We start from the raw sequence: 142,857 nt of genomic DNA, 5'->3' as shown, positions 1-142,857 counted from the left end.
CCCCTCAACCCCCCTACTTCCCCATCCCCCGCCACACAGGCTGATGTGATGACCTGGTGTGTTGCCTATCTTGTTTGCCCAGATGCTTCCTGTATAGGATCTGGGGGTGGGAACAAGGCTAGGCACACTTCCAGATCCCCGGTGCCTCGGTTGCTCTGGAGACATGATGCATCCTAAAGCCGAACAATGGGATGAAGGCTCCTGATAGCTTGCACGTGGGCCTTGAGCGAGCAACTGAGGGGACCCTCAGTCCCTTCTAACCATCCCGTGAGGTGTCCTCACTCACAATGAGGCTGTAGGAGACTGCCTCTGCCCAGAAGGAAGGGCAAAGCCTGCTTCCTGCGCTGTTCTTGGTGTGCCCCGGCCATGGAAGCGGGTCAGGCCTCAGGGCAGCCCTCATACCAAGCTCCACTAAGTGGCATGCCTGACTACTCCTCCTTAGCCAGGTGGCATTGGCCTCCTCCCCTCTCCTCCGAACACAGGAGCTTGCAGGGGTGGATCGGGGTGCAACTGTGGCAAGTCTGAGAAGTGCATGGAAAGGACTGATTCTATGCCCAGGGGCATTGCCAGGCTCTCAGCGGCTCCTCTTCCCTTGTGTCCCCTGGAACTTGTTTGCTCAACCCCAGCCCTGGGCTGGGAGCCTGGCTTCTCAAGGACCTCTGAGGCCAAAGCCACTTCTATTGTGTGTGTAGCTGGGTAGGAAAAAATATAAATAAAAGGAAAAGAATGCCAAACTAGTTACAAACCTTGCACATTCACAAAAGCTGGCAGTTCGTAATGGAATCTTTTCTGGCCCAGAGCTGTGCAAAACCCCTGTGCAGACATCACCAGGAGCTCAGTGAGGCCTTTCCTGAGGGCGGTCCCAAGCATGGCCCCACCCCCTGGTCATCCAGGCCCTGCTGCCAGCTCTGAACCTTACTGGGATTCTTGTTAGACTAGACAAGGTCCCCCCTCTGCTCCCCAGCTATTCTCGGCCATGGCGCTCAGGGTAGAGCACAGCACAGAGGGTGGGCAGAGGGACAGAAGCACAGGGCTGGCTGCTGGGGAGCTTGCAGAGGCATCCTATCCCTGCTGGGGAGCTCATCGCTGTGATGTCACACTCTGGCTCTCTAGGCTTTGGTAATACTGGTTCTGGTGATAACCACTTCCTGCTCCCAGCAAGGGTGACTCAGGACTTCCTTCTGCTCCTGGGTCATCACTGAGTCTGGCTCACCTTTAGCCTCACCTGGGTGGGGCTGGGAGAGGAAGAAGTCCATGAGTACCTGCCAGCAGTAGGTGACCATGGCCAGGGCCGGCTGTCGAGAGTGGCCGGGGCCTCTGCTGCTGGCTCACAGGGAGGCCTTCTTCCTGCCGAGTGGGACCCTCCACGGTGTGCACATCCTGGCTCCTCATTCTCTCTTCTGCAATGTCCAGGGCAGCAGGGCAGTCAGGCGACAGTAGCCCCCTCTCTGTTCCTGATTTTAAGTTGAACTTCCCACTCCTGCTCCTCACCTATCTCAGACCCTTGTGTACTAATGGATGTGGGTCACCTAGGTTCATGGCTATATGGCCCTACACTGCCTTGCAGACTGCTCTGCAGTTGAGGACAGTTTTAGGATAGAAGCACAGTTCTCCCTGAACTGCACCCAGTATAGTGTGCTCTCACTTACCTTTCCCCCACACAGGCGTTAGGCCACGCTGGGAGGCCCTGACTGGAAGGTGGAGGCAACCCCAGGACTTTTAGCCTGACTCAGGAGCCGGGACCACCTGCTGTGAGGCTGCTCTCTGGGATCCAGAGCCTTTTCTCCTGGCTGGTTCTCAGGCAGGCTCTGGCCTAGGCATTGGCGTTCTACTGCCCTCTTGGGGACATCTCTGCTCTCGGGCTCCACCTGCCTACTGCTTGTATCCCCCACCTTCCAGGCAGCCTCTTAAACCTATGCCCTAGCATGGGGCCATTGCAGGCCGTGAACTGACTCCACGCACCCCCTCCCCAGCCACCTTGGCCACCTCTCTCAGCTATGACCATGCTGTTATCCATTTCCATGTTCTCCTCAGCTTCCTCCCGCACCACCCCAGTCCAGTGGTCACTGGGCAGCAAGTGAGGTTTCCTGGGAGGGTGGCCCTGGAATTTGTTTTGTCTGGCGCTCTCCTGGGCACGACATGCCATAGACTGGTCCACAGTCACACATACTCTTAGTCACAGTGGGATCTTTAGGATGAAGGTCTAGGGAGGCCACCAGAGCCCATGCAGAGTGAGGAGCCTGGCTTGTGGGGTCTGGCCTGGAGTATTTGCTGGGAGGGGTAGATGGTGGATGTGGATGCACTTGGCTGGCCTAGAGGCCTGAGAGATTGGGCCTGAGGGGAGGGTTGGGGAAAGCACCCTGGAAAGCCTGGCTCTCCACTGAGGGAGGTCTCCCTGCAGGCCTCACACAGGCGCTGCAACTAGCACGGCATGCAGGTCGCATAGGGCTGAGGCCGTGAGTATGGGCAGGTATCCAGAAAGACACTTGGAGTTACCAGTCTTCTGTTACCTCTTTGCTACTGGGAATCAATTTGCTCGACCCCTTTTGGTTTTGTTGTGGATTTTCCCATCTTGTTAACTTTGACCTGATACATCCTCTCATTTGAAGGAAACTTCCATAGTGTTTTCCATAGGAAAACATGAGAGCTGGTTTGGGGCTTTCCCAATGTAGAAGAAATACTTGCTGGTGCTAGTCCCTGGTATTTGGATCTTCCAGAAACTCCTATGGGGCTAGAGTCCCTCCCAACCCAGTTGGGGAGGAATCGTCCTTGACTGAGGCCAGCCTGAGGTCAGCATACTGGCGGTGGCCGCACGTGTTTCTTAAATAGATGAATAGCCTTGACTGGAGGTTTAGAGACGAGAGGGGCTGGGGTAGCAATGAGGTGGCCATTATCAGACTCCACGGGTATCATTCTCTTGACAGGTATATGTTGTTTTACATTTTATTTAGTTAAAATCACAAGGAAGCGGGACATGATGGTTGCATACCCATAATGTCAGCACTGGCAGGGTTGAGGCAGGAGGACTGCCATGAATTTAAGGCTAGCCTAGGGTACATAGCAAATACCCAGGCTACTCATAGTAAGACCCTATCTGAAAATAGTAACAACAAAAAGTAAATGAAATGAAGAAACAAAGTCACACAGTAATTCATTGAAGCATTGCCCACAAATTTAAGGTTCATTTGGGTATTGCATCAAGGTGTACTCACTATTCTGTTTCGGGGTTCATTTTGTATCACTTACATACCCACATGGGTTTTTGTTGGTGTTGTTTGTTTTGAGACAGGTTCTCACTGTGTAGTCCTGGCTGGCCTGGAACTTACTATGGAGACAAGGTTGGATTTGAACTCATAGAGATTCCTCGTATCTACCTCCCTAGGGCTGGGATGCGAGTGCACCACGATGCCTGGTAATATTCTCAGGTTTTAAGTGAAATGGTGTTGCTGTGTATATGGTCCCCCTCTGCAGACCCCTCTTGGAGCTCTTGTATTAACATATGGAACCCATGTAGAACCTGCCCCGCTGCAAAGGGCCTCATCTGCAGCCTTGTCCTCCACAGCAATGACAACCCTGTCTCATTGACGAGAAGGTTGGGGCTCTGGGAGGTTGAGTGACTTGCTCAGGGTCTGGGAGAGGACGAGGAGGAGCAGGCTTGACTGACCAGCAAGGAGTGGCAGTCAGGGCCCCAGACATAGGACGGCTAGCGATGTTGGGAAATGCTGTGATTCCACTGTTGTTGGGTTTGGGGTCTGGGGGTTGATGACTACACACTCTGGGACCTGAAGGGGTTATTGAGGTATGACATCCAGCCACATGTTCTCCCTCCCAGGCACCAGGTGCCTCTGCTAGCCTGGGCTAGATTTGCAAAGCTGGGCGATTACCCAGCTGGCCTTGCCCTGAAGAATCCACTCTGACCCATTTCTATACCAGCTGCACCCAGGAGCTTCCACCCCTACTCCTACTGGGGAATGCCAATCCTCCCACCTTGCCAGCTTAGAGTGGCCTCTCTACTGGGTGTCTGCTCCCCAGGACATAGGTCAGAGGCACATGCTGTTACAGAAAGGGCAAGCTTGCTAGGTGAGGGTGTGACATGCAGGGCTTCCTTCCATGGTCAAAGGGACCAAGGTGCTAATTAGGGCAGGCATCCATTCCAAGAGCAGGCGAACAAGGGCTGGTGGTGCTCACCTGCTTCAAGGTCACCCTAATTCAAGGCCGGCTAGTCTATGCTAGTCTGAAGAGACCAAAAGCCCTGAACTCAGGGGCATCTGCCCGATCATGGGTCTCACTCCAGTTTCCTGAAATGTGCCTCCCTCAGCTGACCTGTCTCCATTCCTGGTGTTTGGCTGGCCCAGGCTAAAGCCATTCCCAGAACTGGACAATGCCCTTGGCTGGTTCCCCAGAACGGTCCCCATGTGGCTACCTTGTTTCAGTGTTACTGGAGACTACAGAACCACAGGTGCTCAATGGGTAAGGGTACCAATGCCAGCAGGCCCAACCCCCTCTCTCCTTCAGACATTCATACACTGGTGGATCTCCAAGAAGGGGTGGCCCCTCCCTCAGAGCTCTGAGGTTGGTCTAGGGTTCCTTTTAACCCTGGTCTGCCGCTCAGCTGACCAGGCTAGCTGTAATTCACAAATTTCTTTTCTTCACTATTTAAGAAATTTTTGTTAAAGCAAGAATTTTATAATCCAAATTACATTTCCTCTCTCAGCTGTCAATTCCATTACTTAAAAGAGAACTGACAGCCTAAGTCATTTCATGGCAAAGAATTTTATGACTAAAGAGAAGGATGCTTTCATTTTGTATTTTGCTAAAAATTCTTCCTCCCAGGGTCTGCAAAACATTAATTTGCTACTATATTTCACTATTTGTATGCATGATTTTATTTTCATGCCAATGTCCTGGAGTGGAGCTCAGAGCACAACTTTTGGGGGCTGGCTCTCTCCTTCCACCTTGTGAACCCCAAGGCTCAATCTCAGATTGTCAGATTTGGTAGCGGGCGCCCTTACCTGCTGAGCCATCTCCCCAATCGTTTGTTGTTTTAAATCCAGTAATTTGGGTCAGCATTGTTCACTAGATCTGGCATTTGCTCAGTACATAAATAGGACTCGAGGTTTATTTTCCTTTTTTATTTTGTATTTTTTACAATATTAACCCTTTTAAATGTTTAGACATTTTCCTTTGGTGAAGATGCATGATCATTTTAAAGAGTCGGAGCTCAGCCGGGCTGTGGTGGCGCACGCCTTTAATCCCAGCACTCGGGAGGCAGAGGCAGGCGGGTCTCTGTGAGTTCGAGGCCAGCCTGGTCTACAAGAGCTAGTTCTGGGACAGGCACCAAAAAGCTATGGAGAAACCCTGTCTCGAAAATTAAAAAAAAAAAAAAAAAAAAGTCGGAGCTCTGTGCTGTTAGTTGCGATCCTGGCAGCTGCTCAGCTGGGTGGGCTTGCAGCACAGCTACAGTTCCATCAGCCTAGAGCAAAGAGCCTGGAGAGTGAACCACATGAAGGGGGTCTGAGATACCAGCCTCCAACATGGCTGTGGTTTTGCCAGCAACATCAGGGTATGCGGCTTGAAAAAGAGGCAACACCTGTCCTCCCAATGTTTGCTTTTGCTTTGGAGGAAGATGCCGACATGGAAGCCAGAGGTTTCTCTGACTTCATATGTGAACAATGGGCCATTTCATGGTACCTCGTGGCTATGCATTAAGATGTTGCTGGGTATGTTAGACTCTTCAGTGCATTGATAGTGGGGAATTGCAGGAGTAGCTGCAGCAGCGGCAACTGAGGATGTGGACCTGTGCTGTGTTAACATGTTTGCTTGTTGAGGTGACCCAGAGAGCCTGGTCTCACAGAGCGCTCTCTCTTCTCTCTCTCTTTCTCTCTCTCTCTCTCTCTCTCTCTCTCTCTCTCTCTCTCTCTCTCTCTCTCTCTCTCTCTCTCTCTCAAAACAGGGTTTCTCCGTGTACCCCTGGCTGTCCTGGAACTCACTATGTAGACCAGGCTGGCCTTGAACTCCTAGAGTCCATCTGCCTCTGCCTCCCGAGTGCTGGAATTAAAGGCGTGTAACACAGCTACCTGATTAGCTAGTCACTCTTCTTTCCTTTTTCTATCATTTTGGTGTTTACTCATGTATATATGTGTATGCCATGTTCTTTAAAAGGCCTGAAGTTGTCGAATCCCCTGGAGCTGGAATTACAGGTAGCTCACAGCTGTCTGATGTGGTGCAGGGAATCAAACTGAGGTGTAGACCAGCAGTACTGGGGGCTGGAGAGATGGCTCAGTGGTTAAGAGCATTGCCTGCTTTTCCAAAGGTCCTGAGTTCAATTCCCAGCAACCACATGGTGGCTCATAACCATCTGTAATGAGGTCTGGTGTCCTCTTCTGGTCTGCAAACACACACAGACAGAATATTGTATACATAATAAATAAATAAATATTAAAAAAAGAGAGAAAATAGAACAGCAGTACTCATTCTTAGTCACTAAGTGATCTATCCCGCACTGCCCCTCCTACTTCATATCTTATTCTATCTTTCTATCTATCTATCTATCTATCTATCTATCTATCTATCTATCTATCTATCTATCATTTATCTACATCTATCTATTTACATCTATCTATCTATCTATCTATCTATCTATCTATCTATCTATCTATCTATCTATCTATCTATCTTTGCATCGAGGCAGGGTCTCACAATGTAACTTCAGTTGGCCTGGAATTTGCTGCATAGATGAGGATGGTCTCAAGTCACAGAGACCTGCCTGTCTTCTGCCTCTCGGGTGCACTGCCATGCAATGAAAGACCTGCACCACCATGTCTGGTTCCCACCTTATTTTTTAATTAATTTACAAAGAGGTTTTATTATTTTTTTAAATTTTGTTTGTTGTTTTATTGTTTTGTTTTGTTTTTTTGAGACAGGGTTTCTTTTTTTTTTTAGATTTATTTATTTATTATGTATATAGTATTCTCAATATTCTGTCTGCATGTATCCCTGCAGGCCAGAAGAGGACACCAGATCTCATTACAGATGGTTATGAGCCACCATGTGGTTGCTGGGAATTGAACTCAGGACTTTTGGAAGAGCAGGCAATACTCTTAACCATTGAGGCATCTCTCCAGCCCGGTTTTATTATTTTTAATAATCCTTAGTTTTGGTTGACTCCCCTTCCACCACCATCCTCTCCCCAATCTTCACTCAAACCTTTCCCCAGAATTTCCATTCTTTTATTATTTTCCTATCACATGTATTCTATCATCCGCCTGCCCCCCTAGGACTACCTCCCCATTCTCATAGCCCCTTCCAGCTTCCTGGAAACACTTGTCCATAAAAATTAGAAGTTAGGCTGGGCAGTGGTGGAGCACACCTTTAATCCTAGCAATTGGGAGGCAGAGGCAGGTGGATCTCTGTGAGTTCAAGGCCAGCCTGGGCTACAGAGCAAGTTTCAGGACAGCCAAGGGGGCTACACAAAGAAACTCTGTCTCGAAAAAAAAAAAAACCAGGGGCTGGAGGGATGGCTCAGAGGTTAAGAGCATTGCCTGCTCTTCCAAAGGTTCTGAGTTCAATTCCCAGCAACCACATGGTGGCTCACAACCATCTGTAATGGGGTCTGGTGCCCTCTTCTGGCCTTCAGGCATATACACAGACAGAATAGTGTAAAATAAATAAATAAATAAATATTAAAAAAAAACAAAAATAAATTAGGTTCTACATATGAACAAGAACATGTGGTATTTGCCCTTTTGAGCTTGGGTTATCTCAATATAATGTTTTTTTCCAGTCCATTCATTTTTCCTGCAAATTTTATAAGTTCCCTTTTCTTTGGCTGAATAAAATAGCACTGTACATATGACCATATTTTTCGTTATCCACGTATCTGTTAGATATCTAGGCTGATTCTACTTCCCAGCTACAGTGACTAGAACAGAAATGAACAAGGATAAATAACCATCTCCCAAAGCTTCATTTTAAAAAATTAAAGAATATTTATTTTATCCACAGGAGTGTTTTGCTCCCTTGTATGTGATGCCTGCAGAGATCAGAAGTCTGATCCTTCTGGAATGGAGTTGTGGATGGTTGTGAGCTGCCATGTGGTTTCTGAGAACTGGGTCCTCTGCAAGAACAAGTGCTCTTAATCACTGAGATTTTTCCAGTGACCCCAGAGGCTTCACAGTGTGACCAACACCCTGAGTTCTGCTGCATGAGCTGCTGCCTGGTTCAGTCCTCAGTCCCAGAGGAAGGAACACTGGTGTGTCTTTCTTACAGTCTGGGCCTGCATCCCTGTCTGCACAGTCAAGGAGCAACTGTGGGTCTGTCTTGCTGCCTGGGCCTTCATCCCTGTCTGCATAGTCAAGGAGCAATTGTGAGTTTGTCTTGCTGCCTGGGCCTGCATCTCTATCTGCATAGCCTCAGCTCCAATCAGATCTTACAAGCAGTCTTCTCAGCCTTTGCAGTGCCTTTGAGGGAGTGTTTGAAACCCTGTGCTTTGGGAAGAAGTCAAGCACTGCTGAGCCCAAAGAAGGAAGAGAACATGTAAAGAGTCTTCGCATGGCCACCAGTTATCAGCTGGTAGCCCATCTTGTCTTCTGTATCCTCTATGTAGCCCATCTTGTCTTCTGTATTCTCCATGACCCCCCCCCCCGGGGGGTTCGTCCCCACCTCCACTGTGTTACCCCCCACCATAGGGATGTGGCAGGGAAAAAGAAACACCTCTCTTTCTCCTTGATGAAGTGATCAACCCCCACTCCAGTGAGAGAAAAGGCCTGTGGGATGAGCCAGTCTGCAATGGTTAACTGCAAGGCCGTGGGGCTAAGCATTCCTTAGAGCTCAGCCGGCTGGATCCTGTCAAGCAAGAGTCTGGTGCTGGTGCAGCCGGGGGACAAAGGATGCTTTGTTCATCCACAGAATAAACACTTCCCCTGGGTATTTACTTGCAAGCTCAAATGTAATAAGGGTGTAAGTTACTCTTTAACCAGCAATTGGATACTGGCTGTTGAGTTCTGAACTAATTTCTTGGTGGGAAGGGATGGCTACGGCCACTCAGTTGATGACCAGCCACCCTGTCAGTGACTCAGGAGCAGCTTGGACCCTGAGAACCAGACACAGCGGCCACTGCAGTCGGTCTTCCCCAAGAGGCAGGGGAGAAGGTGAGGGAAATGGAGGCCCAGCAAAGGGCACGTTTATTCTGCCCAGGCAAGAAACCTATCTGTCCATTCACCCTGCACCCATATCAGCTACTTTGGGAGAAAGCAGTAAGCATGGGTTTTGGGTGGGGATAGGCTGTCGGATGCCATGGACGCCCATGCCCCAAGCCGCACCCCCATCAGTAGCTATTACCACCCAAACATGAACTTCTAGATCGGGGTCAGTGGCTGGCACACCATTATCTGTCCATCTTTAGAGATTAAATAAAACCACATGTGGGCCGGGCGGTGGTGGCGTACGCCTTTAATCCCAGCACTCAGGAGGCAGAGGCAGGTGGATCTCTGTGAGTTCGAGGCCAGCCTGGTTTACAAAGGGAGTTCCAGGACAGGCTCCAAAGCTACAGAGAAACCCTGTCTCGAAAAACCAAAAAAAAAAAAAAAAAAAAAAAAAAAAACCAAAAAAAAAAAAAAAAACATGCATGGGGGCGAGGGGTGGCAATTACTGGCAGAGTCCTTGCCTCGCACGTGCAGGCTATGGGTTCCATCTCAGACACTACAAAAATAAATGATCAGGTATTGCAGAAAGATTTACATGCCAACCTCTAAAAATCTAGATGAGGATGTTGGACTGAGATGGTGAAGGGAGCCATGGGGAGGAAAGGAAGGCATCTCTCCCTGCCTCCGCCTCTGATAAGACCATGGGACACCACTACCCCAGAGCACTTTGTTCATGGCTTGCTAGATACCCAGAGCTTGGTACAAAAAGATGAGTGAGGCTATTGACTTGACCCTGTGCAGGTTATTGGGACCAGAGAGAGGGGAGGGAATCACTTTGCAGGAGGCCAGTGTGGGAAGATGTCATGTGGGTGTCATGGAGGCCTCTGCTCGATGCCAGCTCTATGGGCATGCACAGGAGGGCAGCAGAGGACAGACACTAGAAAGAGGTGTCCAAGGGAGCCCACCAGAAGGCCTCAGAGCAACAGAGAGTTATTCTCTCCTTGCCTACGTAAAGAGACACCACGACCAAGATAACCTTTAGAAGAAAGTATTTAATTGGGCTTGCTTACAGTTTCAGAGGATGAGCTCATGACCGTGATGCTGAGGGGTATGGTAGCAGGCAGACACGGTGTTGGAGCAGTTCCTAAGAGCTCATATCTTAGCCAAAAGATGGAGGAAGACAGACAGGGTGGTTTGAATGAGAATCTCCCCCGCCCCCTGGCTCATCTATTTGAATGTTTGCTTCTCAGAAGAACTGGGTTAGGAGGGGTGGTCTTGTTGGAGAAGGTATGCTACAGGGGGTGGGCTTTGAGGTCTCAAAAGCCCATGCCAGGTTCAGTCTCCATCCCTCTTCCTCCATCTTTTGGAGGTGCTTGGCCCTCTCAGGCTGATGCAGTAGGTCTGCCCTTCTGCCCCAGGACAAACTTGGAGAGCCAGGGAGCTGCTACTGGGATCTGCAGGCCAACACCGATTGGATTGGATCTGCAATCAGTCTAAAGGCAATGTGAAGGAAACAACCCTCTCTTCTCTGCAGGATCCTGTGGCTGGAGGGGCAGGCCCTCTGTGTGGAATGGGGAGAACCCTCACGTACCCGTGAGCTGACTTGAGCTGTGCAGTGGTCCTAGGAGCCCTTCTAGGTGATGGATGCAGGCAAACCACACAGATTGTGAGGCAGCAGTGCCTCTGCAGATGGGGTGAACTTCAGAGCCACCCTGGCTGCCTGGGTAGATTCGTGGGGGATTTCTGGGGCCGGTTTCAGTAGAATAGCCATTTGGCTACAAGGCCGGGGCGGGAACGAAAAAACAAGCTCTCACTCTGTCCCTTTTCAAAAGAGAAAAAACCCTGCATTTCTATAGCAGAGAGAAGTCATTGTGGCTCTAAGAACCTGAGCCTGTCAGGACAGGTGGTGTCTCTGTGTGGCTCCTTACTGTCCCCACAGCAGTCCCTTTGTGGGCAGGAGAGATGGTGGCCTCCTGCCAGTCTCCTGGATACTTGAGGACACCAGTAGTCCGTCATGATGTTCCCAAGCCTTGGTTTGGGGCTATCAGGTCACCTGACGACAGGTGGGTGGGAAGGGACTAGTGAAACCTATGTGTAGACGAGTGTCCTCCAGTCCTCTGATTCCGTCTTCTTTATTCCGAAGGCATCCAGGGCTCTAGGGTGAGCCATCAGACGGAGATTCCCACATGGCAAGTCATAGAGATTCATCTGCCTCTGCCTTCCGAGTGCTGGGATTAAAGGCCTGTGCTACCACCACCTGGCTGTATCTTTTCTTTTTCCAGTGCCCTCTTCATCCCAGTGCTAGGGACTGGATCTAGGACCTCATATAGACAGGTGAATAGTCTGCCAACTCATTTTCTATTGTGCTTTTCTTTTTTCCTTTTTTGAAACAGGGTCTCATTGTGTAGCCCTGACTGCCCTAGAACTTAATACTTAGATGAGGCTGTTCTCAGACTCACAGATTTGCTTGCCTCTGCCTCTCCAGTGCTGAGATGAAAGGTGTGCACCGCTATACCTAGCTCTATAGCATTTTTATTTGCTTATGTAGTTTTTTTTTTTTTTTTTTTTTGGTTTTTCAAGACAGGGTTTCTCTGTGGTTTTGGAGCCTGTCCTGGAACTAGCTCTTGTAGACCAGGCTGGCCTCGAACTCACAGAGATCCACCTGCCTCTGCCTCCCAAGTGCTGGGATTAAAGGCGTGCGCCACCACCGCCTGGCACTTATGTAGTTTTTATACAAGGCTCGCAGTTTCTGTTTCAATCTCTAGCCCTCCTAGCAGTTATTTTATTTTCTTACATTCTGTGGAGTTTGGGTTAATCAGCAGTGCTGGGGGTTCACTCTGAGACTTGTTGACTCTAGACTGCTTAAACCTGAAGTACAAATTAAATAGTTTCTGCCCTGTCAGCAGAAAAGCCCATGTCCCTGGACTTCTACTGCTATGCTAGGCCAGTTCTTGTGCATGGCCTGGCCTGTGAAGTGTGAAGGCCCAGTCTCGCTCCCTTGTCACCACAGGGGAATTTTTATATGCTCACTAATATTCCTTGTTCTGTCTTAACAGGAGCTAGAAAATGTACTAATTAAACAAATAAATAAAGATAGGTCCAGTTGGATTGCTCAGGTTGGCCTCAGACCGGCAAGGATCTCCTTGCAAAATCTCTCAAGCAACTGGTTGGGGCTACGGATGCACATCACATTGACGATGGTTCTGCTTGGCTGCCATTCCTGTACAGTTAACTCAGCAGAAAACCAGAATGCGGGGCGAGGAGACGGCTCAGACGAGTGCTTACTGCCTCCTTAGAGGTTCCAGGACTCACACTGAGTAGCTCACAACTGCCATCCATGCTTCCAAGTCCAGTCCGTGCCCTCTTCTGCCCTGAGGGCACCTGAACACACATGGCATATACTCAAATACATACACACCAAAAATTAAGTATTTTAAAAATGCAAATGCACCCCTATTATCCTAGATCTTGAGAAGCTGGGGCAGAATAATGAGTTTGAGGCCAGCATGAGCTACACAGTGAGACCCTGTCTCACCCAAATCAATAAAATAAAATCCCTCAGAATTCTACTGTAAATGCCTGGTTTGATGTTAGAGCAGACATAAGAACAGTAATTAAGTGTCATGGCTCACATCTGTAACCCCAGCACTCAGGAGGCTAAGGCAGGACTGTCATTAAATTTGAAGCCAGCCTAGGATACATAGTGCCAGACCATCCTGGTTTACAGTGAGACCGCCTCAAAAACAGCAAACCAAACGAACCTGCTTACTGTTCCCCAGAGCCCAGTAGAGTGCCCACAGCACGGTTGTCACCTCTGCTCTCAGCCCACAAGGCCACTAGGGTGACCGCTGTTTGCCCAGATTTTGGCTCCACCTACAGGTCACTTTCAGTACAAGACTTGCTGTTTCCAAAATCCTGGTGGGTTCAGAAAGTATTCTCTCCACTTACAGATAGCAAGTGGGGTCTGGACAGGTATTGGGGGCTGTGGACCCCCCAGACCTTGAATTTCCTGTAAACAACTTGTTATGCTTGCAGCTGCTCTGAGCAAAACAACTTGTTTTCCTGTGTTTGCAGTTGCTCTGAGCACGAGACCCTCAAGAGTTCCTGATGGCAGGGGAGTGGTTTCTGGTGGGTTTGGCTGGGGCGTGGCTATCAGTTCCGGATCCCTCTATAAGCTGTCCTGGAACACAATAAAGAGGGCATTCTTGGGGAATTCAAGGATGATCCGTGTCTCTGTGTTTAAATCTCCAGGCCCTTGCCCGAGACTGGCGGACCATCCATAGTGCAGGCAGTACACTACAGGTAGCACACGCAGTAGCACGGACACTTACAGACAGGTTTTCTTTTTTATTGCTGTTATTCATTTTTAAAACCATGCTCTTGCTGGGTGGTGGTGGTGCACGCCTTTAATCCCAGCACTCGGAAGGCAGAGTCAAGTGGATCTCTGTGAGTCTGAGACTAGCCTGTCTGTAAGAGCTAGTTCCAGAAAAGGCTACAAAGCTATAGAGAAACCCTGTCTTGAAAAACCAAAAATAATAAATAAAACCATGATCTTGCTAGTTTCCAACATGTAATCTTCCTGCCTCTGCCGCATGAGTGCTGAGATCAGAGGCACAGGTCACAGCAGCCCACGTGGAGAACCAACACCAGTTCTGATCTCCACAACTGCAGGAACACTACTTAGTAACTGGGAAGAGCAACTGCCCAGCCTGTCCTTAGTGGACTGGCCATTTCTAAGACCTGGTCTTGGGCATCAAGCATATCTAGGGAACCTAGAAATAGTACCTTGTCGAGTTCTTCCCGAGACTAGCGGAAGGAGACACATGAAGGCCTAAGTCCATGCCTACAGCCTTTAGTGGATTTTAATGCACGACTGAGAGGAGCTGGTGCAGACTACTATACCATATATATATATATTTTCCTGTTTCAAGTCAGTCTCACCGAGAGACTGAACTCGAGATCTGTCTCCACAGCTGTGGTGGCTAGTTTTCTCAACTTGCCAGAAGCTACAGTCATCTGAGTGAACCTCAGTTGAAAAAAAATGCGTCCTTCTGTAGGCAGACTGTAGGGCATCTTCTTAGCGACCCATGGCTGGTGGTCCCAAGCCACCCCTTGGCTGGTGGTCCCAAAGTGCTTTAAGGTAAGTTGAGCAAGCCAGTAAGCAGCATCCCTCCATGGCCTCTGCATCAGCTCCTGTCTCCAGATTCCTGTTCTCATTAGGTTTTAGTCCCTGCCTTGACTCCCCTCAATGGACTGTGATTCAGAATGTAAGTCAAACCCTTTCCTCCCCAAGTTGCTTTCGGTCATGGTGTTTCATCACAGCAACTAGCCCTGGCAAGAGCTACGGAATTAAGAGGTATGCACCACCATCTCTGTCATCTATCCTGTAGCCCAATTTAGCCTCACTCAGAACTTTTCATTCTCTTGCCTCAACTTCTCAAGAGCCGAGATCACAGGTATAAGGCACCACACCTGGCTGTTGTGGGATATTATTTTAACTAGGCAAAGATGTGTAACATTTGTTTATGCTGCAGACTATTGCTGTAACTGTGTACAGGTGTGTCACTTTTGTTTATGCTCATCTGTTTAACTATGTAAAGGTGTGTTGTATGTTCCACTCTGCCTGCTGAAGGCACCCGATTGGTCTAATAGAGCTTAACAGCCACGAGTTAGGCAGAAGAGGGACAGGCAAGGCTGGCATGCAGGGAGAGAAATCTAGGCTGGAGAGAGGAGGCGCCAGAATGGGAGGAGAGACTGAGGGAGACACTCAGGGCAAGAAGCCAGGCAGCCCCACAGGCCAGACACAAGGGGCCGTGAAAGTAAGATATACTACAGAAGGAATTCATAGTAAATCTCCATGTCATGATCCGGGAGCTGGTTGATGGCTCAAAAAGAAAGCCTGGTACACCTGGCTTGTCTGAGCACCAAGGCCATTTTAGAACTGTGGTCCTGTCTCACCTTCCCAAACACTGGGTTATAAGTCCGTATCCATACACAGGTCCCCATTGGCTTTTTTTATTGCTTACTTTACTCTGATTGATTACTTGGACGTAATTTTGCCCCAGAGCTCATGCCGACCATGTGCTCCGAGGATGAAGTCACACAAAAATCTGTGCAAACAGGTGTTCATGCACAGGTGGAGGTCAGTGAGCTTCTAAGAGGTGGCTTTCTCCTTTCACTACAAAGGCCCTGTGGCTCAAGCTCAAGTTATCAGGGGACAAGCACCTCTACATGCCGAGCCATTGTACCAGTCTTCTTTCCATTAACATGTTTTATTAATGAGCATGTATGCATGTTATATGTATACGGATACCCAAACAGGGTGTTGGATCCTCTGGCGCCAGAATCACCAAGTATTTAAGCTGCTTGATGTGGATCATCCCAGCTTCCAGCTCCTTCCACTTGTCTTTTAAATAGCTTTTTTGAGACAGGGTTTCAGTAGCTCAGGCTAGCTTCGAACTCCAGAACTTATGACCCTCGCTGCTCTATCTGAAGTTAGTGGTGTGTGGCACCATGCTTGTTTTATGCTATCTTATTTTACCACTTCACAAGATAATGTTTTGTTTTCCCTTTATCTTCTTATTGACTCTTATAAAAAATTTAACTTAGCTCTTAAAATAATTAACATTTTCTTTCCCAAAATATGAAACTAAGATCAGAGAAGTCAGATGGGCAGAGGCAAAACCATTTAACGAATAATTATAGAATACTGGAGTCAGAGTTTGGATCTAGAGACTAGTGACCAATCTCTATGGTAGCACACATTGCTTCTCATTCTTCAGGTTTCCTAAGGAAGATGGCTCAGAGGTTCTGATGGAGGAATTATTCAGGGGAGGCAGAAAGTAGTATCCACAGGGAGGGGCTGATCAGACACATTTATTAATGCCACATTGTAAATGGTACTTAGGGAAGTGTACAGCGATGTTCCATGTTCCCATTTAACACAGCTTGCTTAAGTTTAGCCAACAGGATTCATCTTGAGTGGACTCGGAGCAGTTAGTGATGACCATGGGCAGGTGCAGGACTGGAGCCTTCCAAGGAGAGGAACAAAGTGATTCAGTTTAGAAGCAAGAGCAGAATATAATTTACTGTTTAAAGTACCATGTTAGACAATTCATCATCAATGCTACAAAACAGAATGGGGGCAGGGTATGATGTACACACCGTTAATCACAACACTTGGGGGCAGAGGCCAGAGGATCTCGCCTGGTTTACATAGTAAGTTCCAGCTCTGCTAAGCTGACACAGTGAGACTTTGCCTTAAAAAACAAAAGTCCCTGCCCTAATCCAACCAACAAAACAAACAAAAATCCTACCTAGGGGGCTGTAGAGCGGCTGGGCAGTTAAGAGCGCTCACTGGCTGCTTTTCTAAAGGTCCTGATTTCAATTCCCAGCAACCACATGGGGGCTCAGAACCACTTACAATAGGATCTAATGCCCTCTTCTGACACGCGCACACAGCTCCACATCTGTGCAAGCGATGCTGATGCCGCAGTCCACCCTCGGGAGCAGAGAAAGGTCTCCCCTGCGGAAGCTCAGGGAACCATTCCTGGGTTCGTGTAAGTCTCAGACGACCACAGTGTCAGTGCCGGGGCACAGACTTATCACATACTTTCCTCCAAATAAAACCGGAGCTTCAGTAGCATGGTCACTCAGCTAGCCTGTGCCTTCCACTGGTGACATTAGCTACCCGCTCTGTTACTGCCAGAAGTGTTACTTGGCCCAAAGGGTGCTCGCTGTAACATTTAACTGCTAACGTCTTGATCTTTTGTATTTCCACAGTATCTTATAGAATCACTGAATCAGACATCCGTTTCAATTCAGGACTCATATAACTTGTTTTGAAAAGCTATTCAATCCCCAACCATCCAAGAAGAACTCTTACCTTTCAAAGCTTTACTTCTTTTATCTAAAACAGAAGAGAAAATCAGTTACACCAATGCCCTACAAAAGTGCCCCATCAATAACTGTCAAAAATCAACACGACTGCAGGCTTCACACGTTGGGTAAGGCATACAGCATGCTTTCAGAAACAGTTATGGCTGCGTGTCATAGTCATTTCTTTTTCCAAAGTTGGGAAAATGGCATACAAAGTAGGAGGTTTCAAGACAGCATGTACACACACCCATTCGTGTCCTGTTCCCCCTCTGCCCTCACTTGCTCTCCTCTGCCGTCGGCTGTCTCCTGCACGCAACAGCCCCTTTTTACTTTCATGGCAGATGTTCATGTGTAAGCAGACTGAGGGAAGATGTGTAATGTTTGTCTTTCTGAGTCTGATATGTCATTAGCAGGACAATCTTCACTTCTATTCATTTTCCTGCAAATAACACTTTTTTCTTTCATAGCTGAGTAAAATTCCACTGTGCATATCTATTATAGTTTTTTTTTTTAGTCTAAGCTCTCCTAACAAGGGCTATTTCAGCTACTTTATTCCATATTTTATTCATTCATTTGTTGACAGGTATCCAAGATCATAGTTCTGGACCAGCCAGATGGCTCAGCAGGGAAAGGCGCTTGCTGCACAAGCCTGGGGTGACCTGAGTTCAATCCCTGGGACCCACATACAGGTGAAGGGGAGAACCAACTGCATCCCTCTGCACACATGCTATGACACTTGTATCCCACACACATCACGTGTATCTACATGCACAGGATAATAAATTTTTTGTTTGTTTTTGTTTTTTTGAGACAGGATTTCTCAGTAGCTTTGGAGCCTGTCCTGGAACTAGCTCTTGTAGACCAAGGCTGGCCTCGAACTCGGAGATCCACCTGCCTCTGCCTCCCGAGTGCTGGGATTAAAGGTGTGCGCTACCACCATCCAGCAGGATAGAAATATTTTTTAAAAGTCATAGTTCCCTAATTGTGATTTTTTTATTGTAGGAAATTATTTTAAGGTGTGTTATTTTTGTTTATGCTGCATTTGTTTAACTCCGTGAAGCTGTGATTCTTTGCCTGTCTAAAACACCTGATGGTCTAATAAAGAGCTGAACTGCCAATAGTGAGGCAGGAGAAAGGATAGGTGGGGCTGGCAGGTAGAGTGTGATTAGAAGAAATGTGGGCAGAGGAAGGAGCAATAGAACAAGGAGAGGAAGACACTAGGGCCAGCCACCCAGCTAGCGTCTGAGTAAGATTGAATGTAAGATATACAAAAATGAAGAAAGGAAAAAGCCCAGAGGCAAAAGATAGATGAGATAAAGCTACCTAGAAACAAGTCAAGCTAAGGCTGGGCTTATAAGAAAGAATTGGGTGGCAGGTCCCCCTAAAGACCAAATAGTAAAGAGCTTAAGAGTAAACAACCAACACCAGATTATTTTTTTTTTATCTGAAACACCACCCCTGCCAACTTTGAAGAATTACATAAAAACATAAACCTACCAGCACTTCTGATTTTATAAAGGATGAAGGTCATCAACCCCATTCCTACCCAAATTTCCTGGTAAACCTGGGTATAGTAGGGTTTCATGGGGACCCAGACATTCTTAATAAGGCTTTGAAGCATCTGAAAAAGAAGGAACATTAAGATTACTGCTAGTGCATACCCAGTTGGCAGGACACTTTCATTATTTCACCTGACAGTGCTCTAGCCCCACAGGCCCTGTGGAGCTCTCTGAACCGACAGGCCTCCAGCAGGCTCCCCGAAGCCTATCTGCTACTAATGCTAGCCCCAAGTCACAGGCCACTTTCTTGACCTCTGGGTGGAAACACTCCTTTCAGCATTATTAGCATTTCAAATCGGGAGGGGGGGAACCAAACCAAAACCAAACAAAAAAACAACCAGGATTAGGCATGGTCATTTCTGTGGGACACCAATACCCAGGCCTGGTACACTTTCACCTCCAGTTGCTCAGTGCTGAGATTGATGGATGAATACAGAACAATTCAGGATGAGCCAAATATGATTGCTCTCAAAGTAATGTTTCCTGTTTCTTTAAAATTTACCACAGATTCCAAACCAGATACTCTCATTCTCAACCCGCGGTTGTGAGACATCCGATGACTCCAGCAGCGCCAGGAACATCCAGCTCTGAGCCCTTCTCATTTGACTTGGAAACCCCTTACCCTGAAGGCCTGCTCTGCACCACTACTGCAGAGTTCTACCTCTCAGTGTTCTCTGGCTTTCCACAACCATTTGTCAACCTATAGTACAGATCTGTCAGAAGTTCAGTCTAGGTAAAGGCCAGTGGCTGCCCTTGAATTCCTGAGACCTGGACCATACTGACTCAGCAGAAGGGAAGGGGACATGTGCTGGGGGAGGAAACGAGGAAGAGCCAGGCCATCTGGAGAAGTGATGAACTTGAAGATCAGAGAGGAATGTGGCTGCCAGACACAAACCCACTAATTTAGATGTCTCACTTGTATGACAGGGATAGTAAAACAGTTCTATCTGAAGGGGTTGCTGTAATCTTTAAGTGAGTTGGTATATGTAGAATGCATACGGCACCTGGCACCATTTCGAAAGTACCTGTTATACAGAATGTTATTGTTGAACCAGGGAACATGTACACACCAATTAGGTCCTTGAGTTTAGATTCTAATCTAAGGATGTCCCCCAGGGGGTGAAGATGGCTCAGCCGGTTCTGGTCCCTGAATCTACATGGTGGTTCACAACCATCTGCAATGTAACTCCAGTTTCAGGGGGTCTGACACTGCCTTTTGACCCTCCAAGGGCACATACAGAGTGCACATACATACATACATACATACATACAGGCAAAACACCTACATAAATCTAAAACAAAACAAAACCCCCAAACAGCACCATTTACTGCTTGACAATCTCCTATACTACTGCCTCCCAAAGCTACCCATGACCCAAACTAGATTAGAGCACACCAAATCTGGTCTATACTCCTGGTTACTGTAGCAATCTATCCCTATGGTCTTGCTTCCTGCTCTCTCTTATGGGAATGAACTTAAACTGAAGAATGGTCTGAAGGTTAGCTAGCCCAGAGAGTTAACTCGTAGAGTGTGACTATTATCTTCTCCTGGACTGTGTTGGTCCCTAAATTCCTAATATTTGTATTCAGATGCTCTAACACCATAGTTCTACCTTGTATATCCTTCAGAGGTGGCCTTTGGAAAGCTGAAGAATCCCAAGCTACTGAGTGACAGACAAGGACTCAAAGTATTGCAAAGGACCAGTGGGTTAGAAATTCCAGCTGTTCTCAACTTTAGGAACTCCCTAAATCTCCTGTGTCAGGTCTTTCGGCCAATCAAGGACCTTCTACTTGCTCCACAGAGCTCTTGAAATATAAAGGGTCCAGCTTAGGACCTACTGCAGAGTAAGCATGCAGTAAATGATCAAACCTGTAACACGGAATTGCTACAAAAACTCAACAGAAAGCAGCAATTGCTAGGCCACTGGGATTCTAAGGGGGGACCCGAAAGGGATTCCTCTTTTCCTCTAGCAGGCCTGATATCAAGGACAGGCAGTGGTGGTGCATGCGCGCCTTTGATCCCAGTACTTGGGAGGTTGCAGCAGGTGGATCTCTGTGAGTTCAAGTCCAGCTACATAGAAAAATTCTTTTTTTTTTCTTCCGAGACAGGGTTTCTCTGTAGCTTTGGAGCCTATCCTGGAACTCGCTCTGTAGACCAGACTGGCCTTGAACTCACAGAGATCCGCCTGCCTCTGCCTCCCAAGTGCTGGGATTAAAGGCGTGCGCCACCATGCCTGGCAGAGAAACCCTGTCTTAGAAAACAAAATAAAAAAGGAGTGGGACTGATACAGCCCAGGGTAAGGGCGTGTGCACCTGGGAGGCAGATGAACCTTTCTAAGCTCTAAGCCAGCTTGATCTACAAAGCGAGTTGCAGGATAGACAGGGCTGTTGCAGAGAAACCCTGTCTCAACGCCCCCTCCCCCAAAGGGAAGTGCTATTTATCACACGAGGGCCTAGACGGAGAAAGTAAACTAGAAGGATAGAAAGGGGCTTCGATTACCTCGGGATTTTGCTCAGGATCTGGGGACCCTGGCACTGTTTTATTCTACGGAGACTGCCTATGCCTGCAAAGTTTTTGAAAATTAAAGTAACAGCAAGCGTGCAGTACACTGGAAAGTGAGGACACGCGACAGGCTAAGGTTAATAATGTGGTTTGATACAATTTCGAACATCTCCCTTGCCAACGCCTAACTTGGAAGAAGCCTGTGGCATAAAGGAAAGAAGGCAGTAACTTTGGAGAGATGTTTCTTGGTTTGGACTCTAGCTGCATCGGTAACTAGTTTGAATAACGTAGGTAGGTAACAGGACGCTCACAGTAGATGGTGGCATGCTCCTTTGCCAAAGCCTATGTACACAGGCCCATCCATAATGCTGCCTGAGGTGGGCCTTCACCAGAATCTAGCCCCTGGACAACACCTTCTCTGTGATGATCCTAGGTGCCTCCCGTTGAAGTCTTGAGGAATAACCCCTCTATCAGTATAGAGAAATGATCTCAGAGCACACCCTCCCAGACCTTTGTTAACGCCAAGGACTGGCAACAACCCCTAGCCCGGACAATCGGGGAGCCTGACTCCAGGAACACCCTTGCAGGCCTGGAGAACTGACCGCCGAGCACATTCCCGCAGTCGGCGTGACTGACCCCCGGGCACTCCCCGGCCGCAGTCGTGGGAACCCCGTGGACCCTCTTCACAGTCCGCGGCCGGCGCAGGGGCTGACCCAAGGTCAGCGAGGACCGCAGAGTTCCTGGCCTGCGCTCCCGACCTACTTCAGCCCCACCGCACCCCGTTCCGGTCTCTCTCCAGTCCCCGCTATTGGGAACACAGGAAAAAGCCCCGGCCCGGCTCTCACCTCAGCGGGACCAAGGCCACAGGCCACACCAGATTTCCACAAGCCTGGGAAAGGTCACTGAGCACGCAGGCGCTGCGCGGGGCCAGTCGGGAAAGCGGAAGAAACGGAGGCTCCAGGAGCCGACTGCCGGGCCTTCTGCGCCTGCGCACCACAGCGCCCCCGGTGGTCACCCGGGTGCTGCAAGCTTGGGTGGGAGTTGCCCCTGGTTGCTGGGAGATGGAGTCTACTGTGTCTCTATGGTGTCTTAACACTGACGTGGGTTTCCGGAAACACTGGGCTTTCAATTCCGAACCCAACACAGTAAACAGTCCAGATAAATTGACCTTAGGACAAACAAAAAGCCCTTTTTGCAGGGCTTAAGCCTTTAACCCCAGCACTCAAGAAGCTGAGGCAGCAGGCCTGGGCTACAGCATGAGACTGCCTAATAAACCAAAAATCGGGTGTGGTGGCGCGTATCTTTAATCCCAGCACCAAGGAGGCAGAGACAGGCTGATCTCTGAGAGTGCAAGGCCAACCTGGTCGACGTAGCGAGTTCCAGGACACCCAGAGCTACACAGAGTGGCCGAGTCTCCAAAAACAAAAAAACAAAAAACCAAAACAAAGCAAAGGCAGGTCTTAGTGGCACAGGTCTTTAATCGAAGCACTTGGGAGGCAGAGGCACCAGGGTGGGGGTGGAGTAAGGGGTGAGGTGAGGGGGTGGGAGGGTGATGAGTAAGGGGATGTTTCTCCTGAGTGCGACACCAGGGTGTTCTATATAGCAATTCTGGTCGGGACTATTACATTCCCACCTTCCCAAACAAACAAAACACCAAAGCAATATAGAAAAAAGAAACCCTCTTTACTTGATTTTTTTTTTTTCAGAGATAGGTTTTTTTTCTATGTTGCCTGGAACTCGCTACGTAAACCAGGCTGGCCTCAAATTCAGAAATTTGCCTGCCTCTGCCTCCTGAATACTGGGATTAAAGGCCTGCACCATCACGCCAAGCTTTTTTTGTTTCTTGCCATTTCCCCCAGTATTGCTAATTTTTGTGTTACATATTTGAATAAGCAACCATTCTGAGCATAGCAATTATCTTTAAAAGATGTTGGAAAGTGATTTAAAGACTTCTGCAGGAACTCCAGGGACTGGACCTAATAGTTTTTTTTTTTTTTAAATAAATATGCTAGCTGTGTGTGGTGTGCATAAAATCCTTGCACTTGGAAAGCAGAGGATGATCAGGATTTTACGACCATCCTGGGCTACATGAGACCGTTTCTAAACAAAAACTAGCCGGGTGGTGGTGGCGGCACGCGCCTTTAATCCCAGCACTCGGGAAGCAGAGGCAGGCGGATCTCTGTGACTTTGAGGTCATTCTGGTCTACAGAGGGAGTTCCACATTATGCTCCAAAGATACGAAGAAACCCTGTCTTGAAAAACCAACCAACCAATCAACCAACCAACCAACCAACCAACCAAACAAACAAACAAACAAACATTGTTCTTGCTTTATTTTAGCCTTTAAAAAAAGGCTTAATTTTATTGTGTTTTGTTCACATCTATGTCTGTGTACCAAGTTTGTGCCTAGTGTCCTCAGAGGTCAGAAAAGGGCACTGAATACCCTGCAACTGTAATTATGGATGGCTGTGATCTACCATTCGGTGCTGGGAATTGAACCTTGGTCCTTTGGAAGAGCACCAAGTGCTCTGAATCACCTAGGCATATCTCCAGGCCCATACCTTTGTTTAAGGAACCACTAAAACATTAGCAGAAAGTGGAAAAACAAATCTATCTATTGAATTAAAACAAATTAGGGCTTGGGGATTTAGCTCAGTGGTAGAGCTTGCTCAAGCATAAGGCCCTGGGTTTAGTCCTCAGCTGGGGATGGGTGGGTGAGTGGGTGACTCAAAATAACAAGAAAAGAAAAAAAAAAGGTTCCAGCAGTGGTGGTGGAACCCTTAATCCCAGCACTTGAGAGGCAGAGGCGGGCAGATCTGTGAGTTGGAGGCTCCTGGTCTATAAAGAGAGTCCCAGGACAGCCAGGGCTGTTACACAGAGAAACTCTGTTTTGAAAAACCAAACAGAATCAATCAACCAAACAAACAAAAGACAAAACTAAAAAAAAAACAAATTTGGTATGTTTAGCAATTACCAAAACAGAAGCCAGGAGAAATAATAAGAAACACAGACAAACAAGAGAAGACAAAGATACCTCATAGAAAGAAAGCCTGCAGCAGCCAGTCCAGTGCAGCTGGGGTTGTCTCCCCCTCCTTTCCTCTTTTATTTTTTTCCCTTAAAATTTTTTACTATGTGGATGTGAGTGTGTGTGTGGAAATCAAAGTGCCATGATATCCACGTAGAGTGATAAGAAACCCACGTGGAAGTCCCAGGCATCACACTCAAGTGGTCAGACACCTTTACCCATTGACCCATCTAGCTAGTCTTCCTTTGTTGTTGTTGTTTTGTTTTGTTTTTCTTGAGACAGGGTTTCTCTGTGTAACAGTCCTAGCTGTCCTGGAACTAGTTCTTGTAGACCAGGTTGGCCTTGAATTCATGGAGATCCACCTGCCCCTGACTCCCAAGTGCTGGGATAAAAGGTGTGCGCCAGCCACCACCCGGCTTGTTATTGTTTTTTAAATTTAAAAATCACTATTATTTTTTGGATATGGGTGTTTTGCCTGCATATATGTGTAGTCTCAAACTCACGGCAATTCTCTTGCCTCAGTCTTTCAAATGCTGGAACTACAGGGGTGAGCACTATGTCCAGCCTTTTTCTCTCATGAAGCTGGGGATGAGCCTGGGGCATTGAACAACATATGAGCTCTATAACTGAGCTTAACTTTCAACCATACAGCTAACTAGATCTTAAAGATCAATGGGGCGTAGGATAGAAATATTTGAAGAGCTAATAGCTGATTGAGAATTTCCCAAAAGGGATTTTAAAAAAATCAAGGGCTCAAAAAGTCTTACTGAAACCAAGTAGACAGAGAAATGGAAAGTCTAGAAGCCACACAATAAAACTAAGGACTAGGGCTAGGGTTGTACCTCAGAGGAAGGGTGTTTGTTTAGCATGTGCGAGGACCCTTACGTCCATTCCCAGCACCACCAAACAAAAGATGCTAATATCTAAGAGTGATGTTAAATAGATGCCCATCTAGAATGCTATTTATCTAAAAATTAACATTTAGTAAAGGCGAAATTAAAAATGAAGGGATAATTACTAACAGGTCTACAGCAAAGTCATTCAGACAAGAGAGAAACAAGCTCAGACGGGAGGGTGGGGATGCAGGGAGGATGCAGAGAAATGGCCATCATCCTGCTTTAAGGGAAAAGGGGCTTTGGCTCAAATGAAGTTGCATGGAATCTTGGAAAGCTTGCTATTCTAGGGTAGTGATGCTCCAGGTTCAGAGGTTTCTAGGGCCTCTGAGGACCAAAACTCTTTCCATCACAATAAGGTTTGTCTTTTCTTGCTAGAATTTTCTTATGTGCACAACGGAATGTTCCAGAGGCCCTGAGACTTGTGGTATCATATAGCATCACAGAGACAGACAAGTTGCTGTTTTCATTCAGTTCGACACTAAGGGACTGGTGAAAATTTCTAAGTGTCACTCTGGGGCTGGAGAGATGACTCAGCCATTAAGGGCAGGGGCTGTTCTGGAAGAGTACCAGAATATGATTCTCAGAACATGAGCAGCTTACAAGTTGCTTGTATCTCCAGCTAATCTAATGCTCTCTTCTGGCCACTCACACATAGCATATATGCACCCATATATGTAAATAAAAATAAAATAAAATTTAAAAATGTGTCACTCTTACATATGAGCTTTTGGGAAAATAGTGATTTTCATAAATAATATGATTTGATATTAAATGAGTTTTTAATTGCTATTTTAAATTAATCAATAATGTTTTACTTTGATTTCTGTTCCTGCAATAAAACATTCTAACTCAAGCAATTTGGGGAGGAAAAGGTTTATTTCAGATTACACTTAAGTCACAGTCTATCCTTGAGGGAAGACAAAGGCGGGGACTTTAGGCAAAGCAGAGGCAGGAACCATGGAGAAAGGCAGCTTACTGGCTTACTGTTCAGTTCCACCTGCCTAGGAATGGTGTTATCTACAGCGGCCTGGGCCCTCACACATCACTCATTAATCAAGACAATCCCATCTGAGTAGTCCCTCAACTAAGACTCCTCAGTAGGCTGTGCCGAACTGAAGATCATTTGGACAAGGGCATATAACCTTCCTTGGTTGTAATCCTCCATAAACAAAAGCTCTTTAGGGTCTCAAGTCACTATTAGGAGTGCAAAGAGGGTCTTGGGACCTGAATCAGGTTTAAGATGTAGTTCAAAAAGAATATATTATTTTATTATTAGTATTTTTATTTTTTGAGATAAACTCTTACGCTGTTGCTCAGGCTGGCAAACGCCCAGCAATTCTGTCTCGGTCTCTGAAGTGCTAGGATTAAGGATTACCGTTATGAGCTAACAGGAAGAGCATCATAGCTCTTTGAAGACAAAGCTTCAAACCAGACAACAGGCCTTTAATGTAATTTCAAGTCCAAAACACTGTATCACATCTTTAAACGTTTGAACATATTTACGGGCGATTCCAGCAGAGTCATTCAAAACGCCTAATGCTGCGTGCGTTCCGAAGCTAAAAGGCGAACGAACTTAAACAGTTTACTTCTGTTTTATGGAGAGTGCTGTTAATAGAGCCTTCGTGGCTAAATGCTATCACCTGTCTGCATCCCTGTTCTGCAGACCCTCTAGCTGTTCTGTGAATAAACCAAATCTGCCCAAAGGCCAAGGCCGTGAGCTACTCAGTCTTCACATGAGATGTGATGATCTAGAGCCTACAAGCTCTTTAAGAATCGCCTGATAACAAGTGGTCCTCGTTAGCTTTGATTTTTTTTTTTTTTTTTTTTTTTTTTTTGGTTTTTTCGAGACAGGGTTTCTCTGTGGCTTTGGAGCCTGTCCTGGAACTAGCTCTTGTAGACCAGGCTGGTCTCGAACTCACAGAGATCCGCCTGCCTCTGCCTCCCGAGTGCTGGGATTAAAGGCGTGCGCCACCACCGCCCGGCTGTTAGCTTTGATTTTTGAGTCACGTGAGAAGGGAATACCAAAAACTATCCCACCTAATTAGGGCCAATGAGACCCTTGTTCACCTATCGGTCTGGTGCCCCTGGAGCAGAAAACTATAATTTCTTATAATCTCTGAGGTTTGTGGCCTGGCTCAGGCTGAGGTCAGTCCTTCCTTGGAGGGCTCTAGGCCGAGTTAGTGGCAGGACTGCTGTAAATATTATCAGCCTCCGCTGGAACTGTGCAGATGCCATCGTCAGAACCACTTAAAGGCGGTCTCAGTTAATCACGTGCCTGCCCAGGTCACCTGACTCCAACTATCCCAGCAGGCCTTGTGGGGAGGCAGTGGCTGCTCACAGATCCCACGTGTGGTAGTGGCGTGGGCCTGCACGTGCAGGGCTTGCCCCACCCTCTTGCGTGGCACAGTCTGATTGGATGGCCTCAGCGGGGGGGGGGGGGGGTGTGGTGGGGGGGAGGACCTTCTAGAACGGTCGGTCGTTGTGGCGCTGGGCAGGGAGCTTCACTTGAGGCTTTTGCCATCTTTGGAGCTGGGCAGTTGAGGCAGCTCCTGGGTGCCGAGGATGTTGCGCAAGCTCACAGTCGACCAAATCAACGACTGGTTCACCATAGGCAAGACTGTGACCAATGTGGAACTGCTGGGCTTGCCGCCCGCCTTCCCTGCCGAGGCTGCCCGCGAGGAGGTCCAGCGCCCAGCTGCAGCCCCCAGCGAGGCCCCTGCCATCCAGGCCCAGGATCCAGGTCCAGCTGTGGCCACAGCCCCGGCCCGGCCATCTTCCACCTTTGGGAGGTAGGGAGCCCGCGAGGGGTTAGGTTGGGCCCTCAAACCGGTTACTGTAGCCCCAGCCCTCAGCACACAGGTGCCTTCCCAGGTTTTCCTACAAGAAGCTGAACCTCCCAAGAATTTGGTGGCTTGTTTGTTTTAATTTCCTGCCTATTGTTTTGAAATAGGGTCTTGTGTAGACTATCCTGGCTTCAACTTATTATGCCTCCATGGATAACCTTGAATTTCTCAATTCTCTGCCCTCCACCTCCCCAAGTCTTGAGATTACAGGTATATTCCTCCAGCCCCAAGTTCATAGACTGCTTTAAAATTCTCATTGCAAGGATTCATTGTGGGTGGGATTGTGTGTGTGTATACTTGTGCCAGGATACCTTGTTAGAGTAGGTCCACCTGTGTTGGCTCCTGGGGATTGAACTCTGGTCACTGGGATTGCTGGCAGGTGCCCTTTCCCAGCTGAGGCATCTCACTGCCCCAGATGCTATCTACCTTCCTTCCTGAAGGGTTATTTTTATATTTGTTTGTTTGGCTTGGTTTTTCGAGACAGGGTTTCTCTGTAGCTTTGGAGCCTGTCCTGGAACTCGCTCTGTAGACCAGGCTGGTCTCGAACTCACAGAGATCCGCCTGCCTCTGCCTCCTGGGATTAAAGGCGTGAGGCCGTTGTGAGCCCCCTGACCTGCCTGGGTGTTGGGAATGAAACTCAGGTCTTCTGCAAAACCATTCTATACTTTTAATTCCCGGTTCCTCTCTCTAGAGTCCCCAGACACTGGTTTGGAAGTTGGTTGCCCGTTTCCAGAAACCTTGTGCAGAGTTACCAAAATGTCCGCTTCCCTTCTGCGCTTCCTACTGTTGTTTGTTAATGCACACACACGGGTATGGTGAAGGATAATTTTCCAGACTTGTTAAGTGACGCTTGAGGTTTTTTGTGGTGTTGCGATCACGGCGTGGCTTTGGATTAGTGATGTTGCACATCTGTTGGCATCCCGGTATTGTTAGCAGTAAAAATCAATGTGGTCCACCTGGTTTTACTGCTCCTTAACTTTTGACAACTAAGGATCATTTTTTTTGTTTGTTTCCTTGTTTTTCTTCTGCAGAGTACTGTGTGGTGGAAATCACACAATTTCAGCCCTCTGAGACTGGCTGCTTTCACTTAGTAATTGCATTTGAGGTTGAACATATTTATCTACGGACACACATCTTGGTTGTTTCCCAGTTCTGGAAGTTACAAATGAAGCTGTTTGTGCATTTGTGCAGGTTTCTATAGAGACAAAAGTTTTCAGTACATTTGTACATTTCAGTAGGTAACTAGCAAAGAGTTTGATGCTAACTCCTTGTTCAATTTCACTTTATTATTTTAAATTTAGTGTCATTGTGGGTGTATGGAGTATGAGTGCAGGTGCCCGTAGAGGCCAGAAGAGGGTGTCAGATCCCTGGACTCGGGAGTGGCAGGCAGTTCTAAGCTACTTAATGTGGGTGCTGGGAACTGAACTCTGGTTCTTTGGAAGAGCAGCAAGTGCTCTTAACCACCGGGCCATCTCTCCAGGCCTTGTTCAGTTTCTTTAACCTTTCACCTCTCATCACTCTCCTTAGGTTAAGTGTCTGCCTCGAATGACGGGTGGATGTGGTGGGAGCCAGGCAGAGGACACTCTCTGCTTAGGAGAGGCTGGAGGTGGCGAGTAGAAGCCAGCATGGTAGTACCCTAGCTTGGTACCTCTGTCACTCCCACCTGAAGCCTAGCGCTCTTGGCAGTTGTTGAGAGCCGTTTGTTAATGAAAAAAGATTTCAAGACAGTGTTTTACTATTTTGCCCAATTTAATCTTGAAACTGAGCATAAATGGTCCTCCTGCGTTAATCTCCAAGGCACTGGGATTACAGGTATGCACCACCAACTCTAATGTCTCTTTAATTTTCAAAAATTAATTTATTATTCTGTGTTTCTGGGCTATATTGATGTGTGTGCTTGCTTCGGCAGCATGTATGCTAAAACTGGAATAATACAGGGAAGATACAGGGTGTGTGTAAGCGTATAAACAAGTTAGGGTCTGCGTGTGAGGGCAGAGGGAGCTTTCAGGAGTGCTTCTTGCCTGTTCCCTTGTAGGGCTGGGGTTTTTCTTGACAGTTTCCTCCTGTCTGCCACCCACCTCACCACAGGAGTGCTGGGTTCTAAGGACGGAACTCAAGTCATCTGGCTTGTGTGACAGCGTCCTTACTTGCTGAGCCGTCATGCTGGCAGTGCTTTAGTTTTAAAAAGTGATTTTTGTTAGCACTGCTTCCGTCCTTTGTAGAGTCAAATACAGCCTTTAGATCTTGGGTAAGTTTGTGTTTTGGAGGAACTCCGGGGACATAGAGTGGCTAATTTGTTTGATTTTTCAGACTTTATTTCCTTGAGTTACTGTGGTGATGATTTTGTGTCAGAGCTCCACTTAAGGCTCTGCAACTGCCTTAGGCTTCCCTGCAGGAATATAATGTTTTCATTCATTTATTTTCATACTGGAACTAGAATTTATTGACCTTGTCAGAAACTAAAAGTATAGATTCATTTGTCATTTTAATTTCTAAGGAGCAATTTTTAAACTCTTCAAGTCTTTATGGACTGAGACTTGTTAATCAAAGGTGAGTCTGCAGAGCAGTGAACTGACAGAAGGTGAGTGTGTCATTAAAAAACTAGATTGACATACATTCCGATACTTTGTCAGCGTTCCAGACCACTGTAATTGCCTGCCTGATGAGTTACTGGTGACGCTTTTCTGAATAGTGCTAGTGGAGATGGCATTTTTCTGCGGTGCCTTCCTGGACTCTGAACACATGTACATCCAGTGTAACATCCTAGTGTGTAGTAAGCACTCAAACTGACTGCAGCTACGTTAGTTAATCCTTACACCAACACTTTGACATTATTGGATTGAGTAAGGAGAGATTGTTTTTTTTTTTTTTTTGCAGGAGGAGGGGAAGGATCAAGGGAAGGCATGGAGTGAGAGATTGGGGTGGGGGTCAGAGGGGGTGGAAGGATCAAGGGAGGCCATGGAGTGGGGCCATCTGAGCAGAAGGGGCTCACTCAGCACCCTGCTTATGCATCTCTTTGCATATTTTTGGAGTTGTGTTGCTTCCCACAGAACACCTCACTGATTGTGGAAATTATCACAGAATTCCTGCTAGTTACTGCAGCTGCTGATATACAGTAGACACTCGGGTATTTAAATGCAATGTCTAGATCCCAGTTGTCAAGTGGGTACTCTATGCCTGCTCTTTATTCTGGACATGGCCACTCCAAGGTATGTTTGAGGAGGAAGGTTTATATTGTAGAGATGAGGAAAGTATAGCCAGAGGCATCTGGAAGAGCCCTGGAAGAGGCAGGAAGAGAAAGTAGTAGACTGCACATGGCCAGCAGATTGGACCAGACCACGAGAGAAGAGAGAGGGGGAGAGAGAGCCAAGAGAAGCATGTGGCTGAAACGGCAGGGTTACCTAGAGAGGAGAAGCTGGGGCAGGGGAAGCCCAGGATCTGGAGAGGTTTAGGGTAGGGGTTGAGTGAGAAGAGCTGAGAAGAGCCACAGGCACTGAGTGAGCCTGGAGGCTAGCCTGCACTGAGTGAGCCTGGAGGCTAGCCTGCACTGAGTGAGCCTGGAGGCTAGCCTGCACTTTGATGTACTAACAGGCACCGTAGAGATCTATTTGTATCTCTGACGGTGATGAGTTATGACCCCCTTGGTAGGGGGGAATGGGTGCCAGAATGGGGAGTAGAGTTTCTTTTGTACCTCACAGCTTTCTGACTCGCTTCTGCTTGGACTGACTTATAACATGTACCTTATCCTCCTGGCATATGGCTGATTTCCCTGAAGGATGGTTTTGAGGGTATTTATTTACGGCAACTGCACCATATGTATTTCCAGAGTAAGAGAGTGGCTCACTGTTCACACATGACCAGCCTGGAAGAAAGCATGTTTCTTGCTGTGTTACTGTAAGCATCTCCCATCTTTGAGCTGGCTTTTCATGGTTTTCTGCTACAGCACCAAGAAGAGTGTCTGGCATGAGGCCAGTGCTCAATTACTATTTACAGAAGGAACAGCTTGCACCAACACTTGCACCTAAGGCTGAGTACACCAGTGACTTTCTGTGGGAATATTGCTATTGGAGAAATTTGAATTCTTTTGTTTTTTGTTTTGTTTTTGAGACAGGGTTTCTTTGCTTTGGAGCCTGTCCTGGAACTCACTCTGTAGTAGACAAGCTGGCCGCAAACTCACAGAGATCCACCTGCCTCTGCCTCAATTTGAATTCTTAATTGTGGCCTTCAGAGCATCACTCCATCCTTTAGGAAACAAACCTGCTGAGACTTGGGTTTTGAGCGTGCGGACTTGATGCTTCCTTTAAGCATCCAAGAGGAGGTGTCCACAGGCGGCTGTTATTTGTGTCTGGACTGCAGAAAGTAGCTTGGGGCTGGGGTGGGACAGGCAGAGTGTGATTCTAGCTCTGCTAGTTACCTTGAACTTGGCACAACTTGTCTGAGCTATTCCTTTGTAGAGTGAGAATAACATCTCAGATGTACAAGGTTTGGATTAAATGAGAAATTGTGCACAGTACCCAGAATGTAGTATTTAAGCATTGCTAAACAGATTGATCTGGCTAATAATGACAACTTACTAGTCTGTTGTGTGAATACTGTACAGCTGAGTTTTCTGCAGATGAACTCATTTTATCTATTCCCTAGCTAAAAATTTTAGCTATTGTGCCCATATAATTTTCAATAAAATGTACCTGAAGCACCCCAGGCATCCTAAATACTTAATACACATATGCATACACACACGTGTGCACAGATTCAACCTTAGTTCCATCACCAGATTTAAGTAAATAGTTTGAAGTATAAACACCTGGCTCTGTTAACGATGATTAGAAATCAGATAGTTAGCAGTTCCCATGAACTGCTATGAGGCTCTGCTGGGTCTGAGTCAGAACTCAGAAAGGGAGTGATATTTTCTTTCTCCTTCCTTTTGGATGCTAGCCAGAATCTAAGTATACCTCTCTTGGTTCTCTGGGCCTCTTTGTCCCCCTTTGCCATGCAGCGTCTTGCCTGCATCATGGCTGACCTCCATGCCTAGCTCAAATGGCGTGATTTTGCTGTCTCCTACCCATGATTATAGTGAACTCTTCTCAGAAACAGGGAAAGCTGTACTTTTAAATTGAATATTGCTTCCACATTCATGGCCCCTTCCTCTTGTTCCCATGGAGGGTGACATCATGTAATCGATCTGACTTCATTTCAGGATTGCAGTGTAAGAAGTTCATATTAATCATTTATTCTACACATGGGCTCTCAGAATAAAAGTCAAGGTTAAGTTTCACAAAAAATATGTCAAACTTCATATTAAATTTGCTTAGTTCTGTGACATTTGAGGTGTAAGAAAATACTTCAAACATTTAGGCAACATTTTAGTTAAAAGCATACTAATCAATGAAAATATTGAATATTTAGAGTGGTTAAAAACAATGCTAAAACAGGTTGGTGACAGGAATTTTAACTTCTGACCTTGTAACAGAGAAACATGAGGTCACGTCACTGTTTGTCCTGGCTGGTGCTCTGAGCTGCGATGTTAAGGTGCCCATGGCTCTCTTTAACTCGATGGGTAGTAGTGTGGCCGGTTCCACACTCTGTGTGAACATGACAGAAGCCTGCTGTTGGCGTGTCTGTCTACATAACTTGAAATCGTGGGTATTTCATCTTTGTGGGGCCTCTGGGAGCTTTCGCCCGAGAGCACAGGGGCCGGGGAACAGCTGGCGGCAGAGTCCCGCAGGCCAACGTGCTGATCCCCTCTGTCAGGACTGCTGAGGAAGTCTCTCAGAACTTGCTTGAAGATGTAGACGATTTCCCAGGGAAGTACATCGTTTTCTGCCAGAAGTTCTCGAAATCTAAGGGGGATGCAGGGAAATTTAGGATTTCTCTTGTACTTCGTTCACCTCCCAAATGCAGCTTACATAATGTAGTTGTGTACTAGGTACTTACCTTTTGATAATCAGAAAAACTTTGTAATTAAAGCTTCCAGTGAAGAAATTTTGATTGTAATTAAAATAAATTTATACCAGTAAGCTATCCAGAGGTCTATAGGGTTTTACAGACAAGTATCTAGTGTGTGTGATTAAAGCACTGACGGAATGGGGCAGTTTCTAGTCTGAAGGTGGAATAGCTCACACACACTCACACACACACACACACACACACACACACGAATGGAGCACATTACCTGCTGAGAATAGTTCCGGTTTGACAAGGGTGCACTTGGGAACAAAGAACTTCAAGCTGTCTTTGTTCGGTAGCTGGGATGATTGCCTGAGGATTCTGGTAGTTTCTCAGCCAGTTGTAATCCACACCTGTTTTTTTCACTTTCTGTTCATTTTCGATCTCTTGTATTAATCTCTCACGCTCTTTTAGATGCCATTTTAATTCCCGAAGCAGGGTCTTTGTCACCGTATCTGAGCCAGTGCAGTGTGTTTGCTTGTAGGAATTATTTCTCGGCCACTTCATCCAGCTGAAAAGTGGCATTTTTAGGCTGTGGAGATATTAAATGTTTACTTGCATAACATTTTTATGATTTTTTAAAAATTTAATATTGCCAGAAAAATTCATGAATCTTTCCCTGGTTAGACATGCAGGTCAAAATAAGATAAGAGCATGGATTAAAGTCTTTCAATTTCTAACTAGGTCAGTGCTAAACCCAAGCTTTGAAAATACTTAGATATAACTAAGCAGAAATTAAATAAAACCAAAGATAATAATACAAGCTACAATTTTTGAAAATAACTCTTGCTATTAGAAGTTCTTAGGAGGCTTTAAAATATCAAAGTCTTGCAAATGTAGACTTTGACTTGCTCTCCGTACAGAAAGCATAAAGCTTACCTGCCGAGTGATCTGTTGTGGGAATGCTGCCAGAGACTTTGCTGGAGCTGGGGATGAAGCTGTGTCTCACTCAGGAGGAGTCCTCTGGTGAAGAACGTGTCTCCTCATTTACCCACTGGAGCTGTGTCTGAAACAAGCAACTTTTCTGTGTTAGGAATGAAGTTCTGCTGTTTTCATTTCGAGAGGATGCTCACTAATGCACTTGTCTCTAAGCTAAAAGAAATATATATATACACCTTTCATCTTCACAAATTATATAACTGTCTACCTTTGGAGCGTAGTTTATTTTGTTTGCAAAAGATGCCTGCAGCTATGGAAGCTGGTCCCAGATGCCTGCTGCATGTCTCTGGAAACGGAGTGAAGAGCAGGCGTGTGAGGCACTACAGATGCTCTCCCAGCTGAGGTGAAGATTGTCGCATGATGTGCTGCTTTGCTGTGCATAGCTGTGGGTCACAGCTCCATGCTGTATTTTTATGCCTGTAGAGCTCTAAAAATAACCTCACTGCTTTTATTCTTCAGCTTAACTTTCAGGCCATTTGGAAGCCAGGTCACTGTCCCTTCTAATGACAGCATGAAAAATAGATCAGACTTGACTATATATGCACGACCATGCTCTGTGAAAGCTTATGGTGACTGGATAAAGTGGGCAAAGCGTGCGGACATAGTGTGTGGGGCACTAGCAAATGCTACATCATGTATTGCTTGTAAAATAGCAATTCTGTGTATTGAAGTTGAAATGCTAGAGGACACCAAATCACATGGGTAGATAAATGTAGGATATATTTGATAATCCCTGTGTTCACGGTGGTGAGGCATGAACATCTACAAACTTCAGTAGAATTATACATGGTGTGGTGTGGCTTATTGGGGAGAGTGCTTCCCTGGATGTGTGACCCCTGAGGTCTGTCTCTAGCACCATATATAGTCAGGTGGTAGTATTACATGCCAGGAATCTTGCGCTTGGGATATGGAGGAAGGAGTATCAGAAGTTGAAGGTCACACATGGCTGTACATAGAGGTCAAGTTTCAGAGCTTTGATAACCACTGCTTATGCGAACACTGGTGTGCTTTGGGCTTTGTTGTGCATTTTTTTCGGTATAGGTGCTTGCCCTGTGAAACAGTGGCTAGAATATAAAAGGTCTTTGCTTCTTCGCTTTCTGTTAAGTGATGACATTGTAGCTTTTCTTCTTATAATTTTTATTTCTTCTGTTGCTTTTCTTCCCAGTGAACCAAGAATAATAGGCATTGTTCAAATCAGACCTGTGTGACATGTGATCAAGAGTGACATGTGTGGTCATGCTACAGTTCCTATTATGTCTGGAAAAGGCCAGATGTCAGGGTTCATTGTCCTCAATGAGAAACTTTCACGTCACACTGCCTGTGACAGGAGAGGGAAAGGAGGGAGGTGTGTGCTGATAGAATGTCCTTCCAAATTAAAAGCCAGAGCTGTACCAAATCATGCAACTTTGAAACTTCATTATTCTTTAAAGATTTCCTTCCTCTGAAAGGGAGGGGAGTGAAGAAAAATGTATAGCCCAGTAAAATCAAAATTAAAAAATTTCCTTCCTCTGAAGTGCTAACAAAAATATATATTGGCGAAGGGAAACAAGCCTGATTTCTCCTCCATCCCTGCCCCTGCCCAGCTTCCCCGCTGACCACTCCAGTGCTGACCACACCTGTCCATCACTGCAGTCTCCTTTCCTGCCCATCATTTTTATGTGTGTTTGTTGGTTTTGAGACAGTCTCACAATGTAGTCCTGGCTGCCCTGGAACTCACTATGTAGATTAGGCTGATGTCAAATTCGTAGAGATCTACCTGCCTCTGCCTCCTGAGTGCTGGGATTAAAGACATGAAGCACCACACTGCCCTCCAGATTTAGATACATCGACTTCTCAAAGCTTTCTCTGTTATTTGTAGCTGCTATCCAATTCTGTTTTAGTTCAACTCACTTTTTTTTATTCAACATTTTTCCTTGGTTTTACTCTTCTTTGAACTTATTCTAATTTTCCCCTTTATTCCCAGTTTTAAAATGCTTTCTTAGGAAATTCTGTTCCCTGTATTTGCTGGGGTTCAGTTGTGTAACAGGTATTGATGTCTCTTACGGTCTGGAGGGTTAGGACCTAGTTCACTACGTGGGTCTAGTTCCTGCTTTCGTCAGGCGGCCCTTCTAAGGGAGAGACACATGTGTGGGTAAGGTAGTATGGGTTGTCTGTGTTGTTTAACGTTTTTGTAGTGATCCCCTCAGTTAAATGAGGGGGCCGAGGAAGGACTTTATGCTTGGGATAGTTTTAAAAATTATTTATTTTTTAAGATTTATTTGCATTGGTGTCTATCCTGCCTATGTGAGGGTGTCAGATACCTTGGAACTAGAATTCCAGACACTTGTGAGCTGCCATGTGGGTGCTGAAATTGAACCTGGGTCCTCTGGAAGAGCAGCCAGTGCTCTTAACCAGTGAGCCATCTCTCCATCCTGGGGGATAATTGTTTTGAACAGGGATTTATTTATTGATTCCTGAACCAGGGTCTCTTTGAAGCTGACCTCAGATTCACTGTACCGCTGCCTCAGCCTCTTAAACAGATTACTGGCATAAGCTGCAACACTTGCTCTTTGAACAGAGTCTAAAATAACCTTGGAGGACTTTGAGAGCCATCTTTCTTCTCTGCCTGGCTTACTGGGCATCTATCCAGACGTTACTCATCTCTGATCTTCACAGAGCTCTAATTACCTCCTCAGGTCACACCAAGTACTCATTCCTTTGAGCTGACTTGTTCAGAACATATTTTCTAGTGTTTAGTTTGTGCCACTTTATTGTACTGTTTAATTTTCCTCCTTTCTGATGAAATTGTTAAGACTGAAGCAGAGACCAAATACCATTCTCTATAATATCTGTCCTACTCCATGCAGTTAGAGAACATATTTGTAGGCAAGATAAGGCAATTCCCTTTTAAAAATTATTTTTTCTGTTTATCAGGGTAAAAATAGATTAGCATGAGTTTATCAACTATGTTGTAAGTTCATAAATGGTTCACTTATGCATGAGAACATTATTAAGCTATTTTATATGGAAGACATGCAACAGTTGAGTCATTTTCTGTTTGATGATTGTCTTGTTTGCTTGTTTTTTTTTTTTATTTTATGTGGATGGACATTTGCCTGCTTTTATGTCTGTGCAGATATGTGCAGTGCCTGCAAAGGCCAGAAGAGGGCATCAGATCTTCTGGAACCAGAGTTACAAATGATTGTTAGCTACCATGTGGGTACCAGGAATCAAACCCTCATCCTCTGGAAGAACAGCCAGTGCTGTTAACTGCTGAGCCACCTCTCCAGTCCCAGTTTTCTTGGTTTTTCTAGGCTATATCTGATTAAATAGTTCAGAGTCTTCAATGACTCGAAATGGTGCTGTGTTGTTCCCAGTATGCACGTCTGTACAACTCTTAAGTTGCATGACAAAGTGAAGAGAAGTCTAGAAAGAATCAGGGGACCTCAAAAGGCTGGCTAAGGGACAGGGTGCCTTTGTCACATTACTCTTGAGGCCGCTGGGTGTGGGTAACAGCATTAGGTTGTAATTACAAATTTTTTCCTTGTGGGAAAGTTAATATTTTGCTTTAATTCTTTTGCTGTGAAGTTAAAAATCAGGGTTAATGGTTCATTTTATTAAAGTTAAAAATCGTAGTTCTATGAACTTGTTTAAATATTAAAAATACTTGACGGGGCTGGAGAGATGACCCAGAGGTTAAGAGCACTAGCTACTCTTCCAGAGGACCCAGGTTCAATTCCCAGCAACCACATGGTGACTCACAACCATCTGTAATGAGATCTGGTGCCTCTTCTGGTGTATTTATGTTAACAGAACACTGTATGCATAATAAATAAATAAATCTTTAAAAAAAATACTTGACAAATTATGAGCAGGGGTAAACTGTTGCTCTGATAAATGCCTCTATAAAAGTCCTCTACTGACCTGAGCAAAGTAAGGACCCCATTTTCCCACTTGTATTCTATGGTATTAAAAGTCCTACCCAGAGCAATTAGGGAAGTAAAAAACCAGAAAAGTTGTCAGTACCAAGATGGAGTCACTGTTAAACTCAACAGAACAGTGTTAGGCTGTTGTGCAGGGAGGATGAAGCGCCTCAACAGGGCACCTGTTGAGAAGCATTCCAAGCACTGTTAGAGGGCATCACATGCACAAACCTGCAACAGCTCTCGCTAGGTCTTTCCAGACCTCAGTTGTTCAGATTCTGCAAATCCAAGTGAGCGAGACACCTGCCTGGACGGTCTCCGTTGGCTCACTCAGTAGTTACGGTCAGGCTTGATGGGCAGTCCGTGCCGAGCTCCTCGGGGGAGTCCACCACCCCACAGATGCCAAGCTCTCCCAGTCATAGTGTTGCTTGTGCATCAGGGTGTGAATGATGAAAAGGGAAAGTGGTTGATTGGCGGCTCCCTGGCTGCTCTTAAGGCAGAGCTGGGTTCCCATGCTTAGCCCTAGCACTGGGATGAGATGTGGTTGGAGATGGTAGAAGAAATAAAAGGAAAATCTTGGCTTGGTGTGCCTTATGTCTTGGCGTTCTCACCTGCCTCCTTGCTGCTGTGTGTCTCAAGAGTCCTCAGAGCCTTACCTGTGTGCTCTGGCTGCACCCCAGGGTGCTTCCCTCATCTGCCCACAGTGCGTGTCCACAGTGCTCACTGCTGCTTACTGTGCTGCTCATGCCCGTGGCTCAGTTGCTCTGGCCTTTGCCGCTCATGCCCGTGGCTCAGTTGCTCTGGCCTTGGGGATGCTGATCTGGTACGTGGTCTCCAGGCTCCTGCTGGGCTTACTACTCCCTTTCCTTTGTCACTGTTCAAATGGTGTCTGGTGTTAAACATTTTTCTTTTTCTGACCAAAACCCATCATTCTCAGGTCGGCAGTTTCTTCCTGTCTCACCTCAACCCCAACTCCTCCTGCCCAAAGCTCCAGGTACATTCTGGGACCTCAGAACCATTTTTGGACTGCCTTCCCCCAAAATGTCTAACATGGATATTCTACCTTCTTCAGACCTTCCCCCAAAAGTCACCAGTGACCTTGGCTAACAATGTAACTGTCATTGCCCCATATTTGACATTGTTTTCCCCATGCTCTTATCTAATGCACCTTATTCCACTCATTAAAAAAAAGGTTAAAAAATTTTACATGTGTGCATTTGAGTGTCTGCATGGTATGTAGACTATGCTTGGTGCTCTGGGGCTAGATCTGAAACTGGAGTTAGTCAGTTATAAACCATCATATGGGGGCTGGGAACCGAATCCCGGTCCTCTCAAGTAAGTAGCAAGTGCTCTTAATCATCCTCTCAACCATTTCACTCATTTAATTCTCTTTCCCGCCTGTGGGGACAGTCTGTAGTGGGGACTGCTCCCTCCTGGATGTCCAGAAGATGCCGCATGTGGAACTGGACCTCTGTTATTTGTGAGTGAGCATCAGGAACGGAAGAACGTGGATAGCTTCGTATCAAGCAGAAGTAGGCCAGCACAGCTCACAGCTCACTAGAGTGTGCTAGTGTCTTCCAGAGAAGCGAGCAGGGGGAGGATGACTAGGAAGCTGTCTTCCCCGTGGGCCAGGGAGTCCCACGACATGCCGCGTCACATTATTGAACCAGGTGTAATGTAATTCACAGTGCGAAGGCTTAGAGCCTAGGGTGGTGGAGCTGATGGGGTGAATACCAAATATAGAGCCAAGTGCCTCAGATACCTGAGGTCAGGGAAAACGATGTTCCAGGTCAGCAAAGGAGAGAGACCCTTTGTCTCCCTAGTCACTCTTGTTGGGTAGGCTTTCAGTGGGATGGTGCCTTTCTGCCCACACTTGGAAGTGTGGGACGTCTTTACGCTGTTTGTTCGCTCCAGTACTGTCTTCTGAAAACAGCTGGAGATACGTTTTCCCTTTTCGTCTTCTTACATTATGATGGCTTGGAAAATTTTTATTGTGGCATAAGTATATACAACTCAAAATTTGCCATTTTAGCCATACAGTTAATTGGCACAAGTTACATTTACAATATTTTGTCACCACGGACTCCGTCACTCAAGCCTTTTAAAAAAGTCATCTTAAGCAATGACTCATTGAAGATGTTTTTTCCAGAATGGTCGTGGTCACAGAGCCACCTGGAGCCCCACCTGTGCACAAACTCCCAGTCTCTTCCTGGACTCCTCAGAAAATGCACGCCAGTTCCTCTGCCAAAATCTCCATTCCTCGCCATTACTCCATACCCCTACTCTGATTTTTCTTTTTTGAGACAGGCTTCCACTATGTAGCCCTGGTTGGCCTGTGTAGACTAGGCCGACCTTGAATTTACCCAGCTAGAGATATTTTATGGGTATTAAGTATGAATTTTATGAAAAGTTACCCTTTTATCCTGAAATTCTTATTTTACTTTTGGATTTAAAAAGTACTTTTATTGTGTTTTTAATTATACACGTGTGTGGGTGTGTGCACGAGTGCCCGTGCCTGAGGACGGAGGCTTCAGATGCACCGGAGTTGGAGTCACAGGCGGTTGTGAGCTGCCCAGTGTGGATGCTGGCAGCTGAACCTGGTCTGTCACCTGTGAGAACTGTATGTTAACAGCTGAGCCATCTCTTCAGCCCTGGGATTGTGTTCATTGGAATGGAGCTCACTGTGGCCCAAGCTGGCTTGAACTTGTAGCAGCCTCTGCCTTAGCCTTCTGAATGTTGAGATTATAGAATTCCCTGGAATTCTTTGCTCTGTGTCCCTCAGCATGGCATATGCTTTGTTTACTGGAGTGCTGTTTTCACAAGGGCAAGGACAGTGTAGCAGTGCTCCATAAATGTTTAGCCATGCATGCTTGCACATGTGACTGTTTACATGTGCAGAGTTGCACGGTTCTGGGGAAGATGGCGAGACTATAGGACAAACGTGCTTTCAGTCTTGGTATGTCTGCAGATTGTCTGTCATCACGGACAGTCGGATCACATATCTCCTCTTCAGTATTCTGAGCTGATTTGTATTTTTGTCAGCTTAGTTGATGAAAAAAATCTATTCATATTACTTTTTAATTTTAATTTGTATGTATATGGGTGTTTTGCTTGTATGTATATCTGTGCACCACTTGTCATGCCTTTTGTCTGTGGAGGCCATAAGAGGCCGTCAGATCCCATGGAACTGGAGTTACAGATCCTTGAGAGCCACCGTGTGGGGTTGGGAACTGAACCCAGCTCCTCTGGGAGAAGAGTCAGGTCTCTTAACTGCACCACATTTATGATTTTCATGCCTTCATTTGATAACTGAATTTGAGCATTTAAAATTGTTTTTTGACTATTTGCACTTTCCCGTGACTTACATAAAACAACTATTCAGGAACTCCCTCTGGCATAGAAGATCGGTGACTTTTTAACTGTCTTTTTCAGGTCTCCCAGTCAGAGGAGCTCAGAAATGGAATATATTAATAAATACAGACAACTTGAAGCACAAGAACTTGATATGTATGGCAAGGATCAACCACCCAGTGGGCCAGGTAAGCAAGTGCCCTTAAATATCTTATGTATGATGTGTGGATAATTCATGCATTAAAACATCGTCTTCCCAGAAGTTTAAGGAATACAGTATTCTGGTCAAAGTAATAAAAAACTTAATATGACTTCTTTACATTTTGGCAGGATGAGTGTATTGTATATTATAAAGTATTATTATTTTTTGATTAAATATAGAATCTAAATAACCCATTCTTTGGAAGGTTAAACAATGGTCTTTTACCTATTTAATTAAGAATAAAATTAAGGGGTCTGGAGAGATGGCTCAGAGGTTAAGAGCATTTCCTGCTCTTCCAAAGGTCCTGAGTTCAATTCCCAGCAACCACATGGTGGCTCACAACCATCTGTAATGGAGTCTGGTGCCCTCTTCTGGCCTGCAGGCATACACACAGACAGAATATTGTATACATAATATACAATCCCATGTGGTTGCTGGGAATATATGAAATAAAAAGCAAAAGATCTTTTTTTTCCCCGTTTTTTTGAGATGGGATCAGCTATGTTGCCCTGGCTGGCCTGAAACTCTCTGTGCAGGTTGGACTGGCCTTGGAGTCACAGGTCCACTCACTCCGGAGTGAGTATGGACTGAAGATGTGCTGGCGCACCTGCTAGAGATGTTCTTCCCATGGCAGGTGCGCTGCTGAGAGTATGGGCTCAGTTGCTCCAGCTGTTTTAATTATTAGCGCTGTGCCCTGTTTGTGACAGGCTCCTCTGAGAGCTTTGCCTTGGACCCACCTAGCCGAGAAGCTGTTTCCTGCTCCTGACCTGGTGGCCTGTGCTCTCACGAAAGGTGTGACTGAGTTATGGAGACACTTCACGCTTCAGTTTAACCTCTGACATAGTTAGCACGTACAGTTCACACCCAATCTTAGCATTTATATGAACTTCTTGATAATACAGATGGGTATGTTCTATTGCTTTTTCTTTCACTTAGTTTTGTGTTTTAACTGTTTTGGTCACTGTGACATATGTGCATACATACATATGTGTGTGTGTGTATTCTTATTTACCTCAAGGCAGAAACAGCCTTTGGTGCTTTGCTTTTTTCTCTGAGTTCTTGCTTCAGTGGCGTCGTCTGCCTGTGTTCTGCTCTCGAGAGCCTGTGAGATGCTAGTGTTGCAGTTGCCATTGGGTTGGGTGCTGTTCTAGTTGCATTTCTGTTGCCGTGACAAAACCTTTACAAAAAAACTACAGGATTGGGAAGGGTTTCGGTCCTTTATTGAGAGTGTAATGGCGGATTGACTTTTCCAGGAAGAACTTGCTCCATGCACTCAGACTGAAAAGGAGATAACCTGCCGAGCACCCAACTGTAACCTCTAGCTCTTGCTCAGGGAGTTGATGGTACAACTAAGAATCCTGTGCAGCTTCCGTAAATTTCTATCTGCCACATTGCGGTTTTGCATGGCTTTCATTTCCAGGTGTCCTGGAGGTCCCCACAGCATGGTGCATTGAGCAGCTAAGCAAGCAAGACAGAAACAAACTGCAGGCGTGGTTCTCTCAGGCAATTAGGGGACTTCACAAGCGCAGGGAACTTTGACACAGACCAGAGCTGCCCCTCTGAGTAGCTCACAGTTAAGGTGATAAGGGGAAGGGGCTTAAAAACAGACATTCCGATGAACAAATTCCAGAAAATACATCTTCAGCAAACCTGCATTCTAATTAGGTTAGAGTCCAACTCCACTTTATAGAACTCGTACAGTTCTAGAAGTCTGGTTAGTGTGCTACCTGTTTTAAAGCTCCGTTTGAGACAGTGCCTTTCAGCTAAATTCTCTCTGTGTAACTTAGTTTTCTAAGCAAGCTTATTGGTAATCTTATCTATATACTTATCTACAATAATACTTACAATACTAGTGTTAAAGTTGATTATTTTTCTTTTATTCAAGGGGAAACGAGGCCGGCACTCAGGAACTAGTTATGTCAGTCACATCCACTGTTGAGAGCAGTGAACAGGAGCACACCAGCTGCCTGCCCAGCTGGCTGTCGCCACAGTCCTGGGCTGTCCACATCAATGTGTGGGTCTTCCCACCTCAGTCAACAATCCAGACAACCCCCCACAGACGTGCCCATAGGCAACCTGATCTAGAGTCCCTTGGTTGAGACCCCCTCCTCAGGTGATTCTAGGTTGTGGTAGGTTGACATTTAGAACTTTCTGTCACAAATATGATTATTTCTGTGTTCACCAGAGGACTTGTGATGTCCTGGAAACCTCACAAGTCAGGTCTGTTAGCATGCTCTCTTGCTCGAGAGGAGAAGATGGTGAGGCTTACCGCCTTCATGGAGTTCTCACAGAGCTGTAGGTTGGCTGTGCCCTTCCTGCCTTGGGGGAGCAGATGCTTCTTAGTGGGAAGTCACCTGGTACTTTGCTCCTGAACAAGGTATAAAGAAGGAGAAACTGAGTGGGGTGAAGAATCCATGATGCATGTGGGGACTCCTAAAGTGACTGTTCGCCTCCTGTGATTTGATGTGGGCCTTCTTGCTGTGTGGTGGTTGCATCTGAGGTTGAGCTGCAAAGTCAGGGTGGAATGCCTGCAGGGTGTGGCTGGTGGCTGTCTTCTGAGTAGTATGGGGTGGCATGCTCCTAGCACAGTGACCACTGTGTGGCCCTTGCTGTGGAGGATAAGGCATGCAACTGAGGCTGAGGAACCCTATTTAGAGGAACTTGCTTTCTTAAGGGAGAAATTACAATGGGAACTAGACATTCAGGAATTATCTTTCATGATGGCCTCTGATTTGGCAGGTAAATCGGATAAAATAGGAAGGAGTCAACCCCAGGGATTCATCTAATGGAATGGCCATACTTATGGCTTCTGGGATGAAGGTGAAGGGAGATGGGAGTCTGCATTAGTGTTTAAAAATAGTTCGGGGTAGTATTTCAAGAATAAAGGCAAGGGAGCAGCATGGATCTGAGAACATTTAGGTAGAGCTCCCCTGGCCCAGGTAGACCCTGTGGATGCCTAAGTACGGATGCCTATGTGATAACACAGCTATTCCAGTTCAGTGTCTGCTTACAGTGAAATCATGAAGTCTCACTGGCACTTCTGTTTCTAGTTCAGGACCACAGATTTTAATACAAATACTGTGTTATATCCAGTTATAACTTAATACTTTCATAAAATACCATTGAGTTTGGTGTGGTATTAATCTTTTCACTTGTAAGTATTCAAAAACTTGTTCCTATGTAGAAATTCAAGGATACAGATAGAGTTCCATATATTACATTAGAATAATTCTTCATGTTTAAAAGTAAATTCCTAGTCAGGCGGTGGTGGTGCACGCCTTTAATCCCAGCACTCAGGAGGCAGAGGCAGGCGGATCTCTGTGAGTTCGAGGCCAGCCTGGTCTACAAAGGGAGTTCCAGGACAGGCTCCAAAGCTACAGAGAAACCCTGTCTCAAAAAACCAAAAAAAAAAAAAAAAAAAAAAAGTAAATTCCTAAAGATGGAAACTGAATAGGTAGGTGGGGTCTTTTCTGACAGGGTGGGCCTGGCTTCAGGTTGTGGACTTTCATGGTCTTTGGTTTCACACGGCCATATTCAGTTGTCCTAGGTGGCATCTTTGGGTAGTCGACAAAAGCCACAGTGATCTCTTGTTATTAATGTGGAAGTATTTAAAACATATTTAATTTTATTTTACAGTGTGAGCCACCCCGTGTGGATACTGGGGACTGAATTGGGGTCCTCTGCAGGAACAGTGGACACTTTCAACCACTGAGCTGCCTTTCTAGCTTGTAGTGTGAGGATATTTTTCATGGTTGTTTCATACACTATAAGCTTTTCTTCTGACCCTGTAAGAGAGTTACTTTTGTGGAGTGCTGAGGAAGAGATGTCTGAGAAGGAAACGGGCCTCCTTTTCCTATCTGAGCTTAGTTTGAATATAAAACATTACTCCATCCTGGAGAAAGCAATGTATTATTAATTATTTTGAAGATTTAATTTTCTAGTTAAGGTATAAGTTCAATAATTAACCTTTTTTTTTGTATGGATAGTATCTAGTTTTTTTTTTTTTTTTTTTTGGTGGGGAGTTATTTTAAAGTCATTTTATTTTTTGAGACAGGGTTTCTCTGTAGCTTTTTGTTCCTGTCCTGGAACTAGCTCTTGTAGACCAGGCTGGCCTCGAACTCACAGAGATCTGCCTGCCTCTGCCTCCCGAGTGCTGGGATTAAAGGTGTGCACCACCGCCGCCAGGTGGGGGTTATTTTAAGAGAACATCTTGCCATGTAACTGGCTAGCCTGAACTCACTGTATAGATCAGGCTGCCTCAAACTCCCAGAGACCCACCTGTCTGTGCCTCGCGGTGCACCACCGCACCTGGCTGGATAGTGTCTGGACTCTCCCTGTCAGCCGGTTCTCACTGTTGTTTGTTGTGGAAGTCTGTTCGTTAGACCTTGTGAACCTCTGGATCTCTGTTAGATTTTAGGTTTGTTTGATGATATGACTAGGCAGATAAATGAAAAGAACAGCAGTTTTAATGGTTTTTGTATTTCCCACTTTATATAAAAATATTTAAAATAATTTAGTAACTTAGAATAAAGAAAACGGAAAAATGAGAACAGCCTACTTTGAGGTTGTAGTATTTCCCGTCTACTTCCAGACTTCAGTTTGTCACATGTAATTTGTTGGTTTTCCTTAAATTATCATTGATGTCTTTCTTTTTTACTTTGTTTATACAAAGCCAACAGCCACACGGCTGTGAACATTTCTGCTCCCTGGTTTCCTGTCCACCCTGGGGGATGTCAGTGAAGGAAGGCTTGATCTGTGTTGGGTCTGCTTCAGCCATGACCTAAAAATGTCAGGTGATATCTTGTGCTACATGGAGAAGGGTTGTAGTTAGTGTGGCAAGGGCTTTTGTTTGTTTGTTTGCTTATAAATGTCCTGTCTTTAAGTAGCAACCTTCAAACAGATGCAGTCAAGTGAGCCATGTTGATATCACCAGGGCAGCAGGGCTCCTTTAGTAGCACCATGAACAGGCTCAAGGGCTTTTAGCAAAAATATAAAATACAAACTTGTGGCCTTTTTATCGTCCTAAGAACCATCCTTGCTCTCTGTCCTTGACTAGTTGTCCTCAGCCTCATTCTCACCATTCCTGGTGCTTGCCTGTTCCTCTGTCCCTGCTGTGTCTGTCCTCACAGCTGTGGTGGCGTCTCCCTCTCCTGACCACAGGAAAGCAAGAACAACTCCATCTTAAGCTTCAGACTCTTGGGTGTCCCCCAGAGCAGGGTCAGGGCACATGGGTGTCCCCCAGAGTGGGGTCAGGGCACATGGGTGTCCCCGAGAGTGGGGTCAGGGCACGTGGGTGTCCCTGAGAGTGGGGTCAGGGCACGTGGGTGTCCCTGAGAGTGGGGTCAGGGCACATGGGTGTCCCCCAGAGTGGGGTCAGGGCACGTTGTTGTCCCCCAGAGTGGGGTCAGGGCATGTGGGTGTCCCCCAGAGCGAGGTCAGGGCATGTGGGTGTCCCCCAGAGTGGGGTCAGGGCACGTGGGTGTCCCTGAGAGTGGGGTCAGGACATATGGGTGTCCCTGAGAGTGGGGTCAGGATATGTGGGTGTCCCCCAGAGCGGAGTCAGGGCATGTGGGTGTCCCCCAGAGTGGGGTCAGGACACGTGGGTGTCCCCCAGAGTGGGGTGGTGCTTTCTAGCTCAGGTTCCACCAGAGCTGGAGGCTGCCTGGGCTGTGAGGATGGCAGGATTCAGTTATCCTTATTTTTCAAATAAAATGGTTTAACATATAAAAAAGGTTCAGAGAAAAGCTATGTGTGGTAGTTCATGCCTGTAATTCCAGTATTCAGAGGATAGAGGCAGGAGAGTGGGGTTCAAGGTCATCCCTGGCTCTATGTAGAGAGTTCAAGGCCAGTTTAGGCTACATGAGATCTAATCTCAAAAAAAAAAAAAAAATCAAACATACCATCACACAGGCAGACAGACAGACAGACACACACACCAACCAAACCAGAAAAGTTGGGAGCCACATTGAGAGAAAGCAAGACACAATAATGGAGAGCTTCCATTTCAGTGAGCTTGTCAGTGTGGAAGGCTGTCAGAGCCTGCAAAGACCAGGACTAGGGATGGCTTAGAGAGAGATTCTTTCCCAGGAAGGATTAGATTTTCCTTGAGAGATTGTAACAGATCTCAATTTGCTGGCTATGAAGTGAAAAACTACCACACACTTGGATCCAGAGCCAGTAAAAGATCAGGCCAGAGAAAAGTGTGGGAAGACCTGGGTTTGATCGTTAATGTCACCCCCAAAATTTTAAATATGTGTCTATCTATAAAATAGGGGTTGGGCCGGGCAGTGGTGGCGCACGCCTTTAATCCCAGCACTCGGGAGGCAGAGGCAGGTGGATCTCTGGGAGTTCGAGGCCAGCCTGGTCTACAAGAGCTAGTTCTGGGACGGGCACCAAAGCTACAGAGAAACCCTGTCTCGAAAAACCAAAAAAAAAAAAAAAAAAAAAAAAAAAAAAAAAAAAAAAAAATAGGGGTTGGAATACAAGGCCTAGGGTTTGACCCCAGCACCACAAAATAAAAAACAAGTTAATCACACATTATTAGACTGATTGTGAAAGAAAAGATGTTTTTAAGGTGAGGACAGAAAAGAGCTTGTATATACAGGAAGGGATGAGAGGGGGGAGAGAAGGGGAATCGTAGAGGGAGAAGGGTTCTCAGGGTGATCTGGGAGAGGGGCAGAAAGGCTCATGAGCTTGTTTTGAAAGTAAAACATGGTTATCTGTGGAAGGTCTATGCATGAACTCCAATGTTTTGTTCTTGGCAGTGGTGACCAGAGGCAGTTTAAGATTGTAGGACAGCCAGCACAGGTGCACACATTTACCAGACAGACACCAAAGCAAACACACCCATTTAACGATACCAGTAGCTTGTAAATTGTGTTTATCATTTTGTAGCATGGATCGTACACTTCACCACTTGTGCACACCACCAGAATCCCATGTTAGTGAGGCACTATTGAATCAGGTGCAGAATGCCGTGTGTGTCATTGTTAACTTAGGGGCAGTGTAGGCCAAAGTGTTGGTGACTGGGATGGAAGTCTGCATCATTACCGGTGGACTCACCAGGGGCAGGACTGTGGATGTGTGTGTCCACAAGCCATAAACACAGATTAGATAGCTCTTTGGCTTGTGTAATTTCTCTTTTCAGCTAAGAAATGACTGTTTTGTCTGAATACAGGTCTCCAGTCATCACTGACTAAGTTAAGCAATGTGACATGCATCTTGGAGGCAACTTATAAATATCCTGATTTGCCTATAAATCGGTGCAAAGAAGAGGTAAATTTACTTTTTTATGTGATTTTTGCTGCTTGAATAAATGCCTGAAGCATTACACTGCTGGAACTATGGGGGGCGGACGGCGGGGGGCTGAGTGTGCACGGCCAGAAGAAAAGTCAGCAGCGTCCATCACACACCCAGACCAAGCTGTCTGTGCCTGCTCACCTGTGATCTGCCACACTGAGAGCCACCAGCACTATCCCCTCACTTCCCTTGTGGAGCTCTTTGATGAAGCCGCACACACCGAATCTTGCTATGGAGAAGGCACATACCCTAGCATCTGCATGGGGGTTTCCTGTGGTCTGCTCTTCCTTTTCTGTGTACTGGTTGATTTAATCAGACAGGCACACATCCTTCTGTTAGCAGTGCAAGCCACCTCTAGCAGTAGAATGCTTAGGTTTTTGAGTAGTTATATGTTATTAAGCATGGTTAAAATTAAGTATATTTGAACCATTATTAGTTATTTTAGTGAAAAAAGAAATTTTAGATAAAATAGGAAATGTTCCAAATTTAATTTTTATTTTGATGAAGATTGAATAATGCTTTATTGAGTAGTTATACTTTATTAATCTTAGATTCTAAAATTCAAATTAATTTGTACTTGCTGACCATCATCACTGAATGTTAGAAAGGATGATTAAGATCTTATGATAATTCTCATACTCTTAAAGGGAAAGTGTAGTTAATTGTTTAAAATTCATCTGAAGAAGCTAGGCTGTGGTGGTGCACGCCTTTAATTCCAGCACCTGGGAGGCAGAGGCAGGCGGATCTTTGAGTTTGAGGCCAGCCTGGGCTACAGAGTGAGTTCCAGGACAGCCAGGCCAGGGTTGCACAGAGAAATCCTGTCTCCAAAAACAAACTCCCAGCACCTCTTCGCAAAAAAAAACCAAAAAAACCAAAAATGAAACAAAACAAAAAAAAGAAAAACAAGAAAGAAAGAAAGAAAGAAAGAAAGAAAGAAAGAAAGAAAGAAAAAGATGGAAGAGGAAGAAGACTATACATTGAGAACTACAACCCTGGTTACTTTGACCTGGGCTCCACAGCTCTCTACAGTTCTGCACTGGGTGTGGTGCTCCCACTTGTAGGTCTAGTCTTTGGGAGGCAGAGGACCACTGGGCTGCATAGTGTGGCCTTGTGTCATAGCCAGCCAGCCAGTTACTGGTTGTAGAACTGATTTGGAAGGTAACCATTTTTAGTACTCTTGTTCTTTTGTGGTGTTGAGGTTGACTGTGCCTTCTTAAGACGGACAGTATTTCATGTTGCTGTCTAACCTGTGCTGATTATGGAAGGTCGCTTTTTTCAAATTCCAGGTTATTTCTTTGATAGAAAGCAATTCCGTGGTGATCATTCACGGAGCCACAGGGAGTGGTAAGAGCACTCAGCTCCCCCAGTATATCCTGGACCACTACACCCAGCGCTCTGCCTTCTGCAACATAGTGGTCACGCAGCCTCGGAAGATAGGGGCCAGCAGCATTGCCAGGTGGATCAGCAAGGAGCGCTCCTGGACTCTGGGTGGATTGGTGGGCTACCAGGTGAGACACAGAGCAAGGGACTTTCTCTTCTTGTTGTTCTTTTTACTCTATGTAAGTTGATGTCAGCGTGTAACTGTTTTCTACTGGAAATTAAAGAGCAGAATTGTATAATTAAGAACAGTGGAAGTAAAATTCTTAAATTTGAATCTCTTTCCCAGTTGAGTATGAGAGAATGGAGAATTCTCAAAATTATGCTTTTTAATTTTTAATATTTTAATTAGACCTCTATAGTCTATAAGATATTGTCACATGAAAGCGTAGGCAGCATCACTGGATAAGCTAATCCCTGCCTAAAATGGAAGAAAAAAATCAGTTTGAGAACATGACTTTCATTTGGACCCAAATAGCTTCCGAAATACAGTAATTTTTATTCCCTTCCTTAGGTACAACAGATATAGCTTGTTTGAGTAGGTAAATGGGAGCCATTGGAATCTGTGTTTTTCTTTCCCTCTCTTTTCCTTCCTCACCTTTAGGTAGGGCTGGAGAAAATAGCAACAGAAGACACTAGGTTAATTTATATGACCACGGGAGTCCTGCTCCAGAAAATCGTGAGTGCCAAGAGTCTGATGGAGTTCACGCATGTCTTCATTGACGAGGTGAGTGCTCCCCCCGTTCGGGCCGTCCCTCTTCCCAGAACAGCGCAGGCTGCCATTTCTCTTCGTCTTTGAGAATGTAGGTGGATGTGGAGGACCAGGACAAAGATGGCCTTTTAGAGCCTACTGCATAGGCAGTGTAGCCGCAGGTGGGATCTCGCACCTGCTTCTCGTGAATGAGGTTTACTGGAGCATTTTCCTGCCTTTTTTCTTGTGGGGTCTGAGTTGCCTCGGCCTGCATCTCAAGAGAGTGCAGCAGCTGCACTGCTGGCCGCGCTGGAGAGAGTGCTGGCTTCAGCCCACACGTGGAGGTGGACTTTCTGCCTAATCAAGGAGGACAGTAGTTTTAAAAAGTTGGGCTGACAGTGTAGTTCAGTGGTAGAGTGCTTACCTAGCATAGGAGAGGCCCTGATTTAAACCCAGCACTGCAGGAAACCCTTCAATAAAGGCAACGCATATTAATCTACTCTGAAAAAATGCTTAGTTTTTTTATAGTTATAATAAAGTATTGTGAACTCTATTTTTGTGCCTGCTTTAATGTTCTTTTTTTAACTTTAAAATTTGTATTTGTTTGTGTTCTGCTGTGCCATGTACACAATTTTTAAAGCTGTTCTCCTTCTATGGGTTCTGAGGATGGGTCTCGGGTTACCAGGTTGTCACCTTTACCCACACATCCTCCTCCTCCTCCTCCTCCTCCTCCTCCTCCTCCTCCTCCTCCTCCTCCTCCTCCTCCTCTTCTTCTGTTTTTGAGACAAGGACTTTTAAAAATTGTTTTTATTGAGCTATATATTTTTCTCTGCTCCTCTCCCTTTCTCTCTCCCCTCCCCTTCTGCCCCACTTCCATGGTCCCCATGCTCCCAAGTTACTCAGGAGATCTTGTCTTTTTCTAATTCCCATGTAGATTAGATCCATGTATGTCTCTCTCATGGTTCTCATTGTTGTCTAGGTTCTCTGGGATTGTAAATTGTAGGCTGGTTTTCCTTGCTTTATGTCTTAAAGCCACTTAAGGGGGAGTACGTATTGTATTTGTCTTTCTGGGTCTGGGTTACCTCACTCAATATGATGTTTTCTAGATCCATCCATTTTCCTGCAAAATTCAAGATGTCATTATTTTTTTCTGCTGTGTAGTACTCCATTGTGTAAATGTACCACATTTTCCTTATCCATTCTTCGTTCGAGGGACATTTAGGTTGTCTCCAGGTTCTGGCTATGACAAACAATGCTGCTATGAACATTGTTGAACACATGTCCTTGTGGTATGATAGAGCATCCTTTGGATATATACCCAAAAGTGGTATTGCTGGGTCTTGAGGAAGGTTGTTTCCTAATTTTCTGAGAAATCCCCACATTAATATCCAAAGGGGTTGTACCAGCTTGCATTCCCACCAGTAATGGAGGAGTGTTCCCTTTATCCCACAACCTCTCCAGCATAAGTTGTCATCAATGTTTTTGATCTTGGCCATTCTTTCAGGTGTAAGATGGAATCTCAGAGTTGTTCTGATTTGCATTTCTCTGATGACTAAGGATGTTGAACATTTCCTTAAGTGTCTTTCAGCCATTTTAGATTCCTCTGTTGAGAGTTCTCTATTTAGGTCTGTACTTCATTTTTTTTATTGGATTATTTGTTCTTTTGATGACCAATTTCTTGAGTTCTTTGTATATTTTGGAGATTAGACCTCTGTCTGATGTGGGGTTAGTGAAGATCTTTTCCTAATCTGTAGGCTGCCATTTTGTCTTGTTGACCTTGTCCTTTGCTTTACAGAAGCTTCTCAGTTTCAGGAGGTCCCATTTATTAACTGTTTCTCTCGGTGTTTGTGCTATTGTGGTTATATTTAGGAAGTGGTCTCCTGTGCCAATGCATTCAAATATACTTTCCACTTTCTCTTCTGTAAGGTTCAGTGTGGTTGGTTTTATGTTGAGGTCTTTGATCCATATAGACTTGAGTTTTATGCATGGCGATAGATATGGATCTATTTTCATTCTTCTACATGTTGATATCCAGTTATGCCAGCACCGTTTGTTGAATATACTTTTTTTCCGTTTTATATATTTTTTACTACTTTGTCAAAACTCAGGTGTTAATAGGTGTGTGGATTGATAACTGGGTCTTGGATTTGCTTCCATTGGTCCTCCTGTCTGTTTTTATACCAATACCAGACTGTTTTCAGTACTGTAGGTCTGTAGTACAGGGACTGTGATGCCTCTAGAAGTTCCTTTATTGTACAGGGTTGTTTTGACTGTCCTGGGTTTTTTGCTTTTCCATATGAAGTTGAGTATTATTAGTCTCTGTAGATTGCTTTTGGTAAGATTGCCATTTTTACTATATTAATTCTACCTATCCAAGTGCATGGGAGATCTTTCCATTTTCTGGTGTCTTCTTCAATTTCTTTCTTCAAAGATTTGAAGTTCTTGTCATACAGGTCTTTCACTTGTTTGGTTAAAGTTACTCCGAGATATTTTATGTTATTTGTGGCTGTTGTGAAGAGTAATGTTTCTCTGATTTCTTTCTCAGCCCATTTATCATCTGTGTACAGGAGGGCTACTGATTTTTTTTCCAAGTTAATCTTGTATCCTGCTACATTACTGAAGGTGTTTATGAGTTGTAGAAGTTCCTTGGTAGAATTTTTGGGATCACTTATGTAAACTATCATATCATCAGCAAATAGAGTTTGACTCCTTTTTTTTTTTTTTTACTTGTATCCCCTTGATCTCCGTTTGTTGTCTTATTGCTCTAGCTAGAACCTCAAGTACTATATTGAATAGATATGGAGAGAGTGGATAACCTTGTCTTGTTCCTGATTTCAGTAGCATCGCTTTGAATTTCTCTCCATTTAGTTTGATGTTGACTGTTGGCTTGCTGTATATAGCCTTTATTATGTTTAGGTATATTTCTTGTTTCCCTGCTCTCTATAAGACCTTTATCATGAAAAATACAAATGATGTATTTTTTGAAAGGTTTTTCAGCATCTAATGAGATGATCATGTGGGTTTTTTTCTTTCAGTTTGTTTATATGGTGGATTACACTGACAATGTTTGAATGTTGAACCATCCATGCATCTCTGGGAGGAAGCCTACTTGATCATGGTGGATGATTTTTCTGATGTGTTATTGGATTTGGTTTGCCTGTATGTTATTGAATATTTTTGCATCAATGTTCATGAGTGAAATTAGTCTTTAATTCTCTTTCTTAGTAATGTCTTTGTGTGGTTTGGGTATCAGGGTAATTGTAGCCTCATAAAAAGAGTTTGACAATGTTCCTTCTGTTTCTGTTGTGTGGAACAGTTTGAGAAGTATTGGTATTAGTCCTTCTTTGAAAATCTTGTAGAATTCTATGCTGAAACCATCTGGTCCTGGGCTTTTTTTTGGTTGGGAGACTTTTGATGACTGTTTCTATTTCTTCAGCAGTTATAGGTCTGTTTAATTTGCTTATCTGGTCTTGATTTAACTTTGGTAAGTGGTATTTATCCAGAAAATTGTTCATTTCCTTTCAGTCTTTCAATTTTGTGGAGTAAAGGTTTTCAAAATATGACCTGATGATCCTCTGTATTTCCTCCGTGTCTGTTATGTCCCCCTTTTCATTTCTGATTTTGTTAATTTGGATATTCTCTCTCTGCCTTTTAGTTAGTTTGGATAAAGGTTTGTCTATTTCGTTGATTTTCTCAAAGAACCAACTCTTTGCCTCATTGAGTCTTTGTATTGTTTTCTTTGTTTCTATTTTGAAGAGCTGAAATCAAGTTCTCAATTTGATTATTTCCTGCCATCTAGTCATCCTGAGTGATTTTGCTACGTTTTCTTCTAAAGTTTTCAAATATTCTGTTAACTCACTAGTGTGTGATTTTTACAGCTTCTTTATATAGGCATTTAGTGCTATGAGCTTGCCTCTTAACACTGCTTTCATTGTGTCCCATAAATTTGGGTATATTGTGTGGTCATTTTCATTGAATTTTAGGGAGTCTTTAATTTCTTCCTTTATTTCTTCCTGGACCCATTGGTGATTCAGGTGAACATTATTTAATTTTGATATGTTTGTGGGCTTTCTGAAATTAGTGTTGCTGTTGAATTCTAATTTTCAGCCAAGGTGATCCGATAAGATACATGGGGTTATTTCAATTTTTTGTACCTGTTGAGGTTTGCTTTGTTTCATAGTCTGTGATCAATTTTTGAGATAGTTCTATGAAGTGCTGAGAAGAAGGTATATTCTTTTCTGTTTGGATGGAATTTTCTATATATGTCTGTTAAGTCCATTTGAGTCATAACATCTGTTAGTTCTCTTATTTCTTTGTCATTCTTTTCTGTCTGACAGACCTGTCCAGTGATGAGAATGTGATGTTGAAATTTCCCACTATTAGCGTGTGTGGTTTAATGTGTGATTTCAGCTTTAGAAGTGTTTCTTTTACATATGAGGGTGCCCTTGTATTTGGGGCATAGTCGTTCAGTGTTGAGATTTCCTCTTCATGGATTTTTCCTGTGTCTAATGTGAAATGTCCTTCTTTGGCTCTTTTGATTGATTTTAGTTTGAAGTCTATTTTGTTAGATATATTAGAATAGCTACACCAGCTTGTTTCTCAGGTCCATTTGATTAGAAATTTTTTTCGTAATCCTTTATTTACTCTGAGGCTCTGTCTGTATTTGAGGTTGAGGTGTGTTTCTTATACTCAACAGAAGTATGGATTCTGTTTTTATATCCAGTGTGTTAGCCTGTGTCTTTTTATGGTGAGTTGAGTTTATATTAAGGGATATTAATGACCAGTGATTGCTAGTTCCTGTTATTTTAGTTTTCATTGTTGGTGATATTATTGTGTCTGTTTTTCCCTTTGGGATTTGCTGCTGTGAGATCATTTATTGTCTGTGTTTTTGTGGATGTAGCTAACTTCCTTGGGTTTGGAGTATTCCTTCTAGTACTTTGTGTATGGCTGGGTTTGTGGTTAGGTATTGGTTAAATCTGGTTCTGTCATGGAATATGTTGTTTTGTCTGTCTATGGTGATTGAAAGTTTTGCTGGACATTGTAGTTTGGCCTGGCAACCGTGGTCTCTTAATATCTGCATAATGCTTGACCATGACTTTCTGACTTTCATTTTTTTTTTTTTTGAGACATTGACACACTGTGTATCCCTGGCTGGCCTGGAACTTGTTAGGTAACCAGGCTGGCCCTCAGATCTTGGAGATTAAGGGCGTGAACCACTATGATGAGTGCACATTTCATATTGTTCATATTTTCAGTGAGTGTTCCTAGATATAGAATGTTCTGTGTTACAGGTTCCTCAGAAGGTTTGGAAATGGCCCATACTGTACTCCAACCCCAATTTCTGCAAAATCATGCTGTCCTAAGAAATCTAACTCATTATAGAGGAGTTGGAAAGATGTGAATGGGGGTGGGGTGCTTAGCAGATTCTGAAACCTGTTTTTGAGGGAGAAGTCTTGGCTGGCTCCTGTACTGTGTGTCCCGGTGAAGCTTTGTGGGTTCAGTGTGGCCTCAAACATTTCCCTGACTGTGCGGCACTGCAGGGGTTTGAGGGGAGTATAGGAAATGTTCTTTCAGCATCATGGACAACGAAGCTCCAGAATTTTCTTTATCACTCGACAGTTTAGCAAGTCTTTACGTAGAACTAAAAGTCAGACCTAGTAGGCTGTGTAGCAGAAGACGCTAGCGTTCACAGTGACTGTCACCTGTCGAGCCTGAGCCTGTCACTGTGGTCGGACCACTTTACATGAAGGAAACTGAAGCTTCATGCAACTCTGTGGTCAGGCCACCTACTGTGAGTGGGATTGCTGCATGTGCCAGCAACTGCTCCCTGAGCCTGTAATGCTAATCCCCACTAATCTAATCTGTCTAGTGATTTGTCTGCTTTGCACGTATGTAAATGACAGGCAAACCTACCCATATCATATTGTTAACAACACTCACTCCTAGAAGTAACAGAAGTGGGTTACTGTGCAAGAACAATCACCAGTCCCTGCCCTCACCACTGTACTGTCTGCTCTCCAACCTGGGAATGAGTGATGGATATACTTGAAGCTTTAGTCTACATACAGTACTGAGTATATTCACTGTGATAATTTGAATTTCAAGAGAAACATAAATTTGGAATATTTGAAGGACCCAGACAGTTTGAAATGGGATGATATTATTTCTGGCTTCTTGGCTCTTGAAGAAGGATAAGCCAGCTCTGAGCACATCCTCCAGTGAGCAGTTTTTATACTGTTGTAGAAGACAAGTCCTGGTTTCTCTTCTCAGCCCCTCACAGGTCCCAGGAGGCTGGTATCTGCTGAGCTGTGTATTTGTGTTAAGGAAAGGCCAGAGGTGTGGCCAAAGGTGATGCATAAGTGTTCTGGGGCAGTGGACCGAGTCCTACATGCAGAAGGCTGGAAAGAGCTGCCCTGGAGGACCAGAGAAGACGGGTCCAAGTACAGAGGCAAAGCCGCAGTGTTATCACTGTTGTTTGAGACAGTGTCTCATATGGCCCCCACTGTCCTTAATTCCTGATCCTCTCAAGTGTGCGCCACCATGTTGGCTAAGTTGTTAACTTTTTTTTTGGATTTTTCGAGACAGGGTTTCTCTGTAGCTTTTGGTTCCTGTCTTGGAACTAGCTCTTGTAGACCAGGCTGGTCTCGAACTCACAGAGATCCGCCTGCCTCTGCCTCCTGAGTGCTGGGATTAAGGCGTGCGACACCACCGCCTGGCAAGTTGTTAACTCTTAAGTTTAGGGTTGGGACCTGTTATCTGAGTGTTCAGCTTGGGGGCCCTTCATCGGCAATAGCTTTGATTTTTCTAACTAAAGGAGGTGGGGCTTGTGTTGGAGGTGTTCTGGAGTTGGTGATAGGGTGAAATATCTTATTCAAGAAAATTTATGGTGTTCTGTGAAGATTGCCAGCCATTGTCCACGATCAGTAAATAGCTTCTAGCTTTTGCCTTCTGGATTTCTGCTCAGTAGGAAATGAGGCACAAGACAACAGGGCCAAGAGGAAGACTGGCTGTAGAATGAAGTCTTGTTCATCCTTCGAATTTAGTGGCTGTTTCTCTCTATTTGCAGGGAATTATCTGGAAATAATCTTACTGTCCTTATGTACTGGTCTTTGTAGTTGGTTATTTTTTATTCTTTGGCTCTTTTGGGGGCCCACAACTCAGCTCCTGAATAATACACACAGAGGCTTATTCTTTCTTATAAATGCCTGCCCTTAGCCTGGCTGGTTTCTAGCCAGCCTTTCTAACTTAAATTGTCCTGTCTACCTTTTGCCTGTGGGCTTTCATCTTTCTCTGTTCTGTATACCTTTCTTTCACACGCACTGCATAGCTGGCTGTGTACCTAGGTGGCTGGCACCTTGCCTCTTCCTCGCCTTCTCTTTCCTATTCTGTCTGCCAGCCCTGCCTATCCTTCCTTCTGCCTCGCTATTGGCTGTTCAGCTCTTTATTAGAGCATCAGGTGTTTTAGACAGGCAAAGTAACGCAACTTCTGAGTTAAACAAATGTAACATAAAAGAATGCAACACATCTTTGCATCATTAAACAAATGCTCCACAGCATAAGCAAATAAGATTCTACAACAGCTCCCACATAGCCTGACCTAATTGGGCTTCTTTTGGAAAAAGGTCCCTTGTCCCTGCAGCTTTAGGTGGGGTAGGGTAGTATGGATGGAGCAGTTGTGGTCTCTGAGTAGGACTGGAGTAGTGCTCCTTTGTGGTCATGATGAAGTTCTGCCTCCTTGCCCTACACTTTGACCTTGTGTGATGACTGGCCTCTCTTTTCCAGGGCCAACCTCCAGTCTATCCTGTGAGCTTCGGTTCTTTTTATCATTGAACACGTCTTGCTGTTCCCTGCTCAGCATTAGACTGGAGCATATTCAGCCCCACACTTGTTAGAATAACCAACCATGGCAGGAGGGGTCAGCAGGGACTCGTCAGGCAGTGTTGCTGGGAAGTGGGCAGGGCCGAGGGGGGCTCAACATTGCTCTGCCCTAATCCCGGAGGGGAGGGTGACAGTGACCCACGTGCTAGCCTGTGTTTGTGGGCAGGTGTTCGTGAGTAACCTGGAAAGCTGTACTGACCTGAGCAACCTGGTTTAGCTGAACATCTGCCGGGGCAGGGAAGCCCTCTTTACCTTCTCATCAAGTGACATGAGCATTCTTTGTAAAATTCATTTTCATGTGTGTGATGTACATGTTTGCATGTACATGTATGTGTGGGTACATGTGCTTGCTCACTCATTTATAGTCATTCTTGCCCACTCTCCACCTTGCTCGTTGAGACAGGGTCTTTTCAGTGAGACCCAGAGCCTGCCTGTATGACTAGCCAGCTTCCTCTGAGGATCCCACCATCTGATGCTGGGATTATAGGCTTCATGTTTATCTAGTGTTTACCTGGATTCTGGGAATCAGAACTCTGGTTCTCATGCTTGTGCAACAAATTATTTAGCCACTGAGCAGTCTCCCCAGCCCTGATGTGTGCATTCCTGATGCCAGGGGAGGGTACCCTCTTTATTTTGTAGGTGCACGAACGAACCGAGGAGATGGATTTCCTGCTGTTGGTCGTCCGTAAGCTCTTGAGGACAAATTCACGTTTTGTGAAGGTAAATTTTTAGATTTCATTCTGTTTCTCCCATTTTAACAATTTGGTATTGTGCTAATTGGTTTCATCAATATTATATAAACCTAGATATATCTGGCAAAGTGATTCTTAACTGAGAAAATGCCTTTATAATATTGGCCTGTAGGAAAATCTGTAGGACATTTTTTAAATGATTTATGTGGACGTATTCTGCCCACTGTGGGAAGTGGCATCCCTCATTGTAATATTTTTAAAAGTTATTTATTTTTGTGTATTATGTGTGACATGTGTGGGGCACACGTGTGGAGGTCAGAGGTCAGCTTCTAGGAGTTCTCTCCTTCCACTGTGGATTTCAGGGACTTGAACAGTTACTCATTTGAAAAAAATAGCTTTAGAGTAACAGTAAAGTCTTGAGTACTCTTTATACTGTTTTAATTTATATAATACACAAGAAAAAAAATCAAGATATTGTGTTTAAAATTTAGTAGTTTGTAACTGGTGAGAGGATCAGAAGGCGGGTCTGGCTCTGAGGGCTCACGTTACTCATGGACAGGGCTCTCTTCACTCCAGGTGATCCTCATGTCTGCCACCATCAACTGCAAGGAATTTGCAGACTACTTTGCTGTTCCTGTTCAGAACAAGATGAATCCTGCATATGTTTTTGAGGTGGAAGGAAAGCCCCACACTATTGAGGAGTATTACCTTAATGATTTGGGGCACATCTATCATAGTGGGGTATGTCCAGTGCATTTCTTCTTTTATAGTGAGTGGATTTTGGTTTCTGACTAAACTGTGAATTCCCCTGCTAATTCTAAAAGGGTCATGTGTCCTTTTAGAACCTGTCAGCTGACACATGGGAGGAAAGGTGGAGACAAAGAGAGGAAGCTACTGGGCTTTTCTATGGGATGGAGCATAGTAAATATTCGTATCACATATCCTCATGAAAGTTACTGAGATTTCATGCCTCACTGATGTTGAAAAAACCATAAGAGTTTAGTGATTATAAAACTGTAAATTTGTTTGATGGGTAAATTTACTTGAGATAGAATTCTGGTTAAAAATTTCTGGTATAAGGTGACTTGAGTTGAACCTGGAATTGTACAGTGACAGCGGAGACTTGGGCACACATTTTCATAAGAGGCTGTTGTAGAGTTGCTTTCCCACGCGGTACATTTGAGGTCTCAAGTTTAAAGTAGAAGCAGGCATGACACACTTCTCTCTCATCCTTCTGAGTGTGCTCAGTGAGAAAGTGCTTGTGCAGCTGTGAGACTGGTGGCTCCGTTCCCAGCTCATGGACAAAAAGTCCAAAGGAGTTAAAGGCTGCCTACTCCTCCTGTCTGTTTACTGTCAGGCCTGCTCCTGCAGGGCCCTAGGATCCTCCTCACACACTTGGGCCTGCTCCTGCAGGGCCCTCGGATCCTCCTCACACACTTGGGCCTGCTCCTGCAGGGCCCTCGGATCCTCCTCACACACTTGGGCCTGCTCCTGCAGAGCCCTCGGATCCTCCTCACACACTTGGGTCTGCTAAGCAAATGCGGCACCATTTCTTCTTTTTCAGAGATGGTATACTTTCTGCATACAATTTTTGCCTAGATCTCCTTTTTATATCAGCAAATATTTTTTCCTGTTTTTCTTTTAGAGTTGCATGCCATTCTTCCATGTAGTCTCTAGTGCCTCGGCTCTTACTGCAGTAGTGCTACAGTGACTAACGCTGCCGCGTGTTGTCGTGCACACAGGATAGATAGCATGTCTTGTAGTGTGTGGTTTCTCAGCCTCAGGATTACTGGTATTTTGGGCCAGAGAGTTCTGCGTGGCAGGGGACCCTCAGCACTGCAGGATGTTTCTTCTTGCCCTTGATCCAGCAGATGTAAGTAGCACACCTCTCTATTATCACAACCAAAAATGTCCCCAAATCATGCCTTCCTGGAGCCCATGAGCCCAGAAGAGATTGCTGTGACAAAGAATATATGTGCTTGCAGTTTGGCTGCATCAGGAGTTGAACTTTTCTGTTAAAGATGTCTGCAGTGTTGAACAGTGGGTTCTGCTAGAATGAGCTGCCGGTTAGGTTTCGTCGGACATCAACGTAAGACAATTCTTTGTGGAAACATTGAAAAGGGGGTAAAGTCAACTGTGGGCATCTATTCTGTGGGGCCCTGTGGTTGGACCAGGCCAACTTCTAGAAGCTACGGCCCTTTGGCTGACTCTGGGTTGTGTTCAGAAGGGCACCTAGCTTTACCATTGTTCACCACAGCCTATCCTTGGTGCCTAGAAGGCACATTGTAAACATTTCAGTCCATGGTCAAACAGACTTCACTGTGTACTGATTTGTGTTTGGGCGTTTGGGGGAGGGTGTCAAGGTTGGAATTCAGGCCCTGTTTAGCTAAGCTCTCACCCCCAGATCCTGTCCATACCTGTAAGCTATGAAGGTGGTGTTTTGTGTTTATTCTGTTCTATAACTTTCAACACTAGAGGATGTGTTTTCAAGTTCGATTTCATCATTATCCTCGTGTTCTCTTAGTGTCGTCTCATGCTGTCCAATGGGGCCTTCTGTGGAGCTCGGCCCTCTGCCTGTGCTGTCTGTCTCTCTTCTTGAAGGTCTTGACCCCCTATCTGCTGTCTTCACTCACTCCCGGGTCTCCCTCTGCTCATCTTTTCTTACCATGTTTAGACATAACTAAGTATTTCTTCTCTTCAGAAGCACCTCTCTTAGTCCCAGGTTTCTCTGCAAACCTTCCCAGCTTCTGTCAGGGTTGGGGTATGATCTGTGCTTCTCTAGTTTCAAGTTCTCTTGTCTCTTTCCATTGTGACTCTACTGACCCCACCTACCCAAACTGTATTTGCCAGGCTCCTTTTGGTCCAGTCACCATGTAGCAAGGTCAGCCTTAAGCTTACTGGGCTTTTTGAGAATAATGACCCTGTTGACCACTCTGATCTTTTTTTTTTTTTTAAAAAACCTGGTTTTTCTGATGCCAACTTTAGGTGTTGCCTTTCAAGGCCCTTAGAAAAATCTTCTTTATCTCTTACTTTCAACTTGTTTTCTTCTGCAAGAATATCTTAGGAAAGGTCTATACAGTGTAAATGTACACTCTGATGGAATTGTGTGGCTCCCCGCTGTCCGTCTGTGCGGTACCCCGCCCTCCATGTGGTACCTTGCCCCAGAACAGACTATGCTGTTATGTTTTTTTGAGGCAGACCTCATGTAGCCAGGTTGGTCTCACTCTTGCTGTGTGGGCAGGGATGACCCTTAATGTCTGCTCCGTCTGCCTCTACTTTCTCAAGTGCCAGGATAGTGTGTGCCACTATGCACGGCTAACAGCCCAATCTTTATACATTCTCTTTAGAGTTTTCTTCTCATTTTTAAAAGCCAGGCATGGTAGTTTATTTTTGTAATTCTCAACACTGGGGAGGTGGAGAGAAGTGGGTCCCTAGGGATTCTTGGCCAGACAGTCTAGCCTTCTTAGTGAGCTCCAGGCCACTGGGAGAAAAACATCTCAAAAAAGATGGATGGTGTGGGTTGGAGAGAAGATAGCTCAGCGGTTAAGAACACTGACTGCTCTTCCAGAGGTCTGGAGTTCAATGTCCAGCAACCAAATGGTGGCTCACAACCATCTGTCATGAGATCTGGTGCCTGCTTCTGGCATGCAGGCATGCATTCATACATAATAAATAAATCCTAAAAGGTGGATGGTGACTGAGGAATGATATTTGCAGTTGTCCTCTGGCCTTCACATGACAGAGCACACATGAACATGTTTATGCATGTATGCTCTCAAGCTAGCTATGTTTGATATCTTATTAGAGAGTACCTGGCACTTGAGCTGACCTTTGGTTGGGTTGCTGGGTTGCCTCTCCTAGCCTTGATGCAGGGGGAGGAACTTGATTCTGCCTCAACCTGATGTGCCATGCTTTGTTGACACCTGTGGGAGGCCTGCCCCTTTCTGTATGGGGAGGAGGAGTAGGTGGGCACTGTAGAGGGAAAGTGGGGCAGGGGTCCGGGGGAGGGAGTGAGAGGAAAGGAGGGAGGAGAAACTGCAGTTGAGATGCAAAATAAATGAAAAAAATTAATAGTAAAATACCCAAAAGGTGAGGTATTGGCACACACCTGTAATTCCATTCCTTTGGAGGTAGTGGTAAGAAGTATCAAGAGTTCAAAGGTGGCCCAGAATACATAGCAAGTTGAAGGTGAGACCCTGCATTACAACACCAGTAACAAGAATAGCAATTTCAAGGGCTTGGGTTCTAGAACTCAATGGAGTTACTTGTGATTCAGTCTCATGCCTTTTCTACATGGTTTGACAATAGCAGGCTTCTAGGTGAGTTTGGTGTCACTCTTGGCTTTGTGGAACATGCACGTTTTCCTATTTCTGTTTTGAAAAGTCACATTATGGACTATTGGTCACTGTTAGGATAGGGTAAGAAATTAAGGCATGTCAGTGATGAATGTATTAGTTGAGCTTTGTTATTAAATGAAAGTAAACTTGCCATAATCAAATTACTAGAGTTGTAGTAATATTGGGAAATGGTTTAGACATTATCTGTAACACTTCTATATGACTAACTTTTGACCACCTGAAGACTCCTTTTGGTGTGTCCATCACAATATGATTTGTGAGGTATTGTAGATAATAGTTGATCCAATTATTAAACAAAATGTCTCCTTACTCTTGGTGGAAAACAGACAGGATATAAAGCAGACTGTGAGAACCGCGCTGTAGCAGTTGTGTGGGAAGCTGGAGAACACTGTGGCCTTGCCGCCTGCAGAGCTCTGTGCACAGACCCACAGACCGTCATTCCAGCCTGGAGCCCAGTGTTCTGTGGAGGACCCCAGGCCGATTCTAAGTCATTAGGCTCCATTTGAGTTTGTTTTAATGTTCAGTTAAAAGTAGTCTGTCAATCTCTAAGTCTTAGCAGACAGCAACCATATCACGTGGTATTCTTAGGGCACACTGGGAGATAGATGTGGTTCTACCCTTTGCAGATAGTTACTGTGTGTAGATGTTGGGGTTCTTAGGAGGTGGGGATTTGATACCCTGGAAGAGCACTGATTTGGAGGTAGGGAAACCTCCCAAGTTCCCTAGGCCTTTGATGCAATTTATCCTTGTGCCTTAAAGGTAGTCTCTTCTTGGACTCTCTGATTCCATCTGTGTTGGCACTGACTTTAACACCATGTATCTCCAGTATCCCGGCAGCACTTACCACCCCAGATCTTCAAGAGTGGCTGAAATGGCGTCACTGTTGTTATTAATTATACTTAGGGTGTTGTAGACTGGTGGCTGAAGGGGTGAGCGCATATTAAACCAGCATTTTTTCCTTTAGCTCCATTTAGAGATTCTATTTTTTATTTTTTTCAGCTCCCTCCCTACCGTTTGGAGGAGCCAGTGATAACAAAGGATGTTTATGAAGTTGCTGTCTCTCTCATTCAGATGTTTGATGACCTGGACATGAACGAGAGTGGGTAAGAGCCCCTCACATGCTTGTGTTTTTGCATAGTAAGATAATAGCTGTAGACATTGGGCTGGTTTTGAGACAGAGTCTAGCTATCTGATGACAAGGTTGTGGCCTTCTTACTCTTGTGTGTTGGGATTTTGGGTGTGTTCTTCAGCCTTTTCAGCTGTCAGCAGTTACTGGTCACTCTGCAGGTTTCTACTTACAAGAGTCAAAGTCGAGCTGAGTGCAGCTTTAGAACTTTTTTTTTTTTTTTTTAAGCTAGCACTGGAGCCAGAAAGTGGGCTGAGGATGGCTTTTCCAGACACAGCAATCACATGGCTTCCTCTGCCTCTGTTTTTGTTTCTGAGACATTTCCTGACACCCAGCATGCAATCCAGTTGTTCATTCTTTTAGCTTTTGTTTAAAAAACAAAACTTGAGACTTTTTTCCTTTAAGAACAGTTTAGGTTCTAAGTGCTGGTTTGAGTCTAGAATTTAAAAATACTCAGTTGTTGAAACTCTGTGCTCCTAGTTTTATTGCATCACATAAATAGCACTTATTATTTTAGAAACAAATAATGATAATGGATATTCTCCCTCCATTAGTAAACAAAGCTAGATTGCTGGGGTGACTTTTCCCCTATAGACCTCTGAATTAACCCTTGTTTGTCAAATTTGGACTTTTTTTCTTGGCTTCCTTACATTTTTTCCAGATGACAACCTCCAAAGATTTTGTTGGTAAATGTTCTTAGCTTTTATTTGGGTAAAACATTATTTTATTTCAGTTTCATCCTTTGTTTGAAAAAAATCTAAATCAACAGATAAAAAACTCAAGCTGGGAAGATGGCTCAGTTGGTGAAGTGCATGGTTTGCAAACATGAGGTCCTGAGTTTAGTTAGATTCCCAGAACTGCAGGGAAAACTCCAGGCATGGTAGTGTGTGCTTGTAATTCCAGACTGGGTCTCAGTGGTCAGCCAGTTTAGCCCAGTGGTAAGATTGAGGTCAGTGAGAGTTCCTGTTTCGGAGAAGATGGGCAAAGTTCTTGAGGATGACACTCAAAGTGACACTGACATTTCCTATCTCACCGCTCTAACCCCCCCTCCCTTCCTCATTCCCTTCTTTGCTCCCCACTTCCTCTCTTCCCTGCTTCTGCATGCACATGTATGCACATATATCCACACTCATGTACACACACACACACACCACACACATGCATGAATTAAAAACTCTCATGTCTTTACTGTGACTAGCATGACTTTGGAAGTGTGCAGACAGTGTGGACCAGTTCAGTCTAGTCTGAACTCGCCCTGGCTCACGTCTTTGATGTGTGTACAGTGCTTAAGCGCAGGTTTGACTTCTTGCACCAGAAATGCTTGGAGTCAGAATTGTTTGTTTGTGGAGTGTTTTCATAGACTGTAGTGGCTGAACCCAAATACTCTAAACTCAAAATCATTTTGAGGCTCAAAGTCAAGTATCAGACTTTGGAGCATTTCAGAGTTTGGATTTTCAGAGTAGAAATTCTCAGCTTGTATGAAATTCTAAATTATTAAGTGCTTCTTACATTTTATTTTTCTAATTTTATATACATAATAACATTGAGATAAGCATTAACAAAATGCATTTTTTAGCACTCTTTCTAAGTTTTGATTCTATTTTCGTATAATCTTCTGGCTTGTGTTGCTAGAGATAAAGTTCCTTTTTGTCTCATTGCTCCCTGTACATAAATGTGTCTCTTCACGCTGGCTAACCTTGAGATACAGTCTTTATCTTTGATGACCCAGGGCCTCAGCTAGGAGTATTTCTTTGCTTGTGATTGAGTAGACTCATTGAGTCTCCACACTAGTACCTGAATGCTGCCCAGAAGCCTTGAATCTATCGGCTTTAGCATCCACTGGGCTTCTTGTCTGAGCCCTTAATTATCAATAATTAAGAGTGATTATTGCTCTTGTATATGACCCAGATTCAGTTCCCAATACACACATGGTGGCTTGAAGTTATTTGTAACTATTGAACACACATGGTGCAATACACATACTCAGGCATGTATACACATACAAACATACATTGAATAAATATTTAAATAAAATCAGAAAAAATAATTTTAAAGGCATTTAAGATTTTTGCTTATCTTTTCATAAGCAAATTTTTATTGTTGTTTTGAAGCAACATCTCTTTTTGTAGCCCTGACTTTCTTGGAGCTCACTATGCTGACCAGGCTGGCCTTGAACTCACAGAGATCCACCTTCCTTTGGCTCCTAAGTCTGGGATTAAAGGTGTGTGACTAGCAATAAGCCAGTTTTTATTTTATGTAATTATAATTCTTTGTGTGTAGCAAATGCATGTGCGTGTGGCGAATGCACATGTGTTCTCACTGTGCGTCCACAGTGGACTAGAGACTGATGTTGAACATCTTTGTTGTTTCCATTGCACAGGGATTATAGGCAAAAGCTACCAAGCCTGACTTCTACAGGGAATCTGGACTCAGGTCCTCCTCTTACTCGTTAAGTATTTCATCCACCAAGCTATCTCCTCCACCATAACTTTTTAATTACTCAGTAGTATTCAATATTTATACTGACTACAGTTATCTATTAACTAAATTATATCTTAATTGTCTTTTAGGTCTCAAACTGTGAGTAGAGCTGCTGCAAAACCCTGCATGCAGGTGCATGCAGACACAGACATCCAGTCCTCCTGCATGCAGGTGCATGCAGACACAGACATCCAGTTCGTCTGCATGTAGGCGTATGCAGACACAGACATCCAGTTCACCTGCATGCAGGTTTATGCAGATACAGACATCCAGTTCACCTGCGTGCAGGTTTATGCAGACACAGACATCCAGTTCATCTGGATACTTACAAGGAGCACCATTGCTGTCTCCTATGGCAAGAACATAACCATGTTTTGTAAGGTCCCATTCACTCATTTCCAGTGTAGCTGCACCGTGTTGCACAGCCACCCACAAGTGGCTGAGTTCTGTAGTTTGATGTGCTTTGCTAGCTCTCTGTGTGTCTGTGGTGTGGGTGTTGGTTGTCAAAATGGGTATGAATGTTGTCTCACTGTTTCTTCTTTCATGAACTGCTTGTTCGTGTCTTTTGCCAATTTTTTCTTTCTTTTTTGCCTTTATTTGTTCATTTTCCATTACAACTGCAGTTTCCCATCTATCCTCTCCTCCTAGTCCCTCTCCCATTCCCACCCCCCCCCCGTCTACTCCTCCTCCAATTATCTTCAGAAAGGGGCAGGCCCCCATGGATTTCAGCCAGCAATGGCATGTCAAATGCAGTGAGACTAGGCACTTTCTTTCCTATTAAGGCTGGCTGAGGCAATCCCAGTAGGAGGAGAGGGTCCCCAAAGCAGGCAGCAGAGTCAGAGACAGCTCCTGCTTCCACTGTTAGGAGTCCTACATGAACACCAAGCTACACAACCATAACATGTATGCAGAGGGCCTAGGTCAGTCTTATGTAGGCTGTGAGCCCTATGACCCCAGGTTAGTTGATTCTGTGCTATTCCTTCTGGTGTCCTTGGTCCCTCTGGCTCCTATAATTCTTTATTCTTCTCTTCTGGAGGATTCCCTGGGCTCTGCCTAATGTTTGTCTTTTGTCCATCTTTCAGTCTTATTACTTTTCTGTTGTTTTATTTTGTTTGAGACAAGGTGTCACTATACAACTCTGGTTGGCCTGGAACTTGATATGTAGACTAGGGTGGCCTAGAACTCATAGATCTGCCTGCCTTTGTCTCCTTAATGCTGAGATTAAAGGTGTGTGCCACATACCTGACTTTTGCATGTATGTATAGTATGTATGCATATGTATATATATGTATATGTATATGTATATATATGCTGAATTTAAGTGTTCTTTATGTATTTTGGATAATAGTTCTTTATATCAGAAAATGCAAATATTTTTCTCATTTTTGAGGCTGGTCTTATTTTTAAAAAATTGATGGATTTTTGTCAAAGTATACAGTTAATTTTAGTCAAAAAATTTTTTGCACCCCAGTTGTCCTAAACATAGAGTTGGAGCTGCTTCGGGATGACTGCTACACCTTGGGCTTGACTCGCCCCTTCCTTGGGCACTTGTTTGATTTCTGGCATGAGATGTTTTTGGCCATTCACCAGTTCTGACCCTCTCCATACCAGCGACCACCCCGTTCTTCCGGGGAGTCGAGCTCTTGCAGTGAGTGATACGAGTCTGGCTTGCAGGACACCCAGATCCAGCTCTGAGCTTCACTACTGGTTTGTCACTATCTGTAGGTGTTTTCAGTGGTCAAAGCTGGAAATGAATGAATGAATGAGTCTCGTGTACCTTTGTGGCTAGGGGGACATGTGTGTATGTGCATGTGATGGGCAACAGCCTCAGGGTTGCCATCCAGCTCTGCTGGGGCAGGTTCTTATTGGCCTAGAGCTCACACAGTGGACTAGATTACTTGGCGATGGAGCCGAAGCTGTGCTCCTGTCTCTGCCTCCACAGAGCTGAATTACGATCGTGTGCGTCCAGCATTTTTACCTAGCTTCTGATGGCTAGACTCAGTTCTTTGTGCTTGTGAGGCACGTGAGCACTTTATCAACTGAACTATCTCCTTGGTCTTTACTTTTTAATTAATAAAAAGTTATTATTACCATGTTTGTGTGTGTTCATGTGTCGCAGTGCACATGTCACAGGCAGAGGACAGCTTTGAAGAGTTGTCCACATCTATGTGCGCCAGGGCTGCTGCCCGGCTCGCATGTCCAGCACCTTTACCCTCTGAGCCATCTTGCTGGCCTAAGCCCTTAATTTTCTTTTCTTTTCTTTTTGTTTCCTTGTTTTTACATCTGGACAAACTTTCCCTTCCCTCCTCACCTTCCAGTCCCTCCCCGCTCCCTCACACCTTCCACTCTTCCCCCTCTATTCTCCCTGGACAAGGGCCAGCCTGCTGTGAATCAGCTAGTCGTGACAATAGTACCCCCTCTTCTAGTAAGACTGGGGGAGGCAGCCAAGTAGGGAGAAAGGGTTCCCAAAGCACAAGCCCTTATTTTTTGAAATGGGATTAGACTGATTTTGAACTTCTGGGCTCAATTTTCTGCCTCAGCTTCCCAGGTATTTGACACTACAGGTGTATACCACCATATGAGGCTTGGAGATTTTTTATTTTATTTACTTATTTATTTTTAATAATTTTTCTCTTTGTGTGTGTGTTGTGTGCATGTATATATGTATACAGAGGCCAGAGGACAACTTTGTATGTCATTGGGAACATCACCTCCTTTGAAGGAGGGGTCCACCCTGACTTATGGCTTGTCAATTATGCATGGTCAGGAGTCCTGGGGACCCTTCTGTCTCTGCCTACCCAGTGCTGGGATTGTACACAGATGACACCACACTTATGTTTGTGCAAGTGCTGGGGATTGAACTTGGGTCTTCAAGATTGCAAGGCAGGTGCTTTATTGGCTGAACCATCTCCCTCGCTCCTTGGGAATGTAATTTTAGAGCCAGTCTTCCTATTTAGCACAGTCTAGTCTTGAACTCCATAAATTTTCACTTGGTCACTTTGTGATTGAGTCTTCATAAACTTTATATATGCAGTGTTTTTATTACTATTTTTGATAACTTGATTTTTATTTAGCATTTTCTCTTTGATCTGTTAGTGAACCCAGGTCTTTGCACACGCTAAGCATAAGCCTTACCCCACTGTGCTGGGCCTCCAGCCCATTTTACACATTGGTATTGATCTTGAATCCTGCAGCTTGATGAACCTAGAATCCTACCTATCTTGGGGGGTGTGAGTGTGTGCATGCATGTACATGCACTTGCGCGTATGTTCATGCCTGGGATAATTGCATGCCTTGGGTGTTATTTCTTGGACAATGTTCACTATTTGGAGCAAGGTCTTTTGCTGGGCTAGAAAACTCATTAATTAGGCTAGGCTGGGTGGCCAGCAAGTCCCAGAGATCCGTGTGTCTCTTCCAATACTGGGATGATAAGGATGTGGCACTGCGCCCAGCCTTTCCATGGGGGTTATATGTTCCCTTATTCTCCATTGTGGTTGCTATTCTAGGTGACAGTGTGTCTTGTCCTTCTTGGGCTTTTATATGGCTGCCTCCTTCTTGCCCCTTATTGTCTCTCTGAGCAGTCATTTCATATGCAGGTTTGCAACTCTTTATGTGTATGTGTGTTTTGCCTGCACATCTGTCTGTATACCATGTGTGTGCCTTGGTATCTTTGGAGGTCAGAATGGGACATCAGATCCCCTGGAACTGGAGTTACAGATTGTTATGAGTAACCATGTTGGTGCTGGAAATTGAACCTGGATCCTCTAGAAGAGCAACTGGTACTTTTAATAGTTGAGCCATCGCTCCAGCCCCAGCTTATAACCCTTATCCTGTGTTCATTTGTTTCTTTCAGTCTTATTGCTAAGTTATTATTTCTCCTCTGTCTGTACTGGGAGGAAGCTCCAGAGCAATGTAGGGCCTTTCTGTCTGTTACTGCTGCCCCTAAACTACATAGAGGAAGGCGTGAAATACAGTGAAGGGCCCACAGGCCTGTGGAAAACTGGAAATTGTATTTCATAGAGAAAGAACTGTGGTAGTGAGGGGGTGGTTATCTGGGATCCGCATCTATGCACACACTTTGTAATAATCTGGGCTTTAGTGAAGCTTACTTGTAGTTATTCTAAGGTTTATATCTTGGGGTTCTAGATTATAGTGTTTAAATTTCCAGGAGAACTTTTGCAGATAGTGTGTCTTACAGGCAGATGCAATGGAAGGCAGGAGCCCTAGCTTATTGCTTGGCTGGCCTCTCTGTATGCTTCTGTCTTGTTTGTCAGAACAGAAGAACATTACCTGCACAATCTGCAAGAGCTTTCACGGACAAAGCCAGTAGCGTCAGGGTCTCACGCAGCAGGGACCTTGATTCAAACTTGTTCACTTCACATTTTGACAGGAACAAGACCTGGTCGGGGACCCAGTTTGTGTCGGAGCGGAGCAGCGTGCTGGTGTTTCTGCCAGGTGTGAATGTCATCATTTTGTGACTGGGGTTTTAATGTTCCGGACAGCACAGGTGGTAAAAATGGGGTTCATGTGATGACTGTGACTCAGCTTGGACTGTTCCCATAGCCTTTGCATTACCGCAGAGAGTTCATATTGATAACGAAGACTTGAACATTTTAAAGGCTGTCTTGCCAGCGTCACAACTTCTGGTAGGATGTTTGCTTTGTTAAGAGCATCCCTGTGTGTGGTTATGACTGTGGTGATTGTTGTTAGTTCACAGTGCAGCTTAATGAGAGCAAAGCATGAAACACCACGGAGCCCTTCTCAGTGCTTACGAAAACAGCCTCCCACTGCACCTTTCTGAAAAGATGTGTCGTGTCCAACAGTACGTCGTCAAGATGACTTCTCAAGGAGTTTAGTTTGATTAAATTATAATAATTCACATATTTTTTGTTGAAAGGTAATATGCAGATCATATGAGTATTTGTGCACGTAGTGATGGGAACAAAAGCACACAAGAGAAACTTAATTTTGGAATGTAACATGTGAATTCCAGATCTGTCACATTTTGTTTACTAAATGGACTCATTTTATGTACAGAAAGAACCATAGGTGTATATAGTTCGTATCTGCGTATTTATCAAGTGACTCGTGTGTGTGCTTACTATGTAAAGGAAAAGCAACAGCAGCTACGTCACCACTCAGTACCTAGCATGTGGTAAACACTGTAGCACAATTAATAAAAACACAGAGACTGATATTGGGTTCAACCTGAAGACCAGAAAAGCAAAGTAGTCAACCACTGGCTCTTACCTCGACCTCACAGAAATGGCAATCCTGCCTCCAGGAATCTCAGAATAAGAGAGCTGTCTCCTCCCATGTTATATTCCTCTCTAATGCTGGGATTAAAGGCGTGCACCACCCAGTTTTTTATGGCAAACTAGTGTGGCTACTGGGTTAAAGGTGTGTGTTACCACTGTCTGGTCTGTAAGGCTGACCAGGATGGGTGTTTTACTCTATGACCATCAGGCAAGCTTTATTTATTAAAATACAAATGAAATATTGCTACAAAACACTACCTCAGAAAGATGTTCACAGGTGATATTTTACCTTCAGGTGTATGACTTTCTATTATATGCCAATGTAAATCCAAGTCTGGCATAGTATATGTTTCTGTGTTTCATTAATTGACTTATTTTCAAGCGCTCTGCACTAGCTTTTCAGGGCTGTGCTAATAAGGTACTGTAAATTGGATGTTTTAAACCAAAAGGTGGTCTGTTTCCCCTCTGTTATGGGAGCTAGGCATTCTAAACTGGTTTTCAGTAGGCACACTCCTTGGTAGGCTCCAGGCTCTTCTAGCTCCACGTGGGTATCAGGCTTTGGTGTTTTTGTCTTGAAACAGTTCCACCCTCGCGCTGCTGCTGCCATGTGGCTTCTCTGTGCGTCTGGCTCTCTCCTCCTCATGAGGCTCACAGTGCTGGTAGATGAAGGTCTCAGAATATCGCCCAGACCTCATCATAGCTAATTATATGCACAATATTTTTTGAGAGACACTTTTGAACCTGTAAAAGACCCGAATACTGATAATTCAGATGAGGCAGAATGCATATTCAGGTTCTCTAAGTCAGCAGACACTTGGGAACTACTCCAAAGGACCAAATCTTCTGAAGTGTTGTTACTTGGGATCAAACCCACTGCCTCTCATGTTATTCAGAACTCTGCCGCTGAGTTACACTCCAGTCCATTTTTTCTTTTGAGACAAGATTTTAGTGTAGCCCTGGCTGAAGTGGAGCTTGCTGTGTAACCCAGTCTACCTTTGAACTGGAGATTACCTTTTACCTCTCAATTGCTGGGATTCCAGACAGGAGTTTCCATATCTGGCTTTACAAACTGTTTTTGATAGGAAACATTTTGTGTGCTCACCAGAGGAAATTCGGAAAACACGAGGGAAGAAAAGAAATTACTTATATAGCCAGCACTCTTCAGTAGTCACTGCTCTGGCAAGGAAGAGACTGATAGAATGTATATATTTTAAAATAAGTTGTTACTAGTTAGTGTCATGATACATTTGTTTGTAGTTCTGGTACAAAAGGCTAAGGAGTCAAATTGAACTGGCAGTGTCTTCCAAAAAGTTATCATTTTATCTTGAGATAAATCTAATAAACAGACTTGCTCATTGAAAACTTTACAACTCTGAAGAAAGAAGATAATAGAAGATGCAAAGGCCTTCCCTGCTCAAGGATTGGTAGGGTTAATATTGTGAGAATGGCCATCCAACCCAAAGCAACTCAGTGCAATCCTCATCAAAACTGCAATGTTGTTCTTCACAGAAATTAAATTATTTCAAAGTTCATATGGAAGCACAAAGACCCAGGATAACAAAAACAATAATAAAATAAATACATTGCTATAGAGGCAGGTGTGATGGCACACGCCACTAATCCCAGCACTCAGAAGCCAGAGGCAAATGGATCTCTCTGAGTTCAAGGCCAGCCTAGTCTACAGAATGAGTTCCAGGACAGCCAGGGCTACACAGAGAAACTGTCTCAAAAATCCATAAAAACCACGTTACTTTAGGAAGCACTGTTCCTGATGTTCAGTTATGTTATTGAATCGTACTAATAACAACAGCATATAAAAACGATACACAGAGGACCCACTTAAAAACCCACACTCCTACTGCCACCTGGATTTTGACAAGAAGCCAGAATGCACATTGGAGGGAAGACAGCATCTTCAGTGAGTGGTGCTGGTCAAATTAGATACTCATGTAAAGAATGAAGCTAGATCTTACCTCCCGTCCTGTACACAATTCAATTCCAGTGGATCAAGGACCGCAGCATATTTGATAGAGAAGGCAAGGAATACACTCAGCTTCCAGGCACAGGAAGAATTTTCTGAACAGGACCCCAGTAGCGCAGGCATTAAGGCCAACAGTAACAAATGGGATGCCATTGTTCAAATGAATTACAAAATGAGAAAAAAATGCATCCGACCAAGGGTTGGTACCTACAATATATAAAGGATACACACACAAAAAATAAGAAAACAACCCAATTAAAAACTGCAGCAAGGAAATAAACTGCATTCTCAAAGTAAGACAATGGCTGAGAAACATTTTCAGAGTTACTTATTTTTATGTCTATAAGTGTTTTGCCTGCATGAATGTCTGTGCACTATGTGCATTTCGTGGTGCCAGGAGACTAGAGAGGGGGCTAAATGCCCTGGAATTGGAGTCACACATGGTTCTAAGTCACTATATTGGTACTGGGTACTGAACTTGTGTCATTTGGAAGAGCAGCAAGTGTCTTTAACTGCTGAGCCATCTCTCCAGCCCCAACTGATAAATATTCTTAAAATATTGAACATTTTTACTTCTCAGGGAAACTCACATTAAAACTACTTGAGATTTCCTATCACACAGCCAGAGTGGCTACAATGAACCAACAGTGGCAAGTGCTGGATGGACTTGGGCCAGGGAAAACACTTATTTCCTGTTAGTGGGAGTGCAAACTGGTGCACCCACTGTAGAAATCAGTGTGGTGGTTTCTCAGAAAACTATCATGATGATCTATCCCATGATGGAGCTATACTGTTCCTGAGCAGATAACTAAAGGACTCTATCTTACTACAGAGATGCTTGCATCTGTGTTTTTTGCTGCTCTATCCATAGTGACCAAGAAATGAAAGCCACCTAAATCCCCAGCAACTGGTGGACAGTGAAAATGTGTCACAGACACACAGTGTGATGTTATTCAATTGAAAAGAAAAATGGAATTAGTAAATTTTTTGGTTGAATGGATAGAGTTGGAGACAGCCATTCTTTGTGAGGTGACTGCAGCTAGAAAGACACACCCTTCGTGTTCTCTCACGCAGGTGTCAGCCTTGACTCTTTACACGTGTGTGTGGAAAGACATACCCTTCATGTTCTCTTACATGGATGTGATCCTTGACTCTTTACACGTGTGTAGAAAGACACACCCTTTGTGTTCTTTCACGTGGATGTGATCCTTGACTCTTTACATGTATGTAGAAAGACACACCCTTCATGTTCTCTTATGTGGATGCGATCCTTGACTCTCTACATGTGTGTTTGTTTTTGAGAGAGGGTCTCACTATATAGACCAGGCTGACCTTGAACTCATAGGGCTTCTCCTGCCTCTGCCTTCTGAGTGCTGGGATTAAAGGCACGTGTCACCACATCTGTCTAGATAAATATGTTTAAATTGGAGTACTCACAGAAGTCAAGAACCTTGTAAGGAATCATGGTGGCAGTCAGATTTCAAGAGTAGATGAGTATAGATGAAACTTGTAGGGGGCAAAGGGGAATAATGGAGTAGGAAAGGCTAAGTACTGTAGGTGGCAGGGTAAAGAAGTGGGTGTGGCCTAGTTAACACTAAAGACCTTTGGAAATGCCATATAGAAACCTAATACCATAGAAGATTTTTATATATGTATTAAAAGGGTTTAAATGGAGTTACCCTATAGCAGGAGGTCAATGCCTCTTCCTTCTACCATAAGCTACCAAATTTAAAGCTCAGTGCCAGACATAGGTTACTTGTTTTTAAGTTGTTGGTCAGCAGAAGTCCTATAGACTCTCAAACATTGCAGGCTATTGCCAATGCTCTGGGTTACCCTCCAGAACTTGGTAGTGAGGTCCTATTGCTGAATATATCACATACTTGACTCATAGGACCTGGAGAAATCCAACTGATACAAACCTAGAAGGTTTGTCTCTTACTGTTCAGTTTTAATAGTGCTGGAATGTTGTACACATGCTGCTTGGGGAGAAAAAAATATATAAACAGTTTACCCAGCTGTGAATTCTGTGAGCTATAGTAATGATCTAGCTGGCAGAATAAGCCTACTGGTGCAGTAGTGGCACAGATGTTATGAGAGCAAACAACTGTTTTCCAGTGGGATTAAAAGCTCACTCCATAAGATGGAACTCATGCCTGACAGTATTTACCTGACCAGAACTGGAGACTGGTGAGATCGTGGGCACTTGGAGAGAACCTAATAATAGTATTCTGCCAAGTGGACATAAGAAGCTGTTCCTCAAGGTCTTATCTTTATACCTATGGATTAGTGCATCTCTCACCACTCACGAGAAGGGGCCTCTGCAGTAGGTGGGGATTTAATACAGATCATTGTGCAGAGAATAAAAGTAAAGAGGGCTCAGCTCTAAATGGGGCACCCCTACCCCTAGGGCTCAGTGATCATTATGGAAGAGGGGACAAAATGATTGTAAGAGCTGGAGGGATATGTGCAGAGAAACAGCATTTGCTGGAACATGACAGTACTGTTTCAGACTTGAACTCACGGTGGCTGTGACTGCATGCAGTATGACCTGTACAAGAAAGAGCCAGACAAAATCCCAGCATGAACAGGGGAGACTCATGAAGTCCCCCTGCCCCTATCTAAGAAGTTATTGGCAATTGGTTGCTACTGGGAAGAGGGAAAATCCATTTTCTCTGGGGATGTGGCTACCACTTCAGTAGACAGTCTTCCACCATGCTCGAATAGGCAGCACTAAGGGATCTGTTTTGTTTTGTTTTGAAAGGGTACACATGAAGGCAGGGGAGAAAAGTGGCAATGGAGGGAGAAATTGGAATAGCAGGAATGTGGGATAGTTTTTATCAAAACATGAATTCTTGAAATTCCCAAACAATTAAAACAAATCTTCTCACTGAGGACTATATTGACCAGAGCACTGAAAATCACAGACCACCTCTGGCTCTCTCCACCTGCTCTGCTCGGCTGTTCTTCATGCTGCACACATCTAGTAGCCTCTGTAGCATTGGTAAATCTCTTGTTATCTGTACATTTGCCCTAGAACATAAGCTCTTGGGGAGCAGGGAACTTTGTTCTGTTGACTGTACATCTGCAGGGCCTGGCATAGTACATGCAGCATAAAGATGTAAAGAGTCTCAACAGTAAGTTGTCATTTTAATATGAAGGTTATGTTTTAGCAATAAATTCACATTTGCCTTCTCTGCTTTCTCCCTAGGTCTGGGTGAGATCAATTATATGCATGAACTTCTCACAAACATGATTCACAAAAGGTGTGTCTAAATGCTGACTTTTGGCTTTTAGAGTGTTGTGTAGCTTATGCCTTACATAATCTTAATTACCTCACCGAGTAGTTACTGTGTCTGCTGCGTATCGTGTGATATTTTATTTTACTTCTGTTTCTTAGGTTGCAGGTCTATCCACTCCATTCCAGTGTGACTTTAGAAGAACAGAATAACGTCTTTTTAAGTCCAGTCCCTGGATACAGAAAGGTAGGAGGCTGGGAAGATGAAGCGTGAGACATAATCGTTCTTAGTGGAGAACTGCGGTGCCTTGGCCCCTTCCCAGTGTGTCCCACACTGCTGTTGAGTCACTCAGGCAAATCATATTGATGAGAATTTGTACCCTTTTGTGTTGCATGTTATTTTGTAAATCGGTTTTATGAAAAACTAAGATTCTTTTGTTTGTCTTGAGACAGGGTATTGCTATGTAGTCAAGGCTGGCCTTGAATGAATTTGAGATCACCTTGTACCATCCTTTGAAGTTCTGAGGTTATAGGGTATATACTGGCAAACAGTATATCTATCTATTTTTTTTTTCTGAATTAAGGGCTGGGGATTTGCTGTCTTAGGAGTGGGGGTGTTGTCAGAAGCTGTGCTCTGAGTCCTCGGGAGGTTGTTGGCTGTTTTGTTTTTAACCACTACTCCTTACAGCTGCCTGGAATGACCAGGGTCTAAGATTTGAGCTTTTGGCTCAAATTTTGATATTCTTGAAGATGTTTGGATCTTAAAGCAAAGTAGACCCTGGATGTAACTCCACAGTGCTCCGCATGGCAATGTTTGCTTTGAATTTAGCCTGATTGTACTTTTGGTTCCTAGCAATCCCACAGCCCTCTGCTGAAGCTCTTACAGTAGATAGGCCCGTGAGCAGATCCTTGGCCATGCCACGCTTGCCTTTGTAAAGCCCCCGTGTTCTGTGTATCTGATTTTCTGTACATTGGGGCTTCTTGATAGTTGTGACCTGAAAAACTATGAAGATGGTTAATTTCTAATTTCGAACTTAGTTAGTATTTACACTAATATTCAAGATGAAGACCTTCTCCTAACTGTTGGACAGTGTCCTGAGCAGAGGGAAAATGTCCACCTGTTGTGTTTGATGCTCCACAGATTATTCTGTCTACCAACATTGCAGAGAGTTCCGTCACAGTTCCAGATGTCAAATATGGTAAGGCGTTTCTCTGCGCACGTCCTATGTGAAAGGTGGCATCCTTAGGCTCTCCTGTGCCACGGGAGCTGTTCCTCTGTTTGGGAGACTCAGAGAGAGGCTCACAAAGGTCCAGTCCCTTGTATTCTCAGCTCATCACTGTTACCTCTGAGCAAATCCTTTCCTTTCCTTCAGGTAGGGCTGCTCTTGGGGATGCCAGGCCATTTTAAGGGATCTGTAGGAAGCAGAATTTTGGGGCTTCCCTGGTGTAGTCCTGTGATAGAAAGGTAGGCAAGCGTTAGGGAGGAGCTGGGAGCTGTTTTCTGAAGGTAGCTTAGATGGAGGCCATGGTGGATAGCTCCATTGTACACACACATGCACACACACACTTGTATGCTTACTCACTCCTGAGTTTGTTGTGTTCATCAGTCATGTTTGAGGGACCAGTGCATGTAGTCAGGGTATAGTACCATGCCGAGGAGGACTGTGTTATCACAGACAGTTAACAGGTGAACTACAGTTTCATGTAGAGACAGATATGTAGGAAAAGAGACACGGGAAAGAGCTCCAGTTTTGGAGGAAAAAGATATTTTAGATAGGGTGTGTCTTAGTCGACTGTGGCTGTGATTACACACTGTGACCAAAATCAACTTAGGGAGGTGTATTTACTTCATACATGGAAGCTTATTTTTCGTTATGAAATGCCTGGCTTTAGCACAGCTTTTTAGTAGCCAGCTTAGCTTATCTTAAATTATCCCCACTACCTTTTGCCTCTGGGCTTTTATCTTTCTTTCTTCTGTATATCTTACCTTGATTCTTACTCCGTGCCTGCCTGGGTGGCCCCTTGTGTCCTGCTCTCCTTGTTCTCTTGTTCTCCATCCTCCCAGAGTTCTCCTCCTATTTATATTCTGCCTGCCAGCCCCACCTATCCTTGCTCCTGCCTCGCTATTGGCTGTTCAGGCCTTTATTAGACCATCTGGTGTTTTAGACAGACAAAGAATCACAGCTTCAGTTAATCAAATGCAGCATAAACAAAAGTAACACTCCTGAAAATAATATTCACCAATAGGGAGGAAAGGTTTTGTGGTCGTGTTTTGTTTTTTGTTCTATACTTACACATTGTAGTCCATCATTGAAGGAAGTCAGGATAGGAACTTGAACAGGGCAGGAACCTTGAGTCAGGAGCTGACACAGAGGCCATGGAGGGGTGCTGCTTACTGCCTTGCTCCCCATGGCTTGGTCAGCCTGCCATCTTTTAGAACCCAGGACCATCAACCCAGGAATGGGTCCACCCACAATAAGATGGCCCCTCCCCCATTAATCACTAATTTAGAAAATACCCTACCAACCTGATTTATGGAGGTATTTTCTTAATTGAGGGTCCTTCCTGTCATATGACTTTCGCTTGTGTCAAGTTGACATAAAGCTGTCCAGCACAGGGTGGTATTAGTTACTTTTATATTGCTGTGCTAAAACACCATGATCAAAGAAGGTAATAGTCCATCACAGTAGACCCGAGATAGCAGGCAGGAGGCAGCTGTAGCGGCAGCTAAGAGCTCACATCTTGAACCACTAGTAGGACACAGTTTGAGAGAGCGCACTGTGGAGAGTGGGAAGCTTTTGAAACCTCAAGCTAATTCTCAGTGACACGCTTCCTCCAACAAGCCCACACCTCCTCCAACCCTTCCCAAACAGCCTCCAACTGGGGGGTCAGGTATTCATGCGTGCAAGACTTATGGGGGCATAGGATGACACGGAGCTCCTGTGAGGAAGTGGTGCTTGAACAGAGGCCTAAACTGAGTGAGAAGTGAACTGTGCAAAACATAGGGGATAGAGTTTAGGAGACCAAGAAGGAAAATTGTATAAGTCAGGGAAGGGAAGCAAATAGGTGTGTGTTTGTGTGCCAGTAGAAATTGTGGAAAGATAGATACAAGTCTCTGTTTTCATGATGCAGTCAGGTGACTCTTAAAGAGATAACACAGGAGTCAACAATTTGTGAGCATAAGAAGAAAAGGTCAGGAAAAGACAGGAGAGAAATTTGGGGAGGGGCCTTGATGTTTTAGTAGGAGTGGTCAGAAAAGGACATAAAAATCAAGTCTAATTCTAGTCATGAAACCTCAGAGGTCAGGGCTTCCAGACCAGTGTCAAATGGAGGAAATCCTGGGCCACAGATGCAGGGCCTCACAGGACCGCTTTGCTGAGCGAGGTGGAGAAGAGGGGTCATTCTGGGTATAGACCAAAAGGAGGTAAATGAGAGGAGAGGGGGATGAGCTAAGGCGGGAGCGCTGATGGACAGAATGGACTGCACCGGGGGGTAGACACATCCAGTTCTGATTTGATCCTGAAGACAGGCATGTTGGAGAACAGAGAGATTTGCTGAGGGGCCTTCCAAGGGATTGTGATACGTGGTCTGAGCAGAGGTAGCCAGAGCAAGGGATGGTGTAGATTGACAGGAGCAGGCTGGGTAGATGCTAAGACAACCGAAGGTGGTAGGAGTGCAGATCAGAGTTCCAGTGAGGATAAAGGTGCTTAGGGAAGAAAGAAGATAGGTGTTTAGTGTCATTTGGATGGAGGAAGGGCTGTGGCCTGACAAATAGGGGGTGTGGTAATAGGAAGATGTCAAGGTGGAAAGTAAGGTTGAGAGGGAGGTGTCAAGACCCTGAGAGGCGAGAATGGTCAGCACTGCTTTTGCTGGACTTGAAGTCTCCAAAGTTGTGTTAGGACTGGTGGTATGAGATGGCTGGGGAGTCAGGTGTGGTGAGAGTTGTCTGGTACAGTCTGAGGAGGCACACTCTGCATGGGAGGCAGGGCAGGAGTCTGCCTTCTGTTTCTCCAAAGCATAGCTCATCCATACACAGGACAGAAGGTGCTTAGTGGGGGGGGGGGCGACTGCTGAAGGGTTCCTTTACCTGGGCTTTGATAGATAAACATCTTGAAGCACAGAGAATGTAGACGGGCACAGAGATGGGAACATAGGATCTGAATCTAGGCAACCCAGAACATTAGCCTGCCTCCCCTATCCCTGGTGTAATGAGGTTTTTGAGTAATTCTAATCTTTTGGGTGCACCCAGGCAGGCCTTTATGATAATCTGGGCCCTACAAAGACCCAAAGACTTCCGTTGTGATCTAGAGAGACCTTGGTTTCCAAGGGTAGGAGCGTGAGTAGTCAGCATATTTCCAGAAGTTTCTGCAAGCATGCCAACTCCATTATACCCAGGCGCTGTGGGTTGTTATAACCCACGTTAGCTTTGGTGCTTACGCTTTTTTTCTCTAATGGCAGTTATAGATTTTTGTCTGACCAGAACTCTGGTTTGTGACGAAGATACAAATTATCAGAGTCTGCGGCTAAGCTGGGCCTCGAAGACCAGCTGTGACCAGAGAAAAGGTAAGGAAGGCGTCTGTGGCAGAGCGCACTGAGGCCTCAGTAGTCACTGTGTCATCCCAGAGTTTTGCTTGAGCGTTTTTCGCTCATCGGGCACCTCCTGTGTTGGGACTGGTCTCAGTCACCGTTCCTCCTTGTTTTTCTCCTCAGTGTTTTAGGGTCAGCTCCTAAGGAACAAGTGGCCTTTTATTATCTCAATACTTTGCATTTTCAGTGTGAAATTTTTTTTTTTTTGGTTTTTTGAGACAGGGTTTCTCTGTGGTTTTGGAGCCTGTCCTGGAACTAGCTCTTGTAGACCAGGCTGGTCTCGAACTCACAGAGATCCGCCTGCCTCAGCCTCCCGAGTGCTGGGATTAAAGGCGTGCGCCACCACCGCCCGGCTTCAGTGTGAAATTTTAAGAAAAATATATTTAGTAGATATGGAAGTCAAGTGGATCACTTTGGTGATTTTGACTGGCTTCCCTTGGACCACCTCTACATCCTGCTGTTTCTAGGGTCTTTTTCCTAGAGAGTTCCACACAGGGATCAAGGTTTGGTGTACCACCCACACACTTCCTGGACAGAGCTGCTGGGCAGGGCCTTTGGCCACAGAAGTGAGTCTGTAACCTGCTTAGCCCAGATGTTGCCTTCTGTAGCAGGAGCTGGCTTTAGCGGGACAGCATCTGTGGTGTGTACTGAGAGATGACTCTGTTTTATAGGGACCCCCCACCGAGGGAGGTAGGCAGAAGGCCAAAGAATTTCTTCTGCCTCAGAATCAAACATGTTATATGCACGAACAAAGTACATATGCATTCTTACCTTCGTGTAGACCCTGGTTTTGGTATTCTCTTTCTTTCTTAGTCTTTGTAAGAAATGTGAGGTGAGCATGTTGTGTCCTGAGACTCGGGGACATAGCAACTGCACAAGGTTTTCCTCAGGTAGGGCTATATTGACCCAGAAATCTGGCTTCAGGCCCCTTTCTTGACTGCTGTGCTCTGTCCACTTTCCTGAGGTGCCTTTTCCGGAGAGAGCTAGGAAATGTTGAAGGTGCCATTGCAGCCTGGCTGCCGAGAGTTTCATCAGTGTGAAAGGCTTCCCTGGTGGCCATTTTCTACACCTCCACAATGTATGAGCCCCCTGCCCCCAACATCCTTGCTAGCAGATGATATCACTGGGTTTCCATTTCAGCCATCATTGGATGCCTATTCCATCTTGTTTGATTTTTGACTTGCGATTCCATAATCGTTCATAAGGTTAAGTAGCATTTTTCTTGTTTGCTTGCTATTGTCTGCTCCTCATTGAATGTTTGTCTCCATCTCTTACCTATTTAGGATTTATTTACATTTATTTATTTGCTTAATTCATCTTTGAGTCAGGGTCTCTTACCATGTAGCGCTGACTGGCATGGAACTCACGGTATAGAACAGGCTGGCTTTGAACTCACAGAGATCTTCCTTGCTTCTGAGTGCTGGGATTAAAGGCATGCACCACTGCACTTGGCTTATTTATTTTATTTAAGTTGTGTATCTATTAAGGACCCTCCTCACTCTTTTCTTGCTTGTAAGATTTGCTTTCGTTCCACAAATAGTAATTGTCACACCAAACGTAGCAGTTTGTCGTCCTCTTGGGGTGACCATGGCTGTGAGCTCTGTGCATGCTCAGTTCTCACTTATCTAATATGGTAAAGCTGAAGGATGCTTGTAGGAATAGTAGGACAGACGGACACATAGAAGCAGGGACGACCTGAGCAGGCGTGACTGCTCCTCAACCCTCTGACAGAGCCAGATATTTGCACTAGGTGAGTCACACTTCTGTCACCAGCTACATGGCTTTTCTGTGATGAGCTCTGTTTTACTAGTGTGAGCTAAATCTTCTAGGAAATATGTCATTCAAAGTGTTCTGGGTTCTGTTGCATTTTGGCCAACTTATTTTCTTTTGAAACTTGTACTAGATTTTTAAACATTAAAGGAGCAGTTAATTTAACTTATTCTGACTTTTTAGTATAATTTTACTTGCGATAGCATTAGAATAAAGATAATTTGTTTTTACTGGCCTGGTGTGGTAGAAGATAAGGTTTTTCCTGATCAGTGTTTAGTGGCTATTTTACAGTCCTCTCCACATTGATGTTAACGTGATCAATGCCACATTGGGTTGAGCATCTTTTTGCAGGCCGGGCTGGACGGGTGTCCAAAGGATACTGTTACAGGCTGATCCACAGGGACTTCTGGGACAGCTCTATTCCGGATCATGTCGTTCCTGAGATGTTGGTAATGAATTTCATTCATTGTTAGTGTCGGCTTTGTGTGTATATGTTGTTTTATTGTTTACTCAGCATTCTGCACTCTGTTCTGGCCCTTATACTACTGATGCTCTTAGTAGGCTAGGGTGGCTGACTAGGGAGCCCCAGAGATTTACTTGTCTCTGCCTGCATGCCAAGAACATGCTACAGTACGTAAGTAAAATTAGAACAGCTCTGGGAGACCGGGTTTGCACTGTGTAGGTTGGGGTTGCAGTGTGGGTTATTAGATGGCAGGGCCATTCCCCTGTTAAACCAGCTCATGGGACAGCCATGTTTGTGATTATTTTTAAATTAAAAATGTTTTTTATGTGTATGTCTGTGCACTAGGGCATGCAGTACCTGTAGAGGTCAGAGGAGGGTGCTGGGCCTTGTGGAGATGGTATTAATCCATTAAATCAGTGCTGGAAACCAAACCCCAGTCCTGGGAGAGCAGCCAGTGCTCTTAACCACCAAGCTACCTCTGCAGCCACCCTCTTCTTAATTCACAGTGAGGCGCATGTTGCCTAGTATCTGTTGCCCTATAATACCATCCCCTGTGGAATGTCAGTGTAGTCTGTTCCTTTTATAATGAGTAATTATGATTGACCTCTCCTCTTTCTGCTTTTCTCTCTCCTTTCTCTTTCTACTCTCTTAACATCCCTCTTTTCCTTTATGTCTTCTTGCTTCCTTCTTTTTCTTCTACTTTTAGCCTTTCCCCTTTTCCTCTTTTTTGAAAGAGTTTTGCTGTATAGCCCAGATTTGTTTCAAACTCAGCATCCTTTTGCCTGTTTTTCTAAATAATGGGATGACAAGCATGTGCCATTGTGCCATGCCCGACTTCTCTCTCCTTCCCCACTTTCTGCTCTGTTTAGAGTCACTGTTGTACCACTGTTTTCAAACCCTGTTCCTTCTGGCTCTGTCTCCCAGGGGCTGGGATTACAGGTGTGCAGCCAAGCCCAGCTTCCTTCTGCCTTTTCTTCCCTTCCCTCCTCTGTTGTTCTTCTCTATTCCCATCTTCTCCTTTGCATATTCTCTTTGGACAAGACATATGAGCAGGTTAATTGGTTTAGTTACCTTATCATCTCTGAACTGAAATTCTGTTATTTTCAGCGTTGTCCATTGGGAAGCACAATATTGAAAGTGAAGTTACTTGACATGGGTGAACCAAGAGCTCTGCTGGCAACTGCCCTGTCTCCACCCAGTCTGAGTGACATTGAGCGAACCATTCTTCTGTTAAAGGAGGTGGGACTTGTGGAATTACTGATGGGAAAGCTAAGACCTTTTCTTTGTGGGGAAGCCCAAATTTCATAATTCTTAAGGTAGCTTAGTTGTTGAAAGTGCTCTGTGTGTGGTGTTTCTGAAGCCTACCACGCATGTCTCCATCCTGTGGCCCCACCGAGGAGCGTCAGCACTCACTGGCCGCTGCTAGTCTGTCTGTGCTATCTCTGTGTTCCTTCACCCCAGCCCTCCTGCCCACCCACTGCTTGACACTTTCTTCCCATTTTCTCTCCTTGGACTACTCTTGACTAAAGCTCTGCTCTTGTCACTTTGCCTCCACTGGCCCCGAAATCAGTTGAAACAGTCCACACACTGTTTCCTGGGGGCCAGGGATATTCTGCCTCTGACCCTCAAAATCTGTGATGCCAGTGTTCTCCCCTCAGAAATGGTTTGTTAGAATACCGAGTGCTGTGGTGAGTGACCGTGCCACTGGACCCTGTTTTTCTCTGTGTGTGCCCCGTTTGTGAAACTTGGGACTAGGTAGACTTGAGGAAGTCTCTAGTGACATGGCGTGCTTTCTAGAAACACTGAAGGGGTGAGCTCAGTGAGCACATCAGAGCCAGTAGCCCTTTACAATTAGCTGAACTGTCTTCAGAACCTAACTCCTTAGAAGTTGGTATGCATTGCCTGTCTTGCAGTTCTGCAGTAAGGATGTGGGGAGTGGGGCTGTGCCAGCGCTCATTAATGCACTAACTTCCTTCATAAGGTTGGCGCTCTGGCAGTTAGTGGACAAAGGGAAGATGAGAACCCCCACGATGGCGAATTGACCTTCTTAGGAAGAGTGCTGGCACAGCTCCCTGTCAGTCAGCAGCTGGGTAAACTCATTGTGCTGGGACATGTATTTGGGTGCCTGGATGAGTGCCTTATCATAGGTAAGTGTGGGCCGGTGTGGGGAAAGTGTGTTGGCTTGTGCGGCTGGTTGGTCCTCATCCTCTGGTTTCTCTCTCTAGCGGCAGCTCTTTCTCTGAAGAACTTTTTCACGATGCCTTTCCGGCAGCATCTGGATGGATATAGGTATTTAACATTCTTACTGTGTAGGGCCACCTTACTAATGGCACCAGATGACACTTCATTAACCTGTTTTCAGGAACAAAGTGCACTTCTCAGGTAGCAGTAAGAGTGACTGCCTGGCCCTCGTGGAGGCATTCAAGGTGAGTCTGTCTCATCCTCTGGAGGCAGAGGTGGTCACCCAAGTCACCAGTGTGTTTTCACACCCTGCCTATGAGGGTGGAGAGTGCTCTCTTCTGAACATGGTGTTGGCCAGCACAAAGTAACAAGTGCTGGAAGGACCAGTGGACCAGCCAATTTCCCAGAGCTGATTAAAAGTGATTTGTAGACGTTGTGTGTTCAACCATGTGTTGACATTGGAATTAAATCCAGCTAACTAGTGAGTTATTCTGAAGCTGTGATTGTGTTGTTTTAGGCCTGGCAGGCTTGCAGACAGCGAGGAGAGCTGCGGCATCCCAAGGTTGGTCACATTTTCTTCATGTCACCTTTCTGATGGCTGGCGATGATCAGATTTCCTGCAAGCCTGTCTCAGTCTGGTCACTGCCTGTGCATTGTGGTGGCAATAAGACCTGAGGTCATTGAAGGTAGTCGCTACGTGCTGTCCTCTGGGAGGGGCAGGTCCTGCTGCAGGCTGCTCAACAGATGGCTCAGAATTAATGGCACTGGTTACACAGGAGCCTGTATTTCATCTTTGTTTAGATAAGGATTTTTATTCTGAAGTAATTAGGCTCCAGAGCCATTGGTAGACGTGTCTTGTGTGGTTTTCCTGTGCCACAGTGGGTCTCTAATCTTCCCTGTTGCTACATTGTGACAAGTCTTTCCAGTTGAAGCACTGTGCCTTTGATTTTGGGGACAGGTAAGCTCATAAGGAGAGTCATCCCTGTGTCGTGTTTATGGTTTTGGGCTTTGGTCTGATGTTGGAAACTCTTGTGGAGGACGTCCTGTATGTGGTCATTCAAGTGTATTGTCGACCATGGCCGAAGCTTGGCCCTTGTTGAGGATCTGGATGAGATGTGTGAATTGTAGGAGCGGTTAACCTCTGCCTTACCGGCCTCACGCTGGATACTGTGCTCTTCTGTGTTTAAGGATGAACTTGACTGGGGACGGCTAAATTACATTCAGATAAAGAGGATCAGAGAGGTAAGCTATAAGTTCTTTGACTTGGTTAATGCAAATAAACTAACTTAAAATTTGGTCATGACCCACCAGCAGTGCACAGGGTCTAGGAGCAAATTCTGCCCATTCCCATCATTAGCAGGAGGCCTTGAGGGTAAAGACACCTGCAGTGATAATTGCTTGGCTCCGGAAATCCTCACCAAGTGTCATATGTAAATAAACATGTGTAAACTTGGCAGCCATCTTTTTCGTATTTCTCAAGATAAGCGTGTGATTTTTTTCATTATTAACTAATTAACATAAGTAAACACATTATGGGTTTTGCGCTGTTGATCCCAATTTGTATTCTTTTTTTTAAAAATATTTATTTATTGTGTATACAATATTCTGTCTGCGTGTATGCCTGAAGGCCAGAAGAGGGCACCAGACCTCATTACAGATGGTTGTGAGCCACCATGTGGTTGCTGGGAATTGAACTCAGGACCTTTGGAAGAGCAGGCAATGCTCTTAACCTCTGAGCCATCTCTCCAGCCCCGTCCCAATTTGTATTCTTGCAGTAAGCCTTCTTGATGACATTTTAACATGGCTGTGTTCTGATTGTCAGTGCTTTCTCTGGAAATGCTGCAGTAGCTTTATAGTGAGACTGCCCTGAGGCTTGTGGGTATCTGTGGGAGTGTATCCACACACACGCTTGTATTAGCCTGTTTTTTGGAGGAACAGGACTCAGAATTAACATACATCTACAGATCTACCTCCAGTCCTATCTATAGCTGTCTATCTACCTCAGCTGGTCTTCAGTGTACACTGGAATCCTGAGGAAGTGCATTTACTCTAATGCCAGTGAAGAGATAGACTAGCTAGTGAGAACAAGAACGAGCAGGCAAAGAGGGAACAGCTTCTTTCTTCCATGCCCTTTGGGTGAGGCACCAGCAGACAGTGTGGTCCAGATTAAAGGTAGGTCTTCCCACCTCAAAAAAAAGTTTGATTAAAGTTTATCTTCTTAACTCAAAGATCTTGATTAGAAGTAGGTCTTCCCACTTTAAATTATTTAAGAAAAAACAATCCCTGATAGGTATGCCCAGTTATTTGGGTTTAAGTCAATTCCAGATGTAGTCAAGTTGACCACGAAGAACAGAACAGAGCGTGGCACTAAATTAGGCTGCAGTCGTAGGACGAGCGTCTTTCCAGGTCCAGGAAGAGCTTTCATAACAGTTTTTTTCCTGAATAGAATCTTCTTTGTTTGGCTTTTTTCCTGACCATCGTCCATAACAACTTTCTAAAGAATGGCAAACATCCATAATCCACTTTTTGGGAATGTGGGCATAGTTTTTCTAGGCTACTTCCTGCTGATTGGGGGCACCAGTAATCTTATGGGGACCTAAAGAAAATTTAGGATTATGGTCAAGTTCTTACTGGAAAATTCTGTGAGGCTTGATATCTCAGCCAGCAGTCTTGAAACTGTTCTGGATGTAGAATTCAGAGGAAACTCCAACAGAGGTCCTCTGAAATGTTGGATCATCTGGACCATCTGGTCCTACTGGAGTTTCTTCAGGGTGTTTTCATCGATCAAACCTGATTTTTCTCAGCCCAGAATGAATCCACAGCCTTTCATTTCCTGTGGAAACAAAAAACCTCTTCTCCAAGGCATTTTCAAAATATATATGTTGGATTAATCGAGCAGCATTTATAATCAAATACGATTTAGTGGCTTTTGCTCCTTCCTCAGTCATAAAACAATTTAAAGACAACACAATAGCATACAGTGTCCAGACTCTGTATATATTTCGTCTTTACATGGCTTTATTTTAAACTCTGTTTCTTTTATTTTTAATTTTTGACTTTTTGAGACAGGATTCCTCTGTGTATCTGTGGCTGCCCTGGAACTCACTCTGTAGACCAAATTGTCCTTGAACTCACAGAGATCTGCCTACCTTTACCTCCCAAATGCTGGGGTTAAAGGTGTGTGCCACCACACCTTGAACTTACAGAGATCCGTCTCCCCTGTTTTAATTTATTAGATTTTAAAAAAAAATACCAATCCAAGTTCCCACTTTCTCCCCTCCTCCCATTCCCTCCACACACCCTCCCACCCTACCACCATCTAATATTCAGAGACTAGGGCACATTGCCTTGAGGAAGGTCCAAGCCCTTCCCTACTATATCTAGGCTGAGAAAGGTATACATCCAAAGAGAATAGGATCCCGAAAAGCCAGTACATGCAGTAGGGATAAATCCTGGTGCCACTGCCAGAAGCCTCTCAGCCTGCCCCAGCCATTCAACTGTCAACCACATCAAAGGAACTAGTTTGGTTCTATGGTTGTTCCTTCCCAGTCTGGCTGGAGTTGGTGATCTCCCATTAGCTCAGGCAAACTGTTTCAGTGGGTGAACCCATCATGGTCTTGACCTCCTTGCTCATATTCTTATTCCTTCCACTCTTCAACTGGACTTTGGGAGCTCAGCCCAGTGCTCTAATGTGGGTCTCTGTCTCTGCCTCCATCAGTTGCTGGATGAAGGCTCTATGGTGATATTTAAGATAGTCATCAGTCTGACTACAGGGCAAGCCAAGATCAGACCCTCTCTCCTCTATTGCCCAGGGTCCTAGGAGGGGTCATCCTTTTGGATTCCTGAGACTTTCTCTAGATCCAGGTTTATGCTAACCCTATAATGGCTCCCTCAATCAAGATATCTATCTCCTTGTTCTCATCTCTGCCCTTCCTCCATCTTGACCATCCTATTCCCTCAAGTTCTACTCTCCCTTCCACCTCTCCCCTCCTCTTCTCCTCCTACCCTTCTCTCTACCCTCACCCCCTTGCTCCCAACCCTGACAGTCAGTCCTGTCCATTTCTAATTTCCAGGTGGGTCTATATATATTTTTCTTTGGGTTCACCTTATTACTTAGCTTCTCTAGGATCATGAACTATATATAGGCTGAATGCCCTTTGTTTATAGCTAGTATCCACTTATGAGTGAGTACATACCATATTCATCTTTTTGGGTCTGGGTTACCTCACTCAGGATAGTGTTTTCTAATTCTATCCATTTTCATGCAAAATTCAAGATGTCATTGTTTTTGATTTTTGTTTTTTTACCGCTGAGTAGTACTCTAATGTGTAAATGTGCCACGTTTTCTTTATCCATTCTTCAGTTGAGGGCATCTAGGTTGTTTCTAGGTTCTGTCTATTACAAGCTATAAACATAGTTGAACAAATGCTTTTGTAGTATGATTGAGCATCTTTACATGCCCAAGAGTTACCACTGGATCCTGAGGTAAGTTGATTCCCAATTTTCTGGGAAACTGCTATACTGATTTCCAAAGTGGTTGTACGAGTTTGCATTCCCACCAGCAATGGATGAGTGTTCCCCTTACCTCTCCAGCATTCCACATCCTCTTCAGCATTAGCTATCATTAGTGATTTTGATCTTAGCCATTCTGATAGGCCTAAGATCTCAGAGTTGTTTTGATTTGCATTTCCCTGATAGCTAAGGATGTTGAACATTTCCTTAAGTATCTTTTGGCCAATCTGTTGAGAATTCTCTCTTTAAGTTCAGTACCCCATTTTTTAATTGGATTATTTAGAATTTTAATGTCTAATTTCCTGAGTTCTTTATATATTTTGGAGAGCAGTCCTTTGTCTGGGTGGGATTGATGAAGATCTTTTCCCATTCAGTAGGCTGCCTTTTTGTCTTATTAACTGTGTCCTTTTCTTTACAGAAGCTTCTCAGTTTCAGGAGGTACCATTTATTTATTGTTGCTCTCAGTGTCTGTGTTACTGGAGTTATATGTGTAGGAAGTGGTCTCCTGTGCCTGCGCATTGAAGACTACTTCCCACTTCCTCTTCTATCAGGTTCAGTGTGATCGGATTTATATTGAAGTCTTCAATCCATTTGGACTTGAGTTTTGTGCATGGCAATAGATATGGATCTATTTTCATTCTTCTACATGTTGACATCCAGTTATGCCAGCACCATTTGCTGAAGATACTTTCTTTTTTTCCATTGTATAATTTTAGCTTCTTTGTCAGAAATCAGATGTTCATAGATGTGTGGATTAATATCTGGGTCTTTGATTGATTCCATTGGTCAACCTCTCTTTTTTTATGTCTAAACCAAGCTGTTTTCATTACTGTAGCTCTGTAATAGAGCTTGATGTCAGAGATGGCGATGCCTCTGGAAGTTCATTTATTGTACAGGATTGTTTTGGCTATCCCGGGTTTTTTGTTTTTCTATATGAAGTTGATTAATGTTCTTTCAATGTCTGTGAAGAATTGCATTGGGCTTTTGATGGGGGTTGTATTAAATCTATAGATTACTTTTGGTAGGATTGCTATTTTTACTATGTTGATCCTACCTATCCAAGAGCATGGGTGATCTTTCCATTTTCTGGTATCTTCTTCAATTTCTTTCTTCAAAGACTTAAAGTTCTTGTCAAGTAGGTCTTTCCCTTCCTTGGTTAGTGTTACCCCAAGATACTTTATGCTCTTTGTGGCTATTGTGAAAGGTGATGTTTCTATGATTTCCCTCTCAGCTTCTTTATCCTTTGTGTATAGGAGGGCTACTGTTTTGAGTTGATCTTGTTATCCTGCCACGTCACTGAAGGTATTTATCAGCTGTAGGAGTTCTCTGGTAGAGTTTTTGGGGTTAGTTACATACACTATCATATCATCTGCAAATAACGAAAGTTTGACTTCTTTCCAATTTGAATCCCCTTGATCTCCTTTTGTTGTCTTATTGCTATTGCTAAAACATCAAGAACTGTGTGAAGAGATATGGAGAGAGTGGACAACCTTGTCTTGTTCCTGATTTTAGTGGAATGACTTTGAGTTTCCCTCCATTTAATTTGATGTTGGCTGTTGGCTTGCTGTATATTGCTTTTACTATATTTAGATATGTTCCTTGTATCTCTGATCTCTCCAAGGCCTTTATCATGAAGGGTGTTGGTTTTGTCAAATGCTTTTTCAGCATCTAATGAAATGATCATATTTTTTCTTTCAGTTTATTTATATGATGGATCACATTGATAGATTTTTGTATGTTAAACCAGCCCTGCATCTCTGGGATAAAGCTGACTTGATCATGGTGGATGATTTTTTTGAAGTTTTGAATTTGGTTTGCCAGAATTTTATTGAGTATTTTTACATCCATGTTCATGAATGAGACTGGTCTGTAATTCTCTTCCTTGGTTGAGTCTTTGTGTGGTTTTGGTATTGGTAACTATAGCCGCATAAAAAGAGTTTGGCAATATCCCTTCTGTTTCTAGGTATTAGCTCTTCTTGGAAGTTCTGGTAGAATTCTGTACTAAACCCATCCAGCCCTGGGCTTGTTTTGGTTGGGAGGTTTTTGATGACAGCTTCCATTTCCTTGCAGCTTATAGGTTTATTTAAATTGCTCACCTGGTCTTGATTTAATTTTGGTATATGGTATCTATCTAAATTTTTTTTAACATTTTCCAATTTTGCGTAGTATAGGTTTTTGTAGTATGACCAAATGATTCTATGAATTTCCTCAGTGTCTGTTGTTTTGTCCCCCTTTTCATTTCTGATTTTGTTAATTTGGATGTTCTCTCTCTGCCTTTTGATTAGTTTGGATAAGGGTTTGTCTATCTTGTTGCTTTTCTCAAAGAACCTGCTTTTATTTTCACTGATTCTTTGTATGGTTTTCTGTGTTTCTGTTTTGTTGATTTCAGCCCTCAATTCGATTATTTCCTGTCTTCTACTCTTCCTGGGTGAGTCTTCTTTTTGTTCTAGAGCTTTCAGATGTGTTTGTCTCTAATGTGAGCTTACTCCGTTTTCTTTATGTGGGCTTTAGTGCTATGAGCTTTCCTCTTAGCACTGTTTTTATAGTGTCCTATAGATTTGGATATGTTGTGCCTTCATTTTCATTGAATTCAAGGAAGTCTTTAATTTCTTTATTTCTTCCTTGACCTGTGGAAGTTCAGTAGTTCACTGTTCAATTTCCATGAGTTTGTAGGCTTTCTGAGAGTAGTATTGTTGTTAAATTCTAACTTTAATCCATGGTGATCCAATAAGACACCAGGATTACTCCATTTTTTTATTTAATCTGTGAAGGTTTGCTTTGTTACCGAGTATGTGATCAATTTTAGAGAAGGTTCCATGAGGTACTGTGAAGAAAAGGTACTTTTATGTTTGGGTGGAATGTTAGATAGATGTCTGTTAAGTTCATTTGATTCATGACATCTGTTAGTTCTCTTATTTCTCTGCTAAGTTTCTGTCTGGTTGACCTGTCTATTGATGAGAGTGGAGTGTATAAGTCTCCTACAATTAGTGTGTGGGGTTTGATGTGTGATTTGAGTTTTAGTAATATTTCTTTTACATATGTGGGTGCTCTTGCATTAGGGGCATGGATGTTTAGGATTGAGACTGCATCTTGATGAATTATTCCTGTTATGAGTATATAGTGTCCTTCTCCATTTCTTCTGACTGATTTTAGTTTGAAATCAATTTTGTTAGATATTAGGATAGCTACACCCGCTTGTTTCTTAGGTCCATTTGATTGGAAAACCTTTTCCCAACCCTTTACGCTGAGGTATTGTCTGTCTTTGAGGTTGAGGTGTGTTTCTTGTATACAGCAGAGGGCTGGATTCTGTTTTTGTATGCATTCTCTTAGCCTGTGTCTTCTTATAGGTGAATTGAGTCCATTGATATTAAGTGATATTAATGAACAGTGGTTGTTATCTCCGGTTATTTTTCAGTAGTAGTGTTTGTGTGTTTCCCCTCTTTGGCTTATGTTGGTGAGGGGTTATCAGATGCCTGTGTTTTTATGGGTGCAGTTAGCTTCCTTGGGTTGGGGTTTTCCTTCAGTACTTTCTGTAAGGCTGTGTTTGTGGATACGTAATGTTTAAATCTGTTTTTGTCGTGGAATATCTTGTTTTCTCCATTGATGGTGAATGCAAGCTTTGCTGGGTATAGTAATCTGGGCTTGCATCCATGATCTCTTAGTGTCTGCAGCACATCTATCCAGGACTTTCTGGCTTTTATGGTTTCCATTGAGAAGTCAGTGTAATTCTGATAGGTTTACCTTTATATGTTACTTGACCTTTTTCCTTTGCAGCTCTTAATATTCTTTCTTTATTCTGTATGTTTTGTGTGTTGATTATTATATGGTGAGGGGAATTTTTTTTGGATCCAATCTATTTGGTGTTTTGTAAGCTTACACCTTCATAGGGATATCCTTTTTTAGGTTGGGAAAGTTTTCTTCTATGATTTTGTTGAATATATTTTCTGTGCCTTTGAGCTGGAATTCTTCTCCCTCTTCTACCCCTATTATTCTTAGGTTTGGTATTTTCATGCTGACCCAGATTTCCTGGATGTTTTGTGTTAAGAATTTGTTGGATGTAATGTTTTCTTTGACCAATGAGTCTGTTTCCTCTATAATATCTTCAGCACCTAAGATTCTTTCTTCTATCTCTTGTATTTTGTTGGTTATACTTGTCTCTGTAGTTCCTGTTCGCTTACCCAGATTTTCCACATCCAGAATTCCCTTGGTTTGTGTTTTCTTTATTACCTCTATTTCAGTCTTCAAGTCTTGAACTGTTTCCTTCACCTGTTTGTTTTTTCTTGGTTTTCTTTGAGGGGTTTATTAATTTCTTCCAATTTTTTGTTAGTCTTCTCCATTTATTTAAGGGAGTTTTTCATTTCCTCTTTAAAGGTCTCCATTATTTTCGTAAAGTTATGTTTAAAATCATTTTTTTTCTACTACTTCTGGGTTAGAATGATTAAGTCTTCCTGTTATGTGACCGCTGGATTCTGGTGGTACCATGTTGCTTTTTAGGTTGTTGGAGGAATTCTTGCATTGGCGCCTACCCATCTCTTCCTTCAAATGAGGCCGGCAGCATCTTTGTATCTTGGTCCAATCCTTGCTGTGGTTGTCTGAGTGTTTGGGAGTTTTTCTTGGTCTGCTCTGTACTGTAAATGTCTGTCTCAGAAAGCCTCTCTCTATGTGCCTGCCCTCTTGGTCTTCTCTCCTGGTTTGCTCTCTTGGTTCTCTCTTAATCCCTTTAATGTTGAAGCAAGCTCTAGTTCCTCTTAACTCCCCTCAGTATTGGAGCAAGCTGTGTTTCAGAGTTCCACCAAGGTTGCCGGAGGGTAGGCAGGTTTGGGGGTGGGGGGTGGCTAGTAGTTTGGATGGTTTGGGTTTGGGGGATCCTAGCCGTAGGAAACTTCCAGCTGACTGGCTAGAAAAGCAGAGGGAGCTGGGGGAGGGATCCGTGGTTTTGTCTCACTAGGGAGGTCCTAGAAAGTGGGGCATCCTGCTGTGTGGTTGTTCACTCACCTATTAAGCCCCCCTCAGTATTGGAGCATGCTGTGTTCTCATAATAATTTAATAATTGAAAATAGTGGTTTTTGATCTTGATATACTTCACGAATAAAGTCATTTATCATAGTGAGCACACACCTTTAATCCCAGCACTCTAGAGGCAGAGGCAGGCCGATTTCTTGGTTTGAGGCCAGCTAACCTACAGAGGAAGTTCCAGGACAGCCAAGGCTACACAGAGAAACCCTGTCTCAAAAAAACTAAAGCAAAACAAAACACAGAAACAGATAACGAAAAACCACTTATCACTAGTGGCTTTGGGGGATTTTTCCTGCATTGCAGGCTCTCCCTATTAGCCTTGGCTAGCCTGGAACTTAGAGTCCCTAAACCTCAGTCTCCTATGGCACACATAACCAGTTAAGTTGTGTGTATGTGTGTTTGTTTGTGTGTGTAAATACATATGAGTATAAATGCGTGTACGTTTGTGTGTGTGTTGTATGTGCTTGGTTGTGTGTATGCAGAGGTTGATTAGGCAGTGTCTTTCCTCAATTACCTTCTACCTTTATTTTACTTGCTTTTTGAGGCAGTGTCTCCTGGAGAATCTAAAGCTCATTGATCTGGCTAGATTGGCTGATCATTGAACTTCCGAGATCTGCACCTCCTGCCTCACTAGGGTTACAGGTACCACTGATGCCAGCTAGGGGTACAGGACTGGGTTCATTTTCTCCACTAGTTAAAGAGTTAAAGAGCAGGAAAGAAGTGTTACTGGGCATCTTGGGGTGTCTCAGTGGGTCACCATATAATACTGGAAAAAGCAGGATTTTTTGACAAAATCAATAATCAACTTAAGGGGAATTAATTTATTGAGTTAGTTTTTAAAAAATTGCATACAATATATCCAAGATCCTCCCCATCTCCCTACCCACCCAACTTCTTATTCTTTCTCTCTTAAAGGAAAAAAAGGAAAGAGAACAAAAAGCAAGCAAACCCCTAAAGACAAAATCCACCAAATCACAATAATAACAAAAAGCGCACAGAAAAACGTGAAGTCTGTTTTTTGTTTGATTTTAGATAGGGTTTCTCTGTGTAGCCCCTGCTGGCCAAGAGCTTGCTATGTAGACCAAGCTGACTTTGAACTCTCAGACCCTCCTGTCTCTGCCTCCCAAGAGCTGGGATTAAGGGGGTACGCCATTGCACCTGGCTTGCAGTCTGTTTTGTGTTTGTCAACTACACCTGAGCATAAGGCCTGTCCTGGAGTGTGATTGATGTACCCAGTGTTACTCCATTGGAAAAAACAGATGTTTTTCCTCTCTCAGCAGGTATCAGTTGCAAATAGTTTCTTGGTTAGGGGTGCAACTTTGAGCCTGCCACCCTTTCTCCATGCTGAGATTTGGTGTGCCTTGCATTTATTTGTGCAGGACATGTGGCTGGATACAGCTTCAGCCCTGCTGAGTCTGAAAGATGTCGTTTCTTTAGTCATCCACTACTTTGGCTCTTAAAAATTTTTCCATCTCCTCTTCCACAACATCCCCTGAAAGACAGCCCATGTAGGACTGAGTGTTCAAGGTCTCTCACTGTCTGCACCCATCCAGCCGTGGGTCTCTGCTAATTACCATCTACTGCAAGAAGCAGCTTCTCTGATGGGGTTCAGCAAGGCAGTGATATATTGCTTTAACCATATGTCATTAGGAGTCATTCTAGGTTCACTTAGCACATTGTTCTCAACCTTCGTAATGCTGCAACCTTTTAATACACTTCCTCATGTTTTAGTGACCCCCAACCATAAAATTATTCCATTGCTACTTCATTACTGTAATTTTGCTATTAATGAATATGTGATATGCAGTACATTCGAGCTGAGACCCACAGGTTGAGAACCACAGATGTAGCAGAATAATAGTAGTAGGTTTTCTCTTGGCCCACGACCTGTGTTGTCTCGGGTTCTTGAGCACTAGTGAGTAAGGGTGAAACTTCCAGTTAGTCACTGTCTCTTATTTCTCCATGTGTCGTGTTGTGAAGGGTAACCAGTCGTCTTAGAGATAGATAGCCTGTGATGATAGGGCTGGAGAGAGGTGGCTCAGTGCTTAGGAGCACTGCTGCTCTCCAGAGGACCTGGTTCAATTCCCAGCACCCACATGGCAGCTCACAACTGTCTGTAACTCCAGTTCCGGGGGATCTGACATCTTCACAACAATGTATATACAAATAAAGTTAAATAAATCATTTTTCAAAAAAAGAAATAGCCTGTGATGATGGTTTTGGGGGAGGTCTGTGGGACAACTTTGACCAACAACTAAACAAAATGTAACCCGTTCCTTGTCCTGGGGATTTTACTTGGTAGCACATGATGTTTAGTTGCGACATTGTCTTATATGGTAACTCCATTTAAATTCCTTTTATATATTTTCGAGAGCTTCTAGAATAGATTTAGTTACTCCTCCCTTCATTCCCTCTTACCCTGCCCCTCTCTCCATCCTTATTTAATCCTCCTGTTCTACTTTCCCCTTCACCCATTTATGGCGCTGTGTTCTATCCCATTTCCTTGGAAGGTCTCCTCCTTCCCCTGTCCTAATGAGGGTCCCAGGGACTGGGTGTTCTAGATGAAGCACACATATCTAAAGCTTAAAAGCTTTTAAGAGAAAGTGTGCAGTATTGTCTTTCTGGGTCAAGGTTACCTTACTCTGGGTGATTGCTTCTAGCTCTGTCCATCTGCCTAAAAATTTCATTTTTTTTAGCTGCTGAATTATATTTTGTTGAATAATAGTCTACTATGTAAATGTACCACATTTTCACACCCATCAGTTGGCTCCCCTGGAACTGGAGTTGCAGGTGGCTATAAGTTGCCGCATGTCTGTTGGGAACTGGCATGTGCAAGCACTCACACACACTGACTAGAGATTTAGCTTAGGGGTTTGAACATAGTAGGCACTCACTTAATATGTTAATATGTCTTCCTGTCCCCTTTCAGTTTATCATGGTATTTTATCCTTTGTTATTGCATAATTTTTGCTTTTAAAACTTTATTGAGATAATTTTGTGGTGACTTAAAGTTGTTTGTTTTCATATATATGTATATATTTAAAACAGACATTTTGTATGAAAAACTATTGAGATAGAACTGTAGTTGGACTTTCTTTGGACCGCCAGCTCCTGAATAATGACATGGAGACTTTTTATTATAAAAGCTTGGCCTTAGCTTAGACTTGTTTCTGATTAGCTCTTAAAACTTAAATTAACCCATTTATAATGAGCTACATGACTTGATACCTCTCCTCAGAACTGTACATCCAACTTCCTCTGCATCTGACTGGTGAGAATCCACTTCTCAGATTCTTCCCTCGAGTTCCTCTCTCTCCCTGGAAGTCTCACCTAGCCTCTTCTGCCTAGCTACTGGCTGTTCAGCTTTTTATTAAACCAATCAGAAGGTGCCTTAGGTAAATGAGGTAAAACACAGAGACACATCTTCACAGTCTACAAAAATATTATCCCACAACAGAGAACCTCATGTGACTCAGGCTATGTAGATGAGGCTGGCCTTGCTCCTGACCATCCTGGCTCTACCTCCCAGATGCACCACTATGCCTCAACTGAAAGGTTTTATTTTAACCTGATGTTTATTTAGTTTTTTTCTTTTTCATTTAGGGGGAACTCTGAAACATACCTTGTTTCTCTTGAAAAAAAAAAGTTTTTGAGACAAGGTCTTACAGTATGAACCACACTGGCCTTGAACTGTGAGTCAGGACTGGTCTTCAGCTTGAGATCCTCCTGCCTCATCTTAATAAATTGGGATTACGTATGTGTGTCATCATGTCTGCACATTCTAGATTTCCAGTTACAAAAGCAGACTGTGTTCAGGGAAGAAGGTAAAGAGTCTGAAGGATATAAGATTGTTGTGGTGGAATAGCGTATTTGTTTAGCTATGTAATGATGTGCTGCTGTTTTACCTTGCCTGCCTAAGGCACCTGATTTATCTAACAAAAAGCTGAATGAACAATAGCTAGGCGAGGAGAGATAAGTGGGTCTGGAGGGCAGAGAGAAAAGGGGAGCTTGCCAGACAGCTGGGGCCCAACCAACTGGGGCCACCCAGCCAGGCAGGCACGGAGAAAGCAGGACAGAACATAGATGAGGTCAACGAGCCTTGAGGCAGCACATGAATAGAAATTTAAGTTAATTTAAGGTTAAAAAAAAAGCTAGAAACAAGTTTAAGCTAAGGCTGAGCATTCATAATTAACAGTAAATCTCTGTGTCATGGTTTGGGGGCTGGTGGTCCAAGAAACCAGCTAAAAAAAAAAAGCTGGGCAGTGGTGGCGCTCTCCTTTAATCCCAGCACTTGGGAGGCAGAGGCAGGCGGATCTCTGTGAGTTCGAGACCAGCCTGGTCTACAAAGGGAGTTCCAGGACAGGCTCCAAAGCTACAGAGAAACCCTGTCTTGAAAAACAAAAAAAACAACAACAACAAAAAAACCAGCTGCAGGTTGTGTTTGCGATTGTAGGTTGATTCCCATGCATAAGCTGAGGTTCTGGGGCAGTCGTGCCCTCTGGCCGCCCTGTTGGCACCCTTGTCGTTTTCGTTCCTCACTAGTGTTGAATGAGATGACTCCAGGTAGTTGTGATGTGTGACCCTGTGGATATGCTAATTTAACCTTTCCCATTGTGTGCATTTGTTTTCACTGTTCTGAGTGTGTCTGTGCTTTGAGACATCAGATTTCATTGTGCACTCTAGGTGGCTGAATTATATGAAGAATTAAAGAATAGAATCTCACAGTTCAACATGTTTGTGGATCCTCGCCATCCTGTCTTAGACCAAGAGTATCCATACAAGCAGCGCTTCATCCTACAGGTGTGTGGGACTTCCTTTTAATGCCCCCCCCACTCTCTTTCATCCTGAGATAGGATCTTATTATGTAACCTTGGATGACCAGGAACTCACCAGATTGGCCTTGGCTTAACAGAGATCTTCCTGCCTCTGCCTCTGAGTACTGTGATAAAAGGTGTAGCCACCATACTGGTGTTGATCTTATTCATGTTGTAGTTAGTTGAGGTATGCTTGTTAGTGCCAGCCGTGCCTCTGAGATTTTGATACCATAGTGGCCCGATGTGTTTAACCCAGAGCCGTTCTTACCTTCCTTGTTTACACCCCTTCCAGGTGGTGGTATGACCTCAGCTTGCTTCTTTTCCCCAGTAAGCTCTTGCTGTCATGGAGCGTCAGTGACAGGCCTCTTGCTGTAAGATCCACACACTGCTGCTCTCTGACATTGAGAAGGCTCTTTGAAGTCTGGATCATGAAGCAGTGCCTAGCTGTGGGGTAAAGCCTTCCACGAACCTTATAGAGCTGTGTATCTTCTCATGAACAATGCTTCTGTCATAGGGTTGGCAATGCATTGCTTTAGTTACTGCCCTAGTGCTGTGAAGAGACACCAAGACCAAGGCAACTTATAGAAGAAAGAGTTTATTGAGGGCTTACAGTTCAGAGGGTGAGTCCAGTGACCATCAATCATGGTTGGGAGCATGGAAGCAGGAAGACCTGCAGGCATGGTGTCTGAGCAGCAGCTGGGAGCTTACATCTGATCCACAAGTGTGAGACAGAAAGAGTGAATGGTATGGGCCTTTTGAAACCTCAAAGCCCACCCACATTGACACACTTCCTCTTAGAGGCCACACCTCCTAATCCTTCCCAAAGAGTTCCACCAGCTGGGGACCAAGCATTCAAATATATGAGCCTATGAAAGCCATTCTCATTCAAACCACCACATGCATTGGAGAAGGGTTTGAGGTGGATATGGTGGGAATATTAGTTCTTTTGAGGATGCAAAATTGCCATATGGCCAGGGAGAACCTTCTGTACGTGTGCTTCATGTCGGCAGACTCTTACTGAAGAAAGGATTCTGCTGCAGAGTACCTTTTAGATGTGAACATTAGATGCCAACTTGCTGCCCAGCTGGAGAGTTCCAGCTGCGGTTATGTCTGTACACCTGGGAGAACGCTTGGCTTGTTGGAACTGTTGTTGAGTGAGGGTGGAAAAGGGGCCTAGTGTACTGTTGTTGAGTTCTCATTTGCTTCACTCTTTGAAGCAGTGCAGCTATTCTGAGGAGAAGATCCAGGTAGAATGTCTGTCACGGGGAACAACAGGATGTGTGAGGGATACAGCTTTCATGTGCTGTGTGTTCCAGGCTGTGCCGGTGCTCTGGTGCGAGATGAGGACATGGTAGGAAGAAGAATTGAATACACACTTCTTTTCTAGGTTGTACTGGCAGGTGCCTTTTATCCAAATTACTTTACTTTTGGACAGCCAGATGAGGAGATGGCAGTAAGGGAATTGGCTGGCAAAGACCCGAAGACAACAGTTGTGGTAGGTGACATGGGACGCTGTGCAAGATTGTGAATGTAGGTTTCCAGGTGGACCGCCTATGGCGCGGCTGTCCAAGGGCTTCTGTGTCCTAGTAAATGCTGTGTGAATGCTGGGATTGCTTAGCCCCTCAGAGACTGCTACTTCCTTATCAGCTCTTCTTCATTTTTATAGACTCCATTTTACAGAAAGGCCTTGATAAATTATACATTTAGGGTGAATGTTGATTTGATCATGTGCCATTTCAGTGATGTGAGGCCCTTAAGAGCATTTCGTCAATTAACAACAATGGTACACAAAGTAATGTTACTGGTTGGGGGCTTAGTGTTGTGACTTAGATAGCAGCGGCCCCATCCTGATTCCCAACAGAACTAATTAGAGAATGTTAAGTTCAGATCTGAGACCCTCCAAGTCTGCACTGGAGGGTATGACCCAGGGATAGCATGTAAGTAGCATGAACTGGGAAGCAGAGTGGGAGGATCTGATGATGAGCCCTGGGCACTGACCGCTGGATTTGTAAAGGGCATTTGTTTACACAGCAATAGCATGTGACCACGGGAACTACGTACTGTAACGACGTAAATGAATGCAGACAGATTATAAAAATATATACAGCTCTAATGGGGAAATAGACTTACAGGACCACAGGTTCCCATGGAGAACAGGAAAGCAGAAAAAGGGGCTGCTGGGTCACACCCGGCAGATTTATTAGTTTTTAGCCTGAGGCGAACATGCCCCCTAATGGGCGGGGCTTATCCCTACAACATACGATTTAGAACTGGGCTTTCCTTAGACTCCTTGGTTGACTGGGGGCCTTTTTTTTTTTTTTTTGAAAAGCACTTGGTAAAGTTAGTTCCTGGCTTATAGTAAGTGCTCAATCATTGCTCGCTTTAGTTCTGGATTCTGCTATAACCACTACCTTTGCAACTGTGGAGAGCCAGAGATTGACAAGGACAGAGCCACAGATTCTGGAACATTTCAAGTGCAAGTCTTTGAAGAGCACAACAAGTGAGAAGGGCGCAGAAACACAGCTCACGCCCTCCAAGGCCGCCCTTAGCCTCTGTGGCTCTCTGTGGAGAAAGCACTTTGATTAACTTCTTTTGCAGTCGTCCTTCTGGGTCTGTTCTTCAGCTGTGTGCAGTAGAAAGGCCCACAGGACCCTACTTCAACACACTACCGGTGCCAGCCAGTCCAGTCACCTGACACATGACTGGCCATGTGTCATATAAACTAAATCATAGCTAGTTTTGCTTTAGCACTTCTGTGAGAAGCCAGGTGCTTTTATATTTATTTTTCTCTGAGCTTCACATTGACCTTTAAAATTAAGCTTACCATCATCCCAGCATTGTGAGGTAGCAGCTCCATGGAACTTGGACTTGGGTGCAGGCTGTGCTCTTACTTCCTGCTCCACCTGCAGCTGGTAGAGACTTTGACTCCTCAGGGACTGGCAGTGTATACCTCACTGGAACCAGAGCTTAGAACATGGGAGGTCATGATGCCTGTGGAGGGCCAAGAACACTGGCAGAGATGGGGGATTTCCCTTCGGTATGCTGTGAATATATTTTATTACCATTGGTTAATAAAGAAGCTGCATCGGCCTATAGCAGGGCAGAACATATAGCCAGGCTGGAAGAGATAGAATAGGTGGAGTCAGAGAGATGTGAAGTAGCTGCCAAAGGAGACAGGCGTCAGAACCCTTACTAATAGGCCACAGCCTTGTGGTGATACACAGATTAATATAAATGGGTTAATTTAAGATGTAAGAGCTAGCTAGGAATACACCTAAGCTATCGACCACGCAAAGCCAATTAATTAATGTAGTTTCTGTGTCATCATTCAGGTCTGGGTGGCCAGGAACAAAAGAGCAGTCACTGCCTACAGGCAGTGCTTTGAAGTAGATGGACTTAAGACTGCTGGGTAGGAGCCTGGCTCTGCTGCCATGAGGCGGGAACAGCTTTTGGTGATGAGCAACTGTCTTTCATTACTTTCCTGTCACTCTTTATCAGAAGTGTGATGTGTCAGGAAGCTGTAGTTAGTGCCATTATTTTAAAGTAACAACATGAAAGCAAAAAAAAAAAAAAAACTGAGCAACTTTTACTTTACTGCATTTGACTTTTGAACTGTTTTAGCAAGGGAAAAACCAGCCTTTATTTTACATATTTTTTGCTTAAAACTGTGTTATGATTTAAAGACATGCAGTTGTTAGGTAACTGATGGGCTGAGTGTGTTCTGTATACGCTGAGCTTGCAAAGAAGAGCAGTGAGCAGCCCTTCTGCCCCTGGGTGTCAGGACTGTTCCGGAGTCCTTGCTAATGGCTCTGATGGGTACTGTGTCCTGTCTTCCAGCTGAAGCACATTCCTCCCTATGGATTTCTTTACTACAAACAACTGCAGTCTCTCTTCAGACAGTGTGGGCAAGTCAAATCCATTGTATTTGATGGCACTAAGTGAGTAGCCAGCAGCGGTCACAGCTCTGCTTTACCTGTGGATGAGGTCTCAGGGCTGGGTGTGTGCAGGGTGGGTCTTCCTAGGGAGCTTTAGTTTGTCCTCTTGTCAGTCAGCATTCTTTCCAGCTGGCTGTCCTAAAGGAATTCTGGTGGCCTCTCTGTAACACTGTGACAGGTCCTGCTTCTCCACAGGGGTCTTCTCTTTAGTGCCTATCCCCAGACTTTCATGCCAAATCACTAATCTAGTTCTCTGTAGCCACGGGGGATGCCTCAAAGGACACCTTTTATTTGTGTGCTTTTTAAACACATATTTGTCATGAGTAACTTTGGGAGACACAGAGGGCAGAAATTAATTTGGCCCTATTTTATTAGCAGGTCAGTAACAAATGATTAGTTAAAAGAGTCACCAGAAGCTTTTGTTTCTAAAAGGACATGTTTATGATTACAGTTTTTTAAATTGAACAGAAAAAAAGTTGTTTTTTGTTTTGTTTTTGTTTTTTCCGAGAGCTGAGGACTGACCCCAGAGCTGTGTGCATTCCCTGTGGTTTTGGCTATTTAGTCACAATAGAAACTTTACACCAGTATTTCAGGGAAAGCCATTGTGTTCTGTTTGGTTATGCTGGGACCAGTTAGAGACATAAAGTGGCCATCAGAGAATAATGACAGCGGTCCTCCCCCGTAGAGCAGCCTGCTCTGCAGAAGCTGTGCTGTGCAGGCACAGGCTGCCCCTGGGGAGTGTGGTAAGGGGGGGGATGTTTTGCTGGCATTACTAACTAGTAGTTATTTAAGATGGTCTTGCCAAACTCATTGGGCTGTACATCCATGTACAGGAAATAGGTCTTGCCCTGGAGTTGTGAAAGCTAAGATTCCCTCACTGAAACTCCCATGTGACTGTGTCCTTTCTGCATTGTGGTATACTGAGGCCTGGCTTCAGTGACTTATGACTGTAAATAATTTCTCTCAGCAAATAATCTGTCTTTAATCCAACTAATATTTCTATTGATTAATTAAAATGAAGAGTTATTAGCATTTTGAGGAGTATTCACTGAGAAATTTCTGCCTAACCTTGAGAGAAATTAGTATGTGATTCTTATTTACTAGATATCTGATAAATTTATGTTTTAATTCCTATTTATGGAGCAGAGCCTTTGTGGAATTTTCACGGAACCCGACAGAGAGATTCAAGACCCTCCCTGCTGTGAACTTGGCAGTCAAGATGTCCCAACTAAAACTGCCCCTTGAGCTCAGTGTCCATGCCGCGGAGGAGATCGAAGGGAAAGTGCAAGGCGGGTCGGTGTCGAAGCTCAGGAACACAAGGTATTTCACAACATTCTACTGGGACCCTGTATCCAGATATGTTCCCACATGACTGTGGGACTAGGTTTTACTATGTAGCCTTAGCTGGCCTGGAACTTCTTATGTAGTCCAGGCTGGGCTCAGACTCACAGAGATCCCATGCCTAGCTTTATTTATTGCTTTTGTGAAGTCTAATTTATCTCTTCGTCTGTGTAATCTTTGTAAATCTAGAAGGAAGGCTCTTGAATGCATATGAGCAGCTGATAAAGGAGAGGGTGCCTTCATCTAACTACTCTAGGTCCACCCAGTGTGTGGAGTTTTGGGTTTTTACTTGTTTGGTGTGTGTGGTTATGTGTTGTTAGTGTATGAGTGTTGTTGTTGGGGTTTCTGTCCTGCCCGGTTCCTGCAGTCGTTAAGTCCCAAAGAAATCACACAGAGGTCTACATTAGTTATAAACTGGCTCCTTAGCTCAGGCTTCTTATTAACTCTTATAACTTATATTAGCCCATTGTTCTTATCTATGTTAAGCCATGTGGTTCAGTACCTTTTTCAGTGAAGCAGTCACATCTTGCTTCTCTCTTGGCTGGGCAAGGACTGCAGAGGAATGGACTTCCTCCTTCCCAGAATTCTCCTGCTCTCATTGACCCTCCTCTACTTCCTGTCTGGCTACTGGCCAATCAGTGTTTATTTAAAATATAATAGACATGCCGGGCGGTGGTGGCGCGCGCCTTTAATCCCAGCACTTGAGAGGCAGAGGCAGGTAGATCTCTGTGAGTTCGAGACCAGCCTGGTCTACAAGAGCTAGTTCCAGGACAGGCTCCAAAACCACAGAGAAACCCTGCCTCGAAAAAACCAAAATATATATATATATAATAGACATTTGTCTCACACCAGGGTGTGGAGGACAGGGGGCAGTGAACTGTCTTTTTTAACTGTTTGCGACAAGGTCACTCAGTGAGGTTGAAGCTCATCCATTTGGCTGGATTGTCTAACCAGTGGGCTTCAGGGGCCTGCCTGTCTCTGTGCCTCAACCAGTGCTGAGGTTATAGGCGGTACTTCTGGATTTTTACATGGGTTTGGGGATCCATGAGAACTCAGATCCTCATACTTTACCCGCAGAGCCAAGCCTGAGCCCAGGTATAGGCTTCTGATCATTTAGGAGAAGGGTAGGTTTAGTCTTCCAAGATACCTGTCCATCCTTGTCAAAGTCAGACGACGGCTGACGTTTGTGCCTGATGCTAGGTGATGCCAGCCTACTTACCAGAACAGGGAGGCATTGGCTCAGCTCTCTCCTGCTATTCTTTCCATGTAGTTTAGGATAAAAGTGTCAAGAGGAAAATTTTATGTTTATTAAAGTTGTTTTTCCTATCCTGTAACATTTGCTGTCTTACTGCTCTAAGAGGTGAATGATATTTCTAGAGCTTGTTAGATAATCATGTATTTTATATTAACATAATATTGAGCCAAGTGTGGGCTCTTTTTAAAGTCAACCCTAGGCTGGTCTCAAAAACTTCTGTAGCTGAGGATGATCTTGAACTACTTCTGTTCTTTCTGCTTCTACCGTATAAAAACAAACAAACATTTATGCCTTTTGTTTGTTTTCTGAGACAGAGTTTCTCAGTGTATCCCTGGCTATCCTGGAACTCACTCTGTAGATCAGGCTGGCTTTGAACTCGGGGATCCGCCTGCCTCTGCCTTCTGAGTGCTGGGATTAAAGGCACGCACCGCCACTGCCTGGCTCACCTATTGTTTTTAATTATGCATATTTATGTGTCTGCCTGTGTGTGGGCGCCTGTGAAGATCGGAGGCTGTAGGTCCTCCTGGAGCTGGAGTTGTAGGCAGCCGTGAGTGCCGTCCTCTGGAAGAACAGCGCTACTCCTAACCACTAACCTTCCCCCAGCCCCTTCTTCCGGCTGTGTGTCCTGGGATCACAGCATGCCCCCCCCCCCAGTTTATGCTGTACTGGGGGTACACCCAAGCAAGCAAGCCCTCTACCAACTGAGTTACAAACTTCATTTTCTATATAGTTTTCTGAAATGAAAAATGATTTCAGGGCCTAGATTTAGAATTTATATTTTTGAAAATAGAGTCTATCTTTTAGAATGTATCCCTGGAGGGCAATGGTTACTATTAGATATACACCCCTTATAGGACAACCCAGGAAGTCACCAAAAATTCCCTTTTGAAGTGAGATCAAACTTAATGTTTCTGGTTATGTCAGTTTTCCATTTCTGTGACAGATAGCTGAGATGATCAGCTTGCAAGATGAAAAGTTATTTTGCCTCATGGCTTTGGAAGTTTTAGTCCATGGTTGGTTGGTCTTATTAACTGGGGCCTGGACCCTACCTCTCAAAGTTTCTACCACCTGCCAGTAGCCCCGCAGGCAGGGCCTTGGAGGATGAAGAACCAGACTGTAGCGCTGGAAGTATTGGAGCAGGTCAGGCGGACATTCACATGTGTACGTGTTTCTTACAGGCTTGATTTCTATCTTCTTTTTTCCAACTCGTTACTCAGGGTGAATGTGGACTTCCAGAAGCAGACTGTAGATCCCATGCAAGTCTCGTTCAACACCTTGGACAGACCACGGACAGTTGCTGATCTCCTCCTGACAGTTGATGTCACTGAGGTGGGAGTGCCACTGGGTCCCTGGAGCGCTTCCCACCCCCACATCTGTAGAAACTGGTCACGAAGCAGGTTCATGTGTGTGCACCTGTGCGCTGACTGGTGGATGCAGTCGAATATGAATGACTGTGCTTGTGAAGTTAGAATGTGGACAAAATGGAAGGCAAGAAGTTAATTTTTAGAATGTTGAGGTTTAAATAATGCTAAAATGGCCAACTGTGGTGGTACACACCTTTAACCCCAGTACTTAGGTGGCAGAGGCAGGTTGCTGTGAAGGCTAGCTTGGTCTTTAGAGTTCTAAGCAAGCCAGAGCTATACACTGAGACCCTACCTCAACAACAACAACAAACAAAATCCCTAAACATTTGACAAGATAAAACTTAAAAAATTAGTTGACATGATACATGCTGCATAATTGTTTGCATCAACAAAACTATCATTGAAAATATTATTTGGGTAGGTTTTTTTATTTCTTTAAAATAAAATGCCTTGTATTGAGCTGGGGATGAATCTCAGAAGTGAAACTCCTGTCTAGCATATATGAGGTCCTGGGTTTAAACTCAAGCACAAAAAATAAGCAAGTATGTACTCTTTCCAGTAAATCTACAGCTGTACTTCTTTGGGAAATCTCATGTAGAAATCTGGAATCCAAGCAGGTGGGAACTGGTGACTGTGGCCTTTGTGGCCTGAGGCAGCCATGGGAAGCTGTCCCAGGGGTGGGGGTCTTAATGCAGTGTTGGGTTTCTCTCCAGACTCACATGCTGTTCTTATTCATGGACTCAGCAGCTCAGAGGGCACCAAAGTTCCTGTGGTATTGAGTTATCTGGGCTAAATCCAGACCTCTCAAAGCCTTAAGGACTTGGACCTGCTGAGTCCACCTCCGAGGACAGGGCACGGTGCATGCACTTATTGCTCTTGATCGCAAGAAGCCCCTCCTCCCTGCATCAAGACTGTTGGAAACCTGTGGAGCACAGGTGGATGCAGGAAGGAGCCTGCTCAAAGGGCTGTGCAGACCCACTTGGAGCCTATTTCTGTGCATCCTCTTCCCTTCCAGGTGGTAGAAGTCGGGCACTTCTGGGGGTACAGGATTGATGAAAGGAATGCAGAGCTTCTGAAAAAACTGACTGCTGAGATAAACCGGCTAGAACTGCTCCCTCTGCCTGTCCACCCACATCCAGACTTGGTCTGCCTGGCACCTTTTACTGACCACAACAAGAAGAACTACTTTAGAGCTCAAATCCTTTATGTTTCTGGACATTCTGCTGAGGTATGTTTTTCTGTTAACATATCACTGAGAAAGTAAGGAAATAAGCCTAGAAATTTATAGAAAATCTTGGGACTGGAGAGATGGCTTAGTGGTTAAGAGCACTAGCTGCTCTTCCAGAGGACCCAGGTTCAATTCCCAGCACTCATATGGAGGCTAACAACCATCTATAGCTCCAGACCTGGGGATCTAACGCCCTCTTCTGGCCTTCATAGGCACTGCATACATGTAGTGTACACACATATTAAAAGTATAAAATCTTTCGTTGTTAAAGGTAGGAATGAAATGACATAAATTAACAGTCAGGTATGGTGGTTCACACCTTTAAATCTGACACTTGGGAGGTAGAGGCAGGCCTCTGTAAATTCAAGGCCAACCTGATCTACATAGTATGTTCCGAAATAGCCAAGGCTATATACATAGAGATGCCTTCTCTTAAAAAAAAAAACAAATAAAGAATGGGGCTGAAAAGCACCATCTGTGCGGCTGCAGGAGCAGCGAAGGCCACTGCATTCCCACTGTCTAGAGAGAGCCAGGTTGAGATCCTCTCTGCAGAGTCTGAGTATTCATTTTCTTTGTCTTGTAGGTGTTCTTTGTAGACTACGGGAATAGGTCTCATGTCAACCTAGATCTGCTGAGGGAGATCCCCTGCCAGTTTCTGGAGCTTCCATTTCAGGTAAGGTAGAGAAGACTCTGTGGAGTGAGTGGTGAATACCAGAAGAAAACTTGCCAGAGGTCACCTTGGCCGTCACAGCTGACGTCCATAACAGAGAAGGACTGGTTACACCAGCCAAACTTGGTGTCTCCTCTTAAAAATTACAGTGCCAGAGTATTGCTGCCAGTATTAGTCCCGGAGGAAATCAGAGTGTACAGAGGCTCTGACTTTGAGCAAGAGAACTTTAATCAGTGGTGTCGTCTTAGTCACTGTTCCGCTGCTGTGAGACCGAGACCACGGCCGCTGTTATAAAAGAAATCATGAAATTGGGGGCTTGTTGACAGTTTCAGAGGCAGGGTCCATTGTCGTCATGGTGGAGAGCGTGGTGGCAGGCAGACTGGAGTCGTAGCTGAGAGTTATATCCTGATTTGCAAACAGACAGAGACAGTAACCTGGAACGGGGTTTTGAAACCATACTTCCTCCAACAAGGCAACACAAGATTAGAAATCTTTCTAATCCTCTCAAAAAGTTCCACTCCCTGATGACTAAGCATTCAAACATATGAACCTCTGGGGACCATTGGTACTCAAACCACTGCTGGTGTCTTCTGGTGCTGTTTGCTCAGGCTCTGTTGACTCTGGGTGTAGTAGTTTGGGGACTGGTCTCACATGCTCTTTTCCCAGCAAGAACACACTCAAATTTATTTAAACTAATGCTATGGATAAAAATGTAACCAGCCGAGGTGGCGGTGTTGGTGTGTGACCTTAATCCCAGCACTTGGGAGGCAGAGGCAGGCGGATCTCTGTGAGTTCAAGGCCAGCCTGGTCTGGTTCCAGGACAGTCAGACAGAGAAACCCTGTCTCAAAAAAAGGAAAAAGAAAAAGAAAAGAAAAGTGAAGCCAGCTTGGTGTGCTGACACATACACAATCCTAGTACTAGAGCAGCCGAGGCAAGTGGATCTCTGTAAGTTCATTATAGCCTGGTCTACATACTGTGTTCCAAGCTAGCCATAGTGAGACTCTCTCCACAATAAATTTTTAAAAAAAAAAAAAAAATGAAGCCACCACGTTTCCTTAGTGGGAACCCTCAGTCCTCATAGTCTCCAGGACTGTTCTTGGGATGTTTACTGACAGTCACATTTCTGTAGACTCTAGTGTTTGCATTCTGTTCACATGTAAAACTGTTTGAGTGTGCTTTTCTCTGTTCTATAGGCTTTGGAATTCAAAATCTGCAAAATGCGGCCGTCAGCAAAGTCTCTGATCTGTGGAGAGCACTGGAGTGGCGGGGCCAATGGGCGCTTCACTTCCCTGGTCAGTGGCTGTCCTCTCCTGGTGAAGGTGTTCTCCGTTGTGCACAGTGTCCTGCATGTGGACGTGTACCGGTACTCAGGCGCCCAGGATGCTGTCAACATCAGGGACGTTCTCATCAGGGAGGGCCACGCTGAGCTCGCAGAGGAGTCCTATGAGTCAAAAGTATGCATCTTTTTTGGCTTTTTGAGACAAGGTTTCTCTGTAGTTTGGGGAGCCTGTCCTGGAGCTTTCTCTGTAGACCAGGCTGGCCTTAAACTCACAGAGATCCGCCTGTCTCTGCCTCCCGAGTGCTGGGATTAAAGGCGCGTGCCACTATGGTGGGATTCTTCTTTGTGAGAGCACAAGTGCATGCTGGGAGGCTGGGCAGGTTGGGAGGGAGTGGGATGCTTTCTTCTTGTCAGCTAGCACTGAGGAATTGAGTAGGTCATGATGGAGGTGTTGGTTGTTGAGTCTTTGGAGTCATCTAAAGCAGGAGTTCTCAGCCTTCCTAACTTTGTGAACCTTTAATGTCATTTGTCATGTGGTGACCCCGGCCATAAAATTATTTTTATTGTTACTTCATAACTATAATTTTGCTATTGTTATGGATGACAACGTAAATATTTGATAAGCGCCCCCAAAGGGGTCAAGACCCACTGCTCTAAGTGCCTTCTTCATTTCCTAAGGACTGTGCTATGCTGGATGCATGCTATTCTGGGCATCTTCCTAATCAATTATTTTTTTTAAAAGTAGAAATTAATTTGAAACTATTCTATATTTGAGATTTATTTTTTAAATGGAATCTAAAAATTATTTCCATAATGCAAGTAGTCAATGAGCATCTTATGTATATTAACCATTTCAAATTTTCTTTTAACTTCTTTTTAAGATTTTTATTTACAAATCTTCAAAAATTGCAATATAATTACATCATTTCTTTCCTTCTCCTTACAGTTCCTCTCCTACTTCCCCTCCCTCCCTTTCGAATTCATAGCCTCTATCTCTGCTATTGTCACACATGTAGTAATGTGTCCACATGTAAATACAACCCGCTGAGTCCATGCACTGTTGCTTGTGTGTGTGTGTGTGTGTGTTTGCAGGGCTGGCCGCTTAGCATTAGATGGTCAGTTAGGGGCTCATCCCCATGAAGACTAATTTTCCCTCTGGAGTCTTTGATTTCCTATCGCTCTTCCTCTAGAGGTGGGGCCCTGTGAGGTTCCCCTTTTCCAAGGTAGCATGTCTACTGGTGTGGTTATCACCCAGGTCTTCAGGCTGCTCAAGCAGTTGTATTGTTGAGGTTTTATGGTTGTAGCTTCCCTTTCGTTTCTAGAGTGGCTACCTTGAAGCATATTACAGGCCCTCTGGCTTTTACAGTCTTTCCACTCCAGCTCCCACAATGGTCTCCGAGCCTTAGGTGTGGGTCTTGTGTTATAGACATAGCAGTTGGGGCTGAGGAGTTGTCCTCTGCATTTGACCAGTCATGGCTTTCTAAAATGATCTCTGTCTGCTGCAAAAGGTGCTTTGCTAATGAGGTGTGAGAGCTATAATTATCTGTAGGCATAAGTATTAGAATGAATTTAGGGGATATACCAGTTTTATAAAGTGGCATACGGTGTTCCTTGTGACTTGGGTCTGGAAACCTGACTGGCTGGTGAGGAAATGAGAAAAGAACAGACGCATATGCACAAAAAAGTGGCGGTCAGGTGGCTGTGCCCACTGTGGCAGAGTGGCTCCCGCTATCACAGCAACAACCGGGACCCTCAGCACATGTTTTTTTCTTTTTAGTTTTTCAAGACAGGGTTTCTCTGTGGCTTTGGAGCCTGTCCTGGAACTTGCTCTGTAGACCAGGCTGGTCTCGAACTCACAAAGATCTACCTGCCTCCGCCTCCCGAGTGCTGGGATTAAAGGCGTGCGCCACCATCACCTGGCAGCACATGTTTTTTTCAAGATAAGATTTCTCTGTAGCTTTGGAGCCTGTTCTGGAACTCAGTCTGTAGACCAGGTTGGCCTCGAACTCACAGAAATCCATCTGCCTCTGCCTCCAGAGTGCTGGGATTAAAGGCGTGCTCCACCAGCTGGCCTTCAGCACTTTTGTTAAGTACAGCACCTTGGGGAGGAGTTAAGAGTCTAGGCTGTTTGGATGTTCACCTTAATAGACCTGGAAGGAGGTGGGAGGTCCCTGGACTCCCCACAGGGCAGGGAACCCTGACTGCTCTTAGGGCTGATGAGAGAGGGGGAATTGATTGGGGGAGGGCGAGGGATATGGGAGGCGGTGGCAGGAAGAGACAGAAATCTTTAATAAATAAATAAATAAATTAATAATAATAATAAAAAAAAGATGAGAAAGAATTCACAATGATTTTGATCCTGTACAAGTAAGAAAACAACAATAATCCATATTTAATTCTAGGTGAGTGTTTACTTATAGTTTTTTTCAGTTCAATAAATAACACCATGGTGTAATATGTTTTACCAGCCCCCCTCCAAAAACATAAAGTTTGCTAGCCATTTTTATTTGTTTTACTTTAATAAATTTGATTCCAAGTCTCAAAAAAAAAGTGTCTCGGTAGGAAGTCTGTAGGTGAGAGGTCTCAGGCTGCAAATGTCCCAGGAAGAGGAAAGTGCACTTGTCAATCCTTTGTATGCACTAGGGACTCGGAGCAGAAGACTTTGCCAGTTTTCACTGATCTCAGGCCACGCCCATGTCAACAATATGCATTCACTCAGGACTTCATCTGCTCTTTACTCAAGACATCTCCACTACCCACAGTGGCAGGAGTCGGTTGTGTTTGTTTGTTTCTTGGGTTTTGTTTTGTTTTGTTTCAAGATAGGGTTTCTCTGTAGCTTTGGAGCCTGGAACTCACTCTAGCCTTGAACTCAGAGAGATCCACCTGCCTCTGTCTCCCAAGTGCTGGGGTTAAGTGTGCCACCACCGCCAGGCTAGGAGTAGGTTCTTCTCTGATCTTTGACCTCAGTAGCCACAGGTACTTACTTGGATAAGTTTCCAGTACCAGGCATAAGTTCCTTCCTGTTGAGTGGGCCTCAAGTCCAATTAACTACTGATTGCCCATTACTACTAAGATGTGGGTGCCACTATTGCTCCTTTAGGGATGTCCTGCCATGGTGGTCATTGTATCTCACAGGCGTCACAGCGGGGCAGGACTGTTGATTGCTTTTCTGCCTTGGCAGCTTGTACGGCACCGTCTGGGACTATGAAAGCTGCTCCTCGGGGAGGAGACGTTCAGGTCAGACCCAGTTCAGTTCACCCGAGTCCCGTGTCTGAAGTCCCTGGTGTCTTCAGCAGTGACACCTACCTTCAACTTCTGGGAGGCAGCCAAAGGCAACAGCAATAGCTTATATTGTTTTGGGAGTCTCTTGGAGTCCTGATCAAAAACTCTGCGATTTCTTATACCTGGTACTGAGGTTTTCGTTAGTCAGTAGCTCTTGAAGGGAGCATTCCCACTCCAGCATAGGGAAGTAAATTGTCTATAAATAAAGCACACAATAAAAAGTAAAAGAATCTGTAAACTGGGCACGTGAAACAGGCCTCAAATCCCAGCTCTCGAGAGATAGAGACAGAAGGATCAGAAGTTCAAGGCCATCCTCAACTATATAGTCAAGTTTGAGGCTACCTTGGGCTATAGGAGATCATGTCTTTAAAAAAATTATTCTATGCGTATGGATGTTTCACCTGCATGTGTGTCTGTATCTCATACATGCCTGGTGTCCACAGAGCCCCTCGGACTGGAGTGACAGATGGTTGTGAGCTGCTTTGAGGGTGCTGGGACTTGAACTCAGGTCCTCTGGAATAACAGCTGGTATCTTAACTACTGAGCCATCTCTCCAGCCCATAAATAAATCACTCTTATTAGGTAGCTGCTTTTAATGTGTGTTCTTTTCTGAAAACTGGTTGATCCTCTAAAATTCTATCATGTTAGAAATGTAGTTAAAGTCTTTATTTTTGTTTGAATTTAAAAATGAACTTGATAAAAATTATTTCCCTGTATATTCATGGCATTCAATTTAGAATAAGGTATCTATATGAAATTCATTCTTTTCCTTCAATTTTGCCTTTAATAAAATAAACATTTCTTGTTCCATTCAGCAAAGCTATGAAGTCCTCAAGGGTTTCTTTGCTAAGTCAGTGGAAACCATGCCAGATGCTTCTATGTCTTCTCCTATGAAGGATGACGAGAAGCATCTCATCCGGATTCTGTTGGAGAGCTTTGCTTCCAATCGGCTGGGTGCTCCAAACTGCAAGGTGATTCGTAGGACCTATTTAAAATGTGCTCTTAAAACTTATTCATTTTGCATTATTTGCCAAGGGTTGGGCTATACCTATGATGGGTTTTCTTTCTTCCTGTTGTATTTTATTTCATTTTTTGTTTTGTTTTTGAGACGAAGTTTCTCTGTTTAGCTTTGGAGCCTGTACTGGAACTTATTCTGTACACTAGGCTGGCCTTGAACTCACAGGGATCTGCCTGTCTCCTGAATGCTGGGATTAAATGTGTGCACCACCACTGCCAGGCTATTTTAATTTTGAATTACATTTTTTAGGGTCTCTTTGTATGTATGTGTGGGGTCATACATGTGGCATGGTGTGCCTGTGGAAGTCAGAGGACAGCTCGTGGAATTGATTCTTTTGTTCCACCATGTGGGGTATGGGGATTGAATTCAGGTCCTTAGGCTTGGCAGCAAATGTCTTTACCCACTGGACAACTCCCAGCCTTGCTTTTTACTCTTTGAGACAGGGTTTCACTATGTATCCCAGGCTACTTTGCAGTGGTGATCATCTGGCCTCAGTGTCTGAGTGCTGCATCTATCATAAGCTTGTGTCACGGCACCTCATCCTCCTTACTTGGTTTTTACCTTTGTTATCGTTGTTGTTGTTTGTGTGTGAGAGTCAGTTCTGTCTTCCATGTGGGTGCTGGGACTCGAACTCAGGTCCTTTAGCTTGGTAGCAGGTATCCTCACCTGCTGAGCAGTACGAGTCCTCTGCTCTTTCCGTGATCTGAATGCTGTGAGTTTGCCCAGCGGGACCTGTATTCCTAAGAAAGATCTCTCCAACGCCGCCGCCTCTTCTTCCTTTTGTCGTCTTCTTCCTGCTCCTCTTCTTCCCCTTCTCCTCCTCCTCCCTTTTTCTTTTTGGTCTTTTGCAGTGCTAGAGAAGCATTCTGCCTCTGAGCCTGTCTCCCCAATGCAAATTACTTTTTCCCTTCTTTCTTCTTTCTTCTGAGGGAGTTGTGTCAGCTGGCGCAAGTGGGCCTGAACTCATAATCCTCCTGTCTCAGTTTTCTTAGTGCTGAAAAGGATTGGTTTGTTCCACCAGATCCTAATCTTGTTAAGCATGAACCAACTTGGGGACTGCCACCATTTATATTTGGTGGCTTATTGTTTGATGGTAACATATATTTGGTGGCTTATTGTTTGATGGTAACATATATTTTGTATGTGCAGGCTGTTCTCCATGGGCCCTTTAACCCTTATGAGCTGAAATGCCATAGTCTGACCAGAATATCCAAATTCAGGTATGACTTAAATTAATTTTCCTATGAAATATTTTTATTTCTTTATCTGTAGACCTCATCAGGAATGAATTTGACTTTGTATATAAGCTGCAAGAGTGTTTTAGCACATCCCTGATGTCCCTCCTCTGTCAGATCTGGGACAGTCTTTCCCTTGGCAATGGAAACAGCTCGACAGTGGAATTCTGAATTTCTTGTATTCTGGTCATAGCTGTCACTCAGCAGGTGCCGGGACTGTTGAGTGACCTGTTTTCTGGAAGCATTTTTATCTGGGAAACAGTGGTGAATAAAATTCAGTTGTCATCTTCAATAATCCTGTGGATTGAATGGTGACAGAAAACTGGTGACAGTGTAGGGGACCACAGGGGCCTGGCTACACTTTGAAGGTCATACTTGAGGTTTTCCAGAACTTCCTGAATCCCAAAGACTGCAAGGTATTGCTATGATGTAGTGTAGGGGAGAGGGTGAGGGTTGAGGGTGGCCCTAGTGACAGTGTGTAGACCTAAATTTGAGCGTTTGTGTCTGTGAGAACTTTGGGTAAGTTAAGTACAACCAGAGAATTGGGTGGAGGGAGAAGGGAGTGCAGACTTGCTGACAGATAGCAAGTTTCGTAAGTCTCTTTTCAGATGTATCAGAACAGAGTTGAAAAGCTTAAACATACATTTTCTAAGGACTGCTCTGGGCAACACTAGCTCCTCTGAGTGCTTCTGAGGACTGGCAGTAAGTTCAGGTGTGCAGGCCCTGTCGCCAGGAGGCCTGCGTGCACAGTGAAGGCTGGGAAGTACTCTAAATTCTTGGCAAGAACAGGCCTGTGAACCTGGTCCCCAGTGTAACCTGAAGCAGAGAAGAGGTGTGGACACCAGCATCTTCACGAGCACTTTCAGAAATGGGACAAAGTTAAAGGCAGTGATGACGGACAAGAAGCTTGACATCTCTTCTCAGAGGAAGTGGGGTGGTGGGGCAGATGGCGGGTCACACCATGCCCACTCTGCTGGAAGGCAGGCAGTAACTTCTGGGGTTACTGATGGAGCAAGGGTACAAAAAGAGGTTTGAGAACTCGGGTATGGGTGGTACCTAGAGGAAGGGGAGAACTGGCACAAGGGAGGGCCCAGGACCTGTGCATGTGGCATTTGCCTGTGCAATCATCTTTTGAGGTTCACTTATAGGCTCGCATACTCCACCACCTGGCCAGTGGGGCAACAGCTTGTGCCCTGCTGCTTTTTCCAGATGTGTGTGGATCGAGAAGGAGAGCATCAACTCTGTCGTCATCAGCGACAACCCTGCTGACCTGCACCAGAGGATGCTGGTTGCGGCCTCACTCTCAGTCAATGAGACTGGTAACAGATGACTTCCGTTGTCTGTGACTCTCTCCTGTCCTCGGCTTCATTACTTGGGGCAGTTTAACCTGTAATTAGTGGGTGAATTATGCTTAAGTATTACACCGTTCAGATATTTTCTAAGAAAAATATTTTGTTTTACCTGCGTGTGTCTATAAGTGTGTGTATTATTCATATACACAGGAGCCCATAGAAGTCAGAAGAGGCTTCAGATCCCCTGGAACTGCAGTTATAGATGGCTGTAAGCCATCTTGTAGGTGCTGGGAATTGAACCTGGGTCCTCTGCCGAGCTAAGCACTCTGAACCACTGGGCCATATCTCTAACCTCCATTAAACTATCTTCTGAGTGCAATGGCTAATGCAAATTTAATAAATGAAATATTTCTACTTTTTGTTTTATACAAGGATGTGGGAATTAAATGATTCTTGTTCCTCCATGTTTTTCTACAAAGTTTTTGGCTGTTGGAAATCCTGATAAGATAGCCTCACAAGAGAATAAAGAAAGCAGTAACTAAATGAGTTACTCTTTTCAGGGATAAATACCTAAGCATGGCCACGAGTTTATCTGTAGGATGCGTGGGAGCCAAAGGCAGGGCATATGTTCCTTGAAGGGGACCCAGGTGGCCAGATGCAACAGAAGAGGAGCCAGCTGGATTAGGAGGGGTCAGCAGGGGCTCTCCCCGTCACACCCTAAGCAGTGTATGATGCAGGTCTGACGCTGGCTGTCTGCTGTGTGGCAGGGTCTACCATGCTCCTGAGAGAAACGTCCCTGATGCCTCACATCCCAGGCCTCCCAGCACTCCTCAGCATGCTGTTCGCGCCAGTGATGGAGTTAAGGTAGGTGTGGACCTCAGCTGGGTCTGTGTGCAGCTTTCACAGCCAGAGTCTAGGCAGGGCAAAGAAAATGACAGAATCTGCGGAGGAATTGGTTTGCAGCCCATCTTGTATTGGTTCAGTTTTCTCTGCTTCCACATGATTCTGTCTTGCTATTGTTCATGACCCTTGACTTGGGAGAGTTTGATTTCTTAAGTTTTAGTTTTGTGGTGATACCAAAGTAACACTTGTTTAGGCTCTCTGGTTAGTGATGCCAGCAAACTCCAGGCTGCTGTTGTAGCATGATGGCCAACATGTCCGTATGCTGTGATATTCAGAAGGCTGAGTGTAAACAATGCATTTTCCACTTGGGGTATTTTTGGCTTGCATGTTGTTGTGGCTTGAGCCTCGGACGGCACTGTCCTGGGAGACTGTGGAGCGTTTGGGACTTGAGGCCTAGATCACTGGAGCCAGGCTTGGGAAGACATAGCAGCTTCTAGTTCTTGCCTGCTTCCTCTGCTTCTAGTTCCTGCCTGCTACAGTGTGAACCAGGAGCTGTCACTCTACCCTGCTCCTACCACAGTTGACTGAACCCCCAGACTGAACAAGAGTAAACGCCAGCACTCAGGCTGCTCCTGTCGGGGGTTATCACTGTGATAGTCCTCTGGAAGGAGAAGGACATCTTGTGTTTTGACTTCTGTAAAGAGCTGCTCAGACACTTGTCAGGGTGCAGGCAGCATTCCAGGGAGCTTAAATCAGACAAAAGAAATATGACATGGAGTTAGAAATTGAATAGTAGATAAAAGTGGCATCCTGTTGTCTGCGAGTGCCAGTGAGGAATCCTGTGAGCCTCTCTTCCGTGGGAACGAGGGAGTAAAGAAGAACCACTAATTGGATCATAGCTCTCGTGCAGATATCCAACACGGATTTCCCCACAGACTTCAGAGCCCTGGGAGATGAGAAAGTCACTCTGCTGCTTCATACATTCTCTGTGGAAGGGAGAAACAGAGTTAACTTTGGTCGCTGTCTTAGTCAGGGTTGTGATTGCTGTGAGGAAACACCGTGACCAAAGTAACTTGGGAAGGAGACGGTTTACTCCGCTTCCGCTTTACAGTTCACAGGAAGTCAGGGCAGGACTCTGGAGGCAGGAGCTGATGCAAGGCCATGCAGGGTGCTGCTTACCTGCTTGCTTCCTGTGGCTTGCTCAGCCTACTTCTTATGGAACCCATGACCAACCACCCAGGGATGGCCCCACCCACAATGGGCTGAGCTCTCCCCGTTGATCTCTAATTGAGAAAATGCCCTATGGCTGGATCTTAGGGAGGCATTTTTCTCAGCTGAGGTCCCTCCTTTTGGATGACACTAACACTACCCAGGACAGTCACTATGACAATATGCCTGAGAAAAGCAACTTAGGATAAAGGTTTGTGTCCATTCACAGTGCCGTAGGCTTCAGCACACACGCATGTGACTGTGGTCTGGGGCCTGTAGCAAGGCAGAGAATTAGGATGGGACATGTGGCAGAACAAAGCCACCCAAGGCAGTAAATAGGGAGAGAGAGAGGAGGGGCCAGGGTCTCGGTACTGTCCAAGATCTCCTAGACCCTACCTCCTCCAAAGGACCACAGGCAGCAGACTAAAACTTTACAGTGCTCTTTGGGGAGGACCTGAGACTCAGATCACACTGCATTGCTTGCTTGCATTCCTTTACCTATTAAGACATAAATGAAGCAGAACCCAGGTGTGACACATGCCTGTAAAGCATAGGGGTTGAGAGTGATTGGTGGGGAATGATGGGCTGTAAGTTAAAGGCTGGGTCTGGGCTGCTGGACCAGACCGTCTCAAAAACAAAAAAGAAGAAGATGAGCTCAAATGTATGTGTTCTACATGAGAGCAACAGGTGAGGGGTCATGATGATCTAATAAAACGTGTTTCTTATCTCTGTTCTAAAAAGGTTTTAAATTGAAATAATGATAAATTACATTAATAATATAGAAGAATTTAGAGAAACATTTTAAATTTTTATTGCATTTAAGAAAATATTTTAGATTTATTTATTTTATATTATGTGTATAAGTGTTTTGCATGCATGTTCATGTATGTACACATGTATGTACACCATGTGCGTTACTGGTGCCAGGCAAGGTCAGAATAAGGGGGCATTTAAGATTCTCCAGGAACCGGAGTTACAGATTGTTTGAAGTCACCATGTGAGCTATAGGAATAGAACTCAGGTCTTTCGCAAGAGCAGTTGATGGTCTTAACTGCTGTGCCATCCCTCCAGCCCATCTTCTATTTATATATATTTACATATTTTTGCATGTGTTTGCCACAGTGTGCATGTGGAGGTCAGTGGAGAATTTGCAGGAGTTTGTTTTTGCCCCTGGGATTGAACTCGGGTTGTTGGGTTTGGCAGCAGGTGCCTTATTCCGAGTCTCATGTTGGACCTAAGAAACACTTCTGATGACTTTACAATGGGATTAACTCAAAACCCAGGCTCTAAGTCTGAACTCTTGTTTTTAGCATCTACGGTTAATTATACGCAGGATCTCCTTTTGCTTTTATTGGCTGATGACGGAGATGTCTTATTACCTCATCTATTACAAAGAGAATTAAAAACCCAGCGTTAAGTACTGGAGAGATGGCTTAGAGAGTAAGAGCACTGACTGCTCTTCCAGAGGCTCCCAGCGCTCACATGGCAGCTCACAGCCATCTGTTACTCCAACACCTTCTTCTGTCTTCTGAGGGCACTAAACATTAATGTAGTATACATAATACATGCAGGCAAAACACCCATACACATAACATAAGATTTTGAAAATGTGTATAAGAAACCCAACATTGTGTTAATGCGCATATTTAACCTATCATCCCTTAGTGATATTTAGTCTGTGTTTCTGTGTAAAAACTGAGGAGTCACATGATTTAATTACAGTACTAGTGCAAGGAAACACCAGGTCACTTGAGCAGTCACATGTCCAACCTTGAAACAGTGGCTTAGCTGAACTCCTCTAAATGCCTTTCAGAGTTGACCGTGATGGCAAATGCTATACTGGGGTCCTTTGTGGTTTGGGATGGAATTCAACTACGGAGGCCCCTATACTGCCAGAACACGACATTGAGCTGGCCTTTGACGTGTGCTTCAACGTGGAGGACATCGTTGAGGTACGTGTGGCATAGTCGTGGATAGCAATTCTCTGCTGCTTGCTTTTGCACCCATGTGACTTAGCATCTGCCACACTGTTTTACGAGATGTGCTTGCCTGCTTCCCACGTGGGCTGTACCAGTGCGTGCGGCTTCTTGATGTCCTCCGGGCTCTCATTTTCATAGACTCTGTGGTCCCCTCCTGCTAGTACACACAGGGAGATAAAGAAACAAGCCCTGCCGCACCTGGCCTTGGTGCTGCAGGCTGGGTGCCGGTTTCCTGGAGAGCAGCTATCAGGCTCTGTGGCGGCTTTTAGAGTGTACCCAGCAAGTGGGTAGATGCCAATGAAAAAATGTTTGTTTTTCCTTTTTTGTTTCATATTTCCTTATTCTAGTAATTCATGTCTTTTTGCATTTTACAAAATACCTGAAAACTGACCCTTCTCTAAAATTCATTAAGAAATGTCACTCCAGAGTGCCTTTCCTTCTCAGAAGTGCCCGGTGTAGCTGAGGGCAGGGAAGGAAGGGGCTGCTGACTCACGCCGTCCTGAGTCCTGGAGGGATGGCTCAGTTGTGAGAGCCCTTGAGGTTCTTAAAATGGTTCCTTTGATCACAGACTTAATTGGAAAATGGAAAACAAGTATTGTAGAAGCAAATGGACCATATGTGAGTCTGGGTTGGCACAAATCTGTGGGTGTGCACCGAGGTGCTGTCTGTGAAGAAAAGATCCTGGCAAGACCACTAAGAAAAGTTGTATACTGGGTGAAGATATTTATTACATGCTTGATTGCATCCACAGTATATTAGCAACTCTTATATTCACTAGTAAAACATGCAACCAAGTAAAATGTGATGGAAATGAACACAGGAGAAGCTGTGCAACCTACGTCATAAGGAAAATGCAGACAGGGAGCCTCACAACCAGACTGCACTCCCTAGCCCTCAGTGCTGACAGTGACAGCGGGGGGGGGGGGGGGGGGGGGGGAGGCAAAGGCCAGCGAGAAGTCTTAGTTCTCTACGTGGACTGCAGAGGGGTTGCCCTTTGGAGGTCAGGTCTCCTTCCAGATTAAATTTATGACCATGCCATTCGACCCAGTAAGTCACTTGAATAAGGAAATATGAAAAGAAAAACAGAAACAAACATTTTTTTAAAAAATTTTTACAGAGTCAAAAGCTGAAAGATGTGAAAAATGTGTGTTCTCAGAGAGCCTGTGTGAGTGTTAGCAGCTTCATTCATAACTGCTGCTGTTAGTGATGTCTTTTGACAGGGGAGTGTATAAGCAAGCTGTGATTATACAACAGAGAAGTATTTGGCAGTAGAAAGAAATGAGTGATTCATACAAGAGTATGAATAAAATCCTACAAGCATTTACTATAGGAATTGGGGGTGCATCTGTGTGGACCTGCTAGGAAGACATCTGTACAAGAAGCAGCTGCGTGGTTGCTAGGAGATAGGGAAAAGTGAATAAATGCACTGGGAGCATCTAGAATCTTGAAGACAAAAGGAATGAAGGTAGAGGACACGGTGTGCACTTGCCCACCTCTAGGTGTCTCCAGATAGTGGGCTTTTATTGTATGACACACACCCCACACGGGGTATCAGGGCTCCCAGTATGGGATAGTCTGTGGAAAGGAACAGCAGGCATAGTTGTGGCAAATGTCACACGTACTTATGTTGAAGGAGTAAAGAGAAAAGGAGCTTGGGGAAGAAAAAGAGAGGAAAAGGAGGCTCCGTTTGAACACTGCCCTGTAGTTGGTAGCTTTGGGGGTTAGGGAGGCACAAACCTGCGGGACTGAAGGCGTTTTCCATATTATTGGGGTGACTATATAAGGCAATGGATTTGGGGACTGTGGTTGTTAATAAACAGGAATTAAAAGTGAGTAAGAAAGGTTAGTGTGACTTCTGGGGTACTGGATTAGAGCCAGAGACACCAGAGTGGATTCAAGGTTAGCTAGTGCTGTAGGGCAGCTGGGTAGAGAAACAGTTGGAGGTCAGTTTGTGATGTCCAGCTCCGGGAGGGCTGCCTGTGAGGCAAAGAGCATAGCTGACACTCAGCATGTGGGTTCTAATGGGATTACCTGGGTTGGATTTCTCCTTGAAGAAACTTCTTTCTCTAGGAAGGGAGCAGGAAATGCCGGTGCCCAGAGCATCTTACAGCCCAGGAAGGAAGCACATGAAGCACACAGGGTAGGACATCCAAGGATAGAGGAGTCAGCGAGAGGGCTGAAACAGTGTTGAACAGCAAAGTACATGTATGGAATTATAACCCGGAATATAAAATAACCACATGTCTAGGTAGAGAAATAGACAGTTGGGAGAAAAATAGCTCTTATAAAGTTACTGGGAGTTGAGGAGGGCCATGTGGATCTCTGAGGACAGACAAGCCTGATGAGCCTACACCAGAGAAGACATGGGATGTTGAGTGTGGTTCTTGGGCCTGGGTCCTGGAGAAGCAATGGGATGCTAATAGAAAATGGGTCCAATCTACATCCATGGCTGGCATCTCCGCTGTGACAAATGTGAGAGGGGCTGGGTATGGGCTGATGGGTCCTGTCTGTTCTCTGCTGTTATTTCTGTCGTTTTGCCAATCCTCTAAACTTGACTGATGTGAGTCGAAGAACACAGCTTTGAATGCTGTGACCTGTTTACTGTGGGATGAAATACAACTGTGTGTAGCCACATAGTCTGTTACCGTTCCTTTACAGATTAACATTCTTAGGGCTGCTATCAACAAGCTAGTATGTGATGGACCAAATGGATCCAAGTATCTTGGGCCTGAAAGAATTGCAAAGTTACAGGAGAATGCACGTCAGAAACTTCTAGGGTAAGCTATGTGGTACCATACTGGTAAGGTATACTAGGCAATATACAGCCTGTGTGTGTGTATGTGTGTTGTTTTGTTGTGTGGATGTTTCAGGTTATATAGGAGATATGACAGATAAATTATTAAGTGGGATTCTAGTGCTGAGGCACCTCTGGAGGTACTGGGTGTCATGTCTGTGTGTCTGGGACTCAGACAAGGCAGAATAATCATCATCCATGTGACCTTTAAGGAAATCATGGTAAAGAAAATATTTTATGTAGCAGGGCAGGACACAGGGACCACAGAGTGGTGCGATATCCCCATCACTAGTTAAAGATTGGGGCCCAGGGGAGAGAAATGGAGTCTGTGCCTTGGAGACTAGGTGGTCCTTTGACCATACCTCCCTTGTACCTTTCATCTCTCATTGGCAGCTCCATTCACAACCAGAGTTCAGAGATCAAGGGGTGTGTATTAGCACCCTCAATGGGCTACCTCTGCCTCCCAAGTGCTGGGATTATAGGAATGTGCCACTGTACCATCTAGTTTCTCTCTCTCTTTCTCCCTCCCTCTCTCCCCTGTCTGTGTGTGTATGTCAAGCTTGAGTTGATGTTTTATATACATAAATTACTTACAAATATATGCCCATGGGGCCAGCATCCAGGTCATGAACAATGAGTATTGGTGATCTCCTGTGGCTTCCTATGGCACCGTTACCCGTAGGAACATTACACAACATGCAGTCTCGGTCTCTGTGAGTTCATATGTGAGCTTTGTCATGTTGATAAGAGGATGTCCTCCTTCTCTGGCTCTTACACTCTTTCCACCTCCTCTTCTGAGGGGATCCCTGAGCTCTGAGGGGAGCCCTGAGACATCCCATTTAGGACTGAAGGTCTCTCTTATTCTCTGTGTAGTGTCTGTATTTGTTCATCTGCTGCAGGAGGAAGCTTCTCTGATGATGGCTGAACAAGGCACTCATCTATGAGTATAGCGGAAGTCATTTTACCACTACATCCCCCCATTTTTAGGCCAGTGTTACTTGGTTTTCCCCTAGGCCCCTAGGTTATCTAGTCTCCAGCTCTTGGTCGCCCAAGCAGTGTCAGATAGGGGTTACATCTTTTGGAGTGGGCCTAAGTCAGATAGGTTATTAGTTGGTTCCTCCCACAAGCTTTGTAACACCATTGCCCTAGCGCATCTTGCAGGCAGGACACCACAGTAGATTAAGGGTTTGTGACTGGTTTGTGTTGGTTACTCTTTTGATAGGGTGCGAAGTACCTTTCTGTATCAAAGATGCTGGAACACAGGGTGAAGGCTTTATGTAGGCACCAGCTCAACATCTCCATGTTCAGTATAGATGTTGTGCTCAGCAGTAGTCTTGTTGTCAGATTGTGGAGAGCAACCTATAGTCTTGGCAACAGTCTGGATTGTTGGGGGACTCCCATGGGGTCCCTTTGGCCAACAACTCAATTAGATGGTATTGGAAACTTCATTGTGTGACAAGAGATGGCCAGTTGGGATTCTGTCTCCCCCATTATTTGGTGATTTTATTCAGATCAGCTTCATATATGTACATATTTTAAGAAATTTCTACTAAATTAGGTTTCCATACTACCTGTCAAATGCTCCTTGGTTTAGCTGTCTCTCCATATTCCCTCCCCTTCCCTACTTGATCCTCCTATTCTGGCTCCCCCTTCCAACCATGTCTGTCTGTCTGTCTGTCTGTGGCTATCTATCTGTCTGTCTGTCTGTCTGTCTGTCTGTCTGTCTGTCTCCCTTTCCTAACAAGATGTGTCTGTCCCCTCCAGTCCCGGACTCTATACCTTTCCTCTGTAGTTCTGTGGATTGTTACTTTGTTATTGTTGACTTAACAGCTAATACCTACATGTAAGCAAGTGCATACCATATTTATCTTTCTGGGTCTGGGATACTCAGGCTGATTTTTTTTCTACTTCCATCCACTTGCCTACAAATTTCATGAGTCTCACTGTCTTGCTGTGGTTACCTAGTAAGTTTGAAACCAGCCATCATTTGTCTTCCCATTCACGTCCTTTGGCTGTGTCTACTGGCCAGAGTCTTTGCCTCCCATGGCCACATCGGCGTCATGACCACATTGTGGTCAGTCTGCACAGAAAGCCTCGCTAGAATGGGACAGTGTTCTAGTGAATTTGGGAATTTTCATTTGTGTGTGTGTGTGTGTATGTATGTGTGTGTTCAAGACAGGGTTTCTCTGTGTAGCCCTGCCTGTCCTGGAACTCACTCTGTAGACCAGGCTGGCCTTGAACTCAGAGAGATCCTAGTGCTGGGATTAATGGTATTCCACCACCACCTGACAGAAATTTGCCATGTTAATAGTAAAGCAGGACTATTAGCTGGTCTTTCATTTCTTTCTTGTATGCGTGCATGTTCATGTGCATGAGTGTGCCGTGGTGTGAGTGGGGCATGGTGTATGTGTGCACCGTGGTGTGCATGGCCTCAAGTGTTGGTACTCATCTTTCATCTTATTCGAGGCAGAATCTCTTGTTGACCCTGCATATGCGAGGCTTGCGTGCTCGGTGTAGGCATGTTAGATTACAGATGTGGGCCCATTACATGCAACTTTGTGTGTCCAGAGGATTTCAAATCCAGTTTGCATGCTTGCATGGCAAGTGGCAAGTGCTTTATCCACTGAGGCATCTTCCCTGTCCCTCTTTCCTCTCCTAACTCTGCTTTAGTTTTTAGTAAGCAAATCCTGGGCTTTTGTATAATTATTTTTAAGTTTTAATTATGATTTGTTCATTTCTTAAGAGTGATTACACGTGGATCTCTTAGTTGTGATTCTTTTTTTTTTATTTTCGAGACAGGGTTTCTCTGTAGCTTTTGAGCTTTTGGTTCCTGTCCTGGAACTAGCTCTTGTAGACCAGGCTGGCCTTGAACTCACAGAGATCTGCCTGCCTCTGCCTCCCGAGTGCTGGGATTAAAGGTGTGCACTACCCCTGCCCTACTTCTTACTTGTGATCTTAACCTGACTGGTTAGTTTTGGTAGGTTTGTAGGATTTTCTGTGTGCAAGTTCATTATCATTATTGTGAATACCTCTTTTCGTCTCCAGTGTTAAGAGTGTTTTAAGGTCTATTTTGTCTGATGCTAATACAGCTGCTCTTGCTCCCCTGGGCTGGTATTTTCATGGTGTAACTTTCTATTCTACTTGTAATCTAAAATTGCTTTTAAAAAACTTAATCTGTTTTTTAATCAATTAAGTTTCTTCCTTGACAGTTTGATAAAATGTATAGTATGTTCTGTTTACCCTCACACTTTTATACCACTGCGGCCATGTCTCCCCACCCCACCCTGTAGCCCATATTTATACCTCTTTGTTTTGTGACCCAGTGATTTTAATCACGGCTTTTTGTGTGACTACACATTTGGAACTGCCTGTTGGAGCCTGGTGGGCTCCCCATTGAGTACACAACTGAAAACAGCGGCTGTCCTGGAGGGGTAGGGCCAGTGACCCCTCCAAGATCGTGAGATTGACTGTTGACAGCTTCGTCTTGTGCAGGCCGGGTACAGTCAGCTGCCACTGCTGTGGGATCATGCTGGACAGCTGTCATGCCCTGGAGATTTCACAGCTCTTCTCCCTTGTTTCCTGCTGATACACTCTTTCTGTTCCCTCTCCAAGTATTTTCTGAGCCTTAGAAGGTAGTGGTATAGATGTGGTGTTTCGGGAAGGGCACTCATCTCTGCCTGTTTCTGTTCATGAGGACATTACATTGCATACCTTTTTTGTGCACATGCACTGCGCGGTCTTTGAGCAGTGACCATTCGTCCAGCTACTGCTCTGCTCTCGCGATCATTTTTCTTCAGTCTTTTTCCCCACTCTCTTTCAGATTGTATCTTTTCACATCATATTTGATCTTTTAAAGGTAACATCTGGGGAATTTCCATTTCAATTATTTTGCTTATTGCTTATAGAATTTCTATGTTTATATAGTTTTCCATTTTAAGGTTGATGTATTGTTTTTTCTCTGTATGGTTTCTATTGTATTGCCGTCATGCTTTAAGCCTTTCAGTGTAGCATGTGTATGTCATGCCTGCTTTGAAGTCTGTGTACTGATCCCTCATCTGCATCTGCTCACTGAGCCTCTGTCCCTGCTCCTTCTTCCTGAATAGAGTCACATGATCTTGTCTCCTGATTGTCATGTCTTATCATTTTTGTTGTTGAAAATTTGGAAATTTTAGGTAATATATATAATAATCTCCCTAAAGTCTATTGTGTTCTATTTCTTCATTTTTAAATGAACTGTACATTAAAATATTATCATAACTATATACATTTTGACACTTTGAAAGTCGATCACAGTTCTAATTCTGGGATATTTGTAGACTTTAAACACACATACACATTTTTTAAAAAAGATCATCCGGCTATTTTTTAGTGCTAATGAATAATTAAAATAATTTGCTGGGTGTGGTAGCACATATATAACCCCAGCTCGGGAGACTACTGAGGCAGGGGGATCACAAGTTTGAGACCAGCTTGGACTAGATAGTAAATCTGAAACCATCCTTTAGCTACAAAGCAAAAGTAGCCAACAGTAAAACCTTTGGTTTGCTTTTTAAAAATTGTAGCTTGTTCTGCCGGTTGAAGCCTCGAGAGAAGATTATTCCTAAATGGCACGAAAACCCCTATGAGTGGAACCAGGTATGTGGGCGCTGGATGCCTGGAGGAGCAGCTGTTGCTGGGTGAGGGAAAGTACCTGGGAGGGCATGGGCTCAGACCCAGGACAAGAATCTCCAGGCAAAGTAGATGGCTAGACAGCTGTTTCTGAGTGCTGTGTTTGCTCAGTCGTTGGAGGAAGAAGCTTGGGAAGGGACCTGCAGCACTTGGTAGTGTTGAAAGTTGCCTTGTCATGCCTGCCATGCAGGGTGACATGGTGGCTGGGCGCCCTGTGTCTGCCAGACAGTTAGAGCAATGCATAGCAGGAGAGTGGATCAGATACTGTGACACACCTCCTGGTTCTGGGGACTGGACTTCTGAGCTGGTGTGCCCCAGGGTCGAATCTGGTGCCTCTGTGGGGATAGCTGCCTTGCTGTGTGCTTCCGCAGCACAAAGAGAGCTCCGTGGTGTCTTTTACAAGGGTGCTGACCCCAGTGTCCTCTTCCTCTAGCCCTAGCCACTCTAGAGAGCCCACCCCCTGGTCCTGTCACTCTACAGACCAGCACCAGGGCACAAGTCGGCTATGCAGCAGGGTGTGGCCCCTCATGTCCCTACCATCTCTGCAAGCTTTAGAAGGGAAGTGAGTTGTTTGAGGCTGGGGAGCTGAAGGGAGTTGTCAGTTTCAGCCCTAGGGTCAGGGATGCCTTTGTGAGCTGGGCAGGGCTTTCCTTGTCCTTTGATCACTCTGTGCCCCTCAGTATGTTTTGTTTCTACCCTGAGAGCAAGGTTTTCCCATTTCAATGCATTCTGCCTCTCCATGTTCCTCTGAGTGGCTTCTCTGTGGCTTCTTCAGGGCTGTCACTGTGCCAGCCGCCATTCCAGACTTCTGTGTACAGCCCCAAGTTTGTCAAGCAGGGTCCGTCAAGTTGGCACAATAATTGGAAACAATTGAAAGCAGAGTTGTATTTGAAAGTAGTGTGCTTGAGAAAATGTTCTTAAATAAGTATACCAGTCACGGCTCCCACATACACAGTGTATGGGAGATTTCTCAGTAAGGTTTCCTATTTTACCCTATTATTAAACATCAGTTTAAAAATGTATGATCAGGGCCAAGGGCCAGCAAAATGGTTTAGCTTGATGACCCCTTGCAGCCACATGGTGGAAGGAGAGAACCAGCTATCACAGGTGGTCCTCAGACCTCACACATGTGCTGTGGCGCATGCATGCATGCCTGCACATTTGTGCATATATATATATATACACACACACACACACACACACAAATAAATAAATGAGATTTAAACCCTTGCAGTGCCTATTCGAATGGATGATCAGTGTGTGGTGTGAATTATGAAAATGAAGAAGCATCTGCAGATCGTTTTGTAAAATGGAAAAAACAATTTTGTCTCACATGTCCACATCTGTGTGCACATAATTTTATGGATTTGGTGTCCAGGCAGATCTCACCAAGAGCCTGACTTGGTTCTCTTCTCTGTCCTCCCAGGTGGATCCAAAGTTGGTCATGGAGCAGGCTGATAGGGAAGGCAGCCAAGGGAAGAACACTTTCCTGTACCAACTCCACAGGCCTGTCGTGCTCAGTCCCTGACTGGCTGGGGCCTGCGTGCCCTGTGGGCGGTGGCTGAGGTCAGCTAGAGGCTCCCCTGCAGCCCCCCCCCCCTTCTGCCTGGAGGTTTCTCCTTATTACCACTTTTGCTCAGAGTGGAGAGTGGGGTTTCTGTTTGGGTGGGGAAAATTGGAAAGTCTAGTCTTTTCTAGAATGGGGTCATGGTATTAAATACTCTGGAAAGCATAGTTCTGAAAGAAGATTTTGTTTTGTGAAAAAGCTGTATTTTGCTTAAAATATATGCGGGTATTTCTGAGTAGCCAGTCCTGGGGGACAAGGTTCCAGATGTGCTTGTATGCCTGTCCTGTCACAGGCTTAGCTTGGGGTGCTGGAGAGAGCTGGACTGGTGGCTTAACTATGGGGCATCACATAGACCCCCCACCCCCAAATACGTGTGGATATGCATGTGTGTGTCTAAAAACCATGTGGCATTTTCTGATTTTTTTTCCTCACAAAAATATGTGGTTTTGGTACAACTTCGGTTTTGTATATTTAGGACTTGTAGTGAAGTCAAGCCTCTGGAAATTAGAGACTTGACCTGGCAACTGGCATAGCTGAGGAAACAATAAAAGCATTAGACACTGTCTGTTTCTGATCGTTTTTGTCAGAGGACATGTTATTTTCTTGGTTGGCGTTCTGTTGCTGTGAAGAGACACTGTGACCATGGCAGCTCTCATAAGAAGGAAAGCGTTTAACTGGGGCTTGTGTGCCATTTCAGAGGTTTAGTCAGTCATGGAGGAGAGCATGGTGACAGGCATGTTGCTGGAGATGCAGCTGAGAGAGAGCTACATCCTTATTTGCAGGCAGAGAGAGTAATCTGGGTCTGACTTTTGAGCCCTCCCCCAGTGGCAGCTTCCTTCAAGGCCACGCCTCCTGAGCCTCCAGTCCTTCTCAAGCAGCACCATCCCTGGTGATGACTCAGCGTCTAAGGGGGGGCCTTCTTATTCAGACCACCACAATTATGTATTTCAGCCTGAAAAGATTTGTTTATAAAACTGGTAAAGAGATCACAGACACCTCTCGGAGGATGCATGCGTACATTAGAAGCATCTGTTGCCATTTTCTGAGAGAAGCAGCTGTGAGGGCTCATGCTGTAATACAGCACACGGGCCGAGGCGGAAGGCAAGAGGGTCAGGCTTAGCGATGCTCGCCTGAGATCAAAGAGCCAAAATCAACCTACCAAACGGTCAAGAACTGCCCAGGGAGGTGAGCGGCTTGGGGAATGCTGGTGTTCAGCTGTGCAGGGAAACTTAGAAAACAGACTGTGGATGGTGTACAAGGATGGTGAGATGGGGTAGCCCATGCCAGCTGCACTGCGGTGTAAGTGGAGACTATGCTCTCATTCCCAGCCACCCAGACGCGGATAATCACACATAAACTATATTAATTACAACACTGTTTGGCCTATTAGCTTAGGCTTCTTATTAACTAACTTACATCTTAAATTAACCCATTTCTATTAATCTGTATCGCCATGGGGCTGTGGCCTACTGGTAAGGTTCTGGCATCTTCTTTGGCAGCTACATGGTATTTGCCTGACTCTGCCTTGTTTCTCCCTGCATTCAGTTTAGTTTTCCCTTCTGGCTCTATTCTGCCCTGCCATAGGCCAAAGCAGCTTCTTTATTAACCAATGGTAATAAAGCATATTCACAGCAAACGGGGGAATCCCGCATCACTGCACAGAACTGAAGTGCAGGTAAAGGGAAGGGCTAGAGTCGACCAGCACACACTTGCAACGATGGGCCTGCTGCCTTTGAAGTCAAGGGTGTTTTCTTGTCTCCAGAGAACCTACAGCAAGTATCTGAGCCAGTCAGTATCTGCCTCGAGAAACCGTCTGTCGTTCCAGGAGAGCCACTCTGAAATGAAGCCTGTGAGAATGTCATGGAGTAGGAGGCCAGCCTGGAACACAAAGTGACATGAAAGCTGCTTCCCTGCGAGGACCATCAGCTTGGGAAGCTCAGTGCAGATGGCTACAACTCGGCAGCATCGCAGGACGAATGTGCCAGAGACTCCTGAGCCGCAGCAACTGGTGTCAGCCCTGCTGCGGGGTATGCAGGCTACTCTCATTGGTTCCTAGCAAACGCCACAGAGCAAAGAGGGGAAAGAATAAAACCACAGCCTCATGCTCCCTGCTAGTGCATACGTAGCTCGCGTGGCTGCACAGAGTGCACCTGGTGATGTGCCAGTCTCCTTGGTAAGGAAACATGCCCACTTTGTTTGCACGTATATACAGTTGATTTCTTCCTTTTATGGTTTTTTTTACATTGTTTTGTGTATGTACGCACATGTGCATAATGCACATGTGGAGGTCAGTTCCTTCCACCATGTGGCTTCTGGGACTGGACTCAGCATGTCAGGCTTGACAGCAAGTACCTGTACCTGCTGAGCCATCTCTGTCGCCTTCTTTCCCTTTTATCCTAATACTTTTCCATTTCCCTTTTCCTTTTCTGTAATTGAATCTTCTTCACTCGCCCTTTACAATTTTCTACTTGTGTTAACATTTCAGTTTATCTAGTTATTTTTGCCCTTTCTTTTGTTATATTGTAGTGATTGTATTTGGTGGCTGTTGTATTTATGCATCTTGGTTGGTTGGTTGGTATCATGGTTGTTGTTTCTTCCTGAGCAGTGCTGGAAGCAAGCCTTGTGCCTCAGGTGTTTTAGACAGATGCTCACCCACTGGGCCGCACTTTCTGACAGGCTGAGAGAAATTGCACAGCTATAACTTGATCCACTCAAACACTGGTAGCTACTTCAACTTGAAGAACAATGAAGAGGAAAGCTGCCATCTCACAGCCTGGCCCCAGCAAGGCATGGTCAGGGGGCCTGAAGTCCTGCTTCTCGCCATCCACCCTCATACAACCATAGAGGAACACCTGTGGTCTCTGCACCTAGACGGACCTTAGCGTGCACAGGCTGCTTCTGGGCCCTTTCAGACCACACATTACTGATAAGACTAGAAGAGTAGCCATGGATGGTACCCCCCAAATAATCTCACACTTCAAACCTACCTTCATGGATTTTCAGAGGTTCTCCACTTCTGTCAGACCTACAGAGAAAGTCTGTCATGGAGACTTTGTCATGGTATGCATTGTGCCACAACCTAACCACAATCACACCCTTGACAAGATGGCTCCTCAAGAAAGCCCTTCCATAACATTGAGAGAGCTTGCATCCTGCCATAGACAGATTTCAACATAGAAACAGGTATGGGAAAAGGCAACATGAATCCTTTGAATATTCATAATTCTCTAGTATGTGATTGCAAAGATTTTAAAGTGAAATACTGGACAAGTATTCAGAAGAAAGATTTTATTGAAATTTATTTTTGAATATGATCAAAATAGCTAAATGAGTCAAGGTGGTGGTGGCACAAGCCTTTAATCCCATCACTCGGGAGGCAGAGGAAGGCAAATCTCTGTGAGTTTGGGGGCAGCCTGGTCTACAAAACTAGTTCCAGAACAGCAGAGCTGTTTATTGCACAGACAACCCCTGTTGCAAAAAAATCAAAAAGAAAAAAAAACAGGTAAATGAATTAGGAAGTACAGGATATGAGAGAGCAATTAAAGAGTCTGGGAAAGGCTGTTCATGTTCAACATGAACAGCTTCGTCAGTGAGAAGACTGTGGAAAGCCAACAGGCCAGAGCAGCCAGAAGAATGAGTACCAAGCCCGAAGGCAAGCTGGTGAAACCTCAGCGTTCAGATTATAATAGGAATGAACAGCATGCATGGCCCTTGAGACGTCACCGAAAGACTAAGTACACATAGAATAGGAGGGACAAGGAGCTATAGGCATAAAGACATTAGGAAACCCATTTGATAAAATAATAGAAAATTTCCTAAATGTTGGGGAAGATGTAGACACCTCAAATAGATATGTCAAAGACAGAAACAAAAAACATTAAAAATTACATTCAATATACAGGCTACTGTATCCAGTAAGGCTGTTTTTTAAAATCAAAGGATAAAGATCTTCCATGAAAAATATAAGCCAGTGGAATTGACGCATTATAAAAGATATTAAAGGACTTCTACACCTAGAAGAGAGAGCAAGATAAATATAATCATGAGAATATAAGAAAGGACATCACTTAGAAGAGTAGGCAAGCAAACGTGGATTAGGAAACCATTAACTCGGTAAATCACCACTACAGGAGAAAGAAGCTTGACAGGAAGCAACCAGAGGCAGCAAAGTGACAGGAGATGCACTTTCACCCCAGCGTGAATGTCTGCATTCTCCACTTAGAAGACACAGAAACAATAATGCGCTATTTGAAGGAACCTCACTGGCAGTGGATGAGAGGACTCCGTGGTGTGTGTGTAAGAGTATCTGCCTTGTAAGCCTGATGACCTGAGTTTAATCCCTGGAACCCAGGGTAGAGGGAGAAAACTGACTCCCCAAAACCATCCTCTGACCTCCACACATGCCACAGGGGATGTGCACTTCACCCACATGTCACACACACAAAATGAGGTTTTTAAAAGAAACCTCACTGTTGACAACATAGACTGGAAGTGAAAGGATATAAAATGATACTCCAGTCTGAAAACACTCAGGTGCCATAGACATAGAGGAAATTAGAAGAGGCGAAAGTCACATAACGATAAATACCAACCAAGAATGTATACCAGGTGTAAATATATATGCATCAAACCCCTGAGAACCAGATTTAATTAAGCAAGCTACTGACCAAAAAGGAAGAGATGGGCCCCCCAAACAGTAACAGCGGGTGACTTCATTACCCCAAGCTCACTAGTAGATCCGCTATCCACACAATCCAGTTGTAGAGGTCAGGGTTACACTGTAGACATCTACACACTGCTCCGTCTAACAGTTACAGAATATGCATGCTTTTCATCAGATCATGGAGTTTTTCCCCAATGAGCTAAAGCTAGCATTTAACAGTAACAAATGAGAAGTTTCTTCCTGTCATGGGGCTAGAAAGACGACTCAGTGGTTAAGGGCATATACGGCTCCTGCAGATGACTAGGGTTTGGTTTCTGTTCCCACACTGGATAGCTCACAACTGACTGTAGCTAGCTCCAGGGCACCTGACATCTCCCCATGAGCAGTCACCCCACAGACACACACACAAAAAATAGAGAAGTTTCTCATATCTTACCAGATATAATTTGATTAAATTAGAAATCAACAGAAAGAGAACCTACAAATTATACAAATACATGGAGATTGAATAGTAGACTTTCGAAAAACTGTACCATTGAAGAAATTGGGTATGAAGTTGAAAAATTGCTAGAATCAATGAAAATGGAAACATAATATGCCGGAAACCTGAGGGATACTGTAAGATCAGCATTGAGAGGAAAGTTTATGGTTTGCATGCCTACATTGGAAAAATACGTATTGGGGGAGGGGAGCTGGAGAGAGCTCAGTGTGTAAAGGCTCTGGCTGCTAAGGCTGATGGTCTGAGTCCAGTTCCCAGGATCCACCTGTGTCCCATGGCCTGTGTACACACACTGTAACAAAACCCTGGGGCTGGAGAGACTGTTCAAGTCAGCACTGTTGCTTTCGCAAAAGCCCTTCGTTTGGTTCCCAGCTCTCCTGGTAGCCAACAACCTCTTTAACTCCAGTTTCAAAGGATCTGACGCCCTCTTCTGACCTCTGTGAACAACAGGCATGAAAGCTGTGCACATACATACAGGTAGGCAAAATATTCATACTTTTTTTTTTTTTTTTTTTTTTTTTTGGATTTTCGAGACAGGGTTTCTCTGTAGCTTTGGAGCCTGTCCTGGAACTAGCTCCTGTAGACCAGGCGGGCCTCGAACTCCCAGAGATCCGCCTGCCTCTGCCTCCCGAGTGCTGGGATTAAAGGCGTGCGCCACCACCGCCTGGCTCATACATCTTTTTAAAAAGATGACTCACTAAGTAAAATTGGAACTGAGAGGGGGGTGTCATACAACAGGTACCACTGAAATCCAGATGAACATTATGGAACATAATGGAAAAATATAGGAGAAATACAAATATGACCTACCAAAATTGAACCAAGAGGATATTAATAAAAACATAAGCAGATTGTTAACAAGCTGTGAGTTTGAAGCAGTGTGGGAAGTGGATGAAGTTGTATGAACATGTGTTGTTAACCTGAGCACAGGCATGTCAAGGATCCCAATGCCTCAAACTCATGGGAATGGTGAAGTTCAGAAAAAAACAGCAAAGCCTTCCCTGGGTCCAGCTATGAGAGAGAGACCTGTAGCTGTTACCCATGGCTTTCCCAGATTTCCCCCACAGAGACTGGCCACTGACACTAGCTGACTCTTCCTCACAGCCCGCCTGAGCTGTCCTAGGTCTGTGGTCTCTTCATTCCCAAGTGGCCCCTGCAGGTTCTGAGGACCATGCCGTGCAGGATGTGGCAAACCAGTCCTCAAGTCTCCAGGAAAATCTGGGGTTCACTGGTGAATCTCACCAGGTTTGAAGAACTAATGCCAGTATGCCTTAGATTTTTTTGTAAACTCGGAAGAACAGAATGAGGGAAGGAAGTGAAACTATTCCTGTGTTGGGATGATTCTGTTTGGAAGATTCCACCGTAACACTTAGGACTAATGAGTTCAGCAAAATAGGAGCATACAATGTCCAATAGCTTTTGGATCAGTTATCAGCCTGATGAGAAAGAAATGAAAAACCCTATTCACAATAGCCTGAAGACAACAAAAGACCAAAAAGAAACTAGGCCTCTAATCCCAGCATTTAGGAGGCTAGCCTCCTGAGTTCAAGGCTAGCCTAGCCTACATAGACACTCAAATAAGAAATATCCACCAAAAATAAAACCTTAAATCTCATCTTAATGAAAATTATAAAATGTTGAATAAAACTGTAGGTACAAAAAGATGGAAAGATTTTTATTTCCCATGTTCACGGGTTAAGAAAATAAACATTGGGCTGGAGAGATGGCTCAGCGGTTAAGAATATTGCGTGCTCTTCCTAAGGACCGGAGTTCGATTCCCAGCAACTACATGGTGGCTCACAACTATCTGTAATGAGATCTGGTGTCCTCTTCTAGCCTGCAGGCATATATGCAAACAGAATATTGTATCCATAATAAATATTTTTTTTAAAAAAAAGAAAATATTGTTAACATATTATCAAAAAATATCAAATTGGTTGCAATCTCCATCAAAATACCAAAAGCATATACAGAACTAAGAAAAACATAAAATTCACTTGGAATCACAGAAGACCCCAAATAACCAAGCAAAACAGAAACAGAGCTGAAGGTACATCATCATAGGGTTTTCAAATAAACTATAGAGGCACGGTTAGCAAAACAGCATGGTGATGCCGGAAAACAGTCCCACAGCAGCTCAGAATTATTGATTATAAAGAGGGTTATTTATTTAAGGGGAAAAACTTAGAGATCCCCGTCCTCAACAACAGTCTTCTGAGCACAAACAGGAAACATTTTAGCTGCAGGAATGGGAGCCGGAAGAGCGAGAGCAGGCACACGATTCCCAGTGCTTTTTAAACTATTAAGAGACCACGCCCAAGTCGGCTGGTATCTTAAAGGCTATTGGCTGAAGGAGCAGAATGTGCTCCCACAGCAGCATGGTATTGCCATAACAGCAGACACAGAGACCAAATGAAAAAAACAGGGTTCAAAAATCCACTCCTCTTTAGTCACTCAAGTTTTGACAAAGATACCAAAAAACACAATCAAGAAAAGATAACTTTTTCAGTAACTGTGGCTGGGAACACTGAATATCCACACAAAAGAATTGAAAATACATAAATCAAGTGGATTAAAGACATTAAAGGAAGACCTGGAATCTTGAGAAAACTGGAAGAAACACTCCAAGATAGTGTAGACAGACTGGCTAGGATTCCAGACTTGAGAACGGAGAATTGACTAACGGAGCTGTGCAGACTCAAGAGAGAGCTGTATAGCAAAGGTATTCAGGGAGCACTGGCAACAGCTCTTTCTCCGACAGTTAATATGCAGAATATACAAAGAGCTCAGAAAAATTAACCTAATTTGTGGTCACTTCTCAAAAGAGGAAATCTGCTACCTAAAGATGTCTGTCTTTGCCATCAGCCAAGACCGCACTGAAGCAACAATGCTGTGTGCACAAACTGATGCCATGGCCACAGAAAATTGCCTTGGTGTGGTTAAGGGGAAGGTTTTGTTGTAGGTGTGAGAGAACAGCCACAGGAATCTGGGAAAGTCTGGAGCAGAGAAAGGAAGTAGTGGACTGAACCTGGCCATGTGAGAAGCGGAGGGGGCGGGCACACATTGCTGAAACAGAGTTATAGGGAGAGAGAATGGTTGGGAGAGGAGCAGAAACGAGGCCAGCGTGTGCTTTGGTATGTTAATAGGCACCACAGGTAGCCGCATGTCCCATCTGCCAGGGAATTGGCTCCTTTTGGTAGAGAGGAAGTGGCCTCACCAATTCCCAAGGAATCCTGGCTTTTGTCTAACCTCCAGAATTTGGGGAAGGGAGTTTCAAACCTTAGGGCCCGAGGCTGTGTAGTTTCAGCAAGGAGGAGCTCAAGTCAAGGTCTCCCAGGTCCTTACAGGCCAGGCAGGGTGGCTCACTCCTGGAAACCCAGCATGTGAAAGGCTGAGGCAGGAGGATTGCAACAAGTTCAAGGCTAGCCTGGGCTACAGAGTGAAATTCCATCTCCAACAACAATCATACATTGAGATTCCATCTCTATCCAGATCAGCTATTTTTATTTTAAATGATGGTGAGGGGATGGAGGACAAGGAACCCTTGTTACCACTAGGGCTAGGGATGTAAAGCGTTGAGACCACTGTGAAAACAGACGGATGCTCCTCTAAGGCTGAATGCTGAGCTGTTGGACCCAGCAACACCTCTTGGGTGTATCCCTGAGGAAATCTCACATCCACACCACAGAGAGAGCTGATCTTGTTTATTGTGACACTATCCATAATAGCCAAGACAAGGAATCACGCATGCCTACCTGACACCAGTGAATGAATGACAAGAAAACTTGGTAGGTATACACAGCGGCGTTCTGGTCATAAGACTGAAGTCATGTCCTCTGTAGGAAATGAACAGAGCTGAGATAATTATGTTAAAGCAAAACAAGCCAGACGCAGAGACAAGCATTGCATGTTCCCATATGTGGAGACACGGAAGACAAGCATTGCATGTTCCTGTATGTGGAGACACAGAAGACAAACATTGTATGTTCCCTTATGTGGAGACACGGAAGACAAGCATTGCATGTTCCTGTATGTGGAGACACAGAGACAAGCATTGCATGTTCCCTTATGTGGAGACACGGAAGACAAGCATTGCATGTTCCTGGATGTGGAGACACGGAAGACAAGCATTGCATGTTCCTGTATGTGGAGACACGGAAGACAAGCATTGCATGTTCCTGTATGTGGAGACACGGAAGACAAGCATTGCATGTTCCCGGATGTGGAGACATGGAAGACAAGCATTGCATGTTCCTGTATGTGGAGACACGGAAGACAAGCATTGCATGTTCCCGGATGTGGAGACACGGAAGACAAGCATTGCATGTTCCTGTATGTGGAGACACGGAAGACAAGCATTGCATGTTCCTGTATGTGGAGACACGGAAGACAAGCATTGCATGTTCCCGGATGTGGAGACTTTGAGTTGGAGACAAAAGCCTGAAAGTAGAAGAGAAACTCAATGCAGGTAGAAGTGGGGAGGGTGGGAGAACAAGAAAGTTTTGGGGAAGCTGGATTTGATACAAGCAGGAGAAATGCCACAGTGGAAACTGTCAATATGTTGATTAGAACAAAAAATAAACACTAAGACTGTTTTTTCCAAGCCAGGCAGTGGTGGTGCACACCTTTAATTCTAGCACTCAGGAGGCAGAGGCAGGTGGATCTCTGTGAGTTCCAGGACAGCCTGGGCTGCATGGAGACCACTCAGTGAGCATCAGGTCACAGGTTAGTGCCCCTGTGCTCCTGCTGGTGCTTACCTGAGGTGAACATCAGGCAGAGGGGCAAAGCTTGTCTGGGTGGGCAGTAGGAGCTTGTGAGAAAAGGTGAGA

At 44.6% G+C, this 142,857-nt stretch overlaps 3 protein-coding genes across 3 annotated transcripts; 1 reads left to right on the top strand and 2 right to left on the bottom strand.

Annotated features, from left to right (window-relative positions):
• Positions 1–16,003: 16,003 nt before the first annotated feature.
• Atp5mj (ATP synthase membrane subunit j) lies at positions 16,004–22,045 on the bottom strand. Its single transcript, XM_057782850.1, has 4 exons — positions 21,929–22,045; positions 18,519–18,642; positions 17,029–17,052; positions 16,004–16,174 (listed from the first exon to the last, which is right to left on the bottom strand). Exons 2-4 carry the CDS (start codon positions 18,640–18,642, stop codon positions 16,140–16,142), a joined length of 183 nt encoding a protein of 60 aa, XP_057638833.1. The 5' UTR covers positions 21,929–22,045; the 3' UTR covers positions 16,004–16,139.
• Positions 22,046–27,566: 5,521 nt separating this feature from the next.
• Positions 27,567–133,361, top strand: Tdrd9 (tudor domain containing 9). Its single transcript, XM_057782702.1, has 36 exons — positions 27,567–27,793; positions 42,067–42,173; positions 49,365–49,462; positions 50,773–50,994; positions 51,468–51,590; positions 60,072–60,152; positions 60,701–60,865; positions 65,482–65,585; positions 72,480–72,544; positions 78,537–78,591; positions 78,726–78,810; positions 79,705–79,762; positions 83,022–83,126; positions 85,272–85,369; positions 86,491–86,622; positions 87,365–87,530; positions 87,609–87,672; positions 87,746–87,809; positions 88,082–88,126; positions 88,753–88,806; positions 101,776–101,892; positions 103,294–103,401; positions 105,744–105,844; positions 106,988–107,161; positions 109,655–109,766; positions 110,817–111,029; positions 111,613–111,702; positions 112,894–113,154; positions 117,077–117,232; positions 118,429–118,499; positions 119,724–119,833; positions 120,574–120,670; positions 123,672–123,810; positions 126,496–126,614; positions 131,194–131,266; positions 132,726–133,361. The coding sequence occupies exons 1-36, from the start codon at positions 27,567–27,569 to the stop codon at positions 132,825–132,827; spliced, it is 4,161 nt and encodes a 1,386-aa protein (XP_057638685.1). The 3' UTR covers positions 132,828–133,361.
• On the bottom strand, positions 33,057–35,122 carry Rd3l (RD3 like). Its single transcript, XM_057782703.1, has 4 exons — positions 34,941–35,122; positions 34,673–34,793; positions 34,020–34,325; positions 33,057–33,687 (listed from the first exon to the last, which is right to left on the bottom strand). The coding sequence occupies exons 3-4, from the start codon at positions 34,316–34,318 to the stop codon at positions 33,393–33,395; spliced, it is 594 nt and encodes a 197-aa protein (XP_057638686.1). The 5' UTR covers positions 34,319–34,325; positions 34,673–34,793; positions 34,941–35,122; the 3' UTR covers positions 33,057–33,392.
• Positions 133,362–142,857: the final 9,496 nt, after the last annotated feature.

The sequence above is a fragment of the Chionomys nivalis genome, chromosome 10, assembly GCF_950005125.1.
Source record: "Chionomys nivalis chromosome 10, mChiNiv1.1, whole genome shotgun sequence".
In the NCBI taxonomy this organism is placed as follows: Eukaryota; Metazoa; Chordata; class Mammalia; order Rodentia; family Cricetidae; genus Chionomys; species Chionomys nivalis.
Note: the sequence above shows the minus strand (reverse complement) of the source record. Positions and strands in the feature narration are given on the sequence as shown.

What these genes read in the sequence shown, in the direction of transcription:
- Atp5mj (XM_057782850.1), bottom strand. Translation starts at nt 18,642, where the DNA reads ATGCTTCAAAGCCTTATTAAGAATGTCTGGGTCCCCATGAAACCCTAC. An exon ending in TTATAAAATCAGAAGTGCTG is followed by an intron (nt 17,053 to 18,518) that starts GTAGGTTTATGT and finishes CTTCTGTTTTAG; the next exon opens with ATAAAAGAAGTAAAGCTTTG. An exon ending in AAGAAGTAAAGCTTTGAAAG is followed by an intron (nt 16,175 to 17,028) that starts GTAAGAGTTCTT and finishes TCTCCTTGGAAG; the next exon opens with GCTCCAGTCCTGCACCTGCC.
- Tdrd9 (XM_057782702.1), top strand. Translation starts at nt 27,567, where the DNA reads ATGTTGCGCAAGCTCACAGTCGACCAAATCAACGACTGGTTCACCATA. An exon ending in CAAATTCACGTTTTGTGAAG is followed by an intron (nt 60,153 to 60,700) that starts GTAAATTTTTAG and finishes TCTTCACTCCAG; the next exon opens with GTGATCCTCATGTCTGCCAC. An exon ending in ACAAACATGATTCACAAAAG is followed by an intron (nt 78,592 to 78,725) that starts GTGTGTCTAAAT and finishes TCTGTTTCTTAG; the next exon opens with GTTGCAGGTCTATCCACTCC.
- Rd3l (XM_057782703.1), bottom strand. Translation starts at nt 34,318, where the DNA reads ATGCCACTTTTCAGCTGGATGAAGTGGCCGAGAAATAATTCCTACAAG. An exon ending in ACCGGAACTATTCTCAGCAG is followed by an intron (nt 33,688 to 34,019) that starts GTAATGTGCTCC and finishes CATCCCCCTTAG; the next exon opens with ATTTCGAGAACTTCTGGCAG.